The 128,082-nt window shown below is 40.7% G+C and overlaps 1 protein-coding gene, 1 long non-coding RNA gene and 1 pseudogene across 8 annotated transcripts; 2 read left to right on the forward strand and 1 right to left on the reverse strand.

Annotated features, from left to right (window-relative positions):
* Window positions 1–8,764: 8,764 nt before the first annotated feature.
* Rasa2 (RAS p21 protein activator 2) lies at window positions 8,765–118,774 on the forward strand. 3 transcript variants are annotated; one of them, XM_052187601.1, is made up of 24 exons: window positions 8,765–8,986; window positions 29,946–30,063; window positions 35,331–35,434; window positions 39,048–39,142; window positions 52,850–52,926; window positions 69,362–69,445; window positions 71,343–71,415; window positions 75,080–75,156; window positions 76,246–76,347; window positions 81,017–81,173; window positions 81,608–81,756; window positions 82,527–82,641; window positions 83,207–83,281; window positions 85,881–86,004; window positions 88,225–88,331; window positions 93,748–93,831; window positions 95,233–95,310; window positions 100,393–100,466; window positions 101,144–101,250; window positions 111,763–111,845; window positions 112,290–112,498; window positions 113,210–113,313; window positions 113,743–113,929; window positions 115,733–118,774. In XM_052187601.1, the coding sequence occupies exons 1-24, from the start codon at window positions 8,857–8,859 to the stop codon at window positions 115,761–115,763; spliced, it is 2,544 nt and encodes an 847-aa protein (XP_052043561.1). In that variant the 5' UTR covers window positions 8,765–8,856; the 3' UTR covers window positions 115,764–118,774. The 3 variants fall into 3 exon arrangements, with proteins under 3 accessions (XP_052043561.1, XP_052043562.1, XP_052043563.1); XM_052187603.1 differs by lacking the exon at window positions 8,765–8,986 and adding an exon at window positions 9,314–9,357; XM_052187602.1 differs by lacking the exons at window positions 85,881–86,004; window positions 88,225–88,331; window positions 93,748–93,831; window positions 95,233–95,310.
* On the reverse strand, window positions 67,654–69,059 carry LOC127689482 (protein transport protein Sec61 subunit gamma-like; annotated as a pseudogene).
* LOC127688697 (uncharacterized) lies at window positions 73,143–74,242 on the forward strand. Of its 5 annotated transcripts, none has more exons than XR_007978737.1 (4): window positions 73,143–73,308; window positions 73,352–73,438; window positions 73,482–73,654; window positions 73,828–74,242. It is a non-coding gene; the product is annotated as an uncharacterized LOC127688697 (long non-coding RNA). The 5 variants fall into 5 exon arrangements; XR_007978735.1 differs by lacking the exon at window positions 73,828–74,242 and adding an exon at window positions 73,698–73,816; XR_007978736.1 differs by lacking the exon at window positions 73,828–74,242 and adding an exon at window positions 73,742–73,795.
* Window positions 118,775–128,082: the final 9,308 nt, after the last annotated feature.

The raw sequence follows: 128,082 nt of genomic DNA on the forward strand, positions 1-128,082 counted from the left end.
GAGGGTGAATAAAATTGTTTTGTTGCCTGAACGAAGCCCTGCGTACCCTTGGCTACTGCAGAGTTGCTGGCTCTTCAGGCAAGGGTCCGCCCCGCCCCCCTAGCAGGTCCTCTTTCCTGGAGGCCTGTTCAATCTCCGGATCGGTGTGTCTACTTCTCAACTCAAATACTTCTCTTTTTTCTGCTCTGGGGCTAACCCCCCCTCCCATTCAGCCCTTTCACATCAAAAATACCACGGAAGTGGCTCAGAAGTCGCACATGCTCCCCCTCCCATTCAGCCCTTTCACATCAAAAATACCACGGAAGTGGCTCAGAAGTCGCACATGCCATCCAACATGGCTGTGTCCCAGAGCTGACCTCCCCCAGTCCTCACCACTGGAAAACTTCCCAGTGGGCAATGGAGCTTCTGAAGATGTTAACAAAGAGGACTGCCTGGGACTGTGCTCGGCGGGCAGGGCGCATTGGCTCAAATCCTAGAGAGTCTGTGGATCAACTTTGCTCAGAGGCAGCATCAGAATAACGGTAACAAGTGCTGATGTTAGCCACACAATGTTGACGAGTCTAATGTAGCCTGTAACATCGACCTGCAAGGCCCACTGGAGAAGCTGGGTTCAGTATTTAACAGAGGGCACACCGCCTGTGCTTTGTAGACAGAGAAGAGACTCGGCAAAGGATTCCCCTTGTGCCTGAATTCTATGTCCTGCATTCCCAGCTGTTGTTACAAGAGGGACTTTGGGTCAGCTCTTTAGCACCCACCCAACCCCCCAATTTCATTTTATTTGCTTGCGTGTATGTGTGTGCCTGGAGGCCAAAGAGGCCAGAAGAAGGCACTGGATCCCCTAGAACTGGAGTTTCAGACGGTTGTGAGTTGTCACATGGGTGCTGGGATTTGAACCTGAGTCCTCTGGAAGAGCAGCCAGTGGCTCTTAACCACTGAGCCATCTCTTCAGCCTCAGCCAGCTCTTCATGGGGTGACACTTTCTCTTTGCTGAGACTTGAGAAGATTTTGAAGGTATCATTTAACCAACTAATGTTCTAGTGTATTCTTGGGCACTCAGGAGGGGAGGAGGGCACCTGGTACTTTTCCATGAGCTCAGCCAAGTGGGTCCACATTCCCTTGACTCCCAGAGGTGCCCATGCGTATCTGTACAAGCCAGGTTAGTGACAGGGTCATTGGGAGACCCTAGCAGTATCTTATGAGTGTGGGCCTCAGTTAGACCATGTCCTGAAGGTCCCATGGCTGCTGGCTTGGCAGGGGCTGTCTGGCCTGAGATACTCTAGCCTGGCTCTTTACCACCGAGGGACTGAGGAGTGTCTCTGGGACGCTGGATGAATGGCTAGATCTGCCCGGACAAATGAAGAAATGTCCTGGCACAGAGTCGATGAACCAAGCGCAGACTTGCTCAACGTTGCCAGCCTTTCACGGCTGTTGTTTTATCAGTCGAAAATGACCAGAAGAGTGGACTGGAGGAGGGATGGACGTGCCACCGTAAACACCACGCCACCGTAGTTCAAAAGGAAGGGAGCCTTGGGACACCTGAAGTCACTCTGGCCAAAGGGCATATGCTGCCTTACGCTTTGACAGCTGGGCCTTTAACTGCTTCTTCCAGGAGCTAAACTTATTTGAAGGTATTTTAAATAGATGAGTTGGAGCCTTCAGGATAAAAAAAAAAATGTCCACATGTTTGACCAGTTTTGTCATGGCCTTGTTTGGTTCTGAAGTAAAAATCTTAAAAGTTCTAAGTCTTTCATTGTCTTCCCCAAGTCCAGCTTCGCTAAGAAGAAAACTGGCAGCCGGGCAGTGGTGGCGAATGCCTTTGATCCCAGTACTTGGGAAGCAAAGTCAGGTGAATTTCTGAGTTCAAGGCCAGCCTGGTCTACAGAGTGAGTTCCAGGACAGCCAGGGCTACACAGAGAAACCCTGACTTGAAAAATCAAAAAGAAGGAGGAGGAGGAGGAGGAGGGGGGAGAGGAGGAGGAGGAGGAGTCTGGACTCAGAGGGAGAGCGAATAACTAACTCACTAATATATTAAGATGGGATGAATGGGGGACCAGATCATCACTGATGAAAGTGATTTGCCTCCCAGCCAGTCGAGAGGAAATGATTCTGCTTCATTAGTGCAAAGATATAGGAAAATGACCTATATTTAACTACTAAAAAACACGAACACATCTCCTGACGTATCAAAAAATACCAGTAACTTGCGGGACCCTGGGCAGCAGCTGACCCATTTAACCCCAGCATTCAGGAGCCAGGAGCCAGTGGTCCTCTGTGAGTTCTAGGCCAGCCAGCCCTACATAATGAGACCCTGTCTCAGAAGTAAAATAAAACAGAGGCTGGAGAAATGGCTAAGTGGTTAAGAGCACTTGTTCTTTCAGAGGACCTGAGTTTGACTCGCAGTACACAGATGGAGGCTAGCTAACAACTATCTATAGCTTTAGTTCCAGGGGATCTAATGCCTTCTTCTGACTTACAGGGGTGCCAGGTACTCATGTGGTACACACACATACATACAAGCAAAATGCTCATTAAACACATAAAAAATTTAAATTAAGATAAATATTAAAAAATAATAAAATTAAAAACTAGGTCAGTTACAGGCTGGTGGGTGACTCAGAAATAGGATGGAACTGTCCAGCTCCAGAAGTAGTTTCTAGCATTGGGATGTATTCATCTCATTAACAGAAACGGTGATTTTCCTACACAACACGCCATGGATGAGCTGATTTATGGTTTTATACAAATGAATGGGCTTAAAACTAGCTAAGAAATCAGAAAAGACAAAGCAGTGAATGATTGCTCATCCAAATAGAGAAGAGGTGGGGAGAGAGAAAGAGAGAGAAAGGTTTTAAACACATTCATTAATAATATGGGGAAGGAAGTGAGCTGCAAGATCGTGTCTGCTGCAACATTGTTCCCGTTACCAAACACAGTGGGGAGAGGAACTCTACGAAGTCAAAACCCAGTGCATGAGCCATACACAAAATGAGCTGGAAAAGCTGTCTTGCAGCTTGGATGCGGACCTTAAGTCTGTCAAACTCAATTCCTGAATGCTTTATATTATTATTATTATTGTTATTATTATTATTATTAATGTGTTTTTATTTTTATTTGGTTTTTCAAGACAGGGTTTCTCTGTGTAGCCCTGGCTGTCCTGGAGCTCACTCTGTAGACCAGGCTGGCCTTGAACTCAGAAATCCACCTGCCTCTGCCTCCCAAGTGCTGGGATCAAAGGTGTACGCCACCACTGCCTGGCCTGAATGCTTTATATTAAGGAACAAAGACTAGTAAAGATTCCTTCAGCACCAGTTGAAAAAAACCCTCCTTCCTAAGGTTCCCATTTAGAAATGGAGTAATTAGACGTGACTTCTGGTGAAAACACAAGGGAGCAGGAGGGTCTTAGTGGAACAGTGTGATAATTCTGAACTCTACTACAGGAAGATGTCCTGGGAGGAAAAATTAGTGTTGCTTCAAGTAAAACTGTTTTTATAGCTTAAGTAACAATTTAATAACAGAGTTTATGAAAAAGAAGGGAATTAGAAGGGAAATACAGAAATGTAAAATACCAGTGTAAGCACTGGTATTTTTCAAAGATTAAAAAAAAAAAAAGCTAGCTTTGGATGTCTAACTGGAGGATATCACTCAAGTTTTCAGGTCAGACACCAGCCATTTGGACGGCTATGATAACAATTTACAAGTGAGAAATTTCAAAATAGGGAAGCGCCGAGTCTGCAGAACAGAGGAAGTGAGTTAATACATCACTCATTCATGCGTCGAACACACTGAAATCGGCGTTAAAGAACATTGAGTGTAGGAGATAAAGCCCCTAATGGACCACCCCTCCATTACTCTCTCCTTGTGCTGGGAGGGTTTCATATAACATCGAGTAGAAGGTAATCAGTACTATACAGTGACTCACGAGAGAGCTACTGCCCGGGAGAAACTCGCTTCTCTTCTCTTCTCTTCTCTTCTCTTCTCTTCTCTTCTCTTCTCTTCTCTTCTCTTCTCTTCTCTTCTCTTCTCTTCTCTTCTTTTCTTTTTTTGAGGCAGGGTAGCCCTGGCTGGAATGGAAGTTGATGTATTTTGATCAGGCCGATCTTGAACTCACAGACTTTGGCCTGCAAGTGCCTCCTAACTGCTGGGATTAACAAGGTGTTGGGGAAAGTGGCTCAAAGTGACCATGGCAGGAAGGGTCCGAGGTAGGCTGGATCCAGTCGGAGCCCTGAATGCCTGGCTGAGGAACGTGAGCCTCATTCGTCAGTCATCTTTAACCTGCTTCACGACCCGCGCTGCATGCTTGCTTGCCAACTGACACAATGAATGAAGCCGTCCCTAGGGTTTTTATTATTGTTTTTGTTGGTGTTGTTGTTTAGGTTTGTTTTCCACAAAGCAAACAAGCTTCCTGGTTTTTGTTGTTTTGTTTTGTTTTTTGCTTTAGATTAAGACGAATTGGTGCAGAACGGGACTGAGAGAGGTTGCAGACGTATCATAAGCATTCACATTAAGAGCATGACATGGCATTTACTGAAGAAATCCTACTAGATACGTCATAGACATGTTCTCAACAATCATTTAATACTAATGCTATTCCTTCAGAGAAGGAAGAACCAGTGTAACATTTCCATTCTGCCTCAGAGAGGCACATGTAAATGTTTAAACCCAGAGGTTAGCGCTGTTGGACATCAGTCCGAAGCCTCCCTTTGCAGTGGCCAGCGGTGGATGTAGAGACTCACAACTGGCCAGAGATCTCTCATCTAGGGATGCTCAGCCCTAGATGAGGCATCGATGCCTCCCACCTCTGAGGTGCAGAGAACTTAAGGAGGGCTGGGCAGGAAGAGCCCGAGGATGGGGAGGAGAACTGTGAAATGCTACCTTCTGGACTTGACACGGCCTTTGTGCTCATGAACTCCAAGCAGCTGTGCGTACCTACACAAGGTTAACCAGGTCAGCAGTCCAGCACCGATGGGGGAGGGGCTCATGAACACCCTCCCCTCTCTGAGGAGCTAGCTATATAGGCAGTTAATGAATGCCTGCTGAGGTAAGGGGAATCATTTTCTTGAGGGGTGCATCCACTGTTACATTGCTCCAATAAATAAGCCTTGTTCCACAGCCCTAATTAGAGTCTTTGGCATGATTGGGTACTTGCACACACACACACACACACACACACACACACACACACACACAGAGAGAGAGAGAGAGAGAGAGAGAGAGAGAGAGAGAGAGAGAGCACCATAGACAATTCCCCCTCTATACACACACAAGGATGAGGACTTTTGGAGGGAGGAGAATCTCAGTAGGAGTAGAGAGGAATAAGGGGGTGAAGAGGCTCAAAATACAGTGTGTGTGTGTGTGTGTGTGTGTGTGTGTGTGATCAGAGAATACATTTTAATAAAACAATTTAAAGATTTATTTAGTATGTGTCTTATGTTTGTGGTACTTTGTCTGCATGCATGTATCTGCCCATCAGACGAGGCACCAGACCCTATCATAGATGGTTATGAGCAGCCATGTAGGTGGTGGGATTTGAACTCAGGAAGAACAGCCAGTTTGACCGCAGAGCCATCTGTCCAACCCCAAGGGAGGAGAAAGGACATTTACAGAGCTGGAGTGTCACACTCCCAAACATCACAGTCGTAAAAGGATAGGATCGGCTTTCCTATGTGATCAAAAAAGTCATGGATCGGGTTTGGTATATGATCTAAAAAGTCATGTCTTTGAAAAAAATTGTAATGTGGATACTCTTCAGATGAAGCCTTGCTTTTGTTCTTAAAGAAGCACCATGACAGAATGGAAAGGAGGAGAGAAAGAAAAAGTAGGTTCCATCAGAGGGATGTGACAACCGGAGACACTGTGAAGAGAAGGTGGAGCAAAATTAGTCTCCAGATGAAGGAGAGTGGAGGAGGGAAGGGCCAACCGAAACTAAGGACTGTGCAAGGGCAGCAAGCAAACCAGATACATGATATGATAATTAAAAACTTGAATGAAATAAAAGGAGTTTGATGGAGGTACCCTGTGAAAGGAGATCAAACTTGTGCTGAGAAGCCACTGGTTGTTAACTGTGAAGGCTGTGCCGGGGGTGGGCTGTCCCTGTTGTCGGTCAGACGGGCCGTCAGGCTTCCAAACAACGTAGGCCATCATTGCTCTGGCTGGTGGCCCACCGGAAGTAGACTTGTGAAGCTGAAGAGACCACAGGACATACAGAAATCAAGGTAAGACAGAGAAGGAAACTTCCTCCTAGCTAGCTAACCCCTCAGAGTGCCAGAAGTTTCCACGCAGGCTTCTGGGAGAGGATTGTCATCAGGAATCTTACTCAGCTGGGGTCCATGCTACATCACTGACGGACCAGGCAAAGTGGACCTACTGTGCACTAGTGGGAAGTCTGCTATGGGGGTTACCAGCCACTTCCTGACTGTAACTGAAGCCTATTCCTTCAGAGGGAATTCACATCTGGTACTATAAACCTGTTTTAAAGCCTATGGCTGGGGAAGTCACAACCCTAGTAGGAAAGGTACAGATGTTGGTCTGCTAAACGGATGTGATGTCTGCCCCAAATTGCTTTCCAATAATTTGTGCTTGTGCACATGGATTAGTGAGGATGTTTGCTTGGAGAAGTCTACCTCGTCATGGGCAGAATTAAACGCAAAGATTCATAACTAGTCACTGAGAATAAGAAAATGCAGGGTGCTTAAGTGAGACCTGTATATCACACCCCCTGAGGCTCAGGAAACATTGAGGAAAAGATGGCTGAAAGAATGTAAGAGTCAGAGGATAGAGTGGAGTGTGGTGAAATTTTCTGGGCATGACATGACATGACACATGGCTGTCACATTCTTTTTACAAAGATATTTCTATTCTTATGTGTATGAGTGGTTACATGCTTGTATGTATACCGTATGGGTACTTAGTGTCCCTGGAGGTCAGAAGGCCTAGGATCCCCTGGAACTAGAGTTACAGATCATTGTGAGCCGAGACTTGGGTGCTGGGAACTCCTCTTTAAGAGGTGTAAGTGCTCTAAATCCCTCAGCCATCTCTTGGGCTAGTCTACTCTGCCCGATAGCGGCTGCAGTTGTCTGTACTGTACAAGATCTGTGCGAGACTGGGCCTCAACATCCTGCTGTAGGGTGTAGAAGGATTTCCAAGGATTTTTTTTTGGCAGTTAATGGTTGCCGGAAGAGACATTTTCCTCAGTAGTACAGCTTCTGATAGGTTTCCTGTGCTCCTGTAATTAATCTCTTGCCTCTGCTTCTGGAAACAACTCTCATAAACTCATTGAACTAAAAGAAGTAAAAAGTCTTGCTGGTTTGATGACTCAGTGATTAGCCAAACCAGCTGGGTAATCCCTAGGAAACCCACTGTGGAAGGAGAACCAACTCCTGCCATCCACTGACCTTCCTCCGGTGGATCAGAGTGGAAGAAAGCCAGCCAGGAAGAGGGGAAGGGCTGCAGAGGATGTGGAGGGTGATGAAGAGGGTCCTGACCAGGTGAACACGATACATACGTTATACATGTGTATGAAAGCCGTATCACACCATGAGAGTGCAGAAGTAAGACATACCAATAAAGCAGTAAAAGTTTTAAAATACAAAAAGCCAGTCTCCGGCCCGTGACGTGAGCTCCGATTTGAAAAGAAAGGGAAATAACATTTAGGCTTACTGTTTGCCACCACAACAAAATGCCTGGAAGAAGGGGTATGCTCACTTTCTCTGAGGCTGCATCGTTCAGGAAAAGGGGCGTTACCATGCATCCCCGGCTGGATTGGAAGTATTGCTCTTGTGGCCTAAGACAGGAGTGCAAGCTTAGGTCATCCTGTTTGCCTGGCTGGCCTTTGCACAAGTGGCTTCTGGCTTGTCTTCCGTTCATTCTTCCCATGAAGGGTTCATTCCCAGGAAGGCTCTCCTGTACTCGGTTTCCACACCTTGCTTCTTCTATCTGCGTGCCCTTCCAGATTGAGGTGCTCACAGTCTGGGCACCTTTTGCCCGGTCTTTTTGCCCTAGGGCCATTCCTATATGCCTGACCCTTAGAAAACATTCCTTAACTGGCTGACTCCAGTAGATACCTGGCATAGAACAACTCTGCTCTATTAAATCCGTTTCTTCCTTCTTAGGGCAGTGCAGTTAACCTCAGGACCAGGAAATCATCCCTTTCATCACATCCCAGGGTATTATTCACACAGTTTACTCACTTTAAATAGTTCCTTTGAGATAGTGGCAACAGCTAGTTGAAGATTTACAAACTTCCCAGGGCCCATCTATTTTCTAAAAAGCCTGCTTCCGGGAGTGGGAAAGAAGTCACTGTTGTGATTCTGAAATACACAACTGGTGATACATTCAGAATTTCTGTGGGTCTCAGAATGGATTGGTGAGGGTCTGTGGTCCTTTTTCTTGACCCAACTTTTTGTAGAGCAATGTTCCCAGGGCCAAGGTTGTGTGAGTGATTTGTCCCACGTGCGGGAGCATCTAGACACAGTTGGAAAAGTTTCTAACATGTCTCTTAATGTTGGCCAAAATGCCAAACTTTTTCTTTGAGCCTGGAGTCGTTCTGACTGGGGACTCCTGTTTTCCTTGTGCAGTTGGGGACCTAGAGGTCCGTTCGTGGGGGACGTCCAATTCCCAGGGTTCTGGGGAATCACAGCAGGGTTTTTCCTCCTGGTGGGGTTTCGGAGCAGCTCTTGAGACCTGCCCAGGGAGCCTAGGCGAGGCGGATGCAGGGCGGGCACTGCGCGAGGGGCGGGGCAAGGCAGCCCGAGGCCGAGGCGGGGCCACGGCGAGGCTCGCTCCGGCCTAGGCCTCGCTCCGGCTCCGCCTTGCCCGGCTACGCAGGCGGTAGGGCTGCGGTAGGGGCCGGGCGGCACCATGGCGGCGGCAGCGCCTGCTGCGGCGGCTTCTTCCGAAGCGCCGGCCGTCACGGGTACCGCAGAACCCGAGACGGGGGACGAGGACAGTCGTGAGGTCCGAGTGCTGCAGAGTCTGCGCGGCAGAATCTGTAAGCGGGGCCGGGACTATGGGGGGACCCCGGGGCGGCGCGGAGGGTGGGCGGCGGGCACGCGCGGGGGTGGCGGCCCCGGCGGCCGCCCGGGACTGGTGAGACTGGATGGGGGTGTGTTGGGGGAGGCGCCGCGTCGACCGGCTGCCCGGCCGGCTGGGATCGGGGCTCCCTTCGGGGCGAGCGGGGTGGGGACCTGCGCGCGCGGACCGGCGGCGGCGAGGGGCGCTGCCTGGAGCGCGGCCTGGACGCGGGAGCCCGGGGCGCGGCCGGGGGCGCGGCCGGGGGCGCGCGGAGTTTCCGGCCTCCCTCCGACGCAGGCCTGCGGGCGGCCGCGGACGACGGGAGCGGCCCGAGGTGGGAGCCCCGTGGTAATTACAAGGGAGGCGCGGCTGGGGAGGGAGGCCGGCTGGGGCGGGGCGGGGCCGAGCAGGGCGGCGGGCTGAGGAGGGGGTGTGAGCTCCCTGGGGCGCCTCAGCCGGTGCGAGGTCGCGGCGGGGGCTCGGGCGAGCGAGGCCCGGCGGGGCGCGCGGGCGAGCGGGGCGCCGGAGAGGCTCGGGCGGGACACCTGTGCCCGCCCCACCTTGCCGCGGCGGGGACTTGAATCGAGAGACGGCGTGACTGACAGGGACTTCGGGCAGGATGTAGTGGCTTCCTGTGTGTGAGCAGGTCTCAAAACACAGTCATCCAGTCCGCACTTCACCCACTTCATTCTTCCCCGTGCGTTTGTGAGCGCCGCGCCGAAGAGTATAGAATCTTACTCAGAGACGGGCCAGTTTGTTTGTCATTGCTCTCCTTAGTCTTTAAAACGATCCTTTGATAGTAGATTGACTTCCCCCAACTGGTTTAGACGGGCCCTTTTCTCTGTATGACAGGCGAATCAGTAGAGTTCGTTGTTACTTTTGTTGAAAACCTTTTGAAATTCCGATTATTTTATCCCCAGGATGGAATCAGTCTCCTAAATAATCCCTGGCTATAAGAGATATTTTATATGTTGAAAATTTAATTGTGTTAGAATGGCTGAGATGGCTTTCTTCAGCAGAATATAGACTTTCCTTCTTAAATCTTGATGCTATTAGCTTCTTTTGGATTCTCCCACTTCAGTTTTTGATGCTACTCCCCTTTCAAGGATTTGGAATATTATTAAAACCCCAGGAGCAACTATGTTAAATGTTACTTTTAAATTCCTTGATGTCATCCTGGGACTCCTAATTCAGACACTTTAAGTATTAAAACTTGGAAAATTACACCAGAGCAATGGGTGTTTTGTGAGTCTTAAGTTCCCAATATTTGAAGTTACTTTCTTAGGTATAAACTCTTCACAGTTTAGCTTTCTTACAGTTGATACTAGCATATATATATAATGTTTGGGAAAAGCCAAATGCACTAGAATTCTCACCCCCTACTAATCTGGTTTTCCAAATTTTTACTACTTTATAATTTTCTGTGAATTGGTGCTAGACACTGTTGAAGCCTAGCTGATCTATAAAAGCAGGTTGTGTTGTTGAAAGACAACACGCACTGTTGGAGTTGAGATTTAGGGTTGGGCTGTTTTTAGGAGTTAGTTACCTTCCGCTTTGACCTGATCCATAGCAAAGGTTCTGTGAACAGTTTGGTAAAAACATCACTTCAAGTGAAATTCGAGTCTGCAGATTAAAAAAACACTACTTGGTTTCTGTGGTTTAGGCAATCCCACCCCCAGAAACTGACCATTAATTTCCTGGGAATATTTTTAGTTTAATCAGAACTAAAGTATTACACTTGTTTCCACCCTAGATGGTTTGATTTTTAATTGCTCATTTTAGAGCCCAGGTCATGCTGTGACTGTTTCACAAGGAAACATTTAAATCAAGAATACCCCTCCCACTTCTCAGCCCTTCTTTTAGCTGGTAATCAAGGTCGGTTGAGCTCCAGATCCTTGTAAGGAAATGCTTTTCTCTGTTTCCTGAAACTGACACGTGGGCTCTGTAAGGTGATGAGGGCTGAGAAGTGGCAGAAACATTAGCAGGTGCTGAAGTCACGGAAGCAGGAGGATGGCAGTTTGACAACAAAGAATCTAAGCAGTTTGGGATGCTGAGGTCACGAGTCCTCTTTACCACACTGAGAAACATTGAGGAGAACCTGGCAGTTGCCTGTTGGCCTGGAGATGTGCTGTCAGATTCAAATCTGCTCTTTGGTGGGCTTCTCATCTGACCCACAGGCAGCTGAAAAACCCACCTGAGAGGAGACATTCCTGGGAAGTTTAGTCCAAATCATCCCTGAGAAAATCGAAGATGAGTTGTTGTATAAATTGTTGAAGTTCTAGAGGTAGATAGTGGTTCACACCCTTCTTCAGTGTTTCATTTCTAATTCGTTTGGGTCCCATAGATTTCACAAAGTATATATAGTATCAAGTTGACAGATCAGAGAAGCAGAGGGTGGGGAGTTAGATGGCTCAGTTGGTAAAGGGCCTGCGGAGCAAGCGTGGGGATCTGCTTCAGCTCACTGGAATCCAAGGAACAAGGCATGGATGGGGGAGGAGGGGTCACAGCACATCCTCTAACATCAGCACTAGGGGAGTGTGTGGACAGGCAGACCCTGAAACTCACTGACTGGGCTAGCCTGGTTCAGAGAGAAACCTTGTCTCAAATAATAAAGGTGAAGAGAAAGAGAGAATGATCAAAACACCAGATGTTGGTGTCAGGCACCCACACCCGTGGGCATGCACACATGCACACAGCTAGTGCACACAGTTGGTACACTAACAAGTACACACACACACACACACACAGCACCTTGTAGCTGTTTTCACACAACTGGTTTAAGGAAATCTATTATTGCAGACAGTATTGTTGGGTTATAGACTGGTGAACGCCCAGGTTCTTAGGACATTTTAGTGTCCTATATGTCCTGAGTGTTTTGAACAGCCCGCTTCCCTACCTATATTCACCTCACAGAGTTGTTTGATAGCTTAGAATTTCCATCACACAGGTTGTTCTCTCAGGGATACCAGGTTATAAAGGCACCAGCTTGCGGAAGATCTGTTTGGTGTATTGTACAGTGAGATCCATGAGACAATGATGTGACCCAAGAACTCACTCAGGATTTTGATAGTCTCAGACCAAGAATGACTTCGGGCTGTTCGACAAAGGAGATAGATTAAGTACGGAAGCTTAAGGCCCTGGTGTAGTCAGTACCTTGACCCCACCAGCACCCTAAAACAATCTGAGTCAGCCATGGGCCATCTCTTAGGAAGGAGTGAAGTAGGAGATAAGCCTTATCTGATGCTCCTGTCCAACATGCACTAGCATTTCCTGGTGTCCAGAGCAGATTGAAGGCAGAGTGTTGGGCTTTGCACTGTTAGGTAATATTCCTGGGACTTCGGCAGCTCGCTTACCCTTGAGCTTGCGGTTGTTTTATCTTTCTCTTCTTTAGAGTGGACTAGTGCTTTGTCACCAAACATTTTGTTCATGTTGTTTCCTCTGCCTGAGATCGTGTCCCCCTCCCCTTATTTATGACAGAGAGCCACATATCCTTCCAAAGCTTGCTTGCTCCATGTGCTCCAAGCCTTCTTTGACCAAATTTTCCCTTGTTTCTAGCCATATGGCTTTGATGCTTTAAAAAAAAATCATAATTCATGACCATTTTCTTATTATAAAAATCATTTGTATATATATCCCCTGTTATATTAATGTTAGGTTTCATTCTCTTTTTTTAATTTTCTATATTCTTTGTTTACATTCCAAATGATTTCCCCTTTCCCAGTTCTCCCCTCCCTAGATTTCATTCTTGTTTTTAATATTTGTTGCTGTTGGTAGTGTTTCTTTATTTGTTTGTTTGTTTTAACATCTCACTAGATCAGGGCAGGCCTTTAGAAAATACCCTATCTTTCAGTGTTATACTGAGGATACTTTCAGAGTACTGGGTATCTGGATAAGAAAGGACTTCCATATCACTGAACAGATTAGCAGTGTTAGCTTTATTAAAGGAGAACTTCATGGGTCTCTCAGGAAGTTCTTTATTCTTTTTCTTGAAAAATTGTAATGTCCACTAATCTTAGGTTTAAACTGAGGCCAAAGTTGCCTCATTAGGAAAAGGATTACATTTTTCTAAATGCTGGCTTATTAATTAGAATATTAACTGTTGCCTGACTATGTTCATGGGTTTTGTTATTAATTGGTCCTGGAGCTTGGAAAAGAAAATATTAAACTCAGACTTTATCCAGAAGTGTTTTTATTTGACTTCAGGTTTAAATGTTTTGCTAATAAGATGTAAATCAAGACATTTTATTGACTACCTAAGAGTTGAGGAAGAGATTTAAAAGGGATTATTCGTGCTAATAATTCATTATTGTCAGAAATTTGAAATGAGATGAGTTTTTTAGGACAGAAGAAGAATCCATCTTTAAGATAGATAGAAATGAGGAAAAGGGGATCTTTGTAAGAGTCCACAGAGTGTTCAGCTAATCATTTGCTCTGTAGAGGACAGGACTAAACCTCAGGGAGTTCATAGAGGTTTTATAACTGAGACCTCTTTGATAGACCTGAAGTGACTGTGGAAGTAATGTAGCTAGACTAAAATCATCATTTTTATCCTTTAATTATAAGCCCTAATCCTATTTCCTTGTTAATGTGCTTTGTGAAATTATTTGATAATATCAGATTATGTGTTTAGCCTACTGATATATTTTATACCCTTTTAAAAACTGGTTGCAAAGTTTTGTTGTATAGTCATGTATTATTGTTAAATAGGGAACATTTTCTGTATGTTAAATTTTTATGCCAGGCAGTGGTGGCACATGCCTTTGATCCCAGCACTTGGGAAGCAGAGGCAGTTGGATTTCTGAGTTCAAGGCCAGTCTTGTCTACAGAATGAGTTCCAGGACAGCCAGGGCTACACTGAGAAACCCTGTCTCAAAACACCAAAAAAGAAAAAAAAAAAAACAACAACAAAAAATATTATGACATCTAGTTTTGTATGATGTTTTAATCATCAAAAATCTCTAGCTAAATTGGCTTCAGTGTGTGTGTGTGTGTGTTTGTGTGTTTGTGCGCGCGCATGCATGCTCGCTCACAGACACTCATGCATGTGTGTTTATGTGCATGTAGATGCCAGAGGATAATCTCAGATGTTGTCCTCAGGAACACTGTCCACTCTCTTATGGCTTAGAGCACTACTAATTAGTCTAGACTGGCTGGCCAACAAACTCCATGGATCCCTCTGTCTCTGCCATCTCTGTGCTGGATTACATTCATGACCCCTCACACGCAGCAATTTTGCCTAGGTTCCAGGGATTAAACTCAGGTTTGAGGCAACCACCTCACTGACTTATCTCTCCCTCCAGCCCCCAAATGGCTCATTATAAGATGATATCAAATAGGAGCCAGGTGGTGCTGACATAGACCTTTAATACCAGCATTTGGGAAACAGAGGCAGACAGATCTCTGAGTTCACAGCCAGCCTGGTCTGCGAATCAAGTTCTAGTACAACTAGGGTTACACAGAGAAACAGAGTTTTGATTGCTACCCACGTTACTATTGAGTGTGGTTTCTTTTTTTTCTCTTCTTTTTTTATTCATATTTTCTTTATATTTCAAATGTTATCCCCTTTTCCAGTCCCACCCCCCAAAAACTCTCTATATCATTCCCCCTTCCCTTGCTTCTATGAGGGTATTCTTCTACCCATCCACCCACTCCTACCTCCCCGCCCTTGCATTCTCCTACACTAGGGTATCAAGCCTTCACAGGACCAAGGGCTTCTCCTCCCATTGATGCCCCACAAGGCCCTCCTCTGCAACCTATGCTGCTGGAGCCATGGGTCTCTCCATGTGTACTCTGGTTAGTGGTTTAGTCCCTGGGAGCTCTGGGGTGTCGGGTTGTTTGATATTGTTGTTCTTCCTATAGGGTTACAAACCGCTTCAGCTCCTTCAGTCCTTTCTCTAACTCCTCCACTGGGGATCCCATGTCAGTCCAATGGTTGGCTGCAAGCATCTACCTCTGTATTTGTCAGGCTCTGGCAGAGACTCTCAGGAGACAGCTATATCAGGCTCCTTTTAGCATGTACTTCTTGGCATCCACAATAGTGTCTGTGTTTGGTGACTGTATATGGGATGGATCCCCAGGTGGGGCAGTCTCTGGATGGCTTTTCCTTCAGTCTTAGCTCCACACTTTGTCTCCATATTTGCTCCTGTGAATATTTTGTAGCCCCCTTCAAAGAAGGACTAAAGCACCCACACTTTGGTCTTCTTTCTTCTTGAGCTTCATGTGGTCTGTAAATTTTAACTTGGGTATTCTGAGCTTCTGGGCTAATATCTACTTATCAGTGAGTGCATACCATATATGTTCTTTTGTGATTAGGTTACCTCACTCAGGATGGTATTTTCTAGTTCCATCCATTTGCCTAAGAATTTCATGAATTTGTTGTTTTTAATATCTGAGTAGTACTCCATTGTATAAATGTACCACTTTTTCTATCTCTATTTCTCTGTTCAAGGTCATCTGGGTTCTTTCCAGCTTCTGGCTATTATAAATAAGGCTGCCATGAACATAGTGGAGCATATGTCCTTGTTATATGTTGGAGCATCTTTTGGGTATATGCCCAGGAGTGGTATAGCTGGGTCCTCAGGTAATACTGTGTTTAATTTTCTGAGGAACCACCAGACTGATTTCCAGAGAGGTTGTACCAGCTTGCAATCCCACCAACAATGGAGGAGTGTTCCTCTTTCTCCACATCCTTGCCAGCATCTGCTGTCACCTGAGTTTTTTTTTTTTTTTTTTTTTTTTTATCTTAGCCATTCTGACTGGTGTGAGGTGGAATCTCAGGGTTTTGATTTTCATTTCCCTGATGACTAAGAATGTTGAACATTTCTTTAAGTGCTTCTCAGCCATTTGATATTCCTCAGTTGAGAATTCTTTGTTTAGCTCTTTACCCCATTTTTAATAGGGTTATTTGATTCTCTGGAGTCTAACTTCTTGAGTTCTTTGTATATACTTGATATTAGCCCTTTATTGGATGTAGGGTTGATAAGTTCTTTTCTCAATTTGTTGGTTGCTGTTTTGTCCTATTGACAGTGTCCTTTGCCTTACAGAAGCTTTGCAATTTTATGAGGTCCCATTTGTCCATTGTTGATCTTAGAGCATAAGCCATTGGTGTTCTGTTCAGGAAAATTTCCCCTGTGCCCATGTGAGATCTCAGAAGATGGAAAGATCTCCCCTGCTCATGGATTGGCAGGATTAATAAAGTAAAAATGGCCATCTTGCCAAAAATAATCTACAGATTCAATGCAATCCCCATCAAAATTCCAACTCAATTTGTCATAGAGTTAGAAATAGCAATTCTCAAATTCATTTGGAATAACAAAAAACCCAGAATAACAAAAAAACTATTCTCAACAATGAAAGAAAATATGGGAGAATAACCATCTCTGACCTCAAGCTGTACTACAGAGCTATAGTGTTAAAAACTGTATGGTAGTAGTACAGTGACAGGCAGGTAGATCAGTGGAATAGAATTGAAGACCCAGTAATGAACCCACATACCTGTGGTCACTTGATCTTTGATAAAGGAGCTAAAACCATCCAGTGGGAAAAAGACAGCATTTCTAACAAAAGGTGCTGGTTCAACAGGAGGTCAACATGTAGAAGAATGCAAATCAATCCATTCTTATCTCCTTGTACAAAGCTCAAGACCAAGTGGATCATGGACCTCCATGTAAAACCAGATACACTGAAACTAACAGAGGAGAAAGTGGGGAAAGGCCTCAAATTCTTGAATGTGGTTTCTAATAGGGCTATTAATGATAGACTAACTATGCAGATTGAAATACTTCTTTACCTCAGAAATGAGGATTTTGATGTGTCTTTCAAAAAAATACCCCTCAAATTATTTCATACATGCTTTACCATTTGCTTTAAGATAATCCATGAGGGACCTTTGCTTTAATGCTTGAGTTTGTTTAATATACCTGTTTTGTATTTAATGCAGTACTTTTAAGAAATTTGCCTAAGATTTATTAGGGTTGTTTGAGTCCTAAACATTTTCCTATGGGCAGTAGTTAATTCAGTAGTAGTATGTAATACATATTTGAGTTTCTGTTAGGGCATACCAATCCCTGGCACTGTAAAATAGGTCTAAGCTGTGAGTGGGATGAGAAAGTCTTTACTCAGTGGGTTTTACTCTAAAATTTATTCTAAGCAGTAGCTTTCATTCATTCTCTGCATAGAGAGTTATAAACTTTAGAACTGGAAGGAAAAGAATATTCTTGTCCTGTTCATGTGTATGTGAAGACCAAGGGACCTAAGTGTCACGTGTTAATGACTTGCTGGGCACTAGTGCGCTGTTTTTTCTAGTGCTATTGACATATTACTATGAATGTGGAGCACACACTATATTTAACATGAGAAGACAACTTTCCATCCCTGATGGTTTCAGAGTGGTGGAACTCCATTGAGTTCTGTACTCATGCTCATCTGCTCCTGCCAAGAACTCAGTGAGGACAGGACTAGCCGCGCTGCTAGCTCTGTGGAGACTAATCTGGATGTTTACAGTTTGTGTCAGACGCCACCTTAGCTCTTTGCAGTCCATCAGTGTCTCTTGTGTACTTAAAAAGTTTTGATACCCAGACTCTAAAACCATCATTTTGAGGGTCTACCAGCTTAGTGTGTATCCTTTTAGAGGTTAAACATACACAATTGTTTGTGTATTGCAGCTTTTCCACTTCAAAGAAAGAGAAGCAAAATATGCAGTGTTCTGTATCTTTTTAAATATAAGTTAAAGATTTTTTATATCCTCACTTAAAAATAATATAGTCATAATATGTATAATATCTCATCTCATCCAGATGTATTGCATTTTAGGTAACCAGTCACTTGTTGATTGCAATTTAAGTTGTCTCTTGTCTTTGCAATAACAAACATTGCCACAGTAAATAGCCCTGTTTATCATGTACATGAGTAGCGTGTGAGTGTGGATGTATGGAACTGGGGAGAAAATTCAGGGTCTTAATTGCAATCTACCATCAATCTGTGTCTGCAGCCAAGCTATAGGCCATGTATGTATGTATGTATGTATGCATGTATGTATGTATGTGTGTGTATGGTTTTGGAAGTAGGATTTCTCTCTGTAATTCTGACTGTCCTAGAACTCACTCTGTAGACCAGGCTGGCCTCGAACTCAGATCCACCTGTCTCTGCCTCCCAAGTGCTGGGATTAAAGGCGTGGCCACCACTACCACTGCCTGGCTGCCGTATGTTATATGTTATTTTAAATGTGAGCTCCTGCTATGTAGTCCAGGCTGACCCTGAATTTGTGATGATACTCTTGACTCTTACAGTCGCCAAGTGTGCTGGGATTACAGGTGTGCACCGCCATGTCTGGGCTTCATATAGATTTTTAAATCAAAGAGGTTAATAGAAAAATAAATGCAAAGACACTCCACATAAGAAAATAAATTCTCTAGTAAATATATGAAAATGCTGGTGAAACTGACCAGAAATGAATCAGAGAAATAAAAGTGTAAATACCTCAACATTTAAAAAAATGGAAACCTTGTATATTTTAGTATTTAATGAGTGCTTAAGGAAACAGATATTGTTTGTACTTTCATTGTGATTTTACATTCATAAAACCATGTTAGAGCAGTTGTATCACTGAGCTACAATCCAGCCCCTTCATGGATGCTTTAAACTCTTGGAACAGTGGGATTTTGGGTTTTCCCCTATAAATTAGTAGATAAATTTTATTTAAAATGTCTAGAAAGATGTGTATTGATTTTTTTGGTAGTATCTAATAAAATTTAGATGTATTTTTCTTGTTTTTACTTTTGCTATATCCTACAGGCACTAAGATATTTTCTGTTGACCTTGTTTGTCTTTTAAAAAGGCACAACTGAAGTTCTCTTAACAGGAAACTGGTTAAAGTGGTTTGTTCATAAATATATTCTATAGCAATGAAACAGAGTAAAGTACATCTATATTAGAATGGCCCCAAGTATATTATTGGGTGAAAAAAGCCAATTGTTAGAGTAATATGTATATTTATTATATGTCATCCATCTATCTGTCCATCCATCTATCCATCCATCCATCCATCCATCCATCCCTTTAATCTGTTTTTGTGATGCCCTAGGATCGAGCCTGGGACATCAAAATGCTAATGAAGTTTTCTATCACTGAGCTACAATCCAGCCCCTTCATGGATGCTTTAAACTCTTGGAACAGTGGGATTTTTGGTTTTCCCCTATAAATTAGTAGATAAATTTTATTTAAAATGTCTAGAAAGATGTATATTGATTTTTTTTCAATTATGAGCAACAGGAATTAGCCTTCTCTGTAATGACTATTTTCAGTAGTATGTATTTGAGATATTTTCAAATTTTTCTATTTGTACAAATGAATTTGATAGTGTCAGACATTATGAGACTCAATTTAACTTTTGATTGAATACTATATCCAAAATCAGATTTAGTAACATTTTAAGTATACATTGAAATGAATAATATCAAATTTTCTGTTTTCAATTTCTACTTACTGGTTTTATATAAATGTATATAATTGTGTTGGGAGGACATCTTGTAGGAGTTGGTTCTCTTCTAGTTCATCCACTGTGTCATCAGCAGTAGCAGCAACTGCCTGCTGAGTTACCTCACCAGCCCTCCTTTTATGTCTTTTGGGCAATTTCAATGATTTCTGTTTAATTATGCATATGTGAGTGCAGGTGCCTATAGGAGCTAGGGGAGTTAGAGGTGGTTGGGACCACCCTATATGGATGCTGGGAACTGAACTCGGGTCTTCAAGAGAAGCATGTGTTAACCCCATAATTTTATTTTGAGGTTAAAGAAAATGAAACTCAGAAAAATTCAATGGATTCCTATGTACTTTGCCTGTTGTTCAGTTGCTTATGCTAAGAATGTTGACTTTTCAAAAATTTAATACTTTTCAGAGAAATGTTATATAAAGGTCCTGAATAATTTTAAACCTGTATATTTGGACAGTTTATATAAAATTTGCTCAGTACATATGGGAAGTGAAGCAATGTTTATTGAATATTTGCTGCTTTCCGGGTATTGGGCTAGGAGACTTTGCTTAGTATTTCATTTGCTTCATTTTGTTAGAAGATCGCTGTTCTTTAAGAAGGAGCAGCAGAGAGGCTCTTTAGCAACACCAGAGATCAGCAGGCTTGTCGACCAGCTCATGTCCATTCCCTACGCCAGGTTGCCTGTGTATCGCGTGAAGGCATTTCTGTTGTCAGTCATGGTGATTTCTCTAAAGTCACAGTGGCCTAATGAATAGTAAGTAAAGCTAGACTGTTGTCAAATGCAGTGAGAAGGAGCCCAGGGGCTTGTCAAAATACTCCTTTGCTCTCCTACCCCTGCTTTTGATGGTTTTTCTGTTCCACCTCCTCCTCCCTTTGGACTTCCCTCCCTCCCTCCCTCCCTTCCTTCCTCCCTCCCTTCCTCTTCCTTTCTTCCTTTCTTTCTCCACTTCCTTGTTTTTTGACATGAAGTCTCTCTCACTATGTAGTTGTGGCTAGCCTCAAACCCTCAGCCTAGGGAGAGCCGGAGCTGCAAGTGTGTGCCGCCACGCCCACTGAGCTCTGCTGTTTAATGCACTTTCTTGCTTTTGAGTGGTTCCCCTAATATGTACGCACCTCTGATAAACTCATGAGGTATGTGTATCCTCCTTGTTATCAGGCTCTGCTTTTTCACTTTTGAAAAGTAGCTGACAAGATTAGCAGCATTAGCAAAGGTAGCAGTCACATCCCATGAAGGCCTGTCCGTGTGGCCCAGGCTCTGCCAGCGTCTGTCTTTTAGCTTTTTGCTCACCATTCCAGGCTCTTTAGGTTGCCTATGAGTCTTGCTAAGCATCTTGTAGCTGTAGGGACCAATGGCCTAGCTCAGCAGAGAGTACACCATAATCTCTGATTGCCTTCTCACCGTGCACAGGGACCTGTAGGGACCTTAAAAAACAGCACACATTCAAAACTGACACCAGAAGTGAGAAAGGCAAACCACAGGAAGATCCTTCCTGCACTTGGTAACATACTTCTATAACCTATGGACACTTCCTGGCAATACCTTGTGAAACTAGCCTTTTCATGTACAGTAGTTTCCTAACTTCTTGTTCTAGACTAAGCTTCAGTCAGAGGTGATTAGTATCATCACAGTATAGATAACTGGAACAGTTATTATGCATTAGCTTTGATTAGGACATAGTAGCTTGGATAAGGGAATTTTATATAGATGTTAATGTTAAGAACCTCTATCCCAGCAAGAGTACTAGTTCTTGTTTTGTTTTAGATATTGTGCCAAGTGCTTTACCACAGTTAATATTCACAACAGTCCTAAGTATTACCTCTTTTACACAGGAAGTTGAAACTAAGGACATACCAGATTCTAAAGTACAAAGCTTATATTGAAACTCAGATGTCTGCTTTAAAATGCACTCATTTAACTTGCTGTGTTGTCAGTACTACTTGTGGTTTTAGAATTGCCCTGTTGCAGAAATTGAAATTGTAAGAAATTTTTGAAGACTTTATTATATATTATCATATCATAGCTAGGATTGTCTGATGTATAATTAGGTGGCATTTTAATTTTATTTAAACTTATCAACCTGAGTTCATACTTTAATTTTTTTTATTTTTTTTAAAGATTTATTTTATCTTAAGTGTATGAGAGCTTTGAATGCTGTACATGTATGCACTACATGTGTACCCCATGGCCTCAGAGCACACCAGATCCTCTAGACTTGGAGTTATGGATGATTGTGAGCCGTCATCTGGCTGTTAGGAACCAAACTTATCTCTCTGCAATAGCATCAAGAACTTTGTTGTTGTTGTTGTTGTTGTTGTTTTGGATTTAGTTTTTTCTTTTTTCTTTTTTGTTTTTTCTTTTTTGTTTTTTCTTTTTTTTTGTTTTTTGGTTTTTTGGATTTGGTATTTTCGAGACAGTGTTTCTCTGTATAGTCCTGGCTGTCCTGGAACTCACTCTGTAGACCAGGCTGGCCTCGAACTCAGAAATCCGCCTGCCTCTGCCTCCCAGAGTGCTGGGATTACAGGTATGCTCCACCACCACCCGGCACAGCAAGGACTTTTAACCACTGAGCCATCTCTCTTGTTCCCACAGTATTTTTTTTTTTTAAGTATGTTTAATCCTTCTTTGTTTTTTGTTGGTAGTGTGAATATACAGTGAAGTTTACATACTGTCATATCTCTCACTATATAAAAGCTAAAAGCTTCTGTTTAGATCGACATTTCTAAAGACATCATATTTTGTGTCACGTGGATCAGTTTATATCAGATTCTATGAATTCTCTCTGTAGTTTCTCTTCAATTTTTCTTTCATCTCTTTCCTTTTCATTACCTCAGTCAAGACCCTTGTCAGAGTAATTGTCCTGAAGAAGGCCATGTAACAACTTTTAGTAACTCTGTTGTCTAAGCTAGACCGCTGCAGTCTTCCATTTTAGGTTCTCTGCTGGGCTCCATCCTGTGTCCTCTGGCTCTCCTTCCATCCCCCTGCCTTAATTTGATTTAGTCACTGCTGCCTTGAAGGTGCTCCTCTTGTTCCCACCTCCATCGCCAAGGATGACACCATGTCCCATGTGAGGCAGGCCATGTGGCAGGCCTTCTGTGGGAACATTGTTCTTCCCGTATTAATGTCTGTATTTTGAAAAATATGTATCACTTGGAGGATTTATTGTGAAATTTAAGTAAAATGACATGATCTTTAAAAGTCTGCTGTGTGTAACATATTAATTTATTAAGTAAGTGGTAGCTTTTCACTGTGGTTTGGCTTGGCTTTTTCCTGCTCCAAATACTACTTTTTTTTTTAAGTATTATTTTGTCCAGGACCCTAACCTATTATAATTTCCTCTGAAGCTTAATCCCTTTAGGATCTGTGTTGGGTCCTTCTTTGTTTTAAAGGTATGCTTTGAAGTAAGGCTGGGTTTACCAAGACTCTTTCAGACAAGGATAGAGTCTCAGAACTACTATTTTAGAAAGTCTTTAAGAATAGAGTGGAAAGATAACCATGCTATTGGCTTTTGACTGTGATTTATTCATTAATGCTCTTGTTGCTGATGATTTACTTTATAAAAAAGAACAGAATTGCTTATCTAATGCTGTACAAATCAAACATGTGAGAAAAATCCCTAGTTGTGGGGCATCCAGATATTTGAAAGATGGCTTATTCAGTACTGTATTCACCTAGAACATTCTTAGACAACAACCAAACCTACTGATAGAAATATATATGCAGACTTCCCTAAAGCATCCACATGTACACATACACACACAGGTGTACAGACCACACATACCAAAGCCTCTGCTGGGCAGCTTGATGTTAGTGTTCTAGGACCAGACACAGTTTACATGGCAACTAGGAAGATGGCTCAGTTGGTAAAATGTTTGCTGCAAAATCATAAAAATCTTAGTTTGATATTCACAACTCACATTTAAAAAGCCAAATATGGTGATACACACTCGTAATTCAATCTTGGGGGAGATTGAACAGGAGGATTCCTGGGACTCAGGGGCTAGCTAGATCTAGGCAAACTTGTTAGCTTCAGGATCAGTGGGAGACTGTTCCCAAAAAATTTATAATCTACACAGAGAGGACAAGCATCAAAATATATAACATTGGGGCTGGAGTAGAGGCTAAACAGTTATGAGTGTAAACTCCTCTTGGAGAGGATGAGAGTGGTTCCCAGCATCCACGGTGCAATAGCCTATATATAACTCCAGCTCCAGGGAGACCTGATGCTCTTTATGACTTCTATGAGCACTGTGCTCACATGTGGTATTTAAAAATTAAAACTGCTAAAGTTTAAGGCCAGCCAAGGCTACTTAATGAGACTCTGTCTCAAAAATAAATAAAATTACATGTAAATTTCTCCTTTGATATACGTTGATCTGTGTCAACCCTCTAAAGGTTAACAATAAGTCTCTGTATACAGTCATTATGTGGCACATTAGTAAGTGGACATAGGACTGGGTACTGTGTAAAAGACAGAGGGTGAGAACAGTCAGCGAGGACCTCATTGAGAAGGTAGCTTCTGCGTAACTAAGGAAATGGGAGAAACCAGGAGACCGTCACTTTTTGCCATTGTCAAATAGTAAACAGTTAAAAGCAAGATAATAAATACCAAAGGACATAGTAACTAATAACAGAAATGGAAAACTCGTGCTTCCATGTACAGATCATCAGAATTTTAAATTAATTTAAGATAAAAACTGATACTAGCTGAGAATGGTGGCATAGGCCTGTAACTGTAGCACTTGGGATGTAGAGGCAGGAGGTGAAGAGTACAGGTTACCATTCTCTCTATCCTCAGAACATGGCAAGTCCAAGGTGAGTGGGAAAGCCACACACACACACACACACACACACACACACACACACACACACTGAAGAAAAGTTGTATCTTACTGGTTGGCTAAAACCACTGTCATATAATGGGAAGGTATTTTGGCCAACTTACAGATATCTGTGCCGGGCGGTAGTGGCGCACGCCTGTAATCCCAGCACTCTGGGAGGCAGAGGCAGGCGGATTTCTGAGTTCGAGGCCAGCCTGGTGTACGGAGTGAGTTCCAGGACAGCCTGGGCTACATAGAGAAACCCTGTCTCGAAAAAAACAAAATCCAAAAAACCAAAAAACAAACAAACAAACAAACAAACAGATATCTGTGAAAGAAGAAATGTCTAATGAAGAGAGGAACACACCCAGTGTTGAATTCTGGCCTTGATGAGTACACATGGATATACTGAATTTGTATATATAAACATGTGCATATACAGATTTCCTTTTATTAATAATAAAACAAGTGAAAATTGTATTTTTTCAACTGACTTATTCAAGTATCATATTAACTGTGGTAAAAATGCTATAAGGAATATTTTCCAGAGACAGGTTCATTCATGCATTGAATTAAGATATATATCACTTTAAAGGTTCATTGTTTTCATTTATGTGTGTGTCTTTGTGGGTGTATATTATATGTACACCAGTGCCCTTAGAGGCCAGAAGAGGATGTCAGATCTCTTGAACTGGAGTTAGAAGCAATTATTGTGAGCCACTTGGGAACAGAACTCCAGTCCTCTGGAAGAGGAACAATGATCTGCCCCCCACCGTGTGTGTGTGTGTGTGTGTGTGTGTGTGTGTGTGTGTGTGTGTGTGTGCTTGAGCATGCAGGTGATAATGGAGGTCAGAGGACAATTTCATGCGGTCAGTTCTCTCCTACCATCTGCACTTGGGCTCTAAGGGTCTAAGCTTCCAAGGCAAACACCTTTACCCACTGAGCCATATTGTCAGACCCAAGGTCTTTTAAGTGAGTTCTAACCCTGTATCAAAAAACAAAAGTGGACAGCCCCTAAGGAATGGCACCTGAGATTGTTCCCTGGATTCCATGTTCACTACACACTTATGTGCATGCGCCCTTACCTCCCTCAGACTCCCAAAAAAGACTTGTGGAATTCTCAGGAATGACTTCAGAAGTCAAGTTTCAAGGGCTATGGTTTTGCTCAGTAGTGCAATGCTTGCATAACATGGCTGTGAGGCCAAGTTTCACAGTATCACAAAAACAAATATAATCACATCTTACATAGGCTTCCACAAAAGTTACTGCCTCTTTTAAATCAAAAGGGCCCTGTAGAATTGGTTTAAACACACACACACACACACACATTTTGTTATTGTTGTTTATTTGAGACAGGGTTTCTCTGTGTAGCCCTGACTGTTCTGGAACTCACTCTGCAGACCAGGCTAGCCTTGAACTCAGAAATCTGCCAGCTTTCACCTCCCAAGAGCTGGGATCAAAGGCATGTGCCACCACTGCCCAGCTCACACAGGGACAATTTGTAACTATTTTTTGCTTAGAACCTTCCTACCTCTGCCATGGTTAAAGATGTGCTAGTATTAACAAATGGCCATTAGCAGATAGCCACCTTCATAATCACTGTTGCTGGCTCAAGATCCAGCCCACACCTCCCATAGCCTTTACAATAGAATGGGTGCCTTGTGAATTTCTTCTTAACACACATGAAACCTGTAACTGGTACTGCTTGCTACTAGAAACTACCAAAACTCAGTGTCCCTCTGAAATCCAGTTTACTACTGAATGAATCTGATTAGTAAAACTTAAATTAGTAGAACTTAGGAACATAAACATAGCTGCAGGATAGACTAGGAGAGAATTTTTAGCTTTAGAGTCTCTATAATACAGAAAGGAATACAAGTAATGTTGTACCACTGATCTACCATATCTTGTATGAGTATAAACTTGATTCTTCTTAAGAGTAGAACTCAGTATGTAGACCAGAGTAGCCTTGAACTCAGAGATCCATTCACAGAACTATGCTTCCTGAGTGCTAGGACTAAAGGTGTGTGCCACCATGCCTGGAGAGTCTTTTATTTTATAATGGCATATTTTTAAAATACCTAAAAGAGGTCCTTCACCTTAGATGAATTAAATAGTCTATTACAAGCTTCCCCCCATTTAAATGAGCTCTGTAGATAAAAAGCCTAAATGAGGGACTAAAACAAAGACCATTTAGCATGAGCTAAACAAACTGAGGGTAGGTTAGTGTTAGGATACTACAAAGTGGCCACATTAAAGTGGGTATTGACAAGCAACAATTTGATTGGTGTTCATAAAGGTTCTAGACAAAGGAAGGTCTGAAAGCTAATTGTGGAAAGCTAGGGTATGAGTGAAAGAGGAGGAGTAGAGGGTGGGTTATTTTGGCTCTGTCATGTGATTTATGTCCTAAACTTGCCTAGAAATAGTAGGACCATCCCGTGGGGAAATAGAGGCTTCGAAAATGCTTCACTTTGCACTTCATGTAGCTTGATGGTGGAGTGCACTGTTACCTCCTTCTTCTGCGTGAGGGATGCGGCAGTGCTTTTGTGTTCTAACCATTGCCTACTGTGCTGTGTAAATGAGCAGTAATCACTACTGTAGTTTGGAATTGTAGTTTAAAATTCCTCATAACTGATAAAAATGTGATTATTTGGGAGAACTGGGCATTGATGGGACGAATTTTCAAAACAGCTTATTTGAATGTCAACCAGTGGTGAATAATGAAAAGAATACATTAGGAAAACTGCTTTTTCTAAAAAAGTGATGCTGGGTACAATTCAGTTTCATTAAATTCTACAGACAAAATAACCCTTGTTTCCCTCGTGGGGCGTGGGATTGGTAGATTATGTACACATTATATCCCATTATTTTCTAAACAGTATTTAACATGACTAAAACAGGTACAAGTCCTAGGGTAATGATTAATGTTCTAAACTCTCAAATATGGAGCATGTCTATTATAGTCATATATGTATATGTGTATACATATGCATATAAAATTGGGCGTTGTATTATGGTCTCTATAAACTTTGGTCTTAAAACCATTGTGTTATGCAGAGGCAAAGGAGAGTCTGAAGAAGTTTGACAACAGTGAAAATAGAATTGCTAAGCAAGGTCCTGTGTAGGGAGAGAGGAGGGACAGGGGAGAGAACTTCAAATTCATAGGGACCCTCCTGCCTCTGACTCTAGTTGCTGGTATCAAAGGCATGTGCCACCATTCTAGCCAGTTCATCTTGTTTTTCAAACATGGTTTCTCTCTCCCTTTTTGTTTTTTGTTTTTGTTGTTGTTTTGTTTTCCCCTAAGACAGACAGGGTTTCTCTGAGTAGCTTTAGTTATCTTGGAACTCACTCTATAGACCAGCCTGTCCTCGGGTCTCACAGAGATCTACCTGGCTGCAGGGTTTATCTGTTGTCCTACTACCCCAGAGCTTCTGGGTTGGTCTCCTGTATCACCTCCTGTCTTACTGGAGAACTGCTGGAAACATTCATGTGCACTCCTGCATCCAGCTAGTCTGGATCGCACACAGATGTTTTTACCCACTTAGCCTTCTTGCTGGCCCCTTCCTCACTTTCTTAGATTTGTGCATTGGTATGTAATTTCAATATACATTTCAAGTAGACACTTGTGTGCCATTTTGGTACACAAATAGGTCATGAGACCTTCAAAGCTTGACTTGCTGGGTTTTTTATTCCTTCAACAAACATGTCACAAGAGTTTTACTATTTTAGATCTTGGGCATTAGCAAGTTCTGAGGCCTCATACAGGAGCTGCAGAAACTCTTAACTGAAGTTCAGCCCATTACAAATTCTCTCAAGGAAACCAAACATAAGACTGATTAGGGAAAAGAGCTCTGTCAAGTGTCATTTAAGCTCAGGCCTGATTGATAAGAATGGACCAGCCATGTAAAGAGATCCAGGCAGAAAGCACAATAAACTTGACACAGCTGGTGAATGGGGAAAAGTGACCCCTGGGAAGAACAGAAGGAGGAGTCCAAAGGGGAACTTTAGGGTTATGTAGATTATGGTTTAGAGATTAGAGCTTATTCTCAGACAAGTGCTATGAGCAGAGAAGTGACCAAGGTCAGTCTTATGAAAAGACCAGGCTTGGATTATGGCTCAGCAGTAGAGCATTCATTTACTGTGCATTCGTGCAGATGGCTTGGGTCTGATCCCTAGCATGGAGAAGGAAAGAAAAGATCACATCTCTTGGTGAAGACCAGGTGTTGAAGAGTAAAGAAGCAGAAGATATTACCATGCTTGTATGAAGAAAAGGTTGCAGTGGCTTGGATTTAGGTGATTCTGGTGAAGGAAAGAAGTAGTTGAATTTTAGATTTTGTCTTTTTAAGGATCTTCTGGATTTGCTAATAAGCTAGATTGTATAAGGGAGAGGCAGGAAGATGATGAGCGAGAAGGAAGTGGTGGTAGACCAAGGGAAGAGCTTACAGAAGAGGAAATAAGATTGGTCTTGGGGACTTGTTAAATATGAGGTACCTGCCAGATATCTAGTGGTATGGATGAGGGAAGGTCAGGCCTGCAAACAGAGCTAGAGCTCACAGCATTAACCCTGTGTACTGCAGTAGATTATGGAAAAAGGAAGGGGTGGTCTAGAATGGAGCCCCGAGGCAATTACAGCATGAGGAGGAGATGAACCAAGAGTGGAAGACATAGGAGGAAAGCCAGAAATAGTATGTCGTGGGGCTGGAGAGACGGTTCAGCAGGTAAAAGCACCGACTGCTCTTCCATAGGACCTGAGTTCAAATCCCAGCAACCACATGGTGGCTCACAGCCATCTGTAATGAGATCTGATGCCCTCTTCTGGTGTGTCTGAAGACAGCTACAATGTACTCATATGAATAAAATAAATCTTTAAAAAAATAGTATGTTATGGAATATAAGAAAAGGGAGCATGTTAAACATCCACTCTGTTAGATGCTGCTGCAAAGGTGCAGATATAGTAAGTAAGAACAGATTGAACATTGGTGAATCAACATCCATTGACATTGGTGACCTTAACTAAAGCAGTTTCATTGTTACTTTGGAACTGAAGCAGATTAGAAAGGACCACAGCATGAATGGAAAGTGAGAAATGGAGGGACAGTGCTTTGAAGAAGTTCTCCCCTGAAAAAGGAGTCTGGAAATGGAGGTGTGGCAGGGAGAAGAGCTGGGATTATTTGCTTCTTTTGTTTGTTTTAATTGTGAAGTGTTGTTTATATGCTATTGAGAGCAAAGAGGTGGAAGGGAAATTTAATGCTGATTAAGGAGAGGTTAATTGCAGGAAAATTCTTGAGATGGTTCTGATGGGACAGGATGGAGAGAAACTACCCTTTCATAGAGGAAGGATGCAGTGATGTGTCTCTTGATAGCTCCTCTGCTCTTTTTTGCTTTTAAACACTTAGGTTTTTTTTCTTGTAATAAAATACTTGTTTTTATAGGCTTCTCAGGAAAGCTGAGCACTTTGTAGTGCCATCCCTCAGTCTTCACTAGCCTCCTTTAGACCCCTGCGGCCTCTCTGATCACTAGTTACTTTTTTCTATACTCCATATTATGCCTTCTTCGAGACTGAATTCATATAAGCTTTGGGTGATATAAGTAAAAGATTTAACATCAATTGAAACTTTTGTGCCAACAGATAAAGCAAAAAATTTATTGCCATATCTTGGACCCAACAAAATGCGAGATTGCTTCTGCACTATAAATTTGGACCAAGAAGAAGTTTATCGCACCCAGGTTGTTGAAAAGTCTTTAAGGTTGGTAGAAAAATTAGAAATTATTCATTTGATATATATTCATAGTTTTATGTATTTCCAGATTTTTATTGTCAAATTGACTTTCTTGATTTGAAGCTAATGTTTTTATTTAAAGGTTTTCTATTGTATTATGAATGTATTTTTTAGATTTTCAGACTGTAAGCATTTGAAGAGGTCTTGAATGTCAATAAGTTGAACTGAGAGCAGTGGTCTCCTTAGCAGTAGTTCTGGCAAGTGGTCATGGGGCATTACCTAATCGTGCTTTAGTCACCAAGAAGTTCACATTTCCTAAGTAATCTGCTTGGTCTTTGAACTCCTCTGACTCAGAAAGTGCTTATGTTTAATTGGTTAATGAGTATCAGAATGGCATCCAGTCATGTGGCGAGCGCTTGCTCAGGTCTAGGTTCTGTTTACTCATCTGTCTAAGCATGGCACCAGTGATGCCTGGCTCTCATGTGGCTTTCATTGCCTTAGAAAGTATTTTGTCTTAGCTGTCCTCACTCTGTCCCTTAGGTTTCTGGGGAACAATTTTAGTCCCTCTTTTACGTGGCAGTATTAATGTTTGAAGACAGCTATTAAAAGAGTTCAAGTAGTCCTACTTGTTTGAGCTTTCCTCAAAGCACATCTTTTTATTTCTCCAAAGAATATATTAGCTTAAAATTCACACAAGTAGAAGCTAAGAGGTAGATGCTTTCTTGGTAAAGCACTTGCTGCACAAATATGAGGTTGAGTGTTACATCCCCTGTGCCCATGTAAGAAAGCCAGGCACACTTACAGTTCCCAGTGCTGGGGATATGGAGGTAGGAGGATCCCAGAAACCTGCTGGCTAGCCAGTGTAGATAAACTGTTTAACAAGAGTCCTATCTCAAAGAATAAGGTAGAATATGATTGAAAAAGATAACTGATGTTAACCTCTGGGCTATACAAATACACCCTTTCTCTGTCTTCATCTGCACATATACAAGTTACTTACTAATGTATTATCAGGAAATAAGCCCTTGGTAGGTTATTTTTATCTTTGAAAGTATAATTATTCTTTTAAAGTACTACAGCTTCTTCTTTGCCTCCTCTGCCTTGTAGCAGTGTTTGTGTTTGTAATTTTGATATAGAACTGTGCTAAAGCCAGGTGTCATGATACATGCTCTAAATCCCAGCACTTGGAAGGCAGAGGTGGTCAGATGTCTGTTGAGGCTACATAATGAAAGTCTATCTCCGAGAGAGAGAGAGAGAGAGAGAGAGAGAGAGAGAGAGAGAGAGAGAGAGAGAGAGAGAGAGAGAGAGAGAGACAGAGAGACAGAGAGACAGAGAGAGACAGAGACAGAGAGACAGAGACAGACAGACAGACAGACAGACAGACAGACAGAGACCACCACCACCACCACCACCACACTGGGAGTTGTTGAGAGAAGCATGGAGAGTGAAACCGTTGTCAGCTGATGTTTTATTCCATTGGACTTCTGAAGTCTGCTGTGGTACTTTATTACCTTCAACTACATACTTGTATTTTCCTGTGACGTTTGCCTGTGTCTCCTTTCCTATTCTTTTTCTGCCTTTTTTCCCCTTGCCCTTCCTTCCCTTTTCCTTTCCTTCTCTCTGCGTAGAGCCTGCCTACGCAGCCCAAGTTGACATTGAACTCTTATTCCTACTTCAGCGTCAAACATTGGTAGTGTAGGCATACCCTGCTGCTTAGCTTTTTGTTTTTTGAGTCTTACAATTTTGAACTCTTCATAAGAAAGGTATATAAAACTAAAAGTAGCCCGTGTAGTGGCTCGGCCAGTGGGTAAAGGAACTGGCTGTCAAGCTTGAAACTTGAGGTCAGTACCCAGAGACCACATGGTGAGAGGAGAGAACCAGCTCCCACAGGTTATTCTCTGACTTCACATGTACACCCTCCTCAAAAAAAAGGAATAAGTACACAATTAAAAACAAAACAAAAAACTAATGGTGCCTTAGTAGTCCAAAAATATTTGGAGTAATAAACTTCAAAGATTTTCTCACAAGTCATATGCCCATACTGATTTAGAATCTTGATATTTTTCACATTTGTGCATTCAGATTCACAAATGGCCTTTTTATTTATGTTTATGAATGATGAAATCATGTCACTAAAAGGCCGCATGTCATGTAATGAAGGAAGTTAAAAAGCACAGCTGGAATTTGAGACCTGAAATTTTTTAAATTTCAGTTTGTTACAATTTTATATCATAAGGTAATCAGTAATTGCAAAATTAAATAACAATTTTGTAAGTTGAGCCCATAAATTGAGTACTTACAGTTTGTGATACGTAGCCATAAATGAGAAAATAACCTTTAACCTTTCTGAATGTTTGTATAGTGGAAAAATGGTGAAACTAGTTTTCTTTATTTCTTTCCATCTTTAAAAAGAAAATAATTTGAAAGGTAATTTCAAGCTAGCTGTGTCACTGCCTTAGACACCTAAGGGTATAGCTAGCTAGACTAGATAATTCTTGGGTTCTGAATGCCCCCTAATCTTCCTTTCTAGAATAGGGTAAAATAATCTGGAGTAAAAATCCTTCCTCCTCTTGATTTTATTATAATGTTCTTAATACTTGTCTAAATTATAATCAACCATTAAACTGGAAATATCTACATTGTAAGTCTTTCTAACTTTTTTCCACTTTTAGAATATTTTCTTGAGTTTTTATAACTTTGAATTATAAAACAGGAAATACTTTAGAATTGTAAATAGACTTAAGAGATTTTGCTTCTAAATATCTCTAAATCAAAGCAAATGCTTAATAATTAAGGTTTTTAAAATATAAGAAGACTCAGATATTTCACAAAAGAAGATATCAAGTGTCTCAGAGACACATGAAAAGAGTTCCAGCTCCATTAATCATCAGGAAATACAGTTTAAACCCATTTCATCACCTTTAGGATGTAATCCATAGTAATAGGACTTTCCCTAGTTGACTGTCTGTGGGCTGATTGAGGAGGGGACAGGGAAATTCCTGGGAGATAGGTGATAGGCTTTATGTTTAATTCTTTCTTTGAAAATTCCATACATTGGTATTGGTATTGTTGTAAGTTGTGCCCACTCTGTCACCTCTTTCGTCTGATGCCCACACACGCTCTCTGGGTTCCTTCTGGCAAGCTCTCCTGCTTTCACATGTTTGCACGTATGTATGTATGTGACCCACTGCGATTAATTAAACTGCTTGCATACGAGTAGGTAGAGTGTTATATACTGGAGCATGGGCAACAAACAAATGGCCACACCACTGAGGACAATGATTTCCCTTTCCAGTAGGAAACTGCTGGTGGGGCCTCCCAAGCCTCTTACCCCCACCATGATAGGTCAGTCAATAAAGTGCTTATCCTGAAAGAATTGAGACCTTCAGTTTGGATACTTAGCACCATTTAAAAAACCAAACACTTGTGATGTAATGAAGAGCTGAGGTTGTGGAGCTAGGAAGATCCTGGACTTGCTGGCTAGTCAGTATAGCCACATCAGTGAGCTGCAGACTTAGCTAGGAACCCTGTGTTAAAAAAAAATAAGGTAGAGATAGATGAAGGAAAATGCTTGATAATCCACCTCTGATCTCTATACTGATGCACACATGGAGTATGCACATCCACACACAGGCACACACAAATCAAATCACTGAGATTGGGAAAATAGCTCAGTCTTGTCATACAAGCATGAGGACCTGAGTTTGGTTCCTCAGCACCATAAAGGCTTATTGCAGTGGTATGAAAATGAGCTGGGCGTATATGAACAGAAGGGTCCCTGGGGCTAGGTAGCCAGCAGTGTGGCCAAACAGGGAGTTTCAGATTCCAGGAAAGACCCTGTATCAAAAAATTAGGTGATGACATTCAACTAGGTGATTGACCTCTGGTCTTTATACTCAGAACAGTCATACTTGCACACATATGTACACACATACAAAGAAATCATATCACTGGACTAAGAATATAAGTCAGTAAAAGAGCACTAGTGGTTCAGCGGTTAAAATGTGTAAGTATTTAGCTTAAACAGAATGGGGGAAGATGTAAAGGAATTTAATCCAGCATCATGCCTGTTCTGGCAAGGGATCATATCCAGAGACCTTCTTAGGTCTCTAATCTGGCTGGAATTTAATCCCAGACAATGAAGGTAAAGTTAATTTGTAGAAGGAAGCAGCCATGAGGGGCTGAATGACAAATCAGAGAAAGATTTGATAGAATGAGTCAGTGATAGGATATGCCTAGCTCTCACACCATGAGAAAGATGACTTAAAAGACAGCATAGAGGGGTGGGGAAAGTTACTGGGAGAGTTTTACACAGAGATAGGTTGCAGATAAAAGACAGATAAAGACAGAGAATAAGGAGGAGCCAGAAGATTAGAACAGATTGCCAGAGTTAGTTTGAGGCCAAGCAGAGCAATTCATTCAGAAGCTGAGAGGAGCCAGTTTGAATCAGTCAGCTTGGAGAGGAGTTAGAGCCAAAGCATCTGAGTTGAACCAGCCAGAGTTCAGAAAGAGCTAGAAAGGGTGAGATTTTTCAGCATTAAGCCTCTGAAACAACAATTATATCTGGCAAATAAAAGATGCATTTATATACTTGCATAGCATACACAAGGTCCTAGGCTCTAACCCCTGCAACCCAACCCCACTGCTCATAAAATTAGTTCTTGTGACATGTTAGGGTACTATTGGGAGCATAAAGGAACTTTCTAAAGTGATAACAGTAGTCTAAATTTTGATTGGGGTGGAAGCTACACAGGCTTATAAATTTATCAAAGGCCACCAGCCGCCATAGATCAATCAGATTTGATTATATATAATTCAAAAATAACTCAGGAAATATAATACTTAATACTTAATAGTCTATTTCTAATACATGTAAAATATTTTATATAGCATTATTCATTTTAGATATTAGGTATTATTGTGAGTAATACAACGTTTTACTGTTATATCTCTCTAAGATAATATGAATGGCTTTGTTCTTGGCTCTCATGTAAGTCAACTTTAGGGAAGCATGGCCTAGGCGTTACTAGATCTTCTGTTCACAGGGCCTTCTGAAAAGCTATATGTTTAGAATTAATTTGGCACCTAAAGTCTTTTCAGTTCAGCTTGATTTGTATAGAATTTGTTTGAAATTCTGAAGAATTCTAGTTTATCATTTCATGGATGTTTGTTGAAAGTAAAATTTAAATGTGATTTTATTATTGATACCATTTTAATAGTGGTAGTAATGAATATTTAATAGTGATAATAAATATATATTACTTAACATAATGAGCTTTCTCTTTTCTCTCTAGTCCATATTTCAGTGAAGAATTTTATTTTGAGATTCCAAGAACTTTCCAGTATTTGTCTTTTTATGTTTATGATAAGAATGTTTTACAAAGAGATCTTCGTATAGGTAGGTACTATTCATAATTATTTATAATTACAACATTAGTATTATGTTCATTCTTTCTGTAAGTAAGGAGGTGTTAAAAACTGCAGGATAATATATGTTCAACATTTCTAATCCTTTTCTCTAGATTTTATGTTCATTGATTTTTTTAAATTGGTATATTCGCTTTAAATGGCATTCTGTAAATATACCTTTGCTGGTTCCTTAGTAAAATATGATATATGTTTCCATACTAGCTATAAATAATAATTATTTCTCAAAGTCACCTTTGATATTTGTTCATATTTAAAGTAAAAAATCATCAGGCATGAAAGTTCACACTTGTACCAAGAGATCGCAGCAGAAGGGTTGCTATCTGTTTCAGGCTCTCTTGGGTTACAGAGTCAGACTTCCCATCTAGAAAAAAAGAAAACCAAATATTTTTATTAAAAAGCAAATACTAATTATAAGAAAAACAGTTTGTAGTTAAAAAAAAAAAAACCAACAGGACATAAGCAGATAATTTGCTTCTGAAATGTTATACCCGGGGCCTGGATTGTCTTTCAGGAAGATGGCTTTGTCAGGTGTATTTCCTGTGATCTGAAAGATGTAGTAGGAAAGATTCATTCCTGAGTAGCTTTTAGGCACATGCTTAGATAGTCTTAAGCTGAGGCAGCGTGGAAATTGAATCACTGATTGTAACTGTATCAATATGATTTATAGAACATGGGCATGAATTGCTCAAAGGAACAAGATTCCAAATAAAAAATTTTAAAACCTTCCCTTTTAAAGTTGAGGACTTGGCATTCTCTCTCTCTCTCTCTCTCTCTCTCTCTCTCTCTCTCTCTCTCTCCTCTCTCTCTCTCTCTCTGTGTGTGTGTGTGTGTGTGTGTGTCTGTCTGTCTGTCTATCTGTCTGTCTGCACATGCATGTAGGACAACTTCATTCATATACATATAAATGAATGAATGAATATATATATATATTTTTTTCACACACCCACCATGCCCAGGCTGGCTTTAAAACTTTCCTGCTTCAGCATCATGAGCACTGGGATTATAAGCTGGTATAGTAAATCCTCCTAAAATTACATGCTAGAGCAGGGATTATAGTGCACTTGCAAAGTGCTTTTATAGTGTGTATGAGGTCCTAATAACAAGAAGAAACTAAAAATATTACTATACAAATTTAACATGTTAAAAACTGAATGCTAGATATTCTCTATGCCTTTTTTGGGAGAAAGGATAACAGATGTTCACTTAAAAAATATAAAATGAATGGCTAGAAGATAAGAACTTCATCTATAGGGCATATGTGCATGTGTCTGTATGTGAATCTATATGTGTGTATATGTATGTATGGGTACATATATGTGAAATTTTTAAGTACCAAGCTCTTGGTCATTCCCTTAAAATTTATTTCTAATGTAGAGTCAGTGAGAATTGGAATTATGATTCTCTCACATTACTGGCATACTAAATTAAAATACTTCATTATCTGTATCCTCAGCCATCTCAGGTGTATTGATTTGTTAGGAATATTGTGCAATCAATGATGAAACATATCAAGAAATTTATATAATTTACTTTCAATCTAAATTCCTTAGGCATCATAAGGAATATTTGCTTTTTTTTTAAGTTAATGCCTGTATTCTGTACAGCTAGCTATCAGTGTACATATTCAGTTTTAGAATAAATTCAACTAAAAATCCCTGAACTACATTTTTCTTTTGTCATTTTCTACAATTCTAGCTGTCACACAAAGATTTTTATCTTTATATTAGATTTCACTCAAAATATTTAAAAGAAAACAGATTGATAGGTTTAAAGTTTTATGTGTTTTGAATGTTATGTGTTAATAGACTGGATTTTCAGTCTCTTGGACTGTTGCCACAGTTGCTATTCTACTCAGATCTGGTTCTGTACGTTACCATTTCTTCTTTAAATTATACATCTGTAGTTTGAGTTTTAACTTTTAATTGTAGAGATAAACATAAAACTGTAATATGGTTTTAAAACTTTATTAAGGTGTAAGTTACATACCATAAAATCTCTTGGTTTAACGTGTATCATATTTAAAACTTATTTTTAATGGCTTAGAAGGATCATTTTACATACAAATATTACACACACACACACACACACACACACACACACGCATGCACGCACGCATATATACACACACACACACACACGCATATATCAGAGCAAAACATGAGAAAATGATAAGATTTCTGGAAATCCTGGGTAAAGAAAATAGACGTTTTGTGTACTGTTTGTTCTTGGCAGCTGTTTTTCAAATTTGAAATTCTTTTTCTTTCATCTTTTCTTTTCTTTTCTTTCCTTTTCTTTTCTTTTCTTTCCTTCCTTCCTTCCTTCCTTCCTTCCTTCCTTCCTTCCTTCCTTCCTTCCTTCCTTCCTTCCTTCCTTCCTTCCTTCCTTCTTAGACTGCACCATGTAGACCAGACTGGCCTAGTGCTGGGATTATCAAGATAAAATATTTGTAAAATTTGAAATTATACTGTGAAATCACACAGTATACAATTGTATAATCACCACCTGCTTCCAGAAAGTATGTATGTGTATATATATATATATATATATATATATATATATATATATATATATATATGTTGTTCTGTTTGTTTTTCTATCTTCCTCTTCACTTGATATTTTAAAATTGACAGCTTCACATAAAAATTTCTTTATAATTTCTAATGTTTTCAACTGTTGAACTGAAAGTTAGATTATGTCTAAGACATAACATACAACTGGGATACTTAAAAGGAAAGTATCGTTTAAACAAGGAAAGAAGTGAATCACTTTTAAAGTACCACCTACCTCCTTTGTTGGAACGTTTGTGCAGTCTTTGAATGGTTAGTCACCTGCTAAACTATGTCTGCTTCATAAGGCTTGCATTGAGGAAGGGCGTGCTTTGCACAAGCACACTAAATACTTCATTTGAAGACCGTCGTTGCTTCCTTCCTTTCATACTCCTGTGTTCATGGTGCATCATCTTCCCTGAGAGACATGAACGCCTTAGAGAGCAGCCTTGATGGTTACAGAGTATGAGTTGAAGCAGCGTAGCTAGCTTAATAATGTTTTGATAAAATTGACCAGCACGTATGCTTCATCCACATCCAGTCTTACACAACCTGGAAAATTATATTGCATTTCCATGTACATTTTGTTTTTTATCCTGAATATTAATCTGAGGAAGTGCTAACATACCATAGTTACATTAAACTCCAACTGAGTTCTTCTAATAGCCTGATTCAGAATGACCCCCAAAAGGGTCTCCAGTGGGCAAGCAGAAATAGGGCATTTCTTCTTTAAGATATAGGAGATAACAAACTTTATAGAAACAGATTTTTAAATTCTGTAATCTCAGCACTCAGAAGGGTAAAGCAGGAGGATTACCATGAGTTCAAGTCTATCTTGGGCTAAATAGCAAGTTCCAGGCCAGCCAGGGCTACATAGCAACAACATCCAGTTTCAAAAAAAAGAGCAATGATAGATTTTTATATCAACTGATACAAATTATTCTGAAGTATTTTTTTGTAAACTATATAACAATGCTTGTGAACCATAAGGTTATGCAAACTATGGTTACTCATCATTTTATTTATTTTCTGTAGGAAAAGTAGCCATTAAAAAAGAAGACTTGTGCAGTCATAGTGGTAAAGAAACTTGGTTTTCACTGCAGCCTATTGACTCAAATTCAGAAGTTCAGGTAAGTTAAATAATACAAGAGATTATAACATACAGAAAAACAGTGAAAACCAACTAAGTATACTAGTTTATACTGTTAGAACTTGTTACACCTTATTTTACATTCCACTACCAAACATAGACTTTTAAGTAATAAGAGAGCTGGAAGGAAATGGCTTTTCTATTTGGATATTTATTTTAAAAAATTTTTTTAAAAAAGGTATGAATGGTGGGATAGCTCACTGGGTAAAGGTGCTTACTACCAAGCCTGTGTTCAATTCTCAGAACCCCTGTAAAGGTAGAAAGTGGGAACCAACTCTCTCTCTCTCTCTCTCTCTCTCTCTCTCTCTCTCTCTCTCTCTAAGAATTATGTATTTATTTTATGTATCTAAGTACATTGTAGCTCTCTTCAGACACACCAGAAGAGGCCACCAGACACCATTACAGATGGCTGTGATCCACCATGTGGTTGCTGAGAATTGAACTCAGGACCTCTGGAAAAGCAGTCAGTGCTCTTAACTGCTGAACCATCTCTCCAGCCCCCAAGAACCAACCTCCATACATGTGCATGACACCTATACATACACATGTATATACATGTATCCATACAGGAATTAACTACAAAATAATAAACTCTCATTTGGATGCATTTATTCCATTTCTAATAAACTAGACTTGGGGGGGAAATGTTACTTATTTAAACCATGCCTGAATGTGCAATGCATAGCCTTTATCTCTAGCTCCCTCCTGTTCTCCTTTTAATTGAAGGGTATCATTATGCTTTTCAATCTGTGCTCTTTGTTCTTGCCAAAATGAAAGGCCTTGTATAAATTCTATATATGAACTTTAAGTAATAAGAGAGCTGGAAGGAAATGGCTTTTCCATTTGGATATTTATTTTAAAAAAAATTTTAAAAAGGTATGAATGGTGGGATAGCTTACTGGGTAAAGGTGCTTATTACCAAGCCTGTGTTTAATTCCCAGAACCCCTGTAAAGGTAGAAAGTGGGAACCAACACTCTCTCTTTCTCTCTCTCTCTCTCTCTCTCTCTCTCTCTCTCTCTCTCTCTCTCTCTCTTTCTCTCTCTCTAAGAATTATGTATTTATTTTATGAACTTAGCCAGAGATGTATTGTTGAAGTTTCTAAAAAGTGTAAGTCTCTATGACTTAAAAATTATTTCTAAGAGAATGTTGGTTGGTTCATTCATTCGGTCATTCATTCATTCGGTCATTTATTCATTCTTTCTTCCTTCTTTCCTTCCTTTCTTCCTTCCTTCCTTCCTTCCTCCCTCCCATCCTCCTTTCCTTCATCCCTCCCTCCCTTCCTTCCTTCCTCTCTTATTTCTTTTCTTTTTTGTAAACTTATTTATTAACTATGCTAATGATTGTGAAGCCATTTGCAAAGGCATACATAACTGCAGGCAGGATTCTTTGTCTCTTAAGCAGGCTATAATTTGCTGCTAAGATTCAGAAGTTTAAGACAAAGAGGAGAAAAGCATACCCACAGATACTTTGCAAATAAAGTATGTCTCCATTTCTTCATAACCTTTTATACAATCTCTGTGATTAAATTCTGAAAAAAAAAATAAGTATTGCGTACTAAAATCCCTTCTTAAACAGATTCTAGCCACGTACATTTTCTGCTTTCTCTGCCCTCTCCCATCTGATCTTCTCTCCTTCCATTTGGATGTGCGTGCTGCTCAGCTCTCAGGAATACAGCATCGTCGGCACCAAGGGGGAAGCCACGTGAGGAAGCAGAAGGGGCTGACAGGCTTTCTACATGTTCACTTTAATGACTTTGAGTTCATTTCTGTAAAAGAATAAAATTCACTATGCTTGACTCATATGGACCAAGAATACTTTAAAACTTAATTTTGAGCTGGGTTGTAGCTCAGTTAGCAGAGTGTTGGGCTAGCATGTCCAGAGCACTGCGTGCCATCCCCAGTACCACAGAAACCGAATGTGGTCTGTGCACCTTTGTAACCTCAGCACCTAGGAAGTGAAGGCAGGCCTTTAAGACCACACAGGCTGCATAAACCTTTGTCTTTAAAACAAACAAACAAACAAACCCCCATTTCTTACAAAGCTCCTAACATTGGGATTATAGGCATGCACCTCTGTACCCATCTAAACTGTCAATGATTTGAACAAAGGAAAGATAAGAAGAAGCTTTTGAGATTTTGATCTATAATAGAATTAATTAGAAGATTCATTGCAACTTGTTTATTAAGTGCATTCTTGGGTTTTGTTTTGTTTTTTTTTTACTTTTTTTGTCTTTTTTTGGATTTGGTTTTTTCAAGACAGGGTTTCTCTGTGTAGCCCTGGCTGTCCTGGAGCTCACTCTGTAGATCAGGCTGGCCTTGAACTCAAATCTGCCTGCCTCTGCCTCCCAGAGTGCTGGGATTACAGGCGTGCGCCACCACCGCCTGGCTATTAAGTGCATTCTTAATGACCAGCATACATTTTCTGGATTTAAGAATTTGATTCTGAAAATGTAGAACTCTGTGTTCTTTATGTAAATCTTGGAGATGATACCAGAAACTAATACTGGGGCACGGGCTTTTATTTGGCAGTGTTTATGTAAAACCATCCCCTCCGGACCCTGACAGTACTGAGCCTAGCATTTGTGTCTCATATATAGAATTGGCTTTTACAGTTTCAGTACTGCTTGCTTGCATGTCATTAGTCATTAGCCTTTCTAGAACTTTTATCTTAAATGGTAATAATTAGTAAGTCTTACCCACTACTTAAAATAGATTGTAAAAGAAGAATGCTGTAGGAGGTGGGAGGGAGGGATAATACTTTTCAGGGTGATATGCTATCATTGGGAATATTATTATCTAGCCACAATCTGAAAATACCACACTAGCCTTGTGAGTATAAAAGATATAAAAACAGCTCACTGGTGTGAGGTGAAATCTCAGGGTGGTTTTGATTTGCATTTCCCTAATGACTAATGATGTTGAATATTTCTTAAGGTACTTCTCAGCCATCTGAATTTCTTCAGGTGAAAATTCTTTGTTTAGCTCTGTACCCCATTTTTAATAGGGTTATTTGGTTCTCTGGGGTCTAACTTCTTGAGTTCTTTGTATATATTGGAGATTAGCCCTCTGTCAGATGTAGGGTTGGTGAAGATCCTTTCCCAATTTGTTGGTTGCCGATTTGTCCACTTGACAGTGTCCTCTGCCTTATGGAAAGTTTGTAATTTTATGAGGTCCCATTTGTCAATTCTTGATCTTAGAGCATAAGCTGTTGGTGTTCTATTCAGGAACTTTTCCTCTGTGCCCATGTCCCCAAGGGTCTTCCCCAGTTTCTTTTCTCTTAGTTTCAGTGTGTTTCATTTTATGTGGAGGTCCTTTATCCACTTGGAGTTGAGCTTAATACAAGGAGATAAGAATGGATCAATTCACATTCTTCTGCAAGCTGACCTCCAGTTGAGCCAGCACCATTTATTGAAAAGGCTATCTTTTTTCCACTGGATGATTGTAGCTCCTTTGTCGAAGATCAAGTGACCCAAGGTGTGTGGGTTCATTTCTGGGTCTTCAATTCTATTCCATTGATCTACCTGCCTGTCACTGTACCAATAACATGTAGTTTTTAACACTATTGCTCTGTAGTATTGCTTGAGGTCTGGGATACTGATTCCCCTAGAAGTTCTTTTACTGTTGAGAATAATTTTAGCTATCCTGGGTTTTTTGTTATTCCAGATGAATTTGAGAATTGCTCTTTCTAACTCTATGAAGAACTGAGTTGGGATTTTGATGGAGATTGCGTTGAATCTGTATATTGCTTTTGGCAAGATGGCCATTTAACTATATTAATCCTGCCAATCCACGAGCATGGAAGATTTTTCCATTTTCTGAGGTCTTCTTCAATTTCCTTCTACAGAGACCTGAAGTTCTTGTCATACAGATCTTTCATTTGCTTGGTTAGTCACACCAAGATACTTTATATTGTTTGTGGCTATTGTGAAGGGTGTCATAAGGTTAAAAACTCAGGAGACAGCAGGTGTTGTTGAGGATGCGGAGAAAGAGGAACACTCCTCTACTGCTGGTGGGATTGCAAGATGGTACAACACTCTGGAAATCAGTCTGGTGGTTCCTTAGAAAACTGGGCATGACACTTCCGGAGGACCCTGCTATACCACTCCTGGGCATATACCCAGAGGATTCCCTGGCATGCAATAAGGACACATGCTCCACTATGTTCATAGCAGCCTTATTTATAATAGCCAGAAGCTGGAAAGAACCCAGATGTCCCTCAATGGAAGAATATACTACAGAAAATGTGGTATATTTACACAATGGAATACTATTCAGCAATTAAAAACAATGAATTCATGAAATTTTTAGGCAAATGGTTGGAACTGGAAAATATCATCCTAAGTGAGGTGACCCAATCACAAAAGAGGGCTTATGAGATATATGGGGAGGGGGGAACCTGGAAAGGGGAAAGCGTTTGGAATGTAAACAAAGAATATAGAAAATTAAAAAATAAAAATAAATAAAACAGCTCACAAAGCCTACTCAGTTTTTGTTGTTTACCCTATATAAGTTTTATAACATTTTTTAAAGACATGAAAAAATAAAAATAGATCAACAATATAGAAGACAATGAGATTACATTTAGCAAGGATTTAATCTAATGATTATTTTTAGTAATTATAAAGGTATGTACCAAGTATAGTAGTGAGTACTTAATATACATTATCTCATTTAAGGTCCATAGTAGCACTATGAGGTAGGTAGTATTAACCTCATTTTACAGATTATTTTAATAGGATTAAAGGGCACAGTGACTTAATCATAGAAACTGTGATTCCATTAGAGATCTAACCCCTAATCACAGCATGGCCCTGTCTTTCCATGATGTGTGCTCTTAGTTATAAAAAGAATTCAACAGGTTAGAATCACTCAAGTAGCATCAAAATATAAGAACTGAAGCCTACCCAAATCAGTGGGCAAAGGGGATGCATTAGAAAGTGCAGAGGGAGCTTTTCACAGTCAAATTAGAGGAACTTCCTTGGGAATGTGAGCTACATAGATAGCAGACATTTGCAGATACTGTGTGGTAATTGGCTGTTAGATTCTGACAATAGCAGACAAGAAAAAAATTCACCTAAGTTAAAAATGACCCTTGAAATGACGTAAGTCTTCCTAAGATGGTTGGCTGCCACAGAGAACATGGGTTTTAGCTGGGTCTTCAGTAAACAAGCTGTGTGCTGTCGTTCTTAGCAGTGGCCTCCGCTCTGCAGCAGCTCGGCAGGCAGCAAGGCAGGTGAGATCCTCTGATTGACTTCTTTCATGTTTATGGCTTTTTACCTTTTATGTTGAAAAATGAATAGTTAATGTTTTCTTCTTTCACTCTCTTTTAAGTAACTATATATTTACAAAATAGAGTAAAGGCGAATTAATTGAACCCGCTTTGGCTCCTGGTAGGTTGCGTGTCCGCTGCATCTGCCTAAAAGCTCTCTGGATTCGTGAATAAGACACACACATGCCAGTTCATTTTGATATGCTTTGACTAGCCGAATGGCTGGGCACCTGTAAGCCTCCCCATGGCTAGCAAACACTCCCTTCTGATAATTCTGAGTTAATCTTTTAAAATCTATATTTCATCTCTGACCCAAGCAGGGATGTGGTCCTAGGGCCACTTTCCCAGATTCTTACATGCGGGTGGGCATGTAAGTTTCATCTTTCTGCTTCCCCATCGTGGCGATTCCATCTCTCCCCTCTCTTTGGGTCCCTTGTCCACACCATCTAAAAGTGTTGCCCCATCTCCCTGTCCAGCCATCGGCTGTATGGCAATTCTTTATTGTCAGTTGAAGCCAGCTGGGGGCAGGGACCCTCAGGTCTGGAAGCGAGGCTTTGGGGAGCCAAAATAAGACAAAGCATTAGAACCAATTCCTAACAAAAGAAAAAAGATTCTGGGCGTGTGTGAGGGGAGGAGTTGTGTGTGGCGGTGATGTGTGTGCAAGTGCCTATGTATGTGTAAGCTTGTGTATTTAGAGACCAGAAAACCCTGGGTGTCATTCTTAAAGATACTTCATCTTGGTTTTCAGACAGGGTCTCTCAGTGACCTAACGATCACTATTGCTAGGCTTGCTAGTCAGGGAGTCCCAAGGAGACCTGTTTCTCCTCCCTAGGATTGGGATTCCGAGTACAGCACTACAACCATCTTTGGTTAAAGTTATTTTTTATTATAATATATTATTTCCCCTTCCTCCTTTCAAGCCCTCCTGTATATCCTTCATTGTTCTTTTTTAAAATTTATGAATTTTTTTCCACTAAGTGTTGTTATGGATGGATGTGTGTGTGTGTGTGTGTGTGTGTGTGTGTGTGTGTGTGTGCGCGCGCGCATATATTCTTAACCTAACTACAACTTATTTAACTTATTTAATCTAGGCTGAGTGTTTGGTATCAGATAACCGATTGGTGTAATCTGGGAAGGTGCTTCCTCTGCCAGGCTGGGGCCCCCTGGGCTCTCCCTCCCCCCCCCCCCACCCCCCACTGTGGCATGGCTCTGGTCATCGTTGTTCTGCTGGCATTTAGGCAGTCATTTCTGTGAAACTTCATGGGTGTACCTTCTGACATTATTAGGAGACATAATTTCATAGTGGACTCTGACCCTCTGACTCTCACAGTCTGCCCACCCCTCAACCCATTCACAATGATCCCGGAGCCTTAGGTGCAGGACTTGTATTGTTGGTGAATCTCTTGGGACTGGGCTCCACAGCTCTGCACTTTGTTGATTGTGGTTTTCCTTAATGTTCTTAGTCTGTTATAAAGAGAAGTTCCCTTGATATGCAGGATGCGGATAGAACGTTGACTAGAATGTATTAGATACCCATCTGTTTCTACACTGTTTTCCTGGGTGGCTGGTGGGAGTTACTCATCCTCATGCCTGTGTGGCAGGCAGACACTTTAGCAGTGAGCTGTCTCCTCACTTAATGATTCTTAAAGATGTCACTCATTCTCTTTGTATGCCTAATGAGAGTACATATCTCTTCCTTTGTTTCTTTTTGTGAATTTACACTTAGTGACTCTTTTAAAATGCTGTATTCATCTTTAAGTCTCTGTGTCCATATAGCTTTCTCATCCTCAGAGATCTGACTCACAGTCACAGAGAGAAGCTGGCTGCAGCCTAATGCAGTGGAAGGACACACTGCAGGGCAGTCCATTCTGGGATTTGGGTTAGGCCTGTTTGTTTAGGGGTTTGAGTGGATGAAATTATTAGTACCTTGATCTCAGAGAGGAAGCAGTTTAATTATCTATCATTACCACTAATTAGTATTTGTAACTCAAGTCATTACTGATTGGCTGCTGGAAGGTCACTCATGAAATGAGGATGTGAGTATAAGGGATCATCTGTCTGTAAAGACACAGGAAGTGACCTGCATAAATGTAGTTTACTGCTCAAATGAGAAGATCCCACTAGTAACTTGCATTGTATACCGAGTCAACTGACATGTTATCTTAGTCTTTTACTTTATCACTGTTTTATTGAAGTTATTGATTATTTTCTTTTCAGAAGCTTGTGATAACAGTATTTAATAAGTGCATTTTCTACCTTTTGGACAGAATTTTAATAAAAAAATACTTTATGTATATGGATGTTTTGCTTGCATGTAAGTCTGAACCACATGTGTGCTTAGTGTCTGTTGGGTGTTGGACCCTCTCAGACTGGGGTTTCAGACAGTTATTAAATGCTTTGGGGACACTGGAAATGGAACCAAGTTCCTCTGCAAAAACAGGCAGTGCCCTCAGTTGCTGAGCCATGTCTTCAGCTCCTTGACAGAATTTTTTAAAAATATTTATTCTATGTGTATGTGTCTGTACACATACTGAGTGTATGATGGGCAGCACATGTGTGTAAAGCCCACAGAAGTCAAAAAGGGCCTCGGGTCCCCTGGGGGCAGGAATTGGACTGAGTGCCACTGTGGGTGGCTGTGAGTCCACTGTGAGTGGCTGTGAGTCCACTGTGTGGTCTTCTGCAAGAGCAGTGCTTGCTGTTAACTGCTGAGCCATTCTTCAGCCCCCTTTCTACCTTTTAATATACAAATCTTTTTCTTGATTCTGATTTTTTCCATTTTCTCCTGAGTTGAACATTTTTCTTCTGAAACTATTGTAATGTGTCTTCGGACTCCACAGTGAGACTGAGGATGTCGCTTCATAGGACTCAATGCCCCTGAGCAAATGTGCACTTCACTTTTTCTCAGGCTTGACTCTGGCTGACGGCTTCTTTGGTTTTGAAGCATTCTCTTCTTAGGTTTCTGTCCTGGTTATGATCCTGGTTGTCAGTCTGCTCCACTGGGTGTATGTACATTATCTCTACTTTCTTCCTTACTGGTGATGGCGATGCAGCCTTCCTCTTAGCTCTAAGATAATGGAGCTCACGCCTTATAAGCATTGTTCCGTTCATTATTTCCTAGGTACCACGATAAAGAACATGCTTTGCATAAGACTGTTAATTATGGGTGGTGTCTCACACAACTTGTACAGGCAGCAGACCCGGTTGTTATGCCAGATGTAATGTTAGTTATGTCCTTTTGATGCAATTACTTACTAAGACTTATCTAACAGGATAAGCTTGGCCATCTGGGTCGTGCTGTAAGCTATCCATTGGTACATACGTTTTGTTAATGGCTTTTGTTTTACTGTTTTAAACAACCATTTAAGAAGAAATCAAGATATAAATACATGTTCAGTTAAGGGATCATAAATATAAAAGCATAATTCATTATTGTTATAGATTGATTTTAAAACTTCATTTATGAATTTGTATATGGGAAGTAACAGAAATGAGGTCTCACTATGAAATGTAGTCTTTTTTTTTTTTTTTTTTTTTTTTTTTTTTTTTTGGTTTTTCTTTCGAGACAGGGTTTCTCTGTATAGCCCTGGCTGTCCTGGAACTCACTCTGTAGACCAGGCTGGCCTCAAAGTCAGAAATCCGCCTGCCTCTGCCTCCCAGAGTGCTGGGATTACAGGCGTGTGCCACCACCGCCCAGAGAAATGTAGACTTGATTGGCCTGGAACTCACTGTGTATCCCAGGCTGGCCTTAAACTCAGATCTGCTTTCTTCTCCCTCCTGAGTGCTGGGACTAATGATGTGTGTGGGCCACTGTGCCCCACTCTTTATCTCACTCTTATTTAAGGGAAAAAATCTTTTTGTAAAATATTGCCATTAATATGAGATATGTTATAAAGTAAAACTTTGTCTTTTATCTGGCAGGCAGTTGTGTCTAAAACTATTTAGAGGCAATTTCTATAACTAAAGTTGTATCAGCTGCTGTAGTGATGCACGCCTGTAATTCCAGCTACTCTGGAAACTGAACAGCTTAGGCAGTATAGCAAGACCTGATCTCAAAAACAGCCAGTAAAAATCTGTCAGGAGCCATAACGTGGTGGTGGTGTTGTCTGTTTATTTGTTCATTTGTTCTTCCCCTCATAAGTTTTTTAAAATCAATTGAAACCTACAGAGTTCTTTGTAATTTGTCTTTAAGGTTTATGTGTTTGTATGAGTGTGTACATGTGTGCATGTGCACCGTGTGCATGTTTGGTACTCTTGGAATCAGAAGGAGCATCAGGTGTCCCGGAACTGGGGTTGCAGGCACTTTTGATTTGCTCTGTGGTGCTGGGAATCAGACTGGGGTCCTGTGCAGGGGCAGCCAGTGTTCTTAACCACAGGGCAGTCTCCAGCCCCGAGACATCCTCAGTCATTTTTATGAGGAAGTTCTTAATACTTGAATGTTTTATGATTTAAAGACTATTTATACATGAGAGGACTTTTATCTTTTTTTAAACTTTTTATTTTTTATTTGACATATTCTTTATTTACATTTCAAATGATTTTCCCCTTTCCCAGTTCCCCCCTCCCTGAAAGTCCCATAAGCCATCTCCCCTTCCCCCTGTTCCACAGTTACCCCCATTCCCTCTTCCCTGTCCTGGTATTCCCCTACATGGCTGCACTGAGCCTTTCCAGGACCAGGGGCCTCTCCTTCCTTCTTCTTGGGCTTTATTTAATATGTGAATTGTGTCTTAGATATTAGCTTCTAGGCTAATATTCACTTATCAGTGAGTGCATACCATGAGTGTTCTTTTGTGATTGTGTTACCTCACTTAGGATGATATTTTCCAGTTCCATCCATTTGTCTAAGAATTTCATGAATTCATTGTTTTTAATGGCTGAATAGTACTCCATTGTGTATATATACCACATTTTCTGTATCCATTCCTCCATTGAGGGACATCTGAGTTCTTTCCAGCTTCTGGCTATTATAAATAGGGCTGCGATGAACATAGTGGAGCATGTATCCTTATTACATGCTGGGGAATCCTCTGGGTATATGCCCAGGAGTGGTATAGCGGGGTCCTCCGGTAGTATCATGCCCCGTTTTCTGAGGAACCGCCAGATTGATTTCCAGAGTGGTTGAACTAGCTTGCAACCCCACCAGCACCTGTTTTCTTTTGAGTTTTTGATCTTAGCCATTCTGACTGGTGTGAGGTGAAATCTCAGGGTTGTTTTGATTTGCATATCCCTGATGACTAAGGATGTTGAACGTTTCTTTATGTGCTTCTCTGCCATTCGATATTCCTCAGGTGAAAATTCTGTTTAGCTCTGTATCCCATTTTTAATGGGGTTATTTGGCTCTCTGGAGTCTACATTCTTGAGTTCTTTGTATATCTTGGATATAAGCCCTCTGTCGGATGTAGGGTTGGTGAAGATCATTTCCCAATTTGTTGGTTGCTGTTTTGTCCTTTTGATGGTGTTCTTTGCCTTACAGAAACTCAGTAATTTTTATGAGGTCCTATTTGTCAATTCTTGATCTTAGAGCATAAGCTATTGGTGTTATGTTCAGGAAATTTTCCCCTGTGCCCATGTCCTCAAGGGTCTTCCCCAGTTTCTTTTCTATTAGTTTCAGTCTGTCTGGTTTTATGTGGAGGTCCTTGATCCACTTGGACTTGAACTTAGTACAAGGAGATAAGAATGGATCAATTCGCATTCTTCTGCATGCTGACCTCTAGTTGAACCAGCACCATTTGTTGTAAAGGCTATCTTTTTTCCACTGGATGGTTGTAGCTCCTTTGTCGAAGATCAAGTGACCATAGGTGTGTGGGTTCATTTCTGGATGTTCAATTCTATTCCATTGATCTACCTGCCTGTCACTGTACCAATACCATGCAGTTTTTAACACTATTGCTCTGTAGTACTGCTTGAGGTTGGGTATACTGATTCCCCCAGAAGTTCTTTTACTGTTGAGGATAGTTTTAGCCATCCTGCACAGCTGAAGATTTTGTCTTTATGCATTGTATTTTGCCTGTTTTTTACAAACCTCTGTTTCTGTGCATTTTTTGATACCGGGAGACAGCAGCTGCTCTAAGGCTCCTTTTTATGTCTGCAGCTCTCTCACTAGTGCCTTTTTATGTTATCTTTTTATTTATCCAATTGATGTGTTTTTAAGAGTTTTTGAATCAGTGACATAATATCTTTCATAGGTTTTACTTTCCGTACTGGGATTCCAGTCTCACTAGTACATGTACCAGGCTGGTTTGCCTGTGTCACGTGTCTCATAGGCTCTCCCCTCCTCTCTACTTTATCGTGAGTATTTTCTATTGATGAGCCTTTCTCTCCTGTTTATTCTTCTTTAGCTGCAGCTGATCTGATGTTAAATATATCTCATTTCAGTTAGTTTATTACTTAGCTCTAAAGTTTTAATTGAATTCGTTTCATAGTTCCCAGTTATTTGCTAGATTTTTCACTTTATTTTCTGTTAGAATAAAAAGGTAAAATAAACAAAAAATAGGTGGTACATATTGTGAGTTGAGGATGGCCAAGACTAAATAGTGAGACCGTACGTTAAAAAAAATTTAGATAACTATTTTAAACTCCCACTCTACTTACAGTCTTCTGTTCTTGTCATATGCACACGTGTGTGTGCACACACACAGACATACACGTGTAATATTAGAAATTACTACATAGTAACCTTTAAGGTCAGTATCAAAAAGCAGAAGTTGCGAATGCTAAATGCAGGAATAGTAAAAGACCTAGTTTGTAAGATATGTATGGTTTTATCAATATTTACACCTAGATTTTTTTCCTGGACTTCTTATTTCTGTTCCAACTCCACATGACTGCTCATTTTCTCCTGGGTGCCTTTTGTTGTATTAGAGCTCACAGCTGTGTTGCTCATCTTGCCGTTGTCGTCTAAGCTGAGCTTCCCAGACAGTGGTCCCGAGAGCCAGTCTCATGGGCCCAGTCCATGTAAAGTAGTAAAGGCGGTCCAGATTATATTCCTGGAATGATGTCTGAAAGGACTCTGACGAGAAGCTGTAACTAGAGCATAAATATCCCTATCCCTGATTCTATCACTCAGTACACCAGGCCCTAGACATCATACCCCAAGATTTCCACTTGGCACTGTGGGAATTTATCTTGTCAGCTATGTGGTGATAATACAGCACTAATTGTTAACTGGTTTAGAATTACTCATCGCCAGTAAGTAGAAGAGGTAACCACACTCTGGATGATGTTGTTTCTAAGCTGGCTCTTGAGGAAGCTGATAGCTTGAATTCCTTAAAACTTACTAAATTACACTTTTAACTCATCCCTTACAGCTGTGTATCAGAGTGAACTCTGTTTTATTCCAATCTTTCCATCAATGCTTTGACTGTAGAGTGTCACTCTTATTGTCTCCCTGGCTGACAATGTGATAGTTGTGAGCTTCTGGTCAGTAGTGATGGTGTCTTACACAGCTGTTCCTATCTATTCCCATAGTACTTCCTAAAACATAGCAGATATTACATCAGTCTTTAGTGGTTGACAGAAATATATTTTTAAAAACTGATTCTTACTGTCTTTAACTTAATTTCATAGCTTTAGAAATGAACTTCTTTTTATTTTTTCCAAAAATATAAGCACCATCTTTAAGGAAATACTATGGTCATTGCAGTATATAAACATTTATTAAGCAGGGTATACAGTTCCTAAATTTCTACATGTCGTATTTCATACAAATATTAGAATGTTTTTGTGAGAGGATTTTCCCTGTCCAATCACACTACAATATTAGGGCAGCAGGAGGCCTGTGATTAGACAAGGGAGGCGGAGCTAAGAGTTGGAAAGACAGAGCATCAGAGGGAGAAAAGGGAGGCCAAGATGGAGGTGGATGGACAGGAAGAAGAACCTGAACCAGCGCAGCTTTAATTAGCCACAAGTAGTTTTGATATTAAATGATAGAATAATTGGGATATTTGTCTTATCTAGCTTTTATCATTATCAATTGGTTCTGAAATTATTGTACTGGCATCTAGTGAATTGAGAATTTATCGATACATAAATCTGTTTGGTTAATTATAAGCTTCTAGAGTTGTGTTTTTACTGGGTTGATGGGTGTTGTGATGGACGGTCGCTGTGGGCTGGCTAAAGAGTTGCAGGCGGCAGTAGCTGCGGGAAGCCTGCTGGTCCAGTCCCACCGGGGAGTTGGCGGATAGAGAGCAGCTGGGCACGGAGAGTTGGCAGATTCATTTTTTATATTATCCACATGTTTTCTCTCAGAACTTTGATATATACTTGGTGATTATTAGCCATTTTATAAGTAATGTATGCAGAGACATGTAATAGTGGTTAGTAAATAATTAAGGATGTGTGCCATTTGGATAAAAGTACATTGTAATATTTTGTTAGCAAAATTAAATAGACTGAATTTGATATGTTTTCTTTTTGTCATAGGGAAAAGTTCACCTTGAGTTAAAATTGAATGAATTGATAACAGAGAATGGAACTGTGTGCCAGCAGCTTGTTGTACAGTAAGCATATCCTTCTTATTCATTTATTATTTTTGCCAAAACCATCTAGAAATAATTCTCTATTTAATGTTCTTAGACTAAATTTCTTATTTTAAATATTTTAGAAACTTCAAAATTAAACTCTAATACATCATTTCTTTACCAAACTGATAATCCAGTTTATGGTGAGTCATTAATTATTCACCTAAGTTGTATTGAATGTGTTTAAGTTAAGCAACAAATCTGTATAAGCATTAAGGTGTGCCAGGGCCGTAGAAAAGAGCTCCTGGCTTCCTGGCCGCGGAGACTTAGGAAGTGTTTTCAAGGGATGTCTTCTTCGAGCACTCAGTCACTACACAGAGCTTTAGGGACCCAGGGATCAGGGTGAGGGGGTCACACGACAGGACGCTCAAACTAAGTGACCACCCGAAGATCGCCAGCACTTTCTTTCTGTGGAGTTGTGCGTAGTCTGACTGTGTTGTGAAATTCATGCTCTACCCATGTCCTGCTTCTTGCCTCCGTAAGCTTCCAAGCATTTCTCATTCTGGAGCCTACTGTGTCTTTGCCTCAGCTGATATCTCAATGTCCCCTGAGGTTATGAGGTTCATACCCACTTACCGTAGGGCAAGGAATTAGAGAAGTTGTTACTTTCCTATTGCTGCTCCACACTGTAATTCACTCTCCTAATGAGGAAAGCCCCAATTCCTTGAAGCATTGCCTTTCTTTGTTGTGTGTACTAACACTGTATGATCTGAGGTGTTCAGTTTTTTTCTGCTTTTATTAGCTATCTTGAATAAATAATAAAGAGACTAAGTGATTTTTTGCTATGTGTGGATGAATTGCCAAAACAATATGCTTGCATTTTTCTAAAAGCTTTATAATAATGATAACTTTTAATAGATTAATAAAGTAATAAAGTTTTCCTATTTACTTACATTTTTGTCTTATTGATTTTCAAATTCAGTTTGCCTATTGAAAATAGTCCAAAGCCAGGCATTGTGATATGTGCCTTTAATCCCAGCACTCAGGAAGCAGAGGAGGTAGATCTCTGTGACTTTGAGGCAACCAGGACTGACTGTAGAGAGAGTTCTAGGATAGCCAGAGCTACATAGAGAGCTCCAGGACAGCAGGACTATAGTGAGAGTTCTAGGACAGCCAGAAATACAGAGAGTTCTAGGATAGCCAGGACTATATAAAGAATTTGGGGACAGCCAGGGCTACAGAGAGAGATCCTGTACAAGAAAAAGACAGTCGAAAAATTGTATGCAGACTTTAACCCCAGATTGAGAGCCAATAGTGGAATTCTTTCGATAAGGCACTTCTCCTCCCTTCCCTGCTTGAGTTTGATTATTCTATCAGTCATTTGAAGTACTGTTAGTTGTATTAGTTTGTTTTATTTGCATACTTGTTTAGGTTTTTCTCTTTGGTCCTTGGCTTAGTTTTTTGTTTTTTTTTTTTTTTAAGATTTAGTTTTTATTTATTTGTATTGTGTGTTTGTGTGAGTGTATGCCATACATGTATAAGTCCTTACAGAGGCCAGAGGTGTTGGATCTCCTGAAGTTGGAGTCACAGGCTGTTGGGAGCTACCTGATATGAGTACTTGGAACTTAACTGGGGTCCTCTGGAAGAATATCAAGGACTCTGACCTACTGAGCATTTGTCTGGCTCCATGTTGTTATTTTTTAGGATGTAGAGTATTAGCATGATTTCAGAAGAAGAAATTGTATCAGAAGGCAGTATTCATAGATGTGGTTCAATCCCCTCTTCCTCATACCCAGCTCTAGGCAACCACAATCTGATTTCTGTATCTGTTTTTAATTTTTCCAAAATGTTGGTTGGATTTCCCCATATGATGCACTCAGTCCTTCAGTCTGGCTTCTGTTACTTTACTCAGATTCAATTACATTGTTGTGGATAAGAGTAGGGAATCTTCTTTCTGGTGCTGTGTTCCCTGATGCTAGGCACACAGGGTTAAGTTCTGCTACTGAGCCAAACCCCAGCACATTATTTTTCCCCATAACTTGACAGACAACCATTGTACATTCTGTTTAAATAAGCCCAGTTTCACACACTTAAGTTTTAGGGCTAGATTTTAACTTTGGACATTTATTTTAATTTTTTTAACTTGAGATTATGGATTTACAAAGGTAGTACGAACAGGCCTTTGTGCTCTTTACTTAGTTTCCCTCAGTATTTACATGTTGTCTGACTAAAAGAAATTTGTATTCATACACTTTATTACATGCATAGATGTATGTAACCACTACTACAATCAAATACAGTCCATAATGTCTTCTGAAAGCTTCCATTCATGCTACCACCTGACAGGAAGACTCTGCTCTATCACTAGCCCCACTCTTTCCAAACCTCTTTCCTGTCTCCAAGTCCATAACATTGTCATTTCAAAAATGGTGTGAGAGCTGGAACTGTCACTCACTGGTAGAGTGCTTCCTTAACATGCCGTGAGGTCCTGTGTTCAGTCTTGAGTAAAACACATACAGACATATGCACAAGAAGTAGGAGAAATAGAATCTAATTGTGTATAGCCTTTGAGATTGGGTTTTTCGTACAAATCTGTATGAATTATGTGTAATCTCTTGTATATAGACTATATCACTTTTAAGTCATTTCTGGGGAAGGAAGTAGTGCTGGAGAGATAGCTCTAGAGTTGAAGAGCACTCGCTGCAGTTATAGAGGACCTGGGTTACCGCCCCGGCTCACAGCCGTCTATAGTTCCAGCTAGAGGAGCCTAAGAACCTTGTCTGGTCTCTGTAGGCACCAAGCAGACATGTGGTGAACAGGCATGCATGCAGACAAAACATTCATTCATACACATAAAATAAGAATAAATTTTTAAAGTTATTTCTGGGGCTGGAGAGATAACATTGTGGTTAACAATGTATACTTCTCTTACAGAGGGCCCATTGAGGTCCCAGTGCCTATACTAAATGGCCGACAACTGCCTGGAACTCAGTGCATTGAAAGCTATACACCCGTGGATACATAACATCCTCCTGTACACATCAGTAAATAATAGATAAAAATATTTTAAAAGAGCCATGTTCTGTTCTGTGAATTTTTGCCATTTATTTTTAATGTAATTATTGATAGGCCTAATTCTGTCTTGTTTCTGTGTACTGTCTTCTATTTCCTGAACTTACGTAAACATAAGTTAAAATTATGTTTTTATCTCGAGTCTTTTTATATTTATAAACTGTCTTATTACATAGGTTCTTTTTTTTTATTCGATATAATTTTTTATTTACATTTCAAATGATTTCCCCTTTTCTAGCCCCCCACTCCCCGAAAGTCCCGTAAGCCCCCTTCTCTTCCCCTGTCCTCCCACCCACCCCTTCCCACTTCCCCGTTTTGGTTTTGCCGAATACTGCTTCACTGAGTCTTTCCAGAGCAAGGGGCCACTCCTCCTTTCTTCTTGTACCTCATTTGATGTGTGGATTATGTTTTGGGTATTCCAGTTTTCTAGGTTAATATCCACTTATTAGTGAGTGCATACCATGATTCACCTTTTGAGTCTGGGTTACCTCACTTAGTATGATGTTCTCTAGCTCCATCCATTTGCCTAAGAATTTCATGAATTCATTGTTTCTAATGGCTGAATAGTACTCCATTGTGTAGATATACCACATTTTTTGCATCTACTCTTCTGTTGAGGGATACCTGGGTTCTTTCCAGCATCTGGCAATTATAAATAGGGATGCTATGAACATAGTAGAGCATGTATCCTTATTACATGGTGGGGAATCCTCTGGGTATATGCCCAGGAGTGGTATAGCAGGATCTTCTGGAAGTGAGGTGCCCAGTTTTACATAGGTTCTTTTAAGTGGTTGCTTAGATATTAGACTATGTGTACATAGCGTATAACCTCCTGTTGTCAACAGTTCACCAGTTACAGACATCTTGCCTCCTCTACTCTTTCCTCACTCCCATTCTTAATATATTTTTGTATTAAACATTGAGAATTATGCCAGTGTTAGAATTATTTACGTCAGGCATTTAACTTAATCCAGACAAAAAGGAAAGCATAATATTATTTACACATTTTTCTCTGTCCTCATTCCTTTCTTTCTTCCTGAATCAACATTCCTTTTGTCATTCTGTTTAAATATCTCCCCCACCCTTTTTTCCCATTCTTCTATGGTAGATCTAGGGTAACAAATGCTCCTCATTTTCCTTCTCAGAATGTTTAGATTTTTCTCTATCTACATACACAAAGTAAAACTAGCTCCTCCCTCTCACTATCTAAGCTTTGGCTGTGTGTATGTGTGTGTGTGTTGGTAGGGGGGGATGATAGCATTAGTTGTTTTTTGTTTGGTTGATTGGTTTTGGTTTTGTTTGGGTGTTTTGTTTTTCTGCTTTTTGGTGGAGGAGCAAATGGACCTTAGCTTATGAAGGTTTCTTCTGCTGGGCAACCTATTGCTTGCTCTCCTTTGGAGGCAGATTTCTGAAAGACATTTTGTTTAAAGACACAGGAGTTTGGGGAGTGGTGTATGCACAGGATTATACACAAATGTGTACAATATCAAAGTTGACCAGTAGACACTTATATGATAAAAAATTTTACATATCTCTCACAGTTTAGTACCTACTAGCCATGTGTGACTGTTGAAGACTTAAAATATGGCATATGTGATTGATATTTTTTAAATTTTAATCTAATAGCTAAATATGGTTAGTAGCTACAGTATTACCATAGTTCAAATAGAAAACAGAAAACCTGGAATTCTTTTTAGCAATGGCTTATTCAGGGATAGCATAAGGAAAGTATATGATGAGGCTAGAATATCTTATGAAATTAAAAAGTAAGGAAATACTTCAAAAAATATTGGAGAGATAGATATAAATGAATGAGAGACATTGCAATCAATCTGAATGAACTTCAGATGGCCAATTGTGGGACAGTTTCAATTTTGAGGAGAGCCTCAAACTTAGTATTAACAATGGACCAAAGCTTGAAGAATAAAATAAATATTCATGAGTCACTACTGAGACAAATAAACAACACTGCATAGATACAGTGGAAGTAACTACTACTTTTCCTTATAATATAATTCTAATTAATGAACTTCGGAAGGACGATGGAGATTGACTCAGCACTTCAGCACTGGCAAACACCACAGTAATAACTGGGATCAAGCAGAGAGACAAGTCTCCATACTCTCAATTACATACGGATATTCAGAAAGCTTTGATCAAGGAAGTAGGTCCAGAATAGTTGTTCCAGAGCATGGGGAAGATGTAGGGAAGGATTGGTAGGAGGAGGATTGTTAATGAGTACAGAGCTGCAGGGTATGAGCAATAATTTCTAATAATTTATAGCACAGTAGGATGATTATGAGTGACAACTGGATATTTCAGCACAGCTAGTAGAATTTTGAACGTTCCCCAAAGAAATTATGTTTAGGTATTAGATATGCTAATTTCTCTGATCTGATCACTACACATTTTATACATATATATGTATATGTATATATGTGTGTATGTATGTATGTATTGGTCTGTGACACCATATTCATAGGTATGTACAATTACATGTCAGTTAGAAATAAAAGCATATATGGTGACTGGAGAGATGGCTCAATGGTTAAGGGCATTGACTCTGTTCTTCCAGAGAATCTGAGTTCAAATCCTAGCATCTACATGGCATTTCACATCTGTGGCTTCAAGATCTGACATTCTCATGTAGACATACATGCAGACAAAACATTTGTGCACATAAAATAAATAGGTAAATAATTAAAAATAAGAATAAAAGTATATAATTAAAATATAACTAGAGATCTGGAAGGATGGTAAAATGGTTAAGACTACTTGATACTCTTTCAAAGGACCTAGATCCTGTTCTAGCACCTAAATGGTCGGTGGCTCACAGCTTCATTTCCAAGGGGATCTGATACCCTCTTCTGATCTTCCCTGGTATCAGATGTGTAGGTGGTATACATACATACATGCAAGTATTCATAGAAATAAATAGCTAAAGCACAGTAGGATGAGAAGTATCTAAGAGTACTATGTATGTTTGCCTAAGTATGATTGTATATTTGCATAGTCTCAAAGAATCCTTCCATACAGTTATTTCATAGATAGTTATTTCATAGCATATCTGGTACTTCTTGGTACTGTGTACAGAAAAGAACACCGAGCTATCTCATTTAACAGTCCACCTCCAGTAGATAGACGTGGCCCCCAGGGGAGAGATGAAGCTACCAACCCACCCATCTTCAAAATTTTTTGACCCAGAATTGTTCCTATCTAGGTCATTTAGGTCAACCCTAAAGGAAATTTAGGGTCACAAATGGAGCAGAGAGTGAAAGAAAGGCCATCCAGTGTCCAGCCCAACTTGGGATCCATCCCATGTGCACACACCAAATGCTAACACTATTGCTGATGCCATGTTGTGCTTGTATACAGGAGCCTATCATGGCTGTCCTCTGAGAGGCTCTACTAGCAGCTGACTGAGACAGATGCAGATACTTACAGTCAACATTGGACTGAAGTCAGAGACTCCTTTGGAAGAGTTAGGAGAAGGATTGAAGGGAGCTGAAGGGGCTGGCAATCCGATAGGAAGACCAACAGTATCAACTTACTGGGACCCCTGGAGCTCTCAGAGACTAAGCCCCCAACCAAAGAGTGTATATGGGCTGTTGTGCCCCCCCCTGCCCCTTGCCCACTCTGTACTACCTTGTCTGACTTCAGTGGGGGAGCTTAACCCTGTAGAGACTTGATGCCCCAAGGAGGCGGGATGCTGGTGGAGTGAGGTGGGTGGGGTGTGAGTGGAGTGGAGGGATGGGGGAGCAATGCTCAAAGGCGATGAGGAGAAGGGAATGGGTTGAAGAACTCTGGGAGGGGGGACTGGGAAGGGGATCCCACATACGTATATATACATGTAGTGGTATTCCTGGTTGTCAACTTGACTATATCTGGAATGAACTATAGTCTACAGTTGGAAGGCTCACCTATGATCCTAATCTGGAGGCTCAGAGATATAAGTTTCTGACCTGGATTTTGGCATGGAGATCTTGAAGCATAGTGGCTATGAAGTCCAGAAGATTAAGACAAGGAGATCTCCGGTTCAAGATCATCTGGGATTAAAGGCATAGAGGCACACACCTTTAATCTGGGCCACACCCTCTGCTAGAGACCCACAGCTTTTAATCTGGGCTACACCCTCTGCTGGAGATCTATATAAGGACATTGGAAGAAGGAAGATTTACTCTGCCTGCTTGCCTCGTGGGACTGAGCAACTGCTAGATCCTTGGACTTCCATCCACAGCTGCTGCTGCCCATGTTGGGGGAGTTGGACTACAGACTGCAAGTCATCGACAAATTCCCTAACTGTATAGAGACTGCCCATATATTCTGTGACTCTAGAGAACCCAAACTAATACAGAAGTTGATACCAGGAGTGGTTCTAGAGGAGCAGAAGTATAAGGATGAATGTTTTAAAATTTTGGAGTTGGTTGGTTGATCCACTAGCACCTTCAACTACTGAAACCTCTCCAGATAGTCTCCCTCCTGGGAGCTCGGAGAATATTGAAGACCCATGGATGAAACTATATTTCAAGCTTAAAGAAGCTAATGCCTTTGATTATCTTGATGAATTATGTGATTCAGTGGTATACAATACTTTCTCCAAGTTGGGGAAAAAAATCAGAAAATGATTTTGCTGGCTGGTTGCTCTTAGCATCTCGGGAAAAACAATGAAGGAAAGGAAGGAGTTGTGTGATAAAAATTGAAGAGCTCCAGACTCAAGTAAACAATCTAAAGGTTGCTAAGTGTGCCCTTGAAGAGAATTTACTCTCTAGCAGCCATAGAGCTCAAGTAGCAGAAAATCAAACTGAAGCCCTCATTATAAGGTTGGCTGAATTACAGCGAAAATTTAATACTCAACCTCAGAGGGTATCAGCAGTTAAAGTAAGGGCATTAATTGGCAAAGAATGGAATCTTATAACTTGGGATGGGGATGTGTGGGAAAACCCTGTTGAAACTGAGAATTTTGAATCTTCAGATTTGCTCCACCTGAAGAAGTAGTACCCTCAGCCCCACCCCTTGAAATAATGTCTTCTCCACTTGAGGAAATTAATCCCGCAGAGCCTGATAAACCAGCAGTGACTTTTGCTGACAATACTGTTGTTTCTCAGGGCCCACCAATAGTTTCTTATAGACCTATAACCAGACTCAAGGCAAAGAAGGCCCCTAGAGGGGAGGTAGAAAGTATAGTCCATAAGGAAATACACTATACTAATAAGGAGCTTAATGAGTTTGCTAATTCATTCAAGCAGAAGTCTGGGGAATATGTGTGGGAATGGATTTTAAGGGTGTGGGATAATGGTGGAAGGAACATAAAACTAGAGCAGGCTGAGTTTATTGGCATGGGCCCTCTGAGTGGAGATTCTAGGTTTAATATGGAAGCTCGCACAGTTAAAAAAGGTGTCAAAAGTTTGTTTGATTGGTTGGCTGAAGTATTTATCAAAAGATGGCCTACTGAAAAGGAGTTGAAGATGCCTGATATCCCTTGGCTTAGTGTTGATGAAGGGATTTTAAGGCTTAGGGAAATTGCAATGCTAGAGTGGATACGTTGTGTAAAATCTAATCCTCCACAGTGGGAAGATCCGGAAGATATGCCCTTCACCAGTCCTATAACACACAAACTGGTGAGAGGGGGCACCAGCACATTTAAAGAGTTTTATTCTTGCCCTTTTCCTTGTGCCAGACCTTAAGAGTTGGAGATGCTGCTGCTCAATTAGATGAATTAAATTCAATGGGTTTAATTGGGCCCTGAGTTAACAAGGGCCAGGTGGCAGCATTAAATCGCCAGAGACAAGGTGATCATAGTTATTATAATGGACAACGTAGACTAAACAATGGTTATAATGACGTACCCCATAATGGGCAGAGAGGTGGAATTTATAATGGTATGACTCATTTAGACGTTTGGTGCTGGCTAATCAATCATGGTGTTTCCAAGGATGAAATACATAGGAAACATACTGCATATCTATTTGATCTGTATAAGCAGAAAAATCCTTAAACAAATGATAGAAAGGCTGCATTGGATCGTGGCAAAAGGCAATCTCAGCCAATGAATCAATTTCCAGACTTGAATCAGTTTACAGATCCAGAACCCCTTGAATGAAGGGGTGGCCAGGTTCCCCTGAGGAAGGATCTTGATAAGACACCTAAAAGTTTTGCTGTTAGTCTTTCTCCAATTCTTCCCCAGAGGGACCTATGGCCTTTTACAAGGGTAACTGTACACTGGGGGAAAGGAAATAATCAGACTTTCTGGGGGCTATTGGATACTGGTTCTGAATTGACACTGATTCCAGGAGATCCCAAGAAACATTGTGGCCCTCCAGTTAGGGTAGGGGCTTATGGAGGACAGGTGATTAATGGAGTTTTGACTGATGTGCGACTCACAGTAGGTCCAGTGGGTCCCCGAACACATCCTGTGGTCATTTCCCCAGTTCCAGAATGTATAATTGGGATAGATATACTCAGAAATTGGCAGAATTCTCACATTGGTTCTCTGACCTGTGGAATGAGGGCTATTATGGTTGGAAAGGCTAAATGGAGGTCTTTAGAGTTGCCTCTGCCAAAGAAAATAGTGAATCAAAAACAATTTCGTATTCCTGGAGGAATTGCAGAAATTACTGCCACAATCAAGGACTTGAAAGATGCAGGGGTGGTGGTTCCTACCACATCTCCCTTTAACTCTCCTATCTGGCCAGTGCAGAAGACAGATGGATCATGGAGGATGACAGTTGACTATCGAAAATTAACTCAGGTAGTAACTCCAATTGCAGCTGCTGTACCAGATGTAGTTTCGTTACTTGAGGAAATTAACACATCTCCTGGAACCTGGTATGCAGTTATTGACCTGGAAAATGCCTTCTTCTCAGTACCTGTCCATAAGGACCACCAGAAGCAATTTGCTTTCAGTTGGCAAGGCCAGCAGTATACCTTTACAGTTTTGCCTCAAGGATATATCAACTCTCCTGCCCTGTGTCATAACTTAGTTAGAAGGGACCTTGATCGTTTGTCTCTTCCACAAAATATCACATTGGTGCACTATATTGATGATATCATGCTGATTGGACCAAGTGAGCAGGAAGTAGCAACCACTTTGGATTCATTGGTTAACATATATGCCTATCAGAGGATGGGAAATAAATCTGACCAAGATTCAAGGACCATCTACTTCAGTGAAATTCTTAGGAGTACAGTGGTGTGGGGCATGTAGAGATATTCCTTCTAGGGTAAAAGATAAGTTATTGCACCTGGCCCCTCCCACCACCAAGAAAGAAACACAGTGTTTAGTGGGTCTATTTGGATTCTGGAGACAGCATATTCCTCACTTAAGTGTGTTACTCAGGCCTATTTACCGAGTGACTCGGAAAGTTGCTAGCTTTGTATGGGGCCCAGAAGAGGAGAAGGCTCTTCAACAGGTCCAGGCTGCTGTGCAGGCTGAACTACCACTTGGACCATATGATCCAGCAGACCCAATGGTACTTGAGGTGTCAGTGGCAGATAGAGATACTGTTTGGAGCCTCTGGCAGGCCCCCATAGGTGAATCACAGAAGAGACCTTTGGGATTTTGGAGCAAAGCTCTACCGTCATCTGCAGACAACTACTCTCCCTTTGAAAAACAGTTCTTGGCCTGCTATTGGGCCTTAGTGGAAACTGAACGTTTGACAATAGGACACCAAGTTACTATGCGACCTGAACTGCCCATCATGAGCTGGGTGTTATCAGACCCACCAAGTCATAAAGTAGGGCGTGCACAACAGCAGTCTATTATCAAATGGAAGTGGTATATTAGTGATTGGGCCAGAGCAGGTCCTAAAGGCACAAGCAAGTTACATGAAGAAGTTGCTCAGATGCCTATGGTTTCTACTCCTGTTACAATGTCATCTGCTGCCAAGCATGCACCTATAGCCTCATGGGGTGTTCCCTATGATCAGTTGACTGAAGAAGAGAAGACTAAGACCTGGTTTACTGATGGCTCTGCCCGTTATGCAGGCACCACCCAGAAGTGGACAGCTGCAGCATTACAACCCCTTTCTGGGACAACCCTGAAAGATACAGGTGAAGGAAAATCTTCACAGTGGGCAGAACTTCAGGTAGTACACATGGTATTACAGTTTGTTTGGAAGAAGAGATGGCCAGATGTACGATTGTTCACTGACTCATAGGCTGTAGCCAATGGATTGGCTGGATGGTCAGGGATGTGGAAAGATCACAATTGGAAAATTGGTGAGAAAGACATCTGGGGAAGAAGTATGTGGATAGATCTCTCCAAATGGGCAAAGGATGTGAAGATATTTGTGTCCCATGTAAATGCTCACCAAAAGGCGACTTCAGCTGAGGAGGAGTTCAATAATCAAGTGGATAAGATGACCCGTTCTGTGGACAGTCAGCCTCTTTCCCCAGCCATCCCAGTTATTGCCCAGTGGGCACATGAAAAAAGTGGCCATGGTGGCCAAGACAGAGGTTATACTTGGGCTCAGCAACACGGACTTCCACTCACCAAGGCTGACCTGGCTATAGCTGCTGCTGAATGCCAGATCTGCCAACAGCAGAAACCAACACTGAGCCCCAGATGTGGCACCGTTCCTCGAGGTAACCAGCCAGCAACCTGGTGGCAGGTTGACTATATTGGACCACTTCCCCCGTAGAAAGGACAATGCTTTGTTCTTACTGGAGAAGATACTTATTCTGGTTATGGATTTGCCTTTCCTGCACATAATGCTTCTGCCAAAACCACCATCCGTGGACTCACAGAATGCCTTACCTATCATCATGGTATTCCACATAGTATTGCTTCTGACCAAGGAACTTATTTCACAGCCAGAGAAGTGCGACAGTGGGCCCACAATTTTGGAATCCACTGGTCTTACCATGTTCCCCATCATCCTGAAACAGCTGGTCTGATAGAAAGATGGAATGGCCTTTTGAAGACCCAGTTACAGTGCCAATTAGGTGACAACAGCATGGGGGGCTGGGGCAGAGTTCTTCAGAAGGCAGTATATGCTTTGAATCAGCGTTCAATACATGGTACAGTTTCTCCCATAGCCAGGATCCATGGATCTAGGAATCAAGAGGTGGAAAAGGGAATAGTTCCTCTCACTATCACTCCTAGTGACCCTCTAGGAAAATTTTTGCTTCCTGTCCCCACAACTTTAGGTTCTGCTGGCCTAGAAGTTTTGGTTCCAGAGGGGAGAGTGCTCCTACCAGGAGCCACAACAAACATTCCATTGAACTGGAAACTCAAATTTCCCCCTGGCCATTTTGGGCTTCTAATGCCCTTAAACCAACAGGCTAAGAAAGGAATAACAGTGTTAGGAGGGGTGATAGGTCCAGATTACCACAGGGAAATTGGATTGCCTCTCCACAATGGAGGTAAGCAGGATTATGTCTGGAGTGCAGGAGATCCCTCCCCTAGGACGTCTCTTAGTACTACCATGTCCTGTGATTAAAGTCAATGGGAAACTACAACAGCCTAATCCAAGCAGGATGGCAAAGGGTGACCCATCAGGAATGAAGGTATGGGTCAATCCTCCAGGAAAAGAGCCAAGACCTGCTGAGGTGCTTGCAGAAGGTGAAGGAAATACAGAATGGTTAGCAGAGGAAGGTAGTTATAAATACCAGCTAAGGCCACGAAACCAGTTGCAGAAAAAGTATTATAAGTAATATGAATGCTTCTATCTTATTTTGTTAAGGATACATTTGTCTTTCTTCCAATTCCTTTAACATCAATTGGTATTGAGACCCTAAAAGAATGTTCCCAAGGGACATTGCCCCTTTGTAAATTTACAAATACGTTTGCGATTATACGAGGAATGGTTATATCATGTTAGGCGTATTCATGACCTTGTTATTGTTTCATGTGGACATGAGATATTATTTGTGTCAAGTTGACAAGAGGTGGATTGTAGTGGCTATTCCTGGTTGTCAACTTGACTATATCTGGAATGAACTATAGTCTACAATTGGAAGGCTCACCTATGATCCTAATCTGGAGGCTCAGAGATATAAGTTTCTGACCTGGACCTTGGCATGGAGATCTTAAAGCATAGTGGCTATGAAGTCCAGAAGATTAAGACAAGGAGATCTCCGAGTTCAAGATCATCTGGGATTAAAGGCATAGAGGCACACACCTTTAATCTGGGCCATACCCTCTGCTGGAGACCCACAGCCTTTAATCTGGGCTACACCCTCCGCTGGAGATCTATATAAGGACATTGGAAGAAGGAAGATTTACTCACTCTTCCTTGCCTGCTTGCCTCATGGGACTGAGCAACTGCTAGATCCTTGGACTTCCATCCACAGCTGCTGCCGCCCAGTTTTGGGGAATTGGACTATAGACTAAGTCATCGACAAATTCCCTAACTGTATAGAGACTGCCCATATATTCTGTGACTCTAGAGAACCCAAACTAATACAATATATATACATGTATGTATGTGTGTGCATATTAAAAATGTGTAATGATCAGATCACAGGAATTAGCATATCTAACATCTAAACATAATTTCTTTGGGGAAATTATGTGTTATCACTCATAATCATCCTACTGTGCTATAAATTATTAGAAATTATTGCTCATACCCTGCAGCTCTGTACCCATTAACAATCCTCCTCCTACCAATCCTTCCCTACATCTTCCCCATGCTCTGGAACAACTATTCTGGACCTACTTCCTTGATCAAAGCTTTCTGAATATCCGTATGTAATTGAGAGTATGGAGACTTGTCTCTCTGCTTGATCCCAGTTATTACTGTGGTGTTTGCCAGTGCTGAAGTGCTGAGTCAATCTCCATCGTCCTTCCGAAGTTCATTAATTAGAATTACACTATAAGGAAAAATTATTTAAATTTAAATGTAATTTTTATTTAATTTTTAAATATAAAATTATTTATTTACATTCCAAATTTTATTATATGCATTTATTTACATTTGGAATATAAATAAATAAAATACTTTAAACAACAAAGTGAACTATATTTAAGCTGGAACACCACCCTGAATAGAACCTTTTTGGGAGTAGAAACTAGACATGTGTCTGATTTATTTAAATAATTTTAATAAAATATCCATAATATGGGGACAAAAGGGCATCTGATCCCAATCTGATCAAGAGCAAATGTCAGACATTCAGATTAAGTAATCTGAAAGCAATTCTCACAGGGTCAGAGACTGAGAGGAAATGGCAGCTGAATGCAGTGTAGGATCCCATACTGCATCCTGGAGTTTGGCAAAGATTAAGTGACATCTGTAGATTAATTAGCTAGCAACATTAAATGTCAGTTTCTTGATTTCAGTAGCTTCACCTTGGTTATACAGAATGTTAACATTCAATATTAGGGTTGACAGAAACTCTGTATGTTATTTTTACAACTGTTTCAAAGTCTGCAATTATAATTAAAACAAAATGTTTTAAATTGTCTATATCTTGTAAATTCAGCCTGTTGGTTTTGCGTCCCACTCTCTTAATAGCCAGGGCACTGTCACATAGCATTGCCACTTTTACATACCTAACTCTTACACATTTCAGTCTCATGTTTGTTCAATTCCTCTCCAGAGGCTTAGCAGATATTTAAGTCTACCTATGGTTTTTTATTAGACCTTTATTTTTATTTTATTTTCTTATGGAAAAATGTTTATTTTGAAATCATTTTAATTTAGAAATAGAAAACCTCATAGGAAGGTGGAATGAAACAAAAAATACAAATCATCGAGGCAACATTTCACTTCGTGAGCTTGTCACCCCTCTTTGGTTCACTTGTCCCATGATGAGCAAGGACCCAGCACCCACAATAATGTTATCAATAGGGACATGGATCCACTTCATGAAGAAGCCAGTGAGCCCCATGATAGCAAATCCTGTCGCTGTGGCCATGGCGATCTGCTGGGTTTCTATTGGGTTTGGTGCATCTTTTAACCAGTGGAATTGAGTCCTTTACAAACACTGACTTGGCTCAATAAACTGCATTACCTGATTCTGTTTGTGGGATGGTGGTTTGAGAGGGTAGAGACACGGAGCTTAGAGACACGGAGAATTGAGCCCTAGATCTTTATTTTTTAAGGTTTTCTGTGTCTATGGTGTGTGAAGTAAAGCTCTTCAGTGTCCTTGTCTACAATTACTTTTTGCCGTTTCTGCCTCTGTTTTGGTGGGTTTTCTTCTCACTATAGGCCATGTTTATTCATTGTTTGCATTGGACATTGACATCACTAAGTACTTTGTGTTCCTGTAGTGTACTTGAGTTGTTTTCTAGGTATTAGTTAACTTACTTAGAAACAATTCATTCTGTTTATAATTTGCTTTTAGGCTTTTTCAGACAGATGAGAACAGCATATATCATAGAGCTTGCAAGAGGCCCATCCAGCCACAGAAAAAAAACTGGTAGTTTATGAATAATACCATTAGTGGGAAAATATGAACTCCAAAATATTTCTTTGGGCTGTACTTTTTTGGTTAGTTTGAGAAATTTTTGAATTTTATTTCTGGTGCCCAGCTTAGTAGACATGAGCCTTATTTTCAGTTTTCTCTTTACTTGGCAGTACACTCTTGAGTGAGACTTGGAGAGAAATAGAGGCTGTTGCTCAGTAGGGGTCTGTAGGAACAAAAACAAAACCACTTCGCATTCATGAGCTTCTGTGAGGGAGCAGGAAATGAGACTTAGACTTTAAACCAACTAATTTAATAATAACTACCGAGGAACTCTGAGAATCAGATCATTAGATTGTGTTCTTTGCTTCCATAAATACAACTATAATCCATAAAGTAGATTGGATGACCTTAGGTTGTTGTGTGGAACATTTTGTACAGGGTGATTGATGTAGGACCTGTTGCTGAGACTCAGCAGGAGAGTCTAGAGAACTGTGTGAAGCTTGCCCTATATTTATGAATCAGATTTTAAGTAAACCACAACCATTTCCTTGTGTGTCATTCATGCGTTAGCAGAGGATATGGTGCCACAGAGCAGGCCTGGTTTATAGTTTCTCATGTAAGGCTACACCACTTTCTTTTCCGTTTTAGAAGCCGCAGCAGTTTTGATGTATTATCAAACCACAAAATGTACCTTGAGCATTTCCCAGGAAGAACTGTGTTATGCTAGTCTGAGTACCGATTGTCATTCCTGTGTAGTTCTTTTTGGGAAGTAATCATGTAAATAAATAAATACATCATTTGGAGTAGTTGATATATTGGAACTACAAAAATGGTAAACAATGCTAAGATCTTTGAACATACGGATTTCTATTGACAGATAATGTTTTAGGTTTGAGGGGGCATCTCACCTGCCGAGTACTTGCCCTGTGTATATGAATGGAACCAGGGTCTGTTCCCCGGGCCACAAAATGGCAAAAGGGGAGAAGGCAGAGATGCTGTGTTATGATGTTAACTCTGATATTTTAAAGTCTGTTCTGTTCTACCTTAGCATCAAGGCATGCCATGGGCTGCCGCTCATAAATGGACAAAGCTGTGATCCTTACGCAACAGTCTCCCTCGTGGGCCCGTCTAGGTAATGCTTATTAACTTGTTACTGGATTTCCAAGTTTAAAGTTGAATTTAAGAATTAGAAATGTAAAGTTCTTAGATCAAGTGCTGAGAAACTGACATAAAATAATGCTTTAAAGGAAGTTTTAGTAACTTCTAGAGTACACTTGGTAAATAGTATCTTTCTATTTCCACAGATAGATACAGGGTGTCATTTCAAATCTGCTATGTGTTTGTTAAGCTGTGGTGAAAACTTCCATCTTATATCATTGTAAAATGTACTTGAAAATATATTCCTGGGCCAGGTGTGGGGGCTGCATGCCTTTAATTGAAGTACTTGGGAGGCAGAGGCAGGTGGATCTCTGTGAATCAAGGCCACCTGAGTCGCATGACAAATTACATGCCATCCAGTCAAAAACCCCAAGTCATATACACCTGACTGCCTTTACTCACATTCTTACTTTCAAATAAGTTTTTAAAAAATCATATTTTAGTGACTGTCAACTCAAAATAGCAAAGCAGTTTCCATATCAGTATCTGGAAAGCCGCTTAGAACTGAGAACTGCCTTTTCTATTCATGGTATCGGTGGTTTATGAAGAGAGTTCCAAGCTCTAGAAGAACTACTGTGGTCCCAGCCTATAGCGAAGTGCAGCATGGTGTTGAGTAATTGCTCTAAGCACCTGATACCATAGAACTTAAATACTGATATGCTATTACTGCAGATTGGTTTTAAATTTAAAAGCAAAAATTCATATGGCATTAAATGTTATCCAAGGGCTTTTCCCATTATGTTAAAAATGTTCAACCTCACTGGATAAGCATAAAAATGATCCCTGGGTGGTAGATGTAGAGGATCACAAGTTCTGGTCAGCCTGCACTACTTCCAACCAAGTCTCACAGAGAAATGAGAAGGGAAACAAGTCAGCCTAGAGGAGCTGCTTATTTGGGGTAAGCCTTTTTGTAATCCTGTAATTGAACCAGACTGTTAATACTAGGCAGTTACTCTACCAGTGAAATACAGTCTGAACACAGGAGGTTGTTCTTGTTTTCTGTTTAATGATTTCTGTCTCATGACAAATTCTTTAATGGAACTTTTAAAGTAACATTCCACAGAAACAATTTTTTTAAGATTTATTTATGTTTATTTTGTGTACCTTGGTCTCTTCCTGCTTGTACATGTGTATGAGGTGCCAGGTCCCCTGGGACTGGAGTTGTAGACAGCTGTGAGCTGCTGTGTGGGTGCTGGGAACCAAACCAAGATTCTGTAGAAGAGCAGCCAGTGCTCTTAACCACTGAGCGGCTCTCCAGCCCGAAACGTTTTCCTTTAATCACAGTTGATTTTGCTCTACTACAGTGGCACAAGATATTCACATTGGTTGAGTCTAGCTAAAGTCACAAGACTCCCTGTACATTTCTTTGTAACTGCCTCTAAATTTGTATGTTCACTTGAGAATTAACAGGCTTTTGTTCTTGTTTTTGTAAGTTACTGCCCTGGCTGCAGCCCCCAGAAGTACACGGAGTTCAAAGTTACTTTTCATGGTCCTCAGGTCCTCTATCATCAGGAAGGCGCTTTGAGGCTTACTGCCTTTCTTCTCACCACATCATCTGTTTCTGTAATAGAATGTGCTTTAAAATGTCAAAGATAATTTGGAATCAGCTTTTTACAGCCATGGAGACAGTAACCCACTCTTGTCATGTATAGACATATAAAACTTGTATCCTGTGTATGGATATTCATGGGATTCAAGTTTGTGAGGCTTACACCCCTTGGCTTTTTCCCTTACATAGTATGGAAATTGTTGTATTCTCTCTGTTGTCCTAACATGTAGACAGACATTAGGCATGCTGGTTGGAAATAGCTTGTTTTATAATTGTGTACTATTAAGTTCTACAAGGTAAAAACTTTACTGCATTGGAACAGGAATGACCAAAGGAAGACAAAAGTAAAGAAGAGAACAAGCAATCCGCACTTCAATGAAGTCTTCTATTTTGAGGTAATTTTTCATTTTATATAAATGTTTATGTTATAAATAATGTTTATAAATTCTAATTGATTTAATTTTGTAAACCGTAGCCATAGTAATTATTTTATCAGTCAATGCAGCTAATCATCTCTGTCCAGAAAGCAGTAGAGCCATAATGTCACATGTGTGGCTCTGGTTGGTTTGGAAGTGGGGGGAGGGCTGGAGCCCCACCCTGTGGTCACTCACTGTGGAAGTGGGGAGGACTGGAGCCCCCACCCTGGGGTCACTCACCCTCAGTCACAGCCACCTCGAGAGCCTCCCCACACTTTCTAGTCTACCTGACACATAGTGATTCTTCTGAGCAGACTGTTTGAAAACCTATAGAAATTTAAATATTACCACTCAGAAGATCTGAAACCATTTCCCAGTTGACATTAATGACCAATTAAATGTAAAGCCTGCTTTCCATCCCTGTGGACGGGTAATTTTATAAGAAAGAACAGTAGCAAGACTACCAAATATGAGACTGCTTTGAGAGTTTGAAACACTTTGTGATTAGACCTTTTTACCATTAAGTTCTCTGTAATCTAATTTCCTCTGTAGATGTAGCTTGTTCATAAAGACCTCCAACTGCCTGAGCGAGTCCTGACCACCAGACCACCAGGCTTGCATCTTCAGCTGCTCAGAAATTGCCCCAGATAAAGTGCTTCGGCATTCTTTAAAATATTTAGTCCTTTTTCATATTAACTGAAGACTAAAGAAAACTCCAGAAATCAAAATATCTAAAAGATTGTAATAACAGAACAAGTTTCAATTGATACTAAGATGTAAGAACAGTTTGTAAAAGTGGCTGATTACATCTTGAAGTTTTTCTTTTGTATTTTCTTCTGTTTTGGAGAGGGCACCTGAGTGCCCCTACTCATGCCTGATTGTTTTCTGTAATAGAAGGCACATGGGCTGAAGAAAATGCCAAAGGTGACATAAGAAACTGGGGGTGTGGGGGGGGGAACCTACTAAGTCAAGAGACTTCCTGTCCTGCTGATGACGTGGTGCAGTTTTCTACATTTATTAATGACTCTCATATCTAACCATGAGAATATGGTAAAAGCTCCTCCTGTCAAAGTTACTCACTGCACATAGTTCACACCTCAGATGGGCTGGAATTCATTGTGCTCAGGAAGAACCTGTAACAAGCAGGTAGCTTTTTGAAAGTCGAGGTCATGTTTGCCTTACCAATTTATCTATTAGGCCTTAAAATGTGTATTCATGTAGCCCTTTGTTAGATTAGGTATAAAGACAGCTATGTTCAGGAAAACCAGAGCAAGACCTACGAAAGCACATGCATAGGTGCATACACACAGCCAGAACGGGCAGCACCCGTGCTTGAGCGCAGGGTCAAAACAGTCCAAAACTAGATTTTTGTAAGTGAGAACAGAAATAATACTACAGAGACAGAATGCTTTGGGCACAGAGACAGAACAAAATGCAAGTTATACCCAAAGAACATCAAGTGAAGATTTAACTGAGTTTGCTAAGAAAGTAACCAGAAAAAAGTAAAAAGATAGAGTAAACTGATAGATGAGACCTTCCAGTGCTTGATCAGAGGTGCTTTAACTTTAGCCACTGAATATACTTGAACTAGAAGGAAGTAACTGTGATCTGTTATGTCTAGATACTGTGTTTTCAGTGTTCAAAGAGCTGGGGGGGGGGGGGGGCGGGCAGAAGCCTAGATCGTGGAAGAAAAGGGGGAAAGAAATCCAAAGCATCCATGGATCAGTGTAAAGTTCTTCCACCAGGCGTCAGATGTGCTACACGCTGTAATCCCAGCCATGGAGAGGTGTGGGCAGATGTGCTGCAGCTGTAATCCCAGCCGTGGAGAGGTGTGGGCAGATGTGCTGCAGCTGTAATCCCAGCCGTGGAGAGGTGTGGGCAGATGTGCTGCAGCTGTAATCCCAGCCATGGAGAGGTGTGGGCAGATGTGCTGCACGCTGTAATCCCAGCCATGGAGAGGTGTGGGCAGATGTGCTGCAGCTGTAATCCCAGCCATGGAGAGGTGTGGGCAGATGTGCTGCAGCTGTAATCCCAGTCCTGGAGAGGTGTGGGCAGATGTGCTGCAGCTGTAATCCCAGCCGTGGAGAGGTGTGGGCAGATGTGCTGCAGCTGTAATCCCAGCCGTGGAGAGGTGTGGGCAGATGTGCTGCACGCTGTAATCCCAGCCATGGAGAGGTGTGGGCAGATGTGCTGCAGCTGTAATCCCAGCCGTGGAGAGGTGTGGGCAGATGTGCTGCAGCTATAATCCCAGTCCTGGAGAGGTGTGGGCAGATGTGCTGCACGCTGTAATCCCAGCCGTGGAGAGGTGTGGGCAGATGTGCTGCAGCTGTAATCCCAGTCCTGGAGAGGTGTGGGCAGATGTGCTGTAGCTGTAATCCCAGTCCTGGAGAGGTGTGGGCAGATGTGCTGCAGCTGTAATCCCAGCCGTGGAGAGGTGTGGGCAGATGTGCTGCAGCTGTAATCCCAGAAAGCACTGGCTTTCTTCTCTGCTGCATCTCTTCGCTCTCTTGGCTCTCCTGACTCTCTAACAAGTCTTGTATTGTGACCCACAGCTATCACCTACCATGTTTCAGTCGTGAACTGTCCTGTTAGCAATTTTTTTTTCTAGTTCTCCCTGCCTCAATGCAACATTCTGATGAGTGAAAGAGATGTGATAGCACTTTGTAAGCCAGACAACATGGTATGGCTTTAAGATACTTTTAGAACAAGATAAAACAACCTTGGAGAACCACTGTGCAAATTCCAAGGAAGAAAAGGGAGCAAGAGGTGGCAGGCTAGCCCACAGGTAACCTGAATGCAAAGAGCTCTTCTGGGACTAGGTCAGAGAGAAGGGGTTTAGGGGGGAGAGGGAAGGAGGGAGGGAGGAAGAGAGAGAGGCCAGGGACCCTGACAAGTACAAGTTGACCACTGGTTTGGTGATGGAGAGATTTTAGAAGGGTGATCTATAAAGAAGCCAGGGTTAAAGCGGTGACTGCTCTGAGGAGGTGCCGAGGAAGTGCCTACCCATCCTGGGACGAATGAGAATTAGTGTTTAGGTGGTTGTCTGAAAAAGAGCAGGAAGACTATGATTTAAGGGGAGACTTTTTCTTAGACTAGAAAGAAGTGATCAGACTAGTAAGGGCAGCTGTGCTTATAGTAGACTAAACCCTTATAACACATGCTTGTTAAAAATACTGTGATGAAAGGAACCGGCTTGTGGGGGGGGGGGGGGCGGGTGGATCTTCAAATCATCACCTCTTCAAAAGGCCTGGGGGTGGGAGGGAAGTGGATGCTCAGTCTGGTAGCAATTAAGGATGTTCCTGCCCAGTGGCCTTGATATTTTCAGTAAAAATTGTGTGAAGGAAATATGAGTAGGTGTGTACCTTGTGAAAGCTGGGAAGGCCATAGTGTGATGTGACCCTTGCAGACACAGCTCGGTCAACCAGGGAACCAGATGTGGTGCTGGACAGAGCTGCTGTGTGGGGGCAAGGAGGCCTTTGGTCTTTATGCCAGCCTCCTTTCCTCTGGTGCAGAGTGGGCACACTTCCCATGCTTTGGAAAGTACTTTAATACTTGACTCTTTTTATATTTGTCATTGAATATTTTTGGAATGGTCATGTTTGAACATTTTAAACTATTTTTACTAAAATAACTTCATTTGTAGGTAACCAGATCCAGCAGTTACACCAGGAAGTCCCAGTTTCAGGTGGAAGAGGAGGACATTGAGAAGCTGGAGGTCAGGTCAGTGTCTGCTGTCTTACAAGAGAACAGCTTTTTTTCTATGTAAACCTCGATAGAACTCTTTATAGCGAGTTGATTAATGAAACTTAGGTGAACAGGCATCTAACTTAATCCACTTATCCTTTCAAAATCGGATTCTTTTCAGAAATACCAAAGTATTTTTCTTGTATGAGTAAAGGCAACCTAATTTCATCAATTTTTTTTTCATTTTTCCCTAATTTAATTGCTCCTTAACTATCTGGATTATTGTATAATGAATGGGAAACCAATTATATTTAATCCAATTTAGAAATAATTTTTTTATTCTTCTTAACATATCTGCTGACTATCAGAAATTTCAGTGAGGTAAGGAGATAACTGCACAGGTGCATGTGTTTGAAGTTTGTGATATTTCCTAGGTCTCAAATATCTATGCTGTTTTGGAAAGGAAACTTTTGCAAATGCATGTGTAGGTGTGGTGTTAACAGTGTGTTGTCTAAAAGGCATATTAATCATGTGTTCACAGTGTTAGGCAATATTTTTCTAGATCACTGATCTTTAAATATTAATTTATCATCAGAGAGAAAGTGTGGTCTTGTTTTGTTTCCTCATTTCAGTAAAGTAACCCTTTTGTCCTAATGCTACAAAAAAAAAAAAAAAAAAAAAAAAACAACAACAACAACAACAAAAAAAACACCCTAGACTTTCAAACTTAGTTTCTCCTTTTATGCTGTTTAGAATCTGGCCAGGGAGGTGGCTTAGCTGGTAAAAGCATTTGCTGCCAAGCCAGTCTTCCTGAGTTCTATTCCTTGGACCCACACAGTGGAAGGAAAGTACCAACTCCTGTAAATTGTCCTTTGACCTCCACATGTGCACAGTGGCATGCATCCCTCCCCCAAAATTAATTAATAAAAATGTAAAATAGAATTTAAATTATAATTTTTTTCAATAAAAATTACTGTAGTAATTTGCTTTCAATGTCTAGATAATGCATTATATGACAATGCTAACATCTCTTTTTAAAGCATGTAAAAATATAGTACAAATGAAAATCACTTGAAACTACTCAGTGTGGTTTGCCAAAACTAAAACTAGGTTTTCAATTTTCAGGATTGACTTGTGGAATAATGAAAACCTAGTCCAAGATGTTTTCTTGGGAGAGATTAAGGTTCCTGTCAATGTGTTAAGAAATAATTCCTCTCATCAAGCCTGGTAAGAAGACAAATACTCTAATGAACCAGATTTAATTCTCTTTAATAAAGAATATAAATGTATGCTTGCAAGAAAAAAGTCAAAAGTTACTGATATTAATTTGGTTATGAATTTGTGAATAGAGGAAAAATAAGTACTTTAATAGTTGTATCATTTGATCTGTGATAATGAGATAAAAGAATTTAGTTGTCTAGGAATATTTTTCTGTTAAGAATAAAACCTTGGGGTTGTAGAAATAGCTGAACTCTCTGCTCTGTTTGGACTGGCTTTCAGATCCCAGCACCTACCTCAGACCACTCAAAACAAAACAAAACAACGCTTTAACTTTAGGCCTAAGGAGTCCACTGCTCTCTTTGGTCTTAATGGGCACCTGTACATGGACAGATATACGCACACGCATGTGCGTACACGCACATGCACACGCACTAAAAATAAAGTCTTAAATCTAAGAAATGAGAAACATTAAGACATCGGATGAACCACTCATTGATGCTTGATCACAGCACATCTACAGTTTGGATGCTTTTTGGTCACAAGAATTGTGGGAGAAAAGCAAAGGGCTTACTGAGAAAACAGTAACGGTGTGGGGGGGAGGGTGATTTTCTTTTATCACACACTTAAAACTGCAGATAACCTTGATGTATTTTCTGAGTGGAGGGTGTTAGCATTGAACTGATTGATGAGGAGCTCTGGGGGCTCAGTATTGGCTATAATATCATTTGACCTTTTCATGGCTCTAATAATGATACAGAATTGATGTTAATGACCTTAATGTTTTGCCATTAAATTCATACTTATTTCAGTGTGAAACTTTTTATCTGCTATAGCCCTTAAAACTAGTGTTTTCTGTCTCTTCATGTGTCTTAGCCCATGTTTCTTCCTAGATTGAGATTTCAACTGAGTATGTAGGAACATGCTTTCTCAGTTGTTGGTGCTTGTTCACATTGGTATGTGAACATGTAGTTACACATACACACATGTGTATGTAGAGAATAGAGCTTGACACCAGATACCATCGGCCACTCTCAGTTTTGAGAAAGAGGACTTCAGATCCAGGAGCTCACTGATTAGCTAGGCTGGGTGGACAGTGAGCTCCAGGAATCTGTCTGTCTACCTGCCCAGTACAAGGATTACAGATGTGCACACCACTAAACTCAGCTTTTACATGGGTCCTGGGAACCCAAACTCGGATCCTCGTGCTCTGCATAGCAACCACTTTATCAATGGAGCCATTTCTCTAACCTCTATCACTTCCCTTTAAAGATCACGGTTTAAAATGAAATGTAATATTTGTGCTTGCTTATTAAGTATAGTAGAGTCACTTGTATATACTGTGTAATGATCAAATCAGTATAGTCAACATTTCCATCTCTCAAATACCATTTCCATGAGTTGGGATGCTGGAGAATTACTGTGCTGAAATGTAACATCAGTTGTAACAGACCATAGTTAACTTGTTGGATTATAAACAGGAGAGTTGCTTGCTACTCCCACAGCTGCAAGGAGAGCCCATTCCAATAATAACACCTTTCTCTCTCCTTCTCCCCTCCTGCCTCTGGCAGCCTATATTCTGCTTTGTTTTTGTGTGGATCAACTTTAGTTTTCACAGATGAATAAAAACTTGTGGCCTTTCTCCTTCTATGCCTTACTTAACAAGATGAAATGACATCCAGTTCCAGATGGGTTACCACAAGTGATAGGATTTCACCCTTTAATAGCAAAATATCTGTTGATGAGTAAATGGATTTAAATAATGTGGTCTGTACACATTGGAATGTTAACCATAAGAACTATTCTTTAGAACTCAGCTGCCAAAAGAGAAGTAGTGTTGAATGTTTAGGGGTTGGATTTTTGTTATTTTGTGTTGTTTTCCTTGTTTTGGTTTCTGAGACAGAATCTCACTATGTAACCTTGGCTGACCTAGATCTTACTATGAGGACCAGACTGTCCTTGAACTCAGAGATCCGCCTCCTTTGCCTTCTAAGTGCTGAAATTTAAGCTGTGTGTCACTACAGCTGACACAGGGTTTAGGTGTTTCTTTTTGGTTTCATTGCCTTTAAAGGAGCCTGCTGCCAGACGTCCTCACCTGATGAGCCATTCTATAGTCTCCCTTATAGAGACTGCATTATAGACTAATTTTCAGGTTTTATTTTTTTAACTCTTCCAATGTAAATCTAAATGTATTGGTCTCTCCAAAGACATTTTGTGTGTTATAATTTCTAAATGCATCTAGAGAGGGAGAGAAATGAATTAACCGTTGAGAAAAATGTATTACCATTTGTCTCCCGCCCCATGTCATGCTTCCTCCCTTCTCCATGAAAATTCCTGAGCTCAGTTTGTAAGTCTTGAAATAATATTCCATACCTTTAGTGCAGAAGAGAAAAGTGAGTTGTTGTGTCTCCCAGGGGCCACCACAATGAACTTCAGATCTGCCCCACAGCAGGTACTTATAGTGTCACTGTCTCTCCATATACTTTCAAATTGGATAAAACTTTCTACCTTGGCTGACAAGGGAAAATTAACAGACAATAAGTAATCTTATTTCAGTTTCTTCTGTCAATAGTATAAGTATTTTATGTGCTCTTGAGTGCTGGTGTCTTTGAGGTCAGAGTCATTGGATCCTCCGGAGCTGGAGTCACAGGTGATTTGTGGCTGCCTGATTGTAGGTGCTAAGAATTCAACTCAAGTCCTTTGTAAGAGTTAATGATCTCAACCACTGAGCTAGTTCTCTAGGCCCCAATAATATGAATATTTTAAAGTAGCCTGTAAGAAGCATAAATGCTAAAATTTACATAGCACGAAAGAGAAGAATCTGCTAATATATATATATTAATATACATTGTATGGACATATAAAAATGTTAATGCCATTTTAATTGGTCTCCTTTATCACTTATAGAGCTGTAGCATCCTCTAGTGGTATTAAAGGTAACTGCACAAAAACTCATTTCCATTCAGGCATAATTATTTCTAATGTTGATATTGCAGATATCATAATAACTTACTAGTAGGCAGTAAGTTTTTCTATTTTCTTTTTTCCAATAATTTCCATTAGTATTTGCCTATTATATTGGATTCTAAAAACTGCCTTTTTGATGGTTTCACTTTTTTTTAAAGATTTTTATGTTATGTATATGAGTGTTTTACCATATGTATGTCTGTGCACCACATGTGTGATTAGTGCTTGTGCAGGTCATCAGACAGTGACACAGGTGCCCTGCCACTGGAGTTACAGACAGTTGTGAGCCACCATGTGGGTCCTGTACAAAAGCTGTGTTATCTCTCCAGCCTTACTTCCTACTTAATTTTATTTGCAGTTTATAATATGATAGCTCAAGCTACTTTCCCCTTGCTTTCTAAAACTTCTTCTGTTACACTTACTTATTTACTTTGTGTATCTCTTGTGCGTGCAGCCTGGGGATGCCTGTAGGAATTGTTCTCTGTTCCCACCACTTGACTTCTGGGTATTGAAGTCCCTGTTTACCTCGAGTTGGTTCTCGGTGGTGTTGGAACCTAGGAGAATGAAACAACTTAAAATCCTGTGCACTACCCAACTGCACTCAGGGCATCAGACAGTATATACTCTTGAGGGTTAAGAGTCACATGACTAACATGTACAATCTGTCACAAGGACAAGCTGCATGTGCCGAACCATGCTTAACATAGAGGCACATAAACAACAATAGCTAGTTTAATGAATAATCAAAGTAAGCTCAAACTCACTCTTACTGCTACACCCAGGAGGAGAAGGAAAAGGCATTGCAAGAACAAGTCTGTGTTTTTGAAGAAACTGAGATCACGAGACTCTTGTCATTTTCTCAGAAGTACTGAGAATTTCCCTTGCTCCATTCCATTCTTGGACCGTGTTCTGACATCAGCAAGTGCTTCACACACTGAACCATCTTGCCAGTCCCCCCTTCTTTTCTGAATGATTGACTTCCTTAACATTGATTTTGGTTTGGGGGGGGGCATTGTTTTTTTGTTTGTTTGTTTGTTTGTTTGTTTTTGGTGATAATTAGATCAAATGTTAACATTGTCTTTTTCATGTTGCTACTAGCTAATTTTCATTTTGCCATGTGAAGATAATAGAATGTAATTTTTTAATAGTTTCTTTTTTAAAGTAGGAATTAAGCCATTCCTAGGTAAAAAGATGTAAAAGAGAATCCTGCCTCCTTCCCCAGTGCTGCTCACCTAGGTCCTGTTTCTGACCCAGCCTCTGTTCTCTAGTTTCTGGGAATATTTTCTATATTCATAGGCAAATGCATGTGTATATTTTTATTCATTGTTTTGTTTTATTGAAATTAGGTTTCTGTGTGGCCCAGGAGTCATAATCCTCCTGCTTTAGCCTCCCTAATGCATACACAACCACATACCCACCTGTGCTATGCTTGTATGTTTATTCAACAATACAGTAGAACACTATAGATATGTGTTGATTCTTGATGCTGCTTAACAACTTACACTCTAGAATCAGCCTGTCTTAATTCAGGTCCCGTCCTGGCCAGTAGCCACTTGCTCTGTGCTTCCACTTGTTTCGTGGACGTGCTGAGGGATGAATATGCTGAGAACACATTTCACCCACTGAGCTGCCGTCTGGCCCACCTGTCTCCTTACCCCACGTGCTTGTCCACTCTCTACGTCACATGGAGTCAGCTGTGCTTTCACTTTAGGTACCTGCTACAACCAAGAGACAATGGAAACAAGCCATCTAAGACTGATGACCTGGGGTCGCTTCTATTGACTCTGTGTTATACAGAAGACTATGTGCTTCCCTCAGAGTACTATGGACCGTTGAAAACTTTGCTGCTAAAATCACCAGATGTTCAGGTACTTTAAAAATCTTTTTCCCCCAAGTGTTTTTTGATTTATTCTGGATTTGTATATAGGAGCCCACAAAATTTCAAGATAGACACCCAGAAAAATGGTTGGCTTCGTCAGTCCACATGTTGAAGGAGCCCTTGTGGTCAGCTCTGGGAACATCTTTAAAAAATCTTATATGAAAGGGCTAAACTTAATTCTGCAAATGATAAGAAAAGATTTCATAGTGTCAGCTCTTACAAAGTGCTGTGTATTTGATTTCTCTGAACCTGAATACTGATATGTGCTTCAAATTTTATCTCTGATTATAACTTAGAAAACTAAATAATATTTTATCTCTGACCAGTTATAATTAATGAGTGTTTAAATTACACCCACAAGTTAGTGATTGCATGCAACCATGGTTCCTTGATTCTGTGCTTATTTTTACTTCTTTATCCTAGCCAGTATCCGCCTCAGCTGCTTATATTTTGGGTGAAATATGTCAAGATCAAAAGGATGCTGTCTTGCCCCTTGTCCGACTGTTGCTGCATCACAGTAAACTTGTTCCTTTCATCACTGCGGTGGCCGAACTGGACTTGAAGGATACTCAGTAAGAACTGTGTTTCATTAAATATTTAAACTTCAATTTGCCAGATGGTTTCTATAGTCTCAGTTCTTTTGTATTGACCAAGTTTACTATACACTAGGTTAAAAAGAACTGCTTAGTAAGTATCAAAAAACAGTTCTTAGAGTTACCAAAGAGAATCTAGCCATAAGAACCAGTTAGTGCAGGAATGTGTATGATTCAGTGGCACTGTTTCCTTTGTTACTATTATTGATCTTTGCTGCTGGATGCAGTGATTCACAAGTCACATCAACAACTCTATATGATATACTTGTAGACACACATAGGACATTATAAAGAGCAGTCAGTGCCTTTCCATTCCCATCATGGCAAGACAACACCATCGTTTTACGCACACATACCCACACTACATTTTTTAAGATTCATAAACATAGTATCTTTTTTAAAATGACTTGTAGCATTTTCATAAAGTAGTTTTGATAGATTTAGAAATTCTAATGGCAGCCGGGCAGTGGTGGTACATGCCTGTAATCCCGGTACTTAGGAGGCCGAGGCAGGCAGATTTCTGAGTTTGAGACCAGCCTGGTGTACAGAGTGAGTTCCAGGACAGTCAGGGGTATACAGAGAAACACTGTCTCCAAAAACCAAAAAAAAGAAAAAAAGAAATTCTAATGGCAGCAAACATTCCTGTTAGTAGTAAAAATTCCTAAGATTGTGTATCAAAGTCAAATTGTTACTGTTTGAAAACTTTTCTTCTTTTGGCTGTCAGTGGTTTTTGTCTCTTTCTATTTCAGAGATGCCACGGCAGTATTTAGAGGAGACTCCCTGGCTACCCGGTGTCTGACTGAGATGATAAAGATAGTGGGAGGGCACTACCTGAAAGTCACACTGAAGCCCGTTCTAGATGAGGTACAGAGTAGACCTCGCCGCAGAGTCTATGACCCCTTCTCAACTTGTGAATCTCGAAAAAAACCCTTTCACAGGAGTTATCTGAGGCTATCTTCGTGTCAGAGACTTACAATATGATTCCTAACAGTAGCAAAATACAATTAAGAAGTAACAATGAAAAGAACCTTATACTTGGTTATAACCAACACATGAGGAGCTGTATTAAAGGGTCCCAGCAGTAGGAAGGCTGAGGTCTACTGCTCTAGATCTTCTCTTTCAAGAAATAATGTGTTGATTAGAAATGTCTATCCATTCATGGGCTACTGGAGGTACAGTGTAGACACTTGATAAGTAAACTACTTTCCCCTCTGTAGATTCTTACTCACAAGTCACATTGATCTACATTATTGTTTGTTATATTTTTATATTACTAGGATTTTGATACAGTTCTTTGGAAAAATGTCTATACTGTATTAAGTTATCTTCAGGGGGCGTTTTAAACTTTGTTAGATTTATTTTTTATAATATCAAAAGAATTATGTTTATGTTGTAAGAGGAGTAACTGAAAAATACTTGTATATTTCAGATATGTGAATCCTCGAAATCCTGTGAAATAGATCCTCTTAAGTTGAAAGAGGGAGATAATGTAGAGAATAATAAGGTATGATTACATAATGTAGTTTATAGCTACATTAATTTTTGATCTTAATATTATACCTGTCTCCCATAAATGATTTGTTTTATTTTCTATGTATGAGTGTTTTGCCTGCATGTATGTCAGTGTGCCATATGTGTGCCTGGTACCTGTGAAAGTCAAAAGAGGGCATTGGACCATCTGGGAGTAGAGTTATAGGTGGTTGTAAGCTATTATGTGGGTGCTAAAATCAAACACAGGTCCTCTACAAACACATAAGTGCTCTTAACCACTTAGCCATCTCTCTACCTTCCAACATATGCCGTTTGTCTGGAAACAGTGCTATTTATTCTTTATATTAGCCTTTACTTTCCAGAGCATTTCATAGTGCTGATTTTAGCTTATTTTTATTCTTAAAATTCTTAATTTAGACTGTTTAATTATATCTGTGTTTGAAGAAGGTATGTGTGTGGATATGTGCACATGAATGCAAGTGCCAGCAGACATTGACTCTTCAGGAGCTGGAGTTACAGACAGATGTAGGTTCTGGGAACTGAACTGTGGTTCCCTGGAAGCTAACCTTTTGTTAGCATATATTAATTGCAGATTACATCATGATTTTCATACATGTATACAAGGTGTTTGATCATGTTAACCCCTGTTATCTTTTTGTGCCCTTCCTGCTTATTTCTCTCCTCTTCCCAACTAGTCCTCCCCTGCAACTTTTCTTTCTTCCTTCCATGTTTGTTTTTCAAGACAGAGTTTCTCTGTCTAGCCCTGGCTGCCCTAGAACTCGCTGTATAGCTCAGGATGGCCTTGAACTCACAGAGATCCACCTGCCTCTGCTTCCTGAATGCTGGGATTAAATGTGTGTGCCACCACTGCCCAGCTCTCCTTTATTGTATGACTGGCTCTGTGCATGTGAAAGAGCAGGTGCTGTGATCCAGAGGCTTTGAATCCCTTTGAGCTGGAGTTGCAGACAGAGATGAGCTGCATGACATGGGTACAGAGAACATGTGTGCTTAGCTGCTGAGCCTCTCTAGCTATCTGGCTTTTCATTTCTTTCCTTAAGTTTTTGTTTTTAATTATTATTGACTCTTCTGCTTTTCTACCCCATCCTGGCACATACATGTGCATGCTCATGTATTCTTGAAAGTTTACTTAGGAACCGGAAGCCAGGGGTTAATTATAGTAGCATAGATAACTTTCCAATAGTTATACCACAAAAAGTGTTTCTCCCTCTCCCAGAAACCCCTGGTTGCCTGTCAATTCTCAAGACGTAGGGACTCATAAGTCCCTCCCCACTCTGTGATAAACTCTGGACCTGACTTTCTATAGGTCTGATTCTGGTGATCATAGCTACTGAAAAGTCAAGAGTGCAGTGGCCATGTGGGGCTCAAAAATCATTAGGAGCTCCTAGACTCTTCTGTCCACTCTTGAGGGATGTCCCAGAATCTTGAGGGAGGTCCATTTAGAGCTAAGCATTCAACAGTCCCTTATTCCCAGCACTGTGAGCCTCTGCCGTGGCCAACACCCACTGCAAAAAGAAGCTTCTCTGACCAAAGCCAACAACATTTTAATCCATGGGCAATTTGATAGGTATGTCCATTTAGCAAATCAGCACTGTACCACGACTCTTAACTCCCAGCTATGTTTGACTGGGTTAGGCGAGATTCTCTCCTGTGAAGCAGGCATCTGATCCAAATTAGATACTTGTTTTATCCCAAAAATAGTAGTGCCCCATTGCCTGGCAGGTCAGTAGTGCAGTACACAGGGTCACAGCTTGAGCAAATTCTTTTTGTTTGTTTGTTTTGTTGTTTTGTTTTGTTTTTAATTTGTTTTTATTTTATTTTATGTGAGTGCACTGTTGCTGTCTTTCTATACACCAGAAGAGGGCATGAGATGCACATTACTGATGGTTGTAAGCCACTATGTGGTTGCTAAGAATTGAACTCAGGACCTCTGGAAGAACAGCCAGTGCTCATAACCGCTGAGCCATCTGCCTAGCCCCGCTTGAGCAAATTCTTAATGACAGTTCTCCCTTAGCAGTCTGCACTGTGCCATCTAACTCTATGAAATCTAACTAGCAGGGAGATTATTTCTAGGCTAGAGAGCATATTGTCTTCAGCAGTAGGGTCTTATCATTTAGTTCTAGTGAGAAATCCACAGTATTGGAAATAGCCTATAATAATAGTGGATGTAAACTGCAGTTATTTATAATCTCCATTCTGACTATTCCTTTCAGGTCAAACTCGTTAGACTAAGTGACACAATGATTTTAGTTGCCTCTGAGACATCTATAGTTGTGTTGGGGTCACAAGTTTTCACTGAAGTGTATAACTGTGTCACTGTGTACTAATGCTGCCTGTCATGAATTATTTCCCTATTTTCCTTTTTATTGTCTTGTTAACTGTACTTCTTGTGAAAATTACTCATATATTCATTCACTTGTCTAGAAAGTCTGAATTTAACTTCATAAGCCAGAATGTTGATCATCTCTTAAACTGAACTGGGACTAGAAGCAGCGCTTCAGGAGACTGGAGAGTCGTCCTCTCGTAAATCTCATAAAGATACTGAAGATGTGTGACAATCAAAATCTTAGTGTTCACTTTGTTAAAACCTGCAGGAGAATCTGTACTACTATGTGGACAAAGTATTCAATACGATTGTAGGATCAAGTGTGAGCTGCCCCACTGTGATGTGTGATATTTTTTACTCTCTGAGGCAAATGGCTGCTAAGAAATTTCCTAGTAAGTGCCTTGTCATACTTAATCACATTTTCTTTTTCTATTTTTTTCTCCATGCTGTTCATTTGTTTTGTATGAAATATTTGTACATAGGTACAATCTTCTGAGTTTTTCAAAATGGTGCTATCTTCTTTGTGAGACTTAATGATCTATTTTTCCTATAATCTCAAAATATGCAATTCACTTTATTTCAATATAATGGCAACTATATAAAGAGCTAATTAAAATCATTAGTTTTAAGAAGGAAAAGTTTGCATCTGTAAAAGTTTTTATAATATGTAAGTAAACCTTTATGTGTCATATAGTTAACAGATTGTGGAATAAACCTTTGTGTACCAGCTGTTTTTTCCAGTTGCAGATTTTCAAGGAATAGTAATCATTGGTTTTATACAGTTGACTGGATCTGACAGCTTGGGAATCCTAAGATGTCTGTGGTGAGACGACTTTTCAGAAGTAGTTTTTGGCTTTACAAATACTTGTCCCAACATACATAGGACTTTTAGGAATCATCGTGCTTCAGTTTTGCAAAATTATCTGTATTAAGATTTTGCTTGGAAAGGCTTAATAAAGTTATGAAATCTACTTTATTGTTAGCACTTGGAAATACTCAAAATCTTAGTTCATTTCTGTTACATAAATAACTTCGCCAAAGCTCATGGCAGATCTGCCCATAACAGAGGAGGAGGCACGGACAAGGCGGTGCTTACGAAGAACAGCCAGGTCTGCCCATCTGCAGAGAACTGAAAATTAACTTTCTTGGTCATCCAAAGAGCTTTTCTTATTTCATTATATTTGCATTTATCTGTCCCTCTATTTAATTTACCTAATACTAACTTCTACATGAATTCAGGTTTTGGTCTCTTGGCTAATTATAATAAAGAGATAAAACATTTAGCTTTAATAGATGTATCTAATCTTCATAATCAATAAAGGAGTCAGAGACTTGATTTTGTGTACATAAAGATGAAGTGGCATTTAGATTCTGTCTTCAAATAGTGAGCTAGATCATAGCCACTTCGCCTGCTTGCTAGTCTGTCTTATCTTTTACTCCTAACACTGTTTGAAGTTCATGAAACTGAGGTCTCAGTTGTTCTTACTACCTGGATGGAGGCCTACTACCTTGGTAGCAGGGCAGGCAGTCATAACAATGGACAACTTGACAGTTCCCTACTGAATGATTTGTAAGAGCTATACCCCAAGTCAAATCCAAAGACTCTTCCCTCACCGCCACTTCTTGGCATTCTGTTGTTGGAGCTGTTGACTCCAGTCTGAAACAAGTCCTGACACTGAGTGATCAGAGCTACAAGTAGCTTTCAGTTCACCTGCAGTTTATGTGAAATATTGGTAGCTTTAAAAGTAATGTCTCTACCTAATTGCTTTTAGTCTTTAAATTGTTGGTTTTTCTTTTTGTGACAAGTACGTGAGAAAAGCAACATAAAAGATACTTGTGGGTTCATATTTTCAGAAGCATCAGTCCCAGCACCCCCAGGACCCATTGCTTTAGTCAGGCCTGAGACAAGGCAAAATACTGTGATGGCATCTTATGGCAGAGACTGCTTGTCTCCAGGCAGTGAGGAGGCAGGGAGAGGGAGAGGGGGATGAGCCAGGGCCAAAATACACCCTTCAAAGACGACATACCCCAAGTACCCTGCTTCCTCTGATAAGCCTCCAGTTTCCACAGCCCTACCACTGTACAACAGGCTATTGCAGTCGGAACCCATCAGTGTAGTAACCATTACATCATGATCTAATTGTCTCTGGAAACATTCTTACAGAAATACTCCAAGTGGTGGTTTGCTGGTCTCATAGGTATTTTTCATCCAATGACCTGGATAATAGACACCATGAAGATTTTTAGGATGAATTTGAAACAAAAATATAAAACTGAAATTTTTTTGGTATTCAGTGTTGCTACTAGGTAGTGCTAGATAGTGCTTTAATATTACTATTTTTTATAATGTCAAGAATCTTTTATATCAAGAAGCTATTTTTCAAATTAAAAATATTTCTTTAAAAACAGCATCTTTGCTTTCCATTTGTTATTTTAAGTTACATCATTTTTTTCTTTTAGTTTAGCCACAGTCAGTATCATTTCACAACTCAATTTTTACTTTACAAGTTATTTTCCTTTCCTACATTGTTTACATGATTTTTTTTTTTTTGCTTTGTCACTTTTGGTTTATAATCAGTGTTCGCATGACGTTTCCCGTTTTGTCCCTGCAGATAGCCCTCACGTCCAGTACTCTGCCGTGAGCAGCTTTGTCTTCCTCCGTTTCTTTGCTGTAGCGATACTCTCGCCTCATGCTTTTCATTTGCGACCTCATTATCCAGTAAGTGTTTGCTCCTCTCAAAGCTTTATTCCACTTTTATTTCTTTTTAGTACAATGAAGAAAAAATATGCCACTTTTATTTTGCTGTGCTAAGACATTTTACAGTTGATAAAATGCTGCTAAGCTGAAGTCTGCTGGTGGTCAGAAGGGAGCGAGCATCAGGGCTGGTCCCACTGTCACACAGACAAGGCTGTGGGCTCTTAGTTACAGGGCGCCGGGGATGCCTGGGTGGCGGCGTGGTTGTGGCTGGTTGTTAACAGACCCTTACCTGGTTTATTGCAGCAGTTTATTTTTTATTTTTATAATTTGAGGCAGAGTCGTATTATATAGCCCAGATAGACCCTGACTCATAACCATCTTCCTGCCTCGGCCTCCAGTGTGCAGGGATCTCGGGCATACCCGCCACACCCACTTTACGGTAGCTGAATCATGGCAGTGTTTTAAGATCTCAGAAATTGGAAGGAAAATGAAGAAGTTTATTTCAAAAGTATTTAGGAACCTAACTTACTTGGTATCTTCATGCCTTTGCTCTCTGTTCACCTAAGTTATATCAAAAGATTTAAAATGAAGTTCTATTCAGTTACCTAAATCTAAATCTGCTTTGAATATACCCCTCTTAATATTTTGAGGTTTCCTTTTTCTTTTAACCTATTTCTAGTCCTTCATACAGCACATTTTAGTCACTCTTTAGTCTCTCTGTTGTAAATATTTTATATATATAGTCTTGAGCTTTTAGCTGCTGGTTGGTATAACAGAATAATAAGCACCCGCGATTACTTTGTTCCCAGCTTTGCTTTAGACGCCGTCTGTGTTTTGCTCCCTTAGGTCTTCCTAGTCACTGCAGGAGCAACCTGTTCAGTGGCCCCATGGACGGGTGAGGAATCACCATGCAGTGGCTTCTCTAGGCTCACATAACTCAGGCACTGTGATTGGATCCTACACAGTTTGTACTGGGTTCACATGGGACTAGGTCCTTGTCCACAGTGAACGCAGAGTGGTGTTGAAGGTCTTCAGCAGCCATGCCACAGTGCTCAGTGCTGAGGCGCATGCAGCCTAATTTGACATTCCCTCCCTCCGTGTACCCATGGTCCATCAAGGCAGGAGGCAGGTTCCGTGTAGCCTGTAGCCGTGTGTTCATGGAGAGTCCTTCTGTGCTGTGTTAACTGAAGCTGGAATGACCCCGGGCAGAGAGCTCGCCGGCAGCTCTGTTCAGAACTGCCCCTCTCCACTTGTGGCTCTGCCTTGTATTCAGACTTGGGGTTCTTTTGTGGAATTTGAATAAAATCCCTCTAACCACAATCACTTTTAGGTCACTTTTCATGCCACTTGATTATTTATTCCAGTTTTCCCATCTTTTCTTTGGGTCCCTTTTTGTTGTTTGCCCCCATCCCCCACCACCTCAGCATCTCCATCACAATCATAAGCTATCATTTTAAAGAAATTTTGAAGTAGTGGGGAATAGAGAAAACATATGTGTTTTGCATTATTATTTGCACTATTATTTAGCATTGGTGCTATAGACATTATTATTTGTACTATTATTTGGCATTGGTGCTGTAGGGATGGCATAGCTGCCTTCTATTAAGCTAGAACTGTTGCATCAATTTAAAGCAAGCATGCGATTAGTACCAAGAAAGAAGTATGAGTGAGCGCTGCTATATACTGAGAATGCAGAGTAATCTCAGCCTGAGATGATGCAGAAGTTACAAAGTAATACAGGAGCAGAGGTGATCAAATGCTACTGAATTTTATCTTTAGAAATTATTTTAATTTTGAGAAACTAATTATAGATGTTTTAGAGTAGACAAAGAATAAAGAACAAGTAACTAAATAATCATAGCAAGAGCACAGATCTGAGCCATGCTTACTGGCAGAGCAAGGAGGGATGTGTGCATATACATGTGTAAAAACTGTTTTTAAAAACATCAGTTCTTTTTAAAATGGAGGGATGGGCTAGAGAAATGGCTCAGTAGTTAAGAGCATTAACTGAACTTCCAGAGGTCCCGACCTCAGCAACCACATGATGGCTCACAACCATCTGTAATGGGATCTGATGCCCTCTTCTGGTGTGTTTGAAGACAGCAACAGTACTCACCTACACAAAGTAAATAAATCTTTAAAAAAAAAATAAAAAGGAGGAGGAAGAAGAGGAGGAGAAGAAGAAGGAGAAAGAGAAAAAGAAAAGAAAAAGAAGAAAAAGAAAGGAGGAGGAGCTGGATTTGGATTGACGGCTCAGCAGTTAAGAAGGCACACTACTCTTTCAAAGCACCCAGATTTCATTCCCAGCACTCATGTCAGGCAGCTCACTCCATCAGTAGCGCCCACTCTAGAGGATCTAACCCCTCTTCCGAACTCTGGGCACCTGCACCCTTGTGTGCACATGCCTGTACACACATATGCAGATAAAAAATAAAATTTAAAAATATAAATAATGAGATGGACTAAGAGCTGGAACTAGAGCTCAGTTTTCAGGCATTACCAAGCATTTGGGAGGCCCTGCACTCAGTTCCTAGTTCTGTAAGAAAGAAAAAAAAAGAAACCTTCACTTGAATGTCCTTGGTAATTGTTGTGGTTTTTTTTAAAATACAGGTTATTCGAACATTGATTTGGTAAAACACTGTTGAAATTTTCATAAAGGAAAATAATTGGATGATTATTATATTCCTTATTCTTTCCTTGATAATGCCTTTGACGGCCCTCCCAGTGGAGGCCTCTCTAGCCCATTAGTTTGCTCTGTGTCTGTTGTATATACCTGTAAAACCCTGAGCACTCTCTCTGTCATGGCATTTTATATTCTGATTAGTAAGTCTGTGTATAACACATCTCTGCACAAAGACTGCCAGGATCTTCAGAACAAGGCAAGACCTTTTCCAAATATGTGTATCCAGAACATATGGTAGTTTCTAAGACAGTCACATGCTCAGTTTAATTAATAAAAATGATAGTTGAGAGAAGGAACTCATCAAGTGGGCCTGTTTTTAATGGAGAAACAGATTCATAGTTTAAATACAGGGGAAGATGCAGGCAAGTGAACAGAGGACTTCACTGCCTCCAGGTCAGAGTCCTTTCTAAGGAAAGGTATGGGATTAGAACAGAGCCAGAATCTTTTGAAAGATTGTAGCCATCCTGTAACATTGGTTTTTTTATAGTCCAGTGGTTCCAATTCCATGAGTCAGCATAAAAAGAAAGAAGAGAATGCATGCTGAGTTACTTTGAATTAAAAAGTTGAACATTTCAATTGACTTTAGTACTTGTTACATAGTGTTTGCTGAGCTGTGCCCTGGGAGCCGGAATGGGGTCCTGGCTGCAGTGGAGGGAGTTTCAGTACCGTTGTATGGATGGCAGCAAGAGTCAAACAGCTGAGTGGCGTGGCTGTACTCCAGTAGCCACGGTTCTGTGGGTCTAAGCCAGCCTGTCGGGTGCCTGAAACTGAATAAAATGAGCTCTGGTCCCTCTTGCTAGTTCAAGAAAAAAATAACCTAAAACACTGAATTTAAAAACCAAGTTCAAGAGCTGGGCGTGGTGGTGCACGCCTGAGATCCCAGCACTTGGGAGGCAGAGGCAGGCGGATTTCTGAGTTCGAGGCCAGTGTGGTCTACAGAGTGAGTTCCAGAACAGCCAGGGCTACACACAGAAACCCTGTCTCGAAAAATCAAAAAAAAAAAGTTTAAGCCAGACAGTGGTGGCACATGCCTTTGATTTCAGCACTCAGGAGGCAGAGGCAAGCAGATCTCTGTGTTCAGGGCCAGCCTGATCTACAGAAAGAGTTCCAGAACAGCCACGGCTATACCTAGAAACATTTTTCTCAAAAAATCAAGAAAACTAACGAATCAACAAATTTAAATGGAGAGGTCTTATGAAATTCAATTCAAACTTAATGTTCCCAGAACTTTTAAAGAATGTTACTTTCTTCCCAGGTAGAGCTGTAGTAGGGTTCTCTTACAAATAGGGTGAGTCATCCTGGGGGCTCCAGCTGATATCGTTTCTAGATAACCATAATTTATAACTTTTGCCAGATAGACCATAATATCTATACCAGATTTCTTCATTTCCTGATCATTTCTTCCCCCACAACATTCATTGCCTGTTTTCAATGTGAGATACTGAAAACTAAAACAGTATTAACTATATTTTCCTTTCATAATATTGTTTACTGTGGTAGGATAGTTGGTCATGTACAAATGTAGATCAGTAAGACTCATGAGAGTACTGTGTTCTGTCCATTTTATTTACATGTACTTTAATGTAAATTACACTCCTGTGGGGTAGACAGACCTGAAAGATAACGTGGATAACAGACCCCAACAGTTACCTTCTGGTGAGACCCTGTGAGTGTGTGACTTCACTTCCTGGTTTGACTCTGTGTTCTCCCTCCACCCCTGTGGTAGGAACAGTTGATTGCACAAGTCTTCCATGTTGCTTAGAAGTAGGCTGAGAACAGAGAGCTTGAAGCACCTCGAGGCTAGGAAAAAGTAGGTATTTCTGATATTCCAAAAGGAAATACAATTTGCAGAGTGATCCAGTCTTTAGACTACACAGAGTCATTAGAAACAGTTGATTACACTATGTTTTTCAAAGGGAACAAGTCATTAAGTCTTTAACCTCTGTCTTTTTTTATTGGGACTGAGAATGGAACTTCAGGCCTCATGCGCACTAGGCAAGCACTGCACCCTGAGCTGCGCCCGCCCTCTTTTACTTTGTATACTGAGACAGACAAGGCAGTCTCAGTCAGGTGCCTGGACTGGGTTTTCTCTGTAGCCTTAGCAGACCTGAGTTTGCAGTCTTTTTGTCTGAGCCTCCTGTACTGGCTAGTTTTGTGTGTCAACTTGACACAGGCTGGAGTTATCACAGAGAAAGGAGCTTCAGTTGGGGAAGTGCCTCCATGAGATCCAGCTGTGGGGCATTTTCTCAATTAGTGATTAAGTGGGGAGGGCCCCTTGTGGGTGGTGCCACCTTTGGGCTGGTGCTCTAGGGTTCTATAAGAGAGCAGGCTGAGCAAGCCAGGGGAAGCAAGCCAGTAAGGAACATCTCTCCATTGCCTCTGCATCAGCTCCTACTTGAGTTCCAGTCCTGGCTTCCTTTAGTGATGAACTGCAACGCAGAAGTGTAAGCTCAATAAACCCTTTGCTCCCCAACTTGCTTCTTGGTCATGATGTTTGTGCAGGAATAGAAACCCTGACTAAGACACCTCTCAAGGAATTGAGATCATAGACCTACACCACCAGCTTCTTTCATCATCGCCTAACCCAAGCTTTCTAAGTTGTCCTAGGCTTAGCTACATCTTAATTATCTTTGAATGAACATTTTTAGCCATTATTTTTAGAGCCATATAGCCCATTCACTCTGTTCTGCTTTTTATATAAACTCTACTTCTTGAAAAATTAACAAGAATTTTGGTCGTTCTTACACTTTCTAGGACACACAGACAGTTAGGACATTAACTCTCATCTCAAACACCATTCAGATTATTGGAAACTGGGGATGTCAGTCCAGAAGGAAGGTGAGTTTATAACTGTTTCCTTTTTTGATGCTTAACAAATTTTATTTGACACTAAGATTCCTTCTTCACTTACCTCCTTCCATATTAAAAATAAAACTGAAGAGAATATATATTCAGATGCAATAATTGTCTTTTAGTGGGTATTCTACTGTAGTAACCTTTTGAAGGAGACAGTGATACTTAACCTGATATACCCACGGTCGGTAGAACAACTGGGAAGAAAAGACACAGCACAGTTGGGCCTTGTGATGGTCTGTGCAGCAGTCACTTAACAGCTTTGAAAGACGTCTTCAGCTCCAGGATAAACAGTCCATGGAAATATAGGAATAGCTTTATCCTTAGCTTCAAAATACAGGCCCAGCATTATATAGTGCTCTACCTCAGAGCTTCATAAACTCCTCACTCATGAAGACTTTTACTTAAACTTTGCAGCCTTACATATAAAAATCAAACATTTACTGAAAACTTATTTTAGCATTTTGAAATGTTCAGCCCCCAGTGCTGAGGGCTTAGTTCCATTTGCTTTTGCAACTGCGATCTTGGGGTTTTCCCTAGTTTAAGGTCAAGGAGGAAAAAGGTCAAACAGTGACTTCCAGTTCAAAGCTGTATCCAGGCTCTGAGGGGTCTACATTGCTCCTCAGTCCCTCTCTCACCAAGAATGTTCATCAAAGAAGGGGAGAGAGCCAGGCTCTGACTAATAGAGTGGCTGGATGGAGGTCACTGACTCTTCAAAAGAATAGGCTTTACTGGCACCCTGCAGATACCAGACCCAGCCAGGTATCTTTGGCTATCAGCAGCTGGAATCAAGAGAATGTGAACCAAGCCTGATCCTGTTCAGGGAGAGGCTGAGCGTGACTTGCTGTGTGGGGAAGGCTAAAGGCCATGAGTATGTGGTAGCCATGATCCTGGAACATTCTGGGCTCATGGACTTGGTAAAATGCACTCTAGGAGTGCTTTAGAACAAGGTCATGAATATAGATGTGAGCTGCCCCAGTGGAGAAGAGTTGAGGAAGCTCCATTGTCTGCTCTCCTCTCTAGTTGTGTATGTGCAAATCCTGGCCAACAACACAGACGAGGCAGCACTCTGGCCCCCTGGCTGCAGAGCTGGCTCCTTAAGGCACTGAGAAACCCATTAGCCAAGAGGAGAAACACCACCATCCTCGCTGCCTGACATGAATAAAGTCTGCAGGTCTCGGGGCTTTGGGGAGCCAGAAGACTGCTTCTCAGGAGTGGACTGTCAGTGGGGGAACAGCACAGTGGCCAGCTACTTCCCTACTCCTTGAAGAGAGTAGAGTTGAGGTCATCTGGGAAAACAAGGGAGTTGGTATGGAAACTGGAAAGTAATAGTTTAAGAACTGTACATATTTAACATACACAAATCCTGTATTTGTTTTCTCACAGTCACGGTTCAAAAAGTCAGTCATGTGTGAATTTCTCAAAATGTTTCAAGAAGAAAAATATTATACAGAGGTGAAAAAGGTATGGTTCTTTCTTGTCATCTAGATTAAAGGAATTAACAGCTCATATTCTTCCAAAGAGTCAGTTTCCAGCTTTAAAAAAAAAATCATGTTGAAAATGTCAATCAAGAAGTCTTTTTCAGACTAGAGAGATGCTCCGAGGTTTTGAGCACTGACTGCTCTTACAGAGGTCCTGGGTTCCATTCCCAGGAACCACAGGGTGGCTCACAACCATCTGCAATAGGACCTGGCACCCTCTTCTGGCATCCAGGCATATATGCGGGCAGAACACTGTGTATGTAATAAGCAAATAAATCTTTTTTAAAGAAAGTCTTTTTTCTTCCAATTCCATCAAATAAAGCTGTAAGATAAGCAAGTCTTAACAGTAACTGCTGTTGCTATCTTAACTACAAATACAGATTTCTATGCAACACTATTGACATTTGGGCCTAGGTAGTTCTTGATTTTGCATTGTAGGATATTTGGCAACATCCATGAATTAAATGCCAATAACATATCCCCAATTTTGAAGACCAGAAATGCTTTTAGCTATTACTAAATAGATGTCCCGTGGAGGATGGAATTTCTTTTGTTAAGAACCTTTGGTCTCGGACTAAAGTCTAGTAGAGCTTGTCATGTAGTAGAGCGGGCACTCAGTTGCTATAGTAAACAAAGTGGGTCACCAAGTTGGCTCCGCAGGTAAGGCCCCTTACGGAGCCTGGTCGCTGGGTCTTGTGATTGGAAGGAGGGAACCAACTCCCGTGAGTGTGGAGACACTCACGTTCCCACACACAGTCACAAAGTCAGAAAAGTGGAAAACAGGGTTTTCAATACATTGAGTATATATGGTAGCAACTGGAGAAAAATAAGTAAAAATAAAAATGTATAAATGCCTACAGCACATAGCATGCCAGTATAAGGCCTATAATATGTAAAAAGGAGTGTTATTAGAAACTGAGGTTTTTTAAAGTCTTTAATCTTTTGGTCCTTGACTCATTAGTCATTCACATAAAATACAATATTATAACCCTGAAAAACTTGGAACAAAAAATTGTCTTAGGATAGAGCTAAACTAAACGTGAAGAAAGTACTGTGTCTTCATTACCACACTCCTAACTTTTTTATTAATTAATTAATTTTTTACACTCCATATTTTATTCACCACCACCACCCAACCACCCTCTGACTGTTCCGCATCCTGTACCTCCTCTCCACACCCCTGTCTCCACGTGGATTTTCCCACCCCTCACTCCACTTGACCTCAAAACTCCCTGGAGCCTCCAGTCTCTTGAGGGTTAGGTGCATCACCTCTGAGTGAACACAGACCCGGCAGTCCTCTACTGTACATGTGTTGGGGGCCTCATATCAGCATCAGCTGTATGCTGCCTGTTTGGTGGTCCAGTGTTTGAGAGATCTCGGGGGTCCTAATTAAATGAGACTGCTGGTCCTCCTACAGGACCGCCCTCCTCCTCAGCTTCTTCCAGCCTTCCCTAATCCAACAGCAGGCCAGCTGCTTCACCTCAGTGGGCCAAGTTAGCAGGGTGAATCTGTAAAACCCGGTCACTGTCTATATATGATTTAGCTGTCGACGGCCAAGAACATTCTTACTGAAGTACATGTTTAGACGGGTGACATACTTTCTCAGGGACTCGATGAGTGAAAATGCTTCTCCCATCAGATAGAGTTTTGTTTTTACAGCGTCTCAGTATATATAGCCTTGGTTGTCCTAGTACTTAGTATGTAGACCAGGCTGGCCTCAAACTCACAGATAGCCTCTATACCCTAAGTGCTGAAATTAAAGGCGTGCACCACTATGCTGAACCTAGATTTTTCTTCTTTATCTAGAATAATGGAAATTCAACTAAAACTTTTTAAAGTAATTGTTAAAGCTTTTGAGAAAATTTAATAATATGCTTTTAATTTGTAAAATAAAATTACAAGTTTTGTACACTCAAAATAGATTCTAACCATAGTACATTTACTGTCTGAGCCCTGACATAGCCCTGAGATAGCATAAGATAGTTTGCCCTAAAATCTTGTTATTTCTTTGTGTGTGTCCATGTGTCTGTCTGTCTGTCTGTCTGTCTGTCTGTAGGTGAACCCAGGACCTTACATATCCTAGACTGTTCTGTTTAAGATTGAGCTCTGTCTCCAGCCTCTATAATAAAGGAATTACGAATGTCCATGTAACTCAGTTTCTCATTCATACTGGCATTTATACTGTGATTTTAAGAGACTTGTAACTAAATCATACACTGTTGCCTACACAGTAAAGGAAAGGTTCTGTATACAGGGTGATTGTACAATTGGTGACAAAACCACAACACTGTAAAGAATTAAAGGTGATTACAGCTCTATGTAGAGTGAGCCTGAGCTAGCTCATTACCTACAGTTACTTTATTTCATCTGAGTGGTTTTTTTTTTTTTTTTTTTTTTTTTTTTTTTTTTTTTTTTTTGGATTTGGGTTTTTGAGACAGGGTTTCTCTGTGTAGCCCTGGCTGCCCTGGAACTCACTCTGTAGACCAGGCTGGCCTCAAACTCAGAAATCCGCCTGGAGTGTTTTCTTACATTTCACATCACACATTGGTTTTTATCTTACACTTCTTCATATAATGCTAAGAAGTGAGATATTCAAGTAACCATTAAATTCCACTGGTGGATGGTCCATCTGTTAGAACTACAGATGAGACAGGATACTTTGTTAATGTTGTCCATGGATACTTGAACCTGCATCACCAAAACAAAAGGATTCTGTTCTGAACTACAGATGAGACAGGATACTTTGTTAATGTTGTCCATGGATAGATACTTGAACCTGCATCACCAAGACAAAAGGATTCTGTTCTCGTTTGTTCACTTACTTAGCAAACTAGAAGGAACACCTGGGGAAGCCTCTGGTGCTCTGGTGGGCAACTCAACAGTCTCAGGCCTAAGTTGCTCTGCCTTCAGTCCTGTAGAGGAAGCACCAGACCCTTGATGTTCTTACAAAAGTATATGTTTTTGTTGTTTATATCCTAAAATCCTAAACAAAATAAAGTTAAAAACAAAAGGGAAGAAAACAATAAAGGCCAGACAACTGGAATCATAATATCTCACAGATAAGCAAATGGATAGTTGATGTTGGAGGCAAAATAGGATTCCTCTTTAAGAGTGAGAGGTGCTTTTTGAACTGCTGTTGCCCCTTTCCATGAAGAGGTATCACTGTGCTGGGAAGCCCATTACTAGGCCAGGTTGCATACTCAGGAAGCTAAATGCTCTTCACTGAGTGACCTCCTGTTTCTAGCAGTGGATGTTACAAAGTTTCTTGAGCTACATCCTTATATTCTGCATAGAAAGTTTGTAAATACTTATATTTGGTTTTAGGTTATCTCATTTGTCAAAGTCATCAGTTGTATATAATAGAAATCACCTGGAGAGATGGCTCAGCAGTTAAGAGTACTGACTGCTCTAGCAGAGGTCCTGAGTTCAATTCCCAGCAACCACATGGTGGCTCACAACCATCTGTAATAGGATCCAACATCCTCTTCTGGTGTGTCTGAAGAGAGCGACAGTGTACTCACATAAAATAAATACATCTTAAAAAAAAAAAGAAAGAAAGAAAGAAAGAAGCTATTTTCTATGAATAACTGAGTGGTAGGATTTATTGGTTACATTACCATATTTCATTTTTAATTCATCTCATAACCCTGGTTCTTACAAAAATAGACTACAGATCAAATTTGGCTCAGTCCATAGTTTTGTGTTACCAGCCTATCAGAAACATTCATGGTACTATATGTAAAAATCTCTGGACCCAGGAATTTTCAGAATTCAATTTTTCAGAATTTCAAAAAGTAATGGGAACAAGCTATATTAAATATCCCCTTTGATTCCATCCAGTAGTCACACACAGTGTTTATTTGTCACGATGGAAAATACACTGTAAGATAATACATGAGATCCCTGTGTCAGTGTTTGCTGCAAATCAAAGATGAAAGTTTTAAAAGGGAGGAAAAATTAATGCTTTGAACCAGGTGGTGGCAGCATATGCCCTTAATCCCAGCACTTGGGTTGCAGAGATGGGTGGATCTCTGTGAGTTTGAGGCCAGTCTGGACTACAGTTCTACTACTGTAGTGCTAGGGCAGCCAGGGTACCAAAAATATGGATAAGGGCCAAATGTGTGGTATATGCCTGTTATCTTAGCACTGAGGAGGCTGAGACAGGAAGATTACAGTGTGTTTGAATTAAGCCTCAGAAATAGTGAGACATTGTCTCAAAACGAAATATAGTTAAGGATTATAGATTGAGTTATTTCTGTAAGGAAATCCATTCAGAATTTGAGTAGGTTAAGAAACAACTTTTTAGAATACCCTTCATTTATAAATTGGGGTCTTTGTATAACCAGATGTATTTTATTTTATAGATTACTGTGGGATGAGCCTCTTTGAGCCAAGATGCTCTCAGATCTGAAATATTGCAATATTTAAAACTTCTTGAGTGGATATGATGTCACAAAGGAAAATTACACACTTGATCTCACATGATAAATCACAAAGTGCAGGTGCAGTAAAAAAAAAAAAAAAACAAAACTGTATGACATTACCCTTAAGCTATGGATATGAATTTTGTTTAGATAGGAGTCCAGTCCCCAAGATATCTTATCATATATGCAAATGTTTCAGAATCCTAAATCTAAACCACTTTGGTCCTGAGCAAGAAATTCTCAACCTGCATTATATATTGTCTTTAGTAATGAAAAATTTCCTAATATAATCAGTGACATGCAAGTTAAAATTTTTGTTTGCTTGCTTGCTTGCTTGTTTGTTTGTTTGTTTGTTTTGCAAGACAGTTTCTTGGTATAGCCTTAGTTGTCCAGGGACTCACTATGTAGACCAGGCTTCCTCAAACTCAAGAGATCCGCCTGCCTCTGCCTCTGCCTCTGCCTCTGCCTCTGCCTCTGCCTCTGCCTCTGCCTCTGCCTCTGCCTCTGCCTCTGCCTCTGCCTCTGCCTCGAGTGCTGGGATTAAAGGTGTGTGGTGCCACCTCACCTGACAGATAAAACAATGTTCTATAATATACCTCATTTACTCACATACTGTAATACTTCCCCATCTCCCCATTTAGTTCTTGGATGAAATTTCATCTACGGAAACTAAAGAGTCCAGTGGCACGAGGGAGCCTGTGCACCTGAAAGAAGGGTAATTAACTAAATGAGACACGAAAGTCACAATTCACTGTAGACAGTAAGTACAGAGAGCGTGGCTTTGAGAATGAAGAAGCCCAAGTGGTCATTCTGTCCCAGAGCATCCTGAGCTGCTTCAGTCAGGTAAATCACACTCACTGCCCTGTCAGCTCCGTCTCAGGGCAGCACTCACGGAGCTGCACAGTCCCAGGCTGTTCAGTTAGGAAGTGGCTCTGTTGCCTTAACGAAGAATGGTTGTTACTAGGAGTAATGAGATGGAAATAACTTTTCTGGCCCTTTTTATTATAGCACAATTCTAAAACGGCATTATTTAGAGGCAGGAGAGGTGCCTCATGGTTAAGAGAGGTAGCTGCTCTTGTAGAGGGCCTGTGTCCCAGCACCCATAGAGTGGCTCACAACTGTCTGTTACTCCAGTTCCAAGGGATCTGATGCCCTCTTCTGATTCCCACAGGCAATGCACACTACATAGACATCATGCAGGCTACACCATTCCTAAAAGTAGAACTAAAACAACCGTGCATTGATGTAGACTTCCTGAGTCGCCACTGGAAGCCACTGCTGGACACTAGCAGTCGTGCATGGCTGCCGAATCAGTCAGGGCCAGCTCTTTGTTTCAGGTCAGTGGCTTCACCTTGAGAGCTAAATGTTTGTTTGTGTCTGTTCTGTTGGCAGTGAAATGTATAAAAGAGCTCAAGGAAGAACCCGCATTGGAAAAAAGAACTTCAAGAAACGATGGTTCTGCTTGACGAGCAAAGAGCTCACCTACCACAAACAGCAAGGTAGAGTTGTGCGTGTGCCTCGTTGTGGCTGTACTCTGCTGGTTCTTGGTGCAGCAGTGGATCATCACACAGTAAATGGTCCAGGTGTCTCACAGTGGCACACAAAACTAAGCAGAAGTGTCTATTTTATCACATTATGTAGTATATAATAAAACTATAACATAAGATCAATTTGAGAACAAAACAACTGGACTTGGTAAGTAAGACAGTATAACAATAAAAGCAGAAAGGTACAGACTTAACAGGTGAGCTAACAGCCACGGGCATTCAGTACATGGTGCTCAGTAGGTTTGAAATCCCATGAAATCTGATGGGTAAATACCAACTAAGAGAGCTTCTCCTATAAATACCAAAATGATTACATAAAGACCTGACATGGGGTACTTTAAGAGAATATAGAGTGCTTCAATTCTATTCAGGAATAATAATAGAATAATCGAATAATAGAGAAGAGAGATATTTTAAAGAAATGCCGTCTTGACCCAGAACTCAGGCCTTAAGCAGTCCTCTTGCATCAGCCTCCCAAATAGCAGGGACTACTGGCGTGTACTACTATATCAGCTAAGAGAGGTGTGTGTGTGTGTGTGTGTGTGTGTGTGTGTGTGTGTGTGTGTGTGTGTGTGTGTCTGCACATGTGCATGTGTGCAGACACACACATGAGCAGCTTAACCTGAGCGAATGAATATACATGCATATATCCAAGTATATTAATAAGAAGTTTTTTATAATGTGTTGCATTTAGGCGTCCCCATAGTTAGCTACAGTATATGAAATGTATATAGTATGTAAATATGTAACTAAAGATCAATAGGTTTCCTTTTGTCTTTAAAGCTGTCTTTGAATGTTTCAAAATTCTAGTTTATATTGAGTTTTATATAAATATTCTCACCTATGGATACCATTGTTGTTTATAATGTTTATTTTAATAGCACAGTTTAAACCAGGCCTGGTGGTACATACCTTTAATCTAGGCTCTAAGGGTGGGGGAGTTATAGGAAAGAGACAAACCTCTCCGTGAGGTTGAAACCAACCTGGTCTACACAACAGCCTCGAACAGCCCAGATAACATAGAGACTGCTGCTTCAAAAAAAAAATGCAATTAAATAAAATTTAAGATAAATTAGTCATCTTCTGTGAATAAACAAGTCATTTGTTCCTCATTTAAAACACTATCTACCCGGGGGTGGTGCATGCCTGTAATCCCAGCACTCCGGGAGGCAGAGGCAGGAGGATTTCTGAGTTTGAGGCCAGCCTGGTCTACAGAGTGCGTTTCAGGACAGCCAGGGCTATACAGAGAAACCCTGTCTTGAAAAAACCAAATCCAAAAAAACAAACAAAATATTGTCTAATGTAAGCCAGCATTCCAAAGTCTGCTGGTTAGAAAGCTCTTTAAGTCAGATGATAGTCATGGTGAATTTCCTGAGAATCTTATATTATGTACACATACACATGGAGTTTGCATAGGCATTTCATGGGCCTCGTAGGCCTGAAGTGCACCTACATTTATCACCTATAGCCTTTTGTTCTATCCAGTGATGGTAGAAGAGGATAGACCGTCACAGAATTAAGCTAGTGGAATCATAAGAATGGATGTATCGGATCTTTGTTGGTTTTGTGTTGGAAGAAATACACAGAATTATGAGATTATTTGCCAAAACCTACAGTTCTAAGCATGCATGCTTGTTGTTTTAACTATTTTGATGGATTTTTCCAAATTGTATTACATCCTTTCCTGCTGTCTAAAAAATAGTTCATTGAACATAAGTTGACATTTTCTGATTTCATGGAGTGATCATTGGTGATGTTACTGTATTTCTAGAGTGCCAGAGGGTAGGTCTAGCTATTTTTTCCAGCAGACAGTCTTTATTCCCAGTTAAATACCTCAGAGGCTGTGCTTTTGTGTCCATGTGTTTGCTTAGTATAGTTTCTCTCTCACCTCTTTTAGTCAGGGTGTCACCTTAAGTTTCCTTTGCTGTCAGGGACATGTCTCACTCCCACCCCTGTCGCCAGCCTTCATTCCTTATTACTAATATACTAGGGATTAAGGTGCAGACACTATAATTGCTAAAACTACACATAAGATCAAAGGCTTTGAATGGAGATATAAGGACTTTCCCTCATAAATAAGGAGCAGAACTTTATATTTGCTACTTGCTCAGAGCTTTGCTTACTTCTGTCTTCCAGCTGTTTTCTTGATAGCTTAAACTGGTAATGATTTTCTGTTGCTACAGCTGCTATATTAAATTTTGCTATACAATAAATTTTGATGTCTGAAAAAAAGCCTGTGAATATTCTGTAGCATAGTTGTAGATCATTGTCTTTCACTTAGCCTGCTGAGTAGGTAGATGTATTCTGAATCAGTCATAGTGTCAGTATCTTTCCAATTTGCTGTATGAAGTATTAATAGGATTTTTTCCATTTTGAATGGTGTTTTTCTCAAATAAATTATGATGTTCAGTTAGCCAGTTACTGAGAGGCAATAGTAAGCAACTAATAGTGAGTAATAGTGCAGTAAATGAGTGTTCTCAGATATTCAGTGATCAGTCATTGCTTCTGTGAGGTTTTTATAGAGCTGACTTTAAATTACTGTAATATTATTATTGCCTCCTGTTAGATGTGACCTGCTGCTGCCCAGGCTTCTTCATGTCCCGTGTGCCTCCTCCTGTCTTAATTACATAGGTCTCCACCAGACTAGCTCTTATCGTTGCTTTAATGTACAACTTTTATGTTTGTGGTTCTGTATATACTCTTTATCGAGGTCTTTCCTTCTTCAGGTCTTTGGTCTGATGTCTTCTTGTAAACCTCAGATCGAGTGTCAATTCTTCCTGGAAATCATTTTAAGTCTCTAGCCACTTAGCTGCCTATTTAATAGGAAGGTATACACACTGATTATTACATTTTCTGTCTCTTTTCTCCTGCTCTATAAGATCATCAGTGGTAACAATCATTTACTAACATAAAAGCATTTAGTAAATGCTCTTTAAAGAACCCCAGGGTTTCCAGATATGCTGTTGCCTAAATTGCTTTAGTAACCACTGCTCTGGATTTGGAAGCTTTAACCAAGTTTACTAGTAAAACTGTTAATAAGCCCATCTTTGAAATACTTTGTGAGATTTGCTTAGCTGTTGTGTGTTCTTGAGACCTGTAATATATAGATACATACAGACAACTTATACAGTTTCTATAAACATACACTCCCAGTGCAGGTAGGGTGGCTTGATGTTTCCCTCCTCGTGCTTTCTGATGTTAAGCCCTCCACAATTTTGATTGTTGTTTTTCTCTAGTAGCTAAAGAACCAAATAAATCATTGACTCAATTATGCAAGTGTTTTCAGCTGAATATATTTCACTGGGTACCTACTATGTGACAGAGGTGCAGGACAGAACATTTGTGAAGAAGACATACTAAAGCCCAGGCTCTTATTCAACTTGGTTAGGATGGATGGATGGATGGATGGATGGATGGGTGGGTGGGTGGATGGATGGATATGGATGGATGGGTGGGTGGGTGGGTGGATGGATGGATGGATGGATGGATGGATGGATGGATAGATAGATAGATAGATAGATAGATAGATAGATAGATAGATAGATAGATATTCTACTTGGTTTGGATGGATAGACAGACAGACAGACGGGCCAAGAGACTGACCAACCAAAATTATTTTTAATTACAATAATCCAAAGCACAGGAGATACTGGCTGGCTTGGACCAGTTGATAGCAATAGGGATAGTAAAAACAGCTCACATTCTGGGTCTACTTTAAAGGTAGTACCTGGAGAATCTTTTAGGGAATTAGATACAAAGGCGGGGGGGGGGGGGGGGGGGGGGGGGGAGTAATGGAACATTTCAAGGATTTGGACAAAACTTAACTGAAGGGATGAAATTAACCTTTAATAAATAGATACATGAGAATTGGGGATGTAGCTCAGTTAGTAGATTGCTCACCTAGTGTGCACAAAACCCTGGTGCTTTCATCTCCAGCAGGACATATACTGGGGTGGTGGCCCACATCTGTCATCCCAGAACTTGGGAGGCAGGAATTCAAGGTAATCCTGGGCTCTGTAAGAGCTTATCTTTTAAATAGATACACAATTCTGGTAATAATAGAGAACTTGGTACTAATCTAACACCCTCAGAGATAATAATTAGAAACTTAGCCAAATATATTAGACAATGCTGAAGAGTTTAACCTTTGAAAGAAAAGAATCATTCTGGCTAAGATATCTGTTTTCATGGTCACCTACAAAAGTACTGTAATTTAAAGTAACTAAATTCATTAAAAAACATATAATTGTTTAGCTTCAGGTGTCAAAAGATCAAGTTTCAAGGATTCCAAAAAGACTGGAAGTTGAGGAAACAAGAGACAGGAACCTTCAGATTCCTTGTGAACTTCCCCAAAATCTTTAAGTGCTTAAGCAAGGAGAAAAATTCAGAGAAGCTAATGAAAAGCAGAAGGTAAACTATGTAAAAGAGCAATGTATATGTAGCTTGAACTAATTACAGCTCAAAGAAATCAGTTAACAATACAGATGTTTAAGATGTAAATGCTCTTACATTTGTTTTCAGTATGCAGTGAAATGTTGACAGTGTGAAGCAGGAGGGAGCACAGTCAAGAGAGTGGAATAGAAATGTGCCCAGACAAACTGCATGTTGGAAATAGACAGACTTTAAAGCTACTGCAAGGAGTCAGTGGGAATATTAGTAATGAGGAGTAAAAGAATGGGGACTCTGCAGAAACTAGTTAGAAAAACAAGAAAATAGAAGCAATAGCATTACCATGCACAGTAGTGCTGGGTCTGGGGATCGCCTGACAAGCCACTCAGACACTGATCTCAGTCATGCAGGGCCAGTTTCTTCAGTGCACACCCAAGACATCCATCAGGGATGTAGTACAGACTTAGGAGCTAAACTGCCTCCCCCTTCCTCCCACCAGAACCCTGAAAGCCGCAAACATCTGTGCCAAGTTATTCCACCAGCCAGGATTTAGTGATGGGGGATTTCCTTAGGAACGGGTCGTTGTTGTCCATTTATCCTGATTTCATTGATTGGGATATTCATCTGTGGCAGGAGACTTGCCTAACACGCATGTCTTAACTTACCAACCAAGATGTCAATTGCCACATAGATGACTTTCTGCTGAGTAGGATGCCAATTCCCGGGGAGGTCTTAGGAACTTAAACTTTATTCAGCACCTACTCAAAATGGAAGTATTAATCTACATGGCTTCTTATATTGATATAGGTGTCTCTTTTGTGTTGGGGTCCATTCCAAAGGCAGCTTATTAAAGCTAGTACACATTCCCAAGTGCAGGAAGTGCTGCTAGACAGTTGGCTTGGCTTTGGGCTTATTGTGGCTAACTATACAAAGCAGTTCTAACTGACTTCTGTTGTGATTGGTTTCTAAGAGCACCAAAGCACAGAATGTAACAGAATATGTAATCAACTTGGGCATGAGAAAGTTTCCTTATAACATTAGTAACAGCACAAAATGGCTGGCTAGAGAGGCAGCAATTGCCTATGCTTTAACAGATACTACATGCATTTAATTCTAGCTTTTGGGAGACAGACAGGTGGGTCTCTTGAGTTCTAGGCCACAGTGGTCTACATAGTGAGTTCTAGGCCAGCCAGGGATGTATAGTGAGGCCCTATCTTTTTTTTTTAATTTATTGATATATTTATTTACATTTCAAATAATTTCCCCTTTTCTGGACCCCCACTCCCCGAAAGTCCCATCAGTCCCCTTCCCTCCCCCTGTTTTCCCACCCAACCCTTCCCATTTCCCTGTTCTGATTTTGTTCAATACTGCTTCACTGAGTCTTTCCAGAACAAGAGGCCACTCCTCCGTTCTTCTTGTAAGTGAAGCACTGTCTTAAAGAAAACTGTAGAATTGAAATCTGTAACACCTAAAATGAGAGAATGACTGGTTGGGTTTGTTAGCTAAAGGTACCAGAAGAAAAGCTGACTGACCTTAATAACAGATCAGTACAAATTAACAGTTAGGGAAGCAAAAAAGGTTTGGAGCATTTGCAAGATAAAGGGAACCATAGTAACTTGTGAAACCATATTAGGCCTGATAGGTATCTCAAATAGAAACAAAGAGAGAAGGGGGATTTAAAGGGATAAAGGCCTAAATAAATTCAAATATTAATTTAAAAAATCATCTTAAAGAACCAAGAAATGCAGTGAACTTGAAGCGTGGTAAACACCAAGGAAAGAACAAGATATATGATAAGCAAAGATAAAGTTTGTAAACAGAGAAAGGATAATCTACCATACATGTAGAAGACAGCAGTACCCTTGACAATATACTTTTCCTAGCAAGCAAGCAGAATCAAAGGCAATGGAATGTGGTCTTAAAATACTGAAAAAGAAAAAAATTCAACTTAGAAATATTCTGGTAAATTTTTTCATCAAATATCAAAATATCCTTTCAATAAATAAAAGATGGGATTGACTATGACAGTCCTCAGTGTAGAAAATTCTAAAGGAGAGCCTTCCGTGATAATGAGCACAGGAAGTAGTTGATACTGTCAACAAATGTAGATGGTTTGCTTCAGAATGTAACTACAAGCTTTGCAGCATCACATACATCAACCTGTGGCTTTACAGCATAGCTAAAGATGAAAGATGTGGCAGGAGGGTCCTGGCCGAAAGAGGTGGAAGGATTTCTTGAATCTTAGGAAGGAACACAAGAATAATTTCTAAGTTAGCTATATAAGGCCAAGTTTGATGACACATATCTTTAATCTCAGCACTTGGGGGGGGGGGGCAGAGTCTGTTCGATCTCTGTAAGTTCCAGGGCAGCCAAAGCTACACAGTGAGACCCTACCTCAAAACAGGACTATATATTATGACCAAAGCTTAGAAAGAAATGGATATAACTAGCCTGTCCCCTTCTTGCAGTTCAGAAAGCTTCTAAAGATGTCAAGGGAGAGCAACCGAGTGTCAGAAATCAGAACAGACAGCAAAATGGTGGTTTAAACTCAACAATATCAATAATTACAGTAAGTATAAGGAAGCTATTTTAGAGGAAACTGCCAGACTATATATTCTAACAAACAAGACCTTTTGAAATATTTTTTATAACTTATGCATCTCAAATATAAAAGCACAGATAGGTTAAAGGTAATTGGGTAGAGAAAAAGATGGTGTGAAGATGAATAGTAATCACAGTAAACTTCAGAAGAGCTTTTATCAAGTAAATGTAGACATGGTCCAGAATGATCTAAAGAGCCTTCACTGTTCTGAGTGTTTTATTGCCTGTTAATGTGTGTCAGGGGAAAACAGAATTAAGACAGACATCCACAATCACAGTTGAATATAAATACTTTTCTCTAAGTAATTTTCTCGAAGAAAGAAAGAAATAAGCAAAAAATCAACAAAAATATAGAAATTCAAAATGTCATACTCAATTATGTTGATCTGATTCACGTGTAGAACATTACAGCAAAAAGGTTACAGATTGGAGCATTTACCAAACTAGACCAAGTATTAAATTTCAATACTTATCAGAAGTTAACATTATACAAAATGTTCTCTTATAATTAATATAATATCTAGGAATGCCTTCCCTCCCCGCCCCATGTATTTGGAAGTTAATATGCTTCTAAATAACCTATAGGTCAAAGAAATTGAGAAGTACTGTTGAGCTATAAATGATAATAAAAATATAGCAAACTCAGCAAAAGCTTATCGACTATGGCTAAAGCAGTACTTACTGAAAATTAATTAATGTGTATACCCAAGTGTCTGGTGCCTGGTGTCCAAGGAGACCACAAGAGGGCATCAGACCAGACATATGGCTCAGTAGTTAAGATCACTGAATGCTCTTCCAGAAGTCCTGAGTTCAGTTCCCAGCAACCACATGGTGACTCACAGCCATCTCAGAAATTAGTTATGGGTGTTTGTGAGCATCCACATAAGCACTGGAGGGAACTTACTCCAGTGCTGGTAACCACTGACACATCTCCGCATCCCCCAACAAGGAACATCTTTAAGACCTTGTGTTAGGCAAAAATTTCTTATATCTATATCAAAGGTATAGACCATGAAAGAACAATATTAGCAAATTGGGCTTTATCACTATTCAAAACAGGATTTCCCAAGGCAAGTCAGCTAACTAGTCACCAGCTGGAGCAGGTGAGCTTCAGACTCAAGGAACCCTGCCGAGTAAATACAGTGAGAGCAGTTGAGGAAGATGTGCTATGTCAACTATAAACATCTGTTCGCTGTAAGCGTACACATTTACACACATGCTCATTCACACACACACACACACACACCTGAAAAAAAAATACCATTAAGAAAATGGAAAAAAAAAAAAAAAAACAGGGTTGGAGAGATGGCTCAGTAGTTAAGAGCACTGACTGCTCTTCCAGAGGTCCTGAGTTAAATTCCCAGCAACCACATGGTGGCTCACAGACATCTGTAATAAAGTCAGATGTCCTCTTCTGGTGTGTCTGAAGATAGCTACATTGTACTCATTCATAAAATAAATAAATAAGGAAGGAAGGAGGGAGGGAGGGAGGGAGGAAAGAAGGAAGGAAGGAAGGAAGGAAAGGAAGGAAAGAAGGAAGGAAGGAAGGAAGGAAGGAAGGAAGGAAAGAAAGAAAGAAAGAAAGAAAGAAAGAAAGAAAGAAAGAAAGAAAGAAAGAAAGAAAGAAAGAAAGAAAGAAAGAAAGAAAGAAAGAAGGAAAGAAAGATAAGTGAAAAGACACCAGACAACTAAAGAAAATACTTTTAAGAGGCTCCAGGAATGACTCAATTAAGAACACTGGCTGCTTTTGCAGAGGACTCAGGTTCAGTTCCCAGCACCCACATGATGGCTCACAACCATCCACAACTCCAGTTCCCAGGGACCTGATACCCCTTCTAAGCCCATACACAATAAATACAAATAAAAAGAAAATGCTTTCTTTTTTAGTTATTTTATGTATATGAATACACTGTAGCTGTCTTCAGAGGACATCAGATCACATTCCAAATGGTTGTGAGCCACCATGTGGTTGCTGAGAATTAAACTCAGGACCACTGGAAGAACAGTCCGTGTTCTTAACTGCTGAGCCATCTCTCCAGCCCAAGAAAATACTTTCAAAACATTTATCTGATAAAATTTGTATACAGATTTTTTTTTTATTAAAGGACAGTAAAAGCCGGGCGGTGGTGGCGCACACCTGTAATCCCAGCACTCTGGGAGACAGAGGCAGGCGGATTTCTGAGTTCAAAATCAGGCCAGCCTGGTCTACAGAGTGAGTTCCAGGACAGCCAGGGCTATACAGAGAAACCCTGTCTCGGAAAAAACCAAATCCAAAAAAAAAAAAAAAGAACAGTAAACATTAACAAGGCTAATAAACACACGAAAGAATATTAAAATGATTAACCATAAATCACAAAACTGTTTCATAGCAGTTCTGTGCTTGGTTGCCTGCCCCAAAAGAATTTAAAGCAGTTGCCCAAAGAGGCTTTCATCAGTGAGTGTTTGGGTGAGCATTATTTATAATTAAAATAAGTGGTTATTTTGTTGTTGTTTGAGTATTTACATGTACCAAAACATTTTTATCCTTATTGTTTAAGGATCCTCAATTTTCCCCAGAACTTTAAAGTTATAATACTCTGACCTATGGCCATACTACCTTGAGTTTCCATTCTTCCATTCTTGACTTACCTTAGAAAATAAGCAGGCCCCTAACCTGGTTAGTAGTTAGATGGAAAACCACCTGGGAATAACAGGTGCCGTGGGCGTGTGTGTGTGTGTGTGTGTGTGTGTGTGTGTGTGTGTGTGTGTGTGTATTATAAATATGTATATATGTATGTGTGTATATATATTTATAATACTTGATTGTTTTATATCTGATTATTAAACTTGTGATGCATCTCTCTGAAAACTCTTGTAACATTTCTTTAGTAAGTTTTGCTATTTTATGACCCAAAATTTAGAAATTTTTCTTTTATTTCTTCTATTCCTGCCTAACACTCAGTAGATCAGGCTTAGAGCTCTTACCTGACATGCATCATGCTTTGGGTTTGGTTCCCTGCACATGTGCACACACACTAAATATTATTGTTGTTGTTGTTGTTGCTGCTGTTTTGAAGGCCAGTCCTTTGTCCTTTAATTAAGTGTTAAGTTGGCAGGCAGAAAGAACTCTACTTGAATAGTCGCATTCACTGTGGTCACAGTTCCTGGCCTGGGCCTCTCAATGGGGCTCTGTTAGTAGACACATTAGTTCTTTCAGCTGCCACATAATTAGTGTTGCAAATTTTTAATAGCATAGAAAATAATTTTCCATATTAAGACCAAACTTACATGTTTTTCCTTGAAAAAATTTTCATCTATATGATAAAAGGCAAGGACCTTGCTTTACAGAAAGCCATCAAAATTCTTGTTCCATATTATACACAAACCATCCAGAAGTCTACTGCAGATACATATGCTTCTATCAACTGGTGGAATTATCTCACCTTTGTGGTTATTACAGTGATTCTTTTTATTTTGTTGTTTTTTATTATTTAGGCAAAGATGCAATTTACACTATTCCAGTAAAAAACATTCTTGCTGTGGAAAAACTGGAAGAAAGCTCTTTCAACAAGAAAAATGTAAGTTGTATAAATATTGAAGCATTTTAAACCATCACGTGTAGGTCATTTTGGTATTTACCATTCAGGTCTCTAAGTAATGTCCTTAGGCCACTCAGCTGGTGTAGGACCCTCCAGTCACCAGCATGGCGTCTTTGTTCCTTAGCATCTCCTCACTGACTTGTCATTCCTCACAGTTTCTCCTGCATCTAAAATTACCTCTCTGTTCTTATTCAGACAGGGTCCATTCCTTTGCACATGCATGGCATCTACAATGTATATTGTTCTTCTTAGGACCATTAACTAAGATGGTCTTTGGGACTGACCAGCTTAGTGTAACAATTCATTAAGACATATTAGCAGCCATTTCTTAGCCGAGCAAGCTAGGTCCTAAATGCTTTTTCTGCTTGTGTATTATATGTTGTGTTTAAGGCATCTCTAACTTTCTCTTAATTTCCAATAAAGATGTTCCAAGTGATCCATGCAGAGAAAACGCTGTACATCCAAGCAAGCAACTGTGTGGAGGCCAATGAGTGGATAGATGTCCTGTGCAGGCTGAGCAGGTGCAACCACAACAGGCTCAGCTCCTTCCATCCCTCAGCGTATCTCAATGGACACTGGCTCTGCTGCCAGGAGACGAGTGAAAGTACACCAGGCTGCAAGCCATGCACTGCGTGAGTAACTTGGTGACTCGCAGCCCCTGACCGTGCATGGGCGTGGGTACAAGAACAGGACACTAAGTAGAAGTAGCTGGACACAGAGGCCACGCAATGTGGAAGACATTTCTGTAAACCATGTCTAGAAAGGCTTGGTTGTTGCCTAGTGGTAGAGTGTCTACCTGACAAACACAAGGGCTTTGATTGAATCCTAGTACCACAAAAAAATAACATATAGAGAGTAAGTAAATTACTGTAGACACAAATGTAAATTAGTGGTGGCCAGGGACTAGGTGGACTGTTGCCCTTTTATTATTGATGCATTATTTGGTGAAGAACTGTAGGTTGTAAAAACATTTTTATTGGGACTGGAGAGCAGTTTGTGCTTGCTGCTCTTATAGAAAGAAGACCCAAGTTTAGTTCCAAACAACAGCTCCAGAGCACAGATTGGATACCCTCTTCTAGCCTCTGCAGACACACACACACACACACACACACACATGCAGATATACATATACACATTAAAAGTATATTTTTTTTAATGATTTTACTTCAAAATCCTTTTCAAGACTTGAGTCCTAAACAGCCAGACTCTGATCCTGTTGAACTGTCTCGGAAAATAATTTCTGAAGTCTCTTTTACAAAATTCTAATTCTAGTTTTAGTCTCAATTCATTTCTAATGTTAACAAAGAATTTTTCTAATGTCTTTAATTTTCTTTTTATTGTAGAGGCATCCCTGCAGACATCCAGATAGATATCGATGAAGACAGAGAAACAGAAAGAATTTATTCCATTTTCACCCTCAGTTTACTTAAGCTGCAGAAAATGGAAGGTAAACACACTCTTTTATAAAACCATTATTTTTCACTATTAATTTCTAGGTTATTTCCTTTTTAAAAAGTTGAAAATATTTATAGATTTCCTAAGTCACTGATAATGAAGTTTATAAACCCTCAAAGGAAGCATTTATCTTTATCTATTCATGAAATTAAATAACTATTCTTATGTAAATGTGATTGTTCTGTTCAGTAAATTGTTATAATACTGTATAATACTGTATAACACCTGTATAATACCGTATGATACCTGTATAATACTGTATAACACCTGTATAATACTGTATGATACCTGTGTAATACTGTATAATATCTGTGCTCTTTTCAAAGAAACTCACTTAAAAACTTCAAAATGTTTTAAATCATACTACAGATTACATTTGAAGAATTTAGTTTTCTGATCAGAGATTTCACTGTTCTTACAGAGGCTTGTGGGACTATAGCTGTGTATCAGGGGCCACAGAAAGAACCTGGTTATTCTGAGTTCACCATTGAGGATTCTGTCGCAACCTTTAAGACAATTCAGCAAATAAAAGGCACCATAGAGAAGCTAGCCGAGCCTCATGAGAAGTACAGAAAGAAGAGGTCAAGCAGTGCCAAGTACGGCAGCAAGTGAGTGTCCTCGGCGCCTGGCGGGCCTCAGTCCAACTGTCTGTCTGTCTGTCTGTCTGTCAAGTGCCGCATGTCCTCACTGCTTTGAATGTCATGGTCAGTTGTAATCACTCTGAATAATTCGTAGCTTTTTCTTTTTGTTGTCTCCTTTATATTTCTCACAATACATTATATTTATAATATTTATAATAAATACAAAAAATTAATCCATAACAGTGCACAGAAGCATTTGAGGGTTGGTTTCAAGTGCTGCATCTCAGATGAAAAGGAAGAGCTGGCTAAGGACAGCAACAGCTGGCATGCAGCGGGACACGCCCTGTGTCCTTCTCAGGACACCACACCCACAGACAGATTACTCCAAGCAGTGGTAGCAGACTCTTGAGGGAAGTTTTTGGTCTCCACAATGAAGAGCAAGCTTATCCAGAGGGTCAATGCAACCACTGAGCACTGTCAGTGGGAAGTGTTCCCCACTGAGGTCGTCGAAATCCTGAACCTTTACTCTTCTTACCATCAGAGGCGCCACAGTAGCTCAGAGCCCCATGTTACAGGGAGAAAAATAAAAGACTATTTCCTCCCTAGTGTGAGGAAAGAAATCTGTCTAGAGAACCCTCCAGCACTCCGTGACACACAGTACTCAGCAGGTCAGGGACCTGCTTGCTAATACAGTAGATCAACCAGCAAGCACTAGAGTTCTCCACAGAGTCTGCTCCTCCACCATTGATCCTCACACCAGCCTAGCATGGGTTCATCCCTACTTTATAGGTAGAAAATTGAAATGCAGAAAGATGAATGATTGCCCAAGATCCCACACCATTAGTGTGAGGACTCGACTCCTTGCTGCACTATTTTAAATAGTCTTTGAAAAGTATGCTGGTCAGTTCTTTTATATTTCTAAATAAGAAAAATCAATTTTATTGATATAAATACATTCTTCCTTGGTAAAAAGCTTGGCACATTACAAAGGTTGTGTTTTAAACATCCTAATTATGTATTTTCTTCTTTAGTATAATTGAGCATCTTTCAACAAAAGTTAATCTAGTTTTCCTGAAGTCCTTCGAAGTTCCTAGCCAAGGCTTGACCATTCTTAAGTTGTACCTTATAGTCTATGCATACAATACCTTGACTAACTTTGATTTTCTCTATTTAAAAAAAAAAAAATACCAACTTGGGGCTGGAGAGATGGCTCAGCGGTTAAGGGCACTGACTGCTCTTCTAAAGGTCCTGAGTTCAAATCCCAGCAACCACATGGTGGCTCTCAATCATCTGTAATGGGATCTGATGCCCTCTTCTGGTGTGTCTGAAGAGAACAACAGAGTACTCATATTAAATAAGTAAATCTTTAAAAAAAAAAAAAAAAGGCAGCTGCTGCTGGCATTCTTCCCACTACCCCTTGCAACGTACTTCACATGTTTTCATTACGGGGGGTGGGGGGGTGCGTCTGAGAAAATAGCTTGGTGTTAGTGTGATTGCCTAGCATACAATTCCACACTAGGGAGAGGGCGGGGCAGGGGGACAACAGTGAACAACCAAACCTTCTTAGACTAAATAGTTCCCTCTTCTTTTCCTATATCATCATGTGAGCTCTATGTATTCTGTGTCTGTTTTGTTCATTACTGTACCATTAGCTTCTAGAATAGTACTTGAAATATAGTAAGTGATCAATAAGACTTGTTGAATTAATAAAACAAGACTCAGCATGAACAGTCAAGGAAAGTTAAAAGTGCTTGGTGGGTTCTGTGTATGTCATGTTGTTAATTTGTGTATTCTTTTAAAGAGTATTTTTCTTTCTTTACTGTTTTGTAGGGAAAATCCAATTGTTGGGAAAATGTCATAGTTTGACCAACTGATGGAGAACTAGAAACTACTCTTCCACGGAGTTTTTCACTTCGCCTCATTTTGTTCATAGTATGTAAGAACGTTCATTGGCTTTGATGACACCTGCTCTCATGATGTATTTAATATTTAATGATTGAAATTAACTCTTTGAGGATCCAAACAGTTAATTACTAAAGAATTTGAAACCCAAGATTCCCCTCAGATCTGTGACCCTGCAGCTTCCTTTTGATAGAAAGGCTCTATCTAAGGAAGCCTCCCAAGGGGCTCTGTGACCAGGAGCACTTGGCGGGAAGAAGTCATCTCTCTGTGCAGCACTCCAGTGTCATTCACTACCTGCCGTTAGTGCCTGCTCTGCACTGCCAACAGTGAGGACTACAAAATCACAGTTCCTTGTCAGGTCAGAACTTTTCATTAAGTGCATCTGGACCTTCAATGTTTAAAAGAGAAAAAAAAAAAAAAAACACCATTTTCCTCTGTTGTGTTAGCCATTATAGGTTAGAGACAGACACAGAGATCTCTGAATACCTTTGAAAGCTGTGGGTGTCTCGCCTGGTCACAGGGTGGGAGTGTGCAGCCATCGGGGAGTGTGTGCTCCTGCGTGCACCATGTTTACATTGGAGAGAGTGATGGTGCGTGAGACAATGGACCACTGAGTGTTCTCCATTGTTTAGCTATCAGGTACTCGGTTTCTTAATTAGAGAATTCAGCTCAGCACTCCTCCTGCAGGTATCTCTTCCCAACCAGAAGGGAAGCCATGAGTGAGGAGTGAGTAGATCATTTGACGTTGCCTTCTGTCCCACGTCATAGTAAGGGTGTGTAAGGGATGCCCTCCATAGTGTTAGGCCCTGCTCTAACTCGAGAACGGTCACTTGGCGCACTTTAATAATCTGGCACATTCCAGATTGTAGTTTGGATACTCTATAGTATCTGTCTTTTGATCAGTTGAATGATCAGTGTTTAAATATCAAACAGTGCTTTCCTGAAAATGTTGCTATTGCATTGCTGTTCCCTTCTTGCCTGCTAGCCAAAGGGAAGTGGGGCAGCAGCTGTTGGCATACCTGTTTTCCTCACTCTGCTCTAGTCCTAACCCTAACTGTAAATAACAGTTGAAGCAAGGTCTCCCTGAGGAGGACTGCACACTTAGCTTCATCAGTATTAAGAACGATGGTACTTACTTGTCTTTTTTAATTAAAAACATTTTCTGAGTGTGGTACTTTGAACCTTAGGGTATTTACATATGTTCCTGTTGAAAACTGTGACTTATGGGTGTAAGTCTAACTAGCTGTGATCGTCTATTTCATTGAGCTTAAGCTATATTTCAGAATATATTTACCAGTTATGTTATTGCTGGGTAATTATTTTTACTTTGTTATTAGGTATTTTAAAGATCATTAACACAGAGAATTGTCCCATTAAAAATCATGACTGAAAAATGTATTTTTTTTTAAAAAATGACTTTTAAGTCAGTACTGGCCTGTATTGTGCTAGGTTGTGACTCATCTGACAAACTTATAGATCTAATTAACTATACTACTACAGATTTTTTTTAAAGATTAGCCATTTAATAAATTTATCATGAACTTCATATTAAAATGCCTACTTAGATTCTCTAAAATGTCTACCAGAAAAGGACAAGAACCAGGGACATTAAAGAGTTCAAGACTCTGGAGTGGTTTGAAATCATCTGTTGGCTGTTTTGTTTGGGGGAGTTTCTTCCTCACCCCACCCTCTAAAAAAAGGATGATTTCTTCTTGTTGTTTTGAGACATAGTCTCTCTATGTAGTCCTGACTGGCCTAGAACTCATAGAAATCCATCTGCCTCCTGAGTGCTAGAGTTAAATGTATGCATCACCACATCCAACTCACCTAATATTTCTAATATCAAACTCCAATTACAAATATTTTTAATGATCACAGGGTCAAAGGGGCCAATGCTGTATACATGCATAACTCTAAGAGCTCAGTGTTCTAGTTCTTTTATTCACATGACCCTTTAAGCAACCAGCTTGACTGGAATTAATTAACCAGCTGGGCACAGTGTAAAAAGAGAAATATAAAACTAATTTTCTTTAGATTAAGCCTTTCCCAATCAGAAACTATGTCCACAGGACCCTAAGACAATCAGGGCCCTTCTAGGGACCTTCTCCTATACTATGCTCTTGAGTACTTTGAGTTCTAACTCCTTTTCCCACCTTCTACAAAGAGCATTTAAAAAAAAAAACCAGACACACATATATACACACATACATACATAACCATAGGGGTGTGTGTGTAATCAGAAGATGATAGGGGAGACTTAGCATAGATACTCACTAGCTCTGACTCCATCCATCAAGATTGTCCTGATCTATTGTGTGCTTTGTTTAGCTTTGTTTTAAATCATCTGATAAGACACTGGGCAACAGCAAAGTTTTTTTTTTTACTCCCAGGAATATAATGTATCAAATCAAACTATCTTGTTTACCAAAGAACTATGTTTTTAATATCACGGGTAATGCTAAGCATCAGAACTGGGCTCTTATTTTACCAACGAAACAGTCATGTGACTGATGGCTGGGGTTGTTTGTGTTTCCAAGGCCTGATTTCATTCTTTTACTGGAAAAGTTCATTCAAGCCAGATTTTAAAAAGCAGATTTCTTTTAAGTGAACGCACCTTCTAAATTTTGTTAAATACTGTTGAATAGCCTATAAAGATGGATTCAACAGAGCTTTCTAGTGGCCTCACCTATGTGACAAATGCAAAACTCAAAATGACTGATCTTAGTTGATGTTATCTACTTCCATTTTTAAGTTGGGAATTAATATGTTGCTGATAAATACTGGTTTTTACAGTGTGTAGTTTGAAAATGTAAGTTATCAGAACATAATATACTGAATCTGTGTAACCATGTTGTATTGTTGAGAACGTATTTTTATTTAAATTTTATTTTCTTATGAAGAGTATTATAAAAATGAAAAGCTTTTGTAACTGTCATTTGAAAATAACTCAAATAAAGTACAAGAAGCCTATGTGTTCTTTGTGAGCCCTTATGTTTAAATGTCTGCACCTTGCCTGCCTGTCTGTGGAGGAGACACTAAGGAAGCTCCAGCAACAACATCTGGAGGCCCTGGGCCCCGCCCGCCCACCTGCCTGCACATGGCCAGGCCGTGCTCCTATTGGCCAGGCTGTTATCCGTTCAGTCTACCTAGGATCTGCTCAGAGCAGCTCCCATCTTCCTCTGAGGGAGGCACAGAAGAATATATTCCACTGTGTCTGGGTGAACAGAACTGGGCCTGTTGACGTTTTTCAAAAAGGGTCTTTCTGCTCTTTACAAACAAAACAAATGTTAAAGCCACTCATGACTCAAAGCCTGCACTGACGTGTGGGCCCCTGTAGCTGCCCACTGTATGACCTCAGTACCTCATCCTCTGGGTGTTCACATTTACCATGCTGTGCCATGTTCAAAAGTTATCTTGAGATATATATGGCAGCACCAAAGTCTAGAGATAACTACTGTCCCCACGGGAAAAGCAGATCTTTCCCCATATGCCTCAGCAGCCCTTAGCACCCCTAAATAAGCAACAGCCTCTGTAGCCCCATAAGAGTTTAACATTAACAGAGTTGGGGGTCTAAACCTCTTTCACGCTAGCCATGTATGGACCAAAACTTGAAATAAATATCAGTATCCTTTCTGACAGTTTATTAGCAGAGCAGAGATCAGTTGGTTGGTTGGTTGGCTGGTTTCCATTTTTTAATTCTTAGTAGCCAAGGTTGGCCTTGAGCTCCTGGTCCTCCTCCTGCACTCCTAGTGATGTATTAAGAGCATGCGACACCATATCCAGCTCTGTATCCTGAGTAAACATGCCGTTCTTTAAAAGACAGGAGCCATAGTTTGAATTTCCCTCACTAACTTACATGATTCCAGAATGAACAATACCTGAAACCAAGTATAGTTCCTTTCTACTCCACCTCAGTGCCCGCAGCGGCTGCTGGCTCCTCTGTGAGCTTTTCACACAGTGAGACTTTTGGATGATTTGATATTCTTAAATAAATCGACCAGTATCCTTTAATCTTGATTTTCATATGCATCTCCACCTGAACTTCCATCTTTGGTGACCGTTTTAGTTCTAGGGTTTCAGCATCAAATGTAAGGTGCAGTAAACCACTGAGCTGGACCACTCTCTGGGGAGAAAGAAAGGTTCATTGGGAATCAAACTGCCAAGGCTGTCTGGGAGGTGGCAGGGGCAGAAAGGAGCAAAATGGCGGAAGAGCAAGAGGTTTCTATATGACAGTCAACAGGGTAGAGGTCTCTGGGCTGATATAGACTGTTAATGTTGGCAAAGAACCAGATCCCTTGCCCAAGGTAGTTGACCTTTGGGGGCAAGATTAAGAGAGGTTCCTGGTTAGCAGAAACCCACCTTTAAGCCTCTGTTTACTCAGCCAAAATTGTATTTAGGACTTTGGCCTCAGCACTACCACTTTGAGGGACAGCTTTGAGTGAACACTGACTAAAAAGCTCATGCCTTAAAAAGTTGCATCATGTGACTTTAAGAACAGCATCTGCATTCTGAGCCTGTATGTTGCACTGACACTGAGAAGGTAGAACTTGTTTAAAGTTCGTGTTTTAGTTTGTTCCTTCAGTTTGAGAATGTTATTGTTTCCTATTATTGGAACCTTTTTGCTTTTTTTTTTCTGACTTTTTTTTTTTTTTTGAAATGGAGTTCAGCCCTAGATGTGTAAATTTTACACAACAAGGAAGCAGAAACAACATTGTCTTCTAAATGGAATACACACGTCTCAACTCTTGAACCACACTGCCTGTAAAGGTAAGGAGCCCTCTTTTTAGACGGATACATTCTGGAATCCGTGGCTCCAGAGAGGCAGGTCAGAATCTGCCAATGGGAATGGAGATGAGATGAGAAGTGTGAATAGTCAGCAGCATGGTTTATAGTTAGAGAAGAAGGTAACTGGTGTGAAAACCCTCAACAACAACAAATGCAAAAAGCTAGGCTGGGCAGCACACGCCTATAATCAGCACTCAAGAGGTTTCAACTACCTAATTCAACTGGAGCTACATTTAATCTGGGTGTCTCTCTCTCTCTCTCTCTCTCTCTCTCTCTCTCTCTCTCTCTCTCTCTCTCTCTCTCTCTCTCTCTCTCTCTTAAAAAGACCACACACCATGATCAAGTTGATCTCATTCCAGAACTTAAAGATAGTTTCAACACATACAAACTAGCAAATGTAATAACAACCCAAATAAAACCCTGGTTAGCACAGAAGAGCTTTTAACAAAGTTTCACATATGTTTGGTTGGTTGGTTGGTTGGTTTTGGTTTTTTGTTTGTTTTTTTGGATTTGGTTTTTCCGAGACAGGGTTTCTCTGTGTAGCCCTGGCTGTCCTGGAACTCACTCCGTAGACCAGGCTAGCCTCAAACTCAGAAATCCGCTTGCCTCTGTCTCCCAGAGTGCTGGGATTACAGGCATGCGCCACCACGCCCGGCAGTTTCAGTATGTTAATGATAAAGTTCTCAAACGGTAAAGAGGGAACATAGCAGACAGATTGATAGCTAACCTTGCACTGCGTGGGGAACCGGGTGGGGTGAGCATGTCTGCTCTCCACTCTTGCTTCAGAAGTGCTGCTTGAAACCTTGGCCAGAGCAATACGATGGACGGGAAGAAAAATCAATAAGAAAAAATGAAGTCAGATGAGGACATTAAAAAATTTAAAAAACAAAAACAAAAAATCCTCCCAATAATCATGGATCAAAATTGCTATTGTAGAAATGAACATACGACTGCAAGTAATTTACATACTCAATATAATCCCCATTAAAATTTCAATGAGATTCTTTCCAGAAATAGAAAAAAAAATCCCAAAATGTGAACATAAGTTCCCAAATAGCCAAGGCAATTGGCCTAGGAGAGGCTGCAGAGACAGTATCCGGTTCACTTTCTACAGCCAGGCCGTAGGGCGGAGCCTGGAGCTCCAGAGTGGGGTGGACCCTGGCACAAAGCACAATGTACGCCACTGGGACAAACGGCTCAAAAGTAAACACAAGCAATTATAACCGTATGATTCTTAACAAAGACGCCAAAAACATTAGGGAAAAGGCAAGTTCGATACTGGGCAAACCCTGCGGAGAAGCCCGAGTGTAAAGCTTCAGAACTGCATGGACCCAGTGAGCGTCTCCCCACTGTGCATCCCGACAGGAAAGCAGTTCCCGGTCAGCCTCTGCAGGAGCTCTGACCTACAGCCCAGCTCAAAGCCACCATCGGACACTACACGATCCAGAAATGTTCCTCTGAGGTTTGAGTGGGCCCAGTAGGAAGCGTGAAGGCTAACCACAGTAGTCATCAGTAACCTGGCCAGGGGCCAGAGCCCCAGGTGACAGCTCTGGGCCTGGATCACTAAGGTGAGCCCTGCCTGTGAGTTCCAGAACAGGGCACTAGGCCACAAAGGGGCTGTCACCCTTGGCCTTGGACTGCGGGCCAAGTGGGAAGCGGGCCTCACATGCATTTCCCTACACTCCGCTCAGCTCCCTCCTCAGTGTGCATGAGCATGCGCACACTTGGCCCCAGGCCCTGAGCCAAAATCCTTGGGCCAGTACTTCATTCACTCATAGGGCGTTCCCCAAGCTCCGAGAATCCACACTGTGAACACCCTCCCAGGCCTTCTAAACAGAGCAATCCTCTGGCCTCCACATTAGCCACCTAAAGCTTAGCAAGTTCAGCCAGCCACGGAAGAAGTGCCTTCCGCATCTGGGTGTCTTCCCCAGAAGTACGGTGCCAGGCAGTACACTGGGCCTAACACCTAGGAAGTAGCCAAGGTGACCTTTTTTTAAATTAATTAATTTGTGTATTTTATTATGGAGACAGGGTCTCACTAAATAGGCGTGGCTAGCCTTGAACTCATCCTGTAGTGTAGGCTGGCCTCAAACTCACAAATATCCTCCTGTCTCTGCCTTCAGAGTATCGTGATCATAAAAGCATGCACCATTGGCCTAGAATGACCTAATTAAAGTGCAAACTCGTCCCTTCTCCAGGCCTTGCAAGCCACTTTTTTCCCAGCCATTAGTTAAAAATTTTAGAAGCACAGGAAAGAAGTATTAAGCTGGTTGTTCATAAAGTGAGGCCCCAGCAGTACCACTTACTAGAAGAGCAGGTCTTCAAGGCAACCCAGGCACCCTGTGTCAACAGAGAGCCCAGCAGGAGCCTCCGTAACGTGCCCTCCAGAGGATCAGAGGCTCCTCAAGTTGGACATCCCATGTGAGCCCTGCTGAGCTGGTCTGGAGTGGTGGCCACGGGTGGCAGGCCTTGAGCAGCCAGCCTCTATCTGACACACACTGAGGAGGGAACCCAGACTTGTCCTCACTATCTCGCTGGGGAAAGGCAATTCCTGGAAGCACAGGTTTTTCTGATTTTGGAGGTGTCCACCCTGGGAGAGAACGTTGAGGCTGTATCCATGTGGCGAGGAGCCATCCAAGATAAGAAATTAAAGTTCCCCAAATATTATTGTTGAGCGCACTTTGGACAGCTCTAGTGTGGTGCCTTTTACACAAATATTGTGAATCGCAGTAAGTGTGTTGATCTTCTTTTACCTTTGGCAAATAAGGAAACATCTGTGGGGCTGCGGATATTTATTTATTTTTGAATGAGCTTCGTAATGATGGAAATATTTTGTACAAGATTATAGAACCCTGGGGCTAAAGCCTTGCCCCTGAGGAGGAGTGAGCTTTAATTGGTAACTAATGGAGACAGTCCCTTCTAACCGAGACCCCAGGACATGAGTCCTCACGGTTTAGCATCAGCTTCTACAACCATCTTGTGTCTCAACAAAGTGTAAGGTCAGCAAGCGGGGAAAGAAGCCAGTTTTGACAGAGGGTGCCTGGCCCGATAGCCTCACATCGCAGAGCCTTTTCTGTGCCTCTTTCTGGTTCTTTTCCGTTACAAAGAGAGGCTGAGAGAAGCCCGAGGTGGCTGTGGACTCAGACTGCCAGTCCTGCCTCAAGCCAACCTGTTTTTGTGGATTCTTAACTGTAGATGTCACAGAATAGCTGCCGGAAACGTCTTGTCTGAGAATTTCTCTTGCTCTCCATGACTCATGTCTAATGCGAGCAAGCGAGCGGGGCTGGCTGCCTTGGGAAAGAGTCCGGGAGGAGCACAGCGAGGCCTGCAGATGAGCCTCAGAGCCTGCCCAATCCAAACCCTGCAAATACAGCGTGCTGACTGATGAAATACTTCACGTTGAAGGGATTTGAGCAAGTGGCAGAAAGAGGAAAGTCATCCTCACAGTCTGCCTTCCCCCTTAAAGCAGGTGACGAGGCCCTCGAGTGCGAGTCCCTTCCCTAGACCCGCAGGACTGCAGGTCACAGAAGAAGATCTAGGGGTTAAGAGTGCTTGCTTCTCAGTCACAGGCTTCTCAGTCACAGGCCTAGAGCTCAGTGCCGAGCACCCATGTGGGGTGCGCTTGCAGCCACCAGTAACCTCGGCTCAGGGTGTCTGAGGACCTCTTCTGACCTCTGAGGGTGTACTCACACACACACACACACACACACACACTCAACACACACACACACTCACACACAACACACACACTCACACCACACACACACAACACAACACAACACACACACACTCACACCACACACACACACAACACAACACACACACACACAACATACACACACACTCAACACAACACACACACACGCACACACAACACAACACATACACACAACACACACACAGGCACACACAACACACACAACACACATACAACACACACACAACACACACACAGCACCCACAGCACACACACACACACAACACACACATACACAACACACACACACACCATACACTCACACACACACACCATACACACACTCGCACACACACACAACACACACACACACACTTCTTTTAATGAAAAGAACACAAACAAACATGTGCCTAGCCCTTAGCAGTGGCCAGACTTTTATTCATCAGTCAGCCAGCGTTCACGCTTTATCAAGTGCACACATGTGTGTGTTCAACTCCTCTTCGGGTCTTCTTTTCCTCATAGTCTCCCATGTTGCCTTCATAGCTTATTTTAAGTGCATGTGTGATTCGCCCTCTGAGCATTTTGTTTCAGGAGTCTTGGGCCATAAAAATCCAAGACAAAGTAAAAAAAAAAAAATCTATTCTTTTTGAGATTTTTGTTGTTTTTTGTTTTTTGTCTTGCTATGTAACCTCAGACTCATTGTGTAGCCTCAGACTGGCCTCAGACTCACAGTAATCCTCCTGCCTCAACTTCCAAAGAACTAGGTTGTTCCCCATCATCCCCAGCTAGGAAGATGTTTTTCCTCCCTTTTGATTTAATGAATGATTTATATGTCAATACATATCAGATTATCCACCCAAATTTACTCAGTTTACCAAGTGTCAGGAACAGGTGTGTGGTGTATCTGTGTGTGCAGATTCATGTGTGTGTGTGTGGCGTGATGCTCTACATCTTCAACATCTTCAAAAGAACGGTCACACGTCTGTTAGTGTCCCTTTTCTTCCTGACTTGGAATGAATTGTGGACCCATATAAAAGTTTGTGGCATGCCATTAAGGGGCAGAGAAAGAGGGAGAGCATGAAGGATGGAGGAGGGAAGAGGGACAGCGTGCGTGCATTCTGGGTAAGTGTGCACCTGTCTGTGAGGAGGGGGAATGGAGAATGAAGACCTCCTCCCTTTGTGACGGTGTGGGTGAGCAGTCAGTAACTTGAGTACCCATGCTCTGCCAGGCTGAACATTTTACAAACAGTGCCTTATTTTTAACTCTCAAATAATTTCTTTCTTTCTTTTTTTAAAAAAAAATTATTTATTTATTATATGTGAGTACACTGTAGCTGTCTTCAGACACACCAGAAGAAGACATCAGATCTCATTACAAATGGTTGTGAGCCACCATGTGGTTGCTGGGATTTGAACTCAGGACCTTCGGAAGAGCAGTCAGTGCTCTTAACCGCTGAGCCATCTCTCCAGCACCTTCAAATAATTTCTAAATAGGATTATTGGACCCATTTTACAGAGGGTGAAATTAGTGTCAGGAAGATACTGTGTGACAGGTGACCGGATTTTATAATAGGATATTAGCACTGTCCTTATGACAAACTGGGACCATTTCTAGCTGGTGGGTGTACACATGTATTTTCTTAATGCTTATTTATTTCTGAATAATTTTATAGCAAAAGTGTGTATGATTAACCAAAACTATGCTGCCTTAGAGTGATTATAAGCACTCTGTGATGATATTTCAGTGCTCACACTGATCCGCGATGCAGAAGTGAAACCAGCAGGAATCAAAGATGACAGTGGCAGGCAGGGTCAGTTCTCAGGCTCCCGAGTCCATGGCCAATCCCTTTCAGGACTTCAGATCCCGCCCAACCTCTTGATTCCTAGGGACTCTTTCTGTTCTCAGTGACACATGCTCAAGGCTAGACCGGCTGAGGGCCTAGCCTATTAATTTTTTCCTCTTCGAACTATCTGAAGAATATTTCCCATGGCCTGACTTGATGGTTTTCCGCACGCAGATCGTTCTTTAAAGGGCCACGTGATGCGCAGCTGACATTTTATAGCCCTTTGCTCCCTTTCCTTCAGTTTATGAGTGAGCTTTTTATAGCAAACAATGCAATTTGTCAAGGGGCCAAAAAGCACCAGTTAGCTGAAAGTCCTTCCCAAAAAAAGTAGCAGAGAGAGCAGCACTTGGGGCGAGGCCCTGACAAGTTTCACTCCAAAGACACATGACTGGAGCAGGAGGGTGGAGCCTGGTAAAATTAACTTCTTCATCCTTTGAGGGAAGAGCCAGGGCCCTCTGCACGGGAGCTCGCCCGCTGACAATGGGGATGCAGCAGAGGATCCAAGTCCATGGCTGCCTTTTCGTTTGCTATGAAACAGACCTTGTACCCAACCTCTGTTCTGGGGCCGCATGGATTGGCTGTCTCACCACACGGGATTTGTGACCATCTGCGTGCTAGTGAGGACTGAGGCTGATTCGGTTTTCCATGACAGGATTGGCCAACTACAGCACGAGGGCCAACCGTGTTTTTGTATACTCAGTACTCTGATGGACACTTTAGTTTTTCTTTTTCCTTTTTTTTTTAATTTTAATTTTAATTTTTTTTATTTTTTGGTTTTTCTAGACAGGGTTTCTCTGTGTAGCCCTAGCTGTCCTGGAACTCACTCTGTAGACCAGGCTGGCCTCGAACTCAGAAATCTGCCTGCCTCTGCTTCCCAAGTGCTGGGATTAAAGATGTGCGCCACCACCGCCTGGCTACTTTAGTTTTTCAATTTCATTTATTTTTATTTTGTGTGCATGGGTGTTTAGTCTACATATATGTATTTCACTTGTTTGCGGTATCTGTGGAGGCCAGAAGAGGGAGGCAGAGCCCTGTAATAAATGGCTGTGAGGCCAAACACAAGAGCCTGTCTCAGCAGCCCCGTTCACACTTTTTATAATTGGTAAAATAGTAAATCGGTTTTAAAAAATGGTAAAATTTTATAAATGATAAAATACCCACAAAAATATTTATCACTTTGATCACTTTTAAATGTACAATTCAGTAGTGTTAAGTACAGATTGATATTCACATAGTCATATAACCATTTTCTAGAACGTTCTTGTCTTACAAAACTGAATCTCAAACTGCTGAGATGGTTCAGGGATAAATCATTTCTCTGATGACCTGGGTTTGAGTCTAAGAACCAGCAGTGAATGTAGAAGAAGAAAATCAGCTCCACGACATTGTCCTCTGACCTCCACATGCAAGCTTTGTATGGTGATTTGAATGAGAAAGGCCTCCATAGGTTCATGTCTCTAGTTAATGGAACTGTTCTGGGAAGGATTAGGAGGCGTGGCCTTCTTGGAAAAGGTATGTCACAGGATAAGCTTTGAGGTTTCAAAGTTTATACTAGGTTCCCCCCTTTCTCTCTCATACACACACACACACACACACACAGAGAGAGAGAGAGAGAGAACTAATATCCCTTTTAATGCACTGGAATTCTAATCCTAATAAACACTCCCCCATTCACCTCCTTATGCCCTGGTAGGCACCAATCTACCTTCTGTCTACCAGGATGTGACAACTCTATATAAGTTGTGTAAATGCAATCAAATAGTCATTATTTCCTGGACCATTCGCTACAGTTAGTCCAATGAACTTTTAAAACTATTTTATTTATTTTTTTGTGTGGAAACATGTGTGATATATGAACTTTGTGTTATGTGGTGGTGTGTGTGCAGCTATGGGTGTCCCTGAGCAAGTGTAGAGGCCAGTGAGGAGGATGTCGGGTGCCTGCCTTTATCACC

This window comes from Apodemus sylvaticus, chromosome 7, assembly GCF_947179515.1.
Source record: "Apodemus sylvaticus chromosome 7, mApoSyl1.1, whole genome shotgun sequence".
Lineage (NCBI taxonomy): Eukaryota > Metazoa > Chordata > Mammalia > Rodentia > Muridae > Apodemus > Apodemus sylvaticus.

Bases quoted from the DNA above. Each gene is read 5' to 3' on its own strand.
- Rasa2 (XM_052187601.1), top strand. From the start codon at position 8,857: ATGGCGGCGGCAGCGCCTGCTGCGGCGGCTTCTTCCGAAGCGCCGGCC. The intron at 88,332-93,747 runs GTAAGTGTTTGC...TACACTTTCTAG, and splicing joins ATTTGCGACCTCATTATCCA to GACACACAGACAGTTAGGAC. The intron at 112,499-113,209 runs GTGAGTAACTTG...TTTTTATTGTAG, and splicing joins GGCTGCAAGCCATGCACTGC to AGGCATCCCTGCAGACATCC.